Source organism: Pithys albifrons, chromosome 18, assembly GCF_047495875.1.
Source record: "Pithys albifrons albifrons isolate INPA30051 chromosome 18, PitAlb_v1, whole genome shotgun sequence".
Lineage (NCBI taxonomy): Eukaryota > Metazoa > Chordata > Aves > Passeriformes > Thamnophilidae > Pithys > Pithys albifrons.
This window is the reverse complement of record NC_092475.1, coordinates 14,379,537-14,501,432: the sequence shown is the minus strand read 5'-3', so window position 1 is coordinate 14,501,432 and position 121,896 is coordinate 14,379,537. Positions and strand designations below refer to the sequence as shown.

Below are 121,896 nucleotides of genomic sequence, written 5' to 3'. Positions count from 1 at the left end.
CTGAGCACACTGGGAAGGAATGACCACTTACAGTACATCCCTTTTAAGTAACAGGGCTGCAGAACAAGCCACTGTCGTAGCTGTTTGACAATGAACAGCAATAGCAGGGGAAGATGATCTCCTTTTTCGGAGAAAGGAATCAAGGCATTCCACTCCATCTTTTTCCATATTCCAGGAGCTTGGTGCCAGCCACTCCATCTGCAGCAGCTGGTACAGGCTAAGTCCAGCTGCCAAAGCAGTAGCAGAAATAAACGTTGCTCCAAACAAAGGTGGTGTGTGTCTAAGAGACCCTGAAAAACCTCTCCCTCCTGGTTATTGTTGGAGGCACAAATGGGTATCAACCATGCTATTTCTGGATTAGAAAATAAGAGCACAATAGTAACAAACAACTTAAAAACCTAATAAAATGAGAAAAAGACATGAGCTGAACCATGATGCTGAGAGACAGGGAGGGTTACCATGAGAAAACACTGAGCAAAGAACCAAAAATTCAACTCACTGTTAAGCAGTAAAAGTGAAAGCTTCTATGAAGAGTTGCTGGTTAAAGTAATAAACTCAGGGCTCACTTCAGATTTAAAACTACAGCACTAACAAGCTACTGATCACTTTCTATACCTTCCCACCTGCCCCCTTTCACCTTCAGTTTGCATTTAGAGCACAAGAAGAACATTTCTGGGTGACATCTACCACCACACAAATTGGTGCTGTTGGAGGCCTTACAGGTATTGCTGCCACAGGAAGTGCCCCAAATTCAGTCTGAGCCACAGAACTACACCGTGGATGTGCCCCAGGGCCATGGTGAAGTTACTGGCACCAATCCACCTGAAAACAGACAGAAGTGGTCTGGCTGCAGCTTTGGCAGTGGGCAGGAGGCAGCAGAATTCACAAATGAAGCCACATGAGCTATTGGAGCAATATGTGCCATTCCTCTTCCCAACAAAAAAAAAGGGAGTAGTGCAATACTGGGACAGGAAGGCAGCTTCCCACAGCCTCAGGCAGCACATTCCTCATTTCTGAATTTGCAGGGTTGATGAAAGAAGCAGACACAGAGCCAAGACAGAGATCCCACACTGGAAAACTATGGCTGAGACTGAAAACTCTGGTTTATCCAGTATCACTGAGGCTGTGGGGACAGTGAAAAAGATGGAAGTGCAGTTTAGGGGATTGGACACACTCACTCTGGGCTTTGCCCAGGGAATGCAGGGCGCAGTGCTGCTTTGGGGTTATCCAGTGGTCAGCTCATGCCACTGCTGGTTCCCAAGGGATCAGCCTCACCTGGGGCTAAGCAGGGCCTTTGCTCCAATGTAATTTGCAGTGAAGGCCCATGTCACAAGGCAGGAATGATGCAGCTGGACAACTCTCCACAGAAGCAGGAGGCCAATGTACCTCATGCTTCAGTGGCTCTGCACAACACAGGGAAAGCTGCTTGTCCTGACCCGAATTCAGTGCTGAATCAGAGCTGCAAACACATCACAAATTACACTTCATTAGTTTGTAGCAACACGTATTTATTACACACACACACAGTTCCTCTTTTGCTTTCAGATAACAGCAGCTGGAGGAAGGCACAGTGTTATCAGCACTAGAGCTGGCCTAAGGCTACAGAAGGGCAAGAAAATACCTCTTCTATTACATGTTGTCACTTGGCTTTTATGGCCTCCTTCCTGCTGGCTCCAACAGGAATAAATGCCCTGTTTTCCCTCCCAAATTTATAACTCTCCCCTGCAAACATCCAGCAAGTTGCTTCCTATGTGCCCACTTCCCTTCTCCCTCAAAGTGTGTGATGGAGTCACGTAATGGAGTTGGATTCTGAACACCCAAACCTGCATGTAGCTGAGCTTGCTGCTTCTGTATCCTGTCCAACAGAGGGACAGTGTCCTCATGGCCTGGCTCTTTCCCACCTGTTTTGTGGTCTAGTAAGAAATAATAATGAGAGATACTAAGAGATAGAAGGGGGCTTATAAAAAGGAGGGACAGGGACATTTTATATGGGCGGACAGCGATGGGACAAGGGGAAATGGTTTTAAACTGACAGAGGGCAAGGTTAGATGGGACATTGGGAAGACACTTCATTCCTGTGATGGTGGGGAGACCCTGGCACAGGTTGTCCAGAGATGTTGTGGCTACCCCATCCCTGGAAGTGTTCAAGGCCAGGTTGGATGGGGCTTGGAGCAACCTGGTCTAGTGGAAGGTGTGTCTGCCCATGGCAGTGTGTGGGATTGGATGGCCCGTAAGGTCCTTTCCAACCCAAACCATTCTGTGATTAACTGTCCTACTACAATCTTAAAAAACGAAAAAAACCACAATGGCAGTACAATTGTATTCTCTTTTCTCAGTTGCTAAAGGTGTAGTTCATCATGGGAACTTGACCATTACGAACTGTTAATTTTCTGTTAGTGGTTTTGAGACTTAACAAAGACATACTCAAATCAAGTGGGCCAGCAAAACAGTGGAGCATTGCCAGTACAGACAGTGCCTGGCCAGCCCTGTACAGCACCAGGGCTCTGCTCCTCTCTCCCTTCCATGCAGGAAGGGCCCCAGGTTCTCTGCTCCCCTTCCTACAGACATCAGGGATCTTCTGTTCCCAAGCACCAGAACCAGTCACTGGGGTGGTGCAAAGAGCCAACAAAACAAAAGAAGTTTGTCCATCACAGCTCGGAGCAATGATCTGTACAACCACAAACTGAGCTCTGCCTGTGGATCCAAACACAGAGCAAGGAGGCAGGGAGAGCACAGTCACACTGCCAGGCAACAGAACTCAGGAAAGCATGGAAAGGAAGACGTAAGAACAAAGCACCAAATTGGAAAACCTCCCCACAGGGCCTTTGGTCAATCCAGAATTAATTTCAGACAGACCTGGACGCCACAGGAATGGAGTGCAGAGCCCCTGCAGGAAGGAGGGAAAGGCAGCCCTAGCAGCAATGAGGGCTTCCAGTGGCCTATCCTTGTGGGAATTTCCTGATGATCTGGAAACCTCATCACACACCTTGTTCCCTGAACACACCGAGCTTTCTGCCACTTTGTGTATCCTTTTGAACCCTTGGATATCACAGATCATCTGCAGGGACACTGGACATCTCAGTGAGGAGAGGAGGGCAGTGTCATTGTACTATAAGCTTTGACTAAATAACTAAACCCCGTTCATATAGATGTTTTCTGTAGACAAGGCTCTTTTGAGATTTATTTTGAAGGACAAAAGACTAACAAAGAGCATCAGCCTGTTCGACATGCACACAGACAAAGTCCTGAGGGAGTCCAACAGCTCAGGAACGACTGAGTGGTACAACTGAGCCTCTGTGCAGGTTTGCAGAAACATCACAAGCTTCTTACAGCCCACCCTGAGAACTGGAGACAAAGAACAAACTGTCATTGGGGCAAGAACATAAGATTTCCCATTATAACAAAACAGAGTCTCCAGTTCATGTGGAAAACTGCCCTTTTAAATCATTCTGGCTCTGTTCTTCGAGACCTAGGTGACTACAGTCCAATAATTCCATTTCTTGTCACCAAACTGTTCACTTGCTTTTACATCAGGCAAAACAGAGTGTCCACAGTACATACAAAATGTTTTAACAGAATGGGAGGAATAAGATACCCCAGTACCAGTGGTATGAAATGGGAGGAATTCTGCTGAGGCTCTGAGTGCTTCTCCACAACAGATAAATCACAGTGAGCAGCATGAGCATCTGACACAGTAGTGAAACAATTGTGGTCACACCCATGTAACATGAGCACAAGAAGAGCTGAACTCCAGTCCACAGCCTTGGTTTGGGCTGCCAAAATCTGCAAAGACCAGTGGGCTTACACCCCTCACTTCAGGTGTAAACTACAGGTGCTCTCCAGACAGGGCATCACCTACAGCCCAGGAGGAGAGAGGGGACCAGGGATCTAGAAGTCAGCTGAGTGCAGGATGATCTCTGCAGTCTTAGATTTATGGCGGGACTTGATAATCTTAAAAGGTCTTTTCCAACTTAAATGTTTCTATGAATTTGTATTGAATTCATATTCTGTGAGGACCTGCTGCAGAAGAGCTGCAGAAAAAAATTAAGTGGCCAAAGCAGCCACGTGACATCTCTCAAACTCCTCCAACCTTGCAAAGTTCAGCATCCTCCTGGGTTCCACAGGAGAAGGAGGATCAGCTTCAGAAACTGACTTTAGGAAGCCAGCAAGGCCAGAGAAGAGAAGGAATGAGTCATTTTTAAAGATGTTTGCTTCCAAGGGAGCATTTGGCTCAGTCCACCTGCACATCCTCAGGCAGCTCCACCACCACAGGAGCACAATCATCAGGCTCTGCCTCAAAGTCCCACTTAAACTTCTTCGTTAGGTGAGCCTTGAACTTCTCAGCCTTTTTCCTTAGAGTCTCATCAACAGCAGCACTGCACACAGAGGAAAAGAGCACCTGAGTAAAAGAACAAAGGTCACAAAGAGCTCAGTTTTGGCACCAGCTGGGCATCTCTTTCCTACAAGGATGTCATCAACATTTCTGGGAGCACCAGGAAGATATCCAGGTTATGCCACTGGCAAGGGATCTAAGGACCTGGAACCACTCCTGCTAACTGAAGCCCACACCTCTGATTTCACAGCCCCAAGCCTTCACTACACTGAGTCCATATCAGAAATATCTGCACTTGGATAAGAACTCTGAAGCAGGAGTATGCATGTAACTGAATTTGTACTATGGAATTCTGAAATCTGCTTAAGTGTGAGTTAAGGAAACTGTCTGAGCAAAAGAAATTAAAAAAAAAAAGCATTATCAGTAGCCAATTATCCAGGATGTGTCCCAAAGGCCAAAAGGTAATTGTACCCATCATTTCTATGGTTAGAGAGCTCTCAAAGTAATTCTGTAATATGGTATCACCAACACCTTAGATACAGAGAAAACTCAAGAAAAAGAGCTTGAAGGTCTTGAAGGAATGGGAGCTCTCTGGGAAAAGTCCAGTTATCCCCAGCACAGCCATTCCCTTGAGCACAGGGCACTGAAATCTGAACTAACCTCTCCCTTCCATCATCCAAGCACAAATGCACTAACGTGTCACATTCACAGCTTCTGTTGGCACCTGAGGAAGGAAAGGATCTGTGTAGGATTAGCAGGGCATTTAGCCCCAGAGCCCAGTTCTCATCATCCTGCTTCTGCTCCTCTGCTGAACTGGTGACCCAGAATTAAATTTCTATAAGAAGAAATATTCTCTGGGGAAAATGCAGCCTTGTATTTGGGAGAGACCTACTGACAGCTGCAATAAAACACTGACAATAAGCAGCAAAGTTTGTTGCTTTGTGGATGATCATTTGTCTTTTCCTTGTTTATTCTACTGTGAAACTACCTCTTTCTAAGGGAATGTGTACACAGCAAGGCTGCTGTTAAAGAAAAAAGATTAGAAGATTATATTCCCCACGTTCTCCTCAATGAACTGCACATTAAATTAGCTATTTAATCAAGATGTTTTTTTTCTTTAAACATTGTTAGGGCTGCACAGTCAGTGGTGGTTGTGCACTCTCCTTGCCTTGGATCAATCTCCAAAAATAAAAAGTTGCTGTATGCAGAGCTGAGCAGGAGCTACACAGACAACACACTCCCCCACATACCTCTGTGCACCTGCCCACACCCCATTAACTGATGGGTGTGTGTCAAGTGACTGGGTAAGGCAAGTCCCAAGGGTTCCCTGGCACTTACATCAGGGAAATCCCACAAAAGCAGAGAAACAGAGAATTTTGAGTGAGGAGGGGCTCAGTTAACAAGGCAAAGTTTTACTTTGTCACTGGGAATGTGGTGACTCCTGCCAGGTCTTAAAGGTGATCCCTTATGCCAGCACAGCTTGTGCTGCTGAAGTAGAACATTGACTGATAGAACTCAGTGACAGACAAGACTGAGGCAGCCAAAAAGGAAAGATAACCAGCAATAACAGTGCTTCCCAAATTCCCCTCAGATGGAAAGAAGAGCTGGTTAACATATTCTTTGTATTACTGTAAGCTGACTATGCACAGCATTGCTCTGAGTGTACTGCAAACAGAGCAAAGAGAGCTGGGTTTTCCAGTCCTCTAATGGGATGGAAAAATCTACCAACAAAAATAAAACATAAATTTTAAAAGGCGAGACTTGCAAGAATCCAAATTCAAAAAACTGAAAGTCACTTGATTAAAGCAATGCTTCCCATACCATTTTACCCAGCAAATTAAAACCAAACACCTCAACCCTCCCCATAGCTACAGCAAGAACTTGGGAGTTAAAAGGAGAGGAATGCACCTGCTCCCTGGGAAAGAAGGTGGCCTTGAGCACCAAGCACCTCTGGCACTACTACCCCTAATTACTGCAGGGATTGTTTCCATTGCTGAGCTTCATCAGTGTGTCTGTGTTTGGCTTTTTTTAAAACTGTGTTTAGTCAATTTACTGCACTGGCACAGTGTGGTCACAGTCAGTGGGAGTGTCTGGTAAGGTACACACAGGTACCTCCAGAAGTGCCAAGGCAGTGGAAAGAATTCAAAAAGGTTTATTCTGGACAAGAACACTGTAACTTACAAAAAAGCCCCAGCACCAGACTGCAAAGGAGCACTGGGCCCAAGAGAGAGATGTCTCCTGTTTCCTCTTCACGTTTTACTGTCTCTCTGTCCTCTCTGCTGCACCTGCCTGCAACATCTGTGCTCTCTTTCCACATTCCAGGGAGCTGTCCACAGGGCCAGCTTTTCTCTGGAATGCAAGAGGGAAGGAAACATAACTTTGGAAAAGAGGTTTCTTCTTAGGCAGAAAATCTCCTTAAGAAAACATTTAATTAAGCTCTAATCTCCTCGATGTGAAATCTTCAGAAAAATAGGACACCTACACCTACTGGTTTCACTGGTGCTGAATCACAGATTTGCCCCTGCTTGTCTCAGCAGAAGCAGCATTTGCTTCATTTTGGAATAACCATAAATTCCCACGGATAAGAACTTGACTTCAGGAAATCTTTAGCTTTGCTTAGGCCAACAGGAATGGAAGAGCTTCTAAATGCTCTCAGTGCCCTATGCTCAAGTTTTGCTGCCTGCACACTAAGCAAATCATTCAAGCTGCCCAAAAATCAGCATCATCAGTCCTTTATGCCAACGTTTTGGTTGTGGGGTTTTTTTTGGTTTTTTGGGTTTTTTTTTCTAAAGAATGAATAGCATTTGAGAAAAAATACACGGACATAATTTTGCACTTGCTCAGCCTTTCTTGTAGCTGTTCAGCTCAATGTAGGTAAAGGTCTTAAAAACTTCTAGGAAAAGACTGCTAGTGCAGTCCAGTTGCATTACATGTGCCAGGCCAGAAGTCCAAACCCATGGCACGTTACTTCCAGCACTATTTGCAACATTTTCTTTCCCTACCTAACTCAATTTTATACTCCCTTAAGCTCTTCCAGGCATAGCTTGAGCAGACCAAATGCTGAGATGAGAAGCAAATAGCATTTCTCCATGAATAACATAGGGGAAAAGTAAAAGAAAATCCCCATGTGCTCAGACAGGCTCACTATATCCCACACAGCTCAACAGTAGCTTAATTCCTTTTGCAGCTTCTCCCCAGATTTGCTCTGATACCCTGCAGGCCCTGCCTCCCACTTGTATTTCTCAGGAGACAGCCACAAACACACCTGCAAGGTGCTGGTTAAAAAGTTGTCCTGGGAGACAATGTCCACAAAAAAGTCTGCTGGGATTTCATTGAGCTGGTGATACAGGACGGAAATGAGGTTGATGTAAAGGTCTTGGTACTTCCCTATGGCGACTTCAGATCGGCACAGGATGTTCAGGAGTCTTTTCCAGTGTTCAAAGGCATCGTACACGTTCCCGATCAGGAAGCAAATGAAAGCAAACTGCAGCTCACCTATGTGGATTCACAAAACAAAACACAGGTAAGACTAAAAGAAATACAAGGTACGTGTCCTCCCCACAGACCTGTAAATGATTCACAAATGCTTTTGCACATCCATCCTGCCAGCAGCAACTGACACTCTAAACACTGAAGATATGCTGATGCTCTGCTCTTCAACGGGAGACAAAGCAAAGCAGAATGGGGCAGATCACCTGTAACTGTGATTATCATTGTTGTAGAGGGACTTTACAGGACTTTACAAACCCAAAAAATGAGCCAGACCTTGCTGTTATTTTGTGAGCATTCAGTCCTCCAGAGCCTGGTGTCCAGAGCGACATGTGACTGCAAATGCCACTGCCCTGGAATGCTGAGAGAGCTGAGCAGTACCTTCACAGATGTGTCTGCCTTGTTGCATTAAGATCCATGGTCCCTATCACTGATGCTTGGCATCAGCTACTTTGCTAAAGGTAATTCACTGTTTGTATATCCTACAGTTGTCTTGGATTCAAATTTTGAAAAAGAATAAATTGTATAACATTAATATAGAAAACACAGAAGGGAAAAACAAAGCCTTGTAGCTCAGTAGCCTCAGCTGGGAAGGCTTCTCCCTCCATCCTGCCACAAAACAAAACCCCTCTCCAGGAGCTCCACAGATTCAGTATTTGTATCACAGGTTGTGTTAAAGGTTGTGGAGTAGTTGAGCAATGAGATGCAGCCCCCTGGCTGAGGGAGTCTGGTCTTCCCATTACAGGACTGGCGCAGCCCAGACACTGCCTTGGCAAGTCACAGGCAGCACACAGACCAAACACAGAGCACACAGATGCACAGAACACACACAGAGCATGCACATCTGAGTGGCCACTGTGCCAGCCAGGTAGGGACCGGTCACTGCACTGAGAACCACTGGCTGGGACACCCACATCTCCTCCCCATGCAACGGGAACAAGATCTCCGGGTGTTCAGCCCCACTCAGCACATCCAGGACTCCATAAGATCCGTCCTTAAGAAACTGACTTAACAGGCAAAGTGCCAGGCTGGTGTCTGAAGACAGACCTGGGCTTGCTGCTTTTGACTTCACCTGAGGCAATCCAGGCTCCAAAGGCAGCATCCAGTAGCCAGAGGCAGCCTGACATCCCCCAGCATCACATCCTTACACCACAGAGTCACAGAACAAAATCACAGGATGTCCCGAGCCGGAAGGGACTCACAAAGATCATTGAGTCAAACTGCTGGCCCTGCACAGGACACCCCAACAATCCCACCATTTGCCCAAGAGTATTGTCCAAGCGGCCCATGAGCTCTGGGGCTGTAAGCACTGCCCTAGGGAGCCGGTTCCAGTGCTTGACCACCCTCTGGGAGAAGAATCTTTTCCTCATATATAGCCTAAACCTCTTCTGACACAGCTCCAGCCATTCCCTCAGGTCCTGTTACTGGTCACAGAGAGCAGAGATCAACGCTGCCCCTCTGCCTCTTGTGAAGAAGCTGCAGTCTCCTCTTCTCCTGCCAACTTAACAGGCCATGTTGCTGCTAAAAACTACACTAACTTCTGTCCTGCACTGCAGATGGCTCAGGGCACCAGGGAACAGGCACAGGTTTCATCCCAGAGCTCTTATTTCACAATCACAGAATGGTTCGGGTTGGAAGACACTGTGTCCAGATGGGTCTGGAATACCTCTGGTGAGGGAGAAGCTACATCCTCTCTGGGAAATCTGTTCCAGAGTGCTGTCACAGGAAAGAAGTTCTTCCTCACATTCAGCTGGAACTTCCTGGGCTTCAGTTTCTGCCTGCAGCCTCCCATGTTATTGTAGGCACCAGCGAGAAGGGCTTGGCTCCGCCTTCTTAGCAACCCCGTTTAGACATTCATATACAATGAAGTCCTCTCTCAGTCGTCTGTTCTTGACGCAGAACAGGCCCAACTCCCTCAGCCTTCATGACTCTATACCCCCCAAATCACTGCCCAGGGCGGTGCTCACCGAGCAGCTCCAGCGGCCGGCCGGGGTAGCGCTGCTCCATCATCCGCTCCAGGGCGTAGCTCAGGTCCATGCTGTGCCGAGTGATCTCCTCGGGAGTGGCGCCGTCGGGGTACAGCTGCCTGGGCAGCTCGGTGAAGCGGATCTGGGTGCCGGCCCGGGGCCGCATGCGGGGCAGCCTCGCCAGCCCCTCGGCGTAGCTCTGGCACTCGGCCCCGAGCGGCGGCCGGCGCTGCCCGGCGCGGTCCCGCGTGTGCCGCCCCGACACCTCCGGCAGCACCTCCGCGAAGGCGCAGATCTGGCCGCTCTCGGGCTGCAGCCGCTCCGCCGCCGCCTCGCTGATGAAGGAGGTCAGCGAGACCCACCTCTTCAACGTCTCGTAGGGGTACGGCCCCAGAAAGCGGTCCAGCTCCCGCAGGCTGTCCCGGAGCGCCTCGCCGTGCCCGGGGGGCTCCGGCCGCATGGCCTCGCCCGCGGGGTCCCAGCGCAGCACCCGCACCTCGCGGCGCCGCAGGCTCAGGAAGCGGCCGGAGCGCGGCCCCGTGTCCCGCCCGCCGCCCGCGCTGCAGTGCACGAAGTGCAGCCCCGGCGGGACCATCTTCACGCCGCGGAACCGCGGCCCCACGGCCCACGCGCTGTAGTCGATGCCGAACTCGGTGCCCTCGGGCACGTCCAGCACGACCACGGCCGCGCCCTCGAAGAAAAGCTGCCGGGCCAGCTCGGGGTCCTGCCGCGCTGCCGCCATCGAGCCGCGACCGCCCGGCCGTGCGCGCAGATCCGGGGCGGCGCTTCCGGCGCGGCGGGACGGGAGGAGCGCCCGGCAATGTCCGCCCCGCACACCCTGCCCGGGTCTCCCCGCACACCCTGCCCGGGCCGCTCCGCACGCCCTGGCCGGGCCGCCCCGCACACCCTGCCCAGGTCTCCCCGCACACCCTGCCCGGGCCGGCGCCCGCCCCGCACACCCTGCCCGGGCCGCCCCGCACGCCCTGCCCGGGCCGCCCCGCACACCCTGCCCGCCCCGCACGCCCTGGCCGCCCCGCACACCCTGCCCGGGTCTCCCCGCACACCCTGCCCGGGTCTCTCCGCACACCCTGCCCGGGCCGCCCCGCACACCCTGCCCGCCCCGCACACCCTGCCGGGGCCGCGCTCCCCCCACCGCCGTGTCCAGCTGGCAGGGCACGCGTGCCGCCGTCAGTCCCTGCCCTCCAACCATTTCTGATCCCCCCCTCACTCCCCGGCTTGGTCCCTTGTCCCCGTCGTCCATCACCCGGCTCAGTTCCCGACCTGGTGGCATCTTCTGCTCTCCTGAGACCCCACCCGCAGAGCTGCCTCCAGCTCTGGAGGCCTCAGCACAAGAAGAACGTAGAGCTGCTGGAGCGAGTCCAGACGAGGCCACAGGGATGCTCGAAGGGCTGGAGCCCCTCTGCTCTGGGGACAGGCTGGGAGAGCTGGGGCTGTTCATCTGGAGAAGAGAAGGCTCAGAGACCTTAAAGCCCCTTCCAGACCCTGAAGGCGCTCCGAGAGAGTTGGAGAGGGACTTGGGACAAAGGGCCTGGATTAACAGGACAAGAGGGAATGGCTTCCCACTGCTAGAGAGCAGGGTCTGATGGGATATTGGGAAAAAATTCTTCCCTGTGAGGGTGGGGAGGCCTTGGCACAGGCTGCCCAGAGAAGCTGTGGCTGCCCCATCCCTGGGAGTGTCCAAGATCAGGTTGGATGGGGCTTGAAGCTCCCTGGTCTAGTGGAAGGTGTCCCTGCCTATGGCAGAGTTTGGAACAAGATGAGCTTTAAGATCCCTTCCAACCTAAACCATTTGAGGATTCTGTGATTTCCATGATCTGCTCTTTAGACAAGAGTCTTGTGCTTCCACATGTAGTGACCCCAGCTGCAAAGTTCCCCCTTCTCCATCTTCTGAGTAGGAAAGAGTTCACCAAGGCCCCAAGCTGATTTAGCATCAAACACATTTATTTCACTTTTATTGAATACAAGAACAGTGAGCACACACGCATACACCACCGAGCACTGAAAAGGAGTATGACCAAAGGGGGAGAGGGAGAACAAGGGAAGAGAAAAGGAGAGTTAGTGAAGGAACAACAGAGCGTTGCAGTTGGTTGGTAAGGTGCTTCTCAAATAAAAATAAATATTATTATTGTTACTGTTATTATTACTCATGCAATTGCAGGCCACGTTCAGAATGAATTTGTGGGATTGGGTAAAAACAGGCACTCATGTCTCCCACCTCTTTCAACAGAAAGGTCCTGGAAGAAAACAAGCAGTGACCAGCTATCCAAAGTGGAGCATGGCGATGTGTGGGCTGGAGCTGAGCAGCAGAAAGCCACACCTCACCCAGAGAATAAGCTTTTTTCTTTCCTTTTTTTTCTCCTTCTTTTTAGAATAGTTTTAGACACTGCCACCCATAAACATGCTGTGGGAGCCAGGGGCTGGGTTTGCTCCCTGCAAACAGAACTCACTTCAGTCCAAGCATACACGAAGTCTAACTTTGTAAGGCCTCTCATTTCCCCAGGAACCTTCACTTTCCTGACTGTGCACAATGCCAAAAGCAGGTCTCGAGAGTCACAGTGGCTTGGGGGGAGTTGTGGAGGTGTCCAAGGGAGGTGTCCAAGCCAGGTGGGCTCCTCTGTGTCTGAAACATGCTGTGTGGTGATGAACACCAGCACAGTGGGCAGACCAGTGGCCCTCCACCAACCCCTCATGCTCTGACAGTGCCACTGTTGGTCATGGCTGGCTTGGGTGCATTGGGAAAACAACAGACAAAAGTAGCCTCTGCAACTATTTTTAGGTCAGGGGTGTGCTCTCTAAAGGTAGCTGAAGGTGCTTTACTGAAAGCTGGGGAGACCCTCAGGAGCTGGCACACTGGCAGCAGCCAGCAGTCCTTGCCTGCTTGTGGTCATGCCTTCCATGCTTGCAGGAAAAACCTCTCTGCCAGAAGAGACTTCACAGGAACATACTGGTGAGCAACTGCCAGGGAGCAACTCCCACCTGGGACAGTGAAGGCGGTGAGCAGGGTATGCCCAAGGCATCCTCCAAGCTGTGGCAGGACCTGGCAAAACCACACCTATTTCTGGGCACAGTCTGTGTGAGGGGTGGGAGACTAAAGGCAAAATGGTGCAGAATCACGGGCCCTTCTGTTTCTGTAGGAGCTAGAGATGAGAAGGAAACCCATTTATTTCCTTTCCTTTCTGGTTTTGGTTCTGAGTCTACCCTAACTGCCTTGTTCACAGTGTATGGGGGCCTGGTCCTGGTCCATGATCCCCTTCCAAAGGCAGCCATAGAGGGAGCCTGTGGCTGAAGGCTGAGCTGGGAGCAGCAATAGTGACACCTCCTTGACACATGCCTGCTAATGCAGAGGGCCTGGGCTCTCCCATCCAGCCTGCGATGCTGCAGATACTCCACACTGATGGACACAGTATGGTCCCTCCACTGCCCATTCCTAGGCAGGTCAGGGAGGACTGCCACGGTCCTGCCATTGCTGTCCTCAGTCCAAGTGTCTCAGACAGCCCTTGCAATCACACCTCAGGTGGCAGAGCAGACAGGGCACAAACAGCCTTTGACGTCTATAAAGCTCAAGTAACTTCATTACTGAGATCCAGAAACAAAACAAAACTACCCCCACCAGTGGCATGGCTCAGCGGGCTGTGGGGGAGTGCTGAGCACAGTCCTACTGATCCCATGGCTCTGGGCCAGGAGACCATCCTGCCTACAGCTGCTGGAGCTGGAGCCTAACCCCCTTCCTTGCCCCTCCAAGTCACTGCTGCCCCCTCCAAATCTAACCACCATACACTGCAGATCAGCTGCTGGGACATTCCCATCCCTTGCCCTCTTGCCTTCTCCCCTAACCAGCAGCAGCTGAAACCTTTTCCATTCTCTTCTTGTAGGACCCAGAGTCCCACGTGTAATCTAAGAGTCTGAAAATACACCAACCACAGTCAATTAAAGAGTTAATAATTTAAAAATGTCAGCATCGTCTTTACCAGCACTGTTGGATTGTTTCAGCATTGTTCCCTCCCTCCCCCTTTGTTATATTTAATAATATACATAACTGAAATGCACATCCATATGAAACCCCACAGGCTGCTCTTTAAAGATGAGAAACCATATACATATCATTTTCTTTGTTTGAAATGAAATCCATTCCTAAATACCTTCAGAGAACAAGAGGTTGGACAAGTGCACAGAGAAGATAAGGAAGGGAAGGGGAAGAGTTAACAGAACCCCCCCAAAAAGGCAGAAAAACCAGCATGGAATGAGAAGGGCAAAACAACACTTGTGAATTGGAAAATAACTCTATGGTCATAAATTCAATGTTTTTCTCTCTTATTTCCAGAGGTGGGGAATGGTTTTGCTTCTGCTTGTGGTTTTTTTACTTCAGTTGGTTTACTTCTTGCTTTGTTGCAAAGCATTTTTCCTTTCCATTCAGTGTGCAACAAATGAACTCATGATTGTGTGTCCTTTAAGGTATCATGCAAGACGGTGGCTTATTTTATTGTTACTGATATTATTACTATGACTTTTTAAATCTTATTTGATCACCAATCCAGGAAATTCTTCAATTTATCTGCAGAGAGTTGGCTTTGTTTGTTGGTGGTGTTGTTTGCTATTAATTTCCAGTATGTAGCAGCAGTGCAAGGATGCATTTTGTTTCCTGTTTATATATATATACATATATATGTATGTATGTATATATATATATATAAAATATATTTGCTATTCCTTTTTTAAAAATTTTTGTCTCTTCACCATGAACATTGCAGCCAGGATGTCTATGTCTTGCTGACAAATCCAGCAGGAAGGTTCCTTCTCCCCTGTTCTCCAGGTTGGAATACAGATATTGACTTCCAGGAACATGTTGGTCAAGATTCCTGTATGAGGCAGATGGAAAGGACCAGTCACTGAGTGCCAATCCATGGAGTGCAAATCCATGAAGGCTCATCTTTGTATGGGGGCACTGGACAGTAACTGTAAACGCCTGGGGCCACAGTTTGCACTTAATTAGAAGGAGCTCTGGTAATTAGCAGGAATTCAGTCACTGGACTGGTGTTGGTGTATGGGGGAGATAAGGGCTGGTCACTGCTCCCTCCCTTTAAGCCATCCAACTAAGACTGGACAGCTCCTGTGGGATGCTGTGGGTCTGGACTTGCTTGTCTGCATTGTGGGACAGGACATATGATTAGGCTGCTGCATGAGCCTCTCCTGACATTGCCAGCTGCATCAGAGCTCTTCACTTTTCCAGGCTTAAAAGCTGCCAATCAAAATAGTCAAATGATAAAGAAACAGAAAATCCCATTTTCGAGCCTCTCCAAATGCACCTGGAACCTGACTGCTGCCAGGGCCCCTCAGACACTTTTTGGTAATGAGGCTCTCTCTCCTCTCCACTATGCTCCCCTAGCCCTGCTGCTCCCACACAGGGGTCCAGTGGCTCTGCCACCCCTGAGGAGCTGATGGAGGGTACTGGGGTCAGAGTGGAGGGTTTAGAGTTGGGCAGGACTCCCCAAGCCCAAGAAAAGTGTCTGGGGCTGTGACAGCTTTGGGGCAAACCTTGGGGGCTGCTGCCTACACCTGTGTGAGTGTAAAAACACAACCTGGGGATCTGAATGGGACTAAAACCTCTTTTTTGGAAATGCTTGTCTAATACTTTGGATTGCTTTGTAGAATCTGTAGCCAACTTTCTCAGCCCATCCAAAAAAGCAGCTGCCCCCTCTTTCCCTCCCCACCCCAAGGGGACAAGAAGGTCCTTTCCTCTTTACATGGAAATGATTGTGAGCCCTGTGCTGAGCAGGACAGCAAGGTGACTTTTGGTGGAATGGCACCAGCTTTCTAACCACAACCAGGTGGCCATGCCCGGAGCCACCACGCCAAGAGTTGCCACCAAGGGGCAGCAACACCTGTGGCTGGTGGGGACCAGAGACACAAGAGCAGTTACATCCCCTCCTTACCAAACAGATATAAATCATACCCGGAAGCTTCACTTACCTGAGGTTTCTTGTCCCTTTCCTCTGGAGAGGGCTCTGTTTCTCTGTATACCACAGCTTTGGTTACCAGCATGTCAGGGTGCTGGAGTTTTGCCTCTTTGATTGCTAAAGCCAGTGCCTAGAGACCAGAAGGGTGAAAGCATTTATCCTCACTCCCCTGCAATTGGGTACCCTGACTGCAACCAGAAAGCAGCTGGAGCTGAGTGTGATCCCAGGAAGCTGAGTGGGATTCCAGGAGGATAAGGATGCAGGGATTCAGACCTGTACCCGTAGAAGCCTGACAGAAGAGGCAGGAGCCCAGCACTCATTGGGATCACTCATGCACTGCCTTCCTCTTGCTGATTTTTGGGTAGAGATGTACTACATCCCAGGCTTCCTACTGAAGCCCGGGCAAAAGAACAGCAGCAAAACACTAGAAAAAACTACAAGAATTATCAAATTTATTATTGTAATTCTAAAAATTATTTTAGAGCCCTTTAGTTACTTTATAATTTTTCTTCTTAGACAACAAATCCCAAAGGGTTAGGCCACAGGAAAATGACCCCATGGCCCCAGAGATTTGTGTAAGTCTCATTTCATCATAAAAGTGTGTCACTTTTTGCTCCTCTGTCACAGAGGCAGAGACAAAGCACCATCACCTGAAGTGAGACTGTGCTTGAAGAAAGGACGGAGCTGGGTCACTTTGGAGTATTTCAACAAAGAAAGAGCACCTGGAAATGTGTTTTAAGACAACAAAAATGTGATGCCCTCACTGGGCTCTGCCCTGGGATCTGACCTTGACTGCAGCTTCACTGTGGGAGCTGGGCTGGGTGTCACTGCAATGTTGGGGACCTACCCTGCTGGACAAGTTTGAGGCCTCAGGGTCAGTTTTTGGAGAGAAGGAGTAAACAGGTACAAGCCAGAAGTAGAACTATGCAGTGCTGCATCTGGGGACAGCCAGAGCTGGGCAAAGCCAGGACATCCTGCTCCTACCTGGTCCTGGTCCACATCTTCATCTCCTGTGATAATGATGCGCTTCTCTATCCGGGTCTCAGAAAACCCCCCTTTCACAGTCTGCACAAGGAGAAAGAAAGCACTCACCCCAGCTGTCTCATCAGCAGGTGTAGCTCTGCCCATGTGAGGAGGGACAACACCAGCATCACCTTGGGAACTGACCCCATAATTCAACAGATCTCCCACTATCCTTGACTCAGTGCATGGCGCCAACTAGTGAGACAGAGCTGGCCACAAGTGAGGGGAAGGAAAAGCGTTGGGTGGCAGGTACCAAGCACCCCTCCTTCTGCTCAGGTCCCTCACTGAGATTCTGCTGTCATTTACAGAATCATAGAATCATTTAGGTTGGCAAAGACCTCGAAGATCATCAGGTCCAACCATCACCCCAGCACTGCCAAGGTCATCACTAACCCATGTTCCCAAGTGCCACAGCTACACATCTTTTAAATTCCTCTAGGGATGGTGACTTCATTACTGCCCTGGGCAGCCTATAAAGTGCCTGACCACCTTTCAGTGAAGAAGTTTGCCATAATATACAATCTAAACCACCACTGGCATAACTTGAGGCCATTTCCTCTTGTCCTGTCACTTGTTGAATATGAGCCAGCAATGCCCTGGCAGCTAGGAGGACATCAGGCAAAGCATTGCCAGCCAGCTAAGGGAGGGGATTGTCTCACTCTGCTCTGCATTGGGGTGGCCTCACCTGCAATACTGGGGCATTTAGGGCACAACAATATAAAAAAAACATTAAGCCATTAGAGAGCATCCAAAGGAGGGCCACGAGGATGGTGAAGGGCCTTGAGGGGAAGCATGTGAGGAGCAGCTGAGGGCACTTGGTTTGTTCAGCCTGGAGGAGACTGAGGTCAGACCTCACTGAGGTTTTCAACATCCTCACAAGGAGCAGTGGAGGGGCAGATACCGATCTCTTCTCTCTGTGACCAGTGACAGGACCTGTTGGGCTATGTCAGAGAGGTCTGGGTTGGATATTAGGAAAAAGTTTTTCACCCAGAGGCACTGAGCAGGCTCCTCAGGGCAGTGGTCACAGCTCCAAGCCTGAGTTCAAGAAGCATTGGGACAATTGTCTCAGGCACATGGCAGAATTGTTGGGGTGTCCTGTGCAGGGCCAGAAGTTGGACTTGAGTGATCCTTGTGGACCCTTCCCACCCAGCATATTCTATGATTCTATGATTATTACCTAGGAGAAGAGTGTGTACTTAATTTGGGGATGAAATGGCCATGGGCGAGATCCTCTGCTGCAGCCTTGTCTCCTTCATTTCCCACCATCACTCCCCCTGGTCTGCACTGTGCTGTTTGCATACCTGACACCTGGCTGTCCTTGCCTGCTGTCCCCTGTGGTCACACCTGGCTGGATGGGACAGGCAGCACACGGGGTGAGCTGGGCATGGGGCACTCTGAGCAGAGCACTGTGCAGGCTCGCCACTCCCATGGAACAGTACACACTTTTTGGCTTGTAAGGAGGAGAGGGGTACTGTCTGCTGTACCACTCACAATATAAGTTCACCCATCCTCTAATTCCAGTGACTTTCAGGCTCCTGTGGCTGCCCCCTCTGGAGCTGCTCTCACCTTGGTAACGTGGGTGGTGGTGGAAGTGGAGAGGGTTTCCGCAGTGGCACTGAATATGCTGGTGAGCACCTCCTTCCCAGCAGAGCCACTGGAGATCTGTGGAACACAGAGCAGTGGGATCAGGGGGCTGTCACAGGGGAGCCCCCAGTGCTGGCTTCTGAAGACCTGGAACCTTCCCATTGGGATGGCAAGAGTGGCAAGGGTAAAAGGCACTGCACTGTGCTTCCAACTGGAACAAGGGGTTGTGGGGGGATAGGGAGAGGTTTCCGCAGGTACGCCAGGCCCAGAGCTCCTGAAAAGGGCCTCTGCAGTGGAGAGAGGGTCCCATGGCCATTTTTTGTTCTTCCCCACTCACCCTCAGGGCCACCCCAGTGCAGAGTTATCAGGCTGCCTCTAGCTCTGTTCATCCTGCTGTATGTGGTGAGGGCTGGGAAGGTTGGGAAGGCTGGGAATGCTGTGCTGGTGACCTAGCCCAAGTGCTGGCTATGGTTCTCCCTGCAGCACAGAGGGATGAAACTGGGGCAAGCATATAGTGTTTGGCCAGCCTGGACTCCACTGAAACAAGGTGATAGAGCAGGAACTCCCTTTCCAAAGACCAGCTGCTGGGCAGGGTGTTGGTGGCCATCACTTCCACTGGGAGTCAGAAGACTGTGGCTGTCCTTGGGTAGCCGCCCAGGACATCCAGGGCTAAAAGTATCTCAGTCCACTGCAGCAGGGACTGGGGTATTTTTGGGGTATTATCCTTCTCAGACTCAAGGTGTGTATCTGGCATAGGAAAAAGGTCACAGGCCAAATTACCTGCCATCTTGCTCCCCATCCTTTTGAACATCCTTCTGCTTTTCCAAGTATCAACATATCAGCCAAGGCCGCCAGTGCTGGGAGCATGGGAGAGGTCCTGTAGGACCAATCCCACACACTCCTAGCCCCACAAGGTGGCCTTCCTTTCCCCACCTCTCCCCCAAGTCTTGGCCTGGCTAAAGGCACCACATTCCCCCCTCACCGGTGAAAGGGAGCGAAGGTCTGTGGTGGGAGTGGCCCCTTTCCCAGCCTTGGTGCTGTGATCCTGAAAAAAGAGCAGATGGGCATGTTGGCTCAGACACAACATGGGGCCAAACATGGCAGGTCACCCTGCGCAGACATCCCTGGTGAGGCAGGGTCCTCCCTAGCACAGCTGGCTCCAGTTGCCCCTGCTGGAGCACAGGGACCACCGGGGACAGCGGCTCCTCTGCCCCTCAAGGGGCCAGTTCCGCTTACTGAGGTCACCAGTGCCGTCTCTGTGGTGCCAGCCTGGGCAGTGGCAGTGGTGTCCCTGCTGCCTGGGGTGTCCCTGCTGCCCGGGGTGCCTCCATCCACCTGTTGGGGCAAAGGAAACCAGGTGAGGCTGGAGGTGCCATGGAGTGGGTGACACTCACAGGGACAGTGTGGCAGTCCCTTGTTGCCAGAGGATGCCAGGGAGGGCCATGAGGCCAAAGACGTGTGCAGTGCAGCTGGTGGCTGTCACCCTCTTGAGATGTTTGTGTGTGTCAGCACTGCCCAGCAGCATGGCAGAGAGGGCCAGAGACACAAATATCTCCGGGTGGGCTTTGGTTTGTTCTCTGGGGACTTCAGCAAGCTGAGGGTGAGCAGAGACCCCAACTGTCCTATTTAGCCTCCCATCCCTTCCAGCTGCCTGAGGTTTGGCATTAGGGAGCAAGGCTACAGTCACATAGAGCCACCATGTCACCTGGGCTGTGTCTGTGGTGCTAACCCGGTGGGGTGTAGAGCCATCTGCTTCAGGCTTCTTCACGTCCAGCCCTAGGCTGACCATCACAGCATCTGTTTTTGGGGTTGATGGCTGCAGGAGAAATAGAGGAAGTCAAGCCCTGGGGCACGATGCTAAAAGCTTTGAGTGCCCTGCCCATGGCAGGGGGTTGGAACAAGATGATCTCTAAGGTCCCTTCCAACCCAGGCCATTCTGATTCTATGCTCCTTGTGCACCAGCCCTCCCAGCAGAACAACCTTGTCACACACATCTGATGTCCTGCAAGTGTTACAGTGAGCCCTACCTGGGCAAAGAGCAGGGGCCAGGCTGCTACCCTGGGCAGATGGCCACCATCCATAGTGCCCTGACCCATACACTGCAAATGAGTCCTGATGCTCTGTCCCTGGGGTTTTCTGGGATCTTTTGGATAGATTTATAGAGACACCATTGGTTAGTTCAAACTGGTCTTCAAAAGGTAGGTGACACCTACCAAATCAGTTTCACCCATATCCCACAGCTGGTTTATGGTCTGCACCAGCTCTGGGAGGCTCTGGTTACACCTGGGGTGTCAGAGCATCAGGGGAATGGAGACAGGCTTCCAGAACTTCCCCACTACAGGAAACTGAAGCTACCAAGGGCTCCTGCACAGTGGATGCTAAGCCAGTGCTCAGCATTCCCAAGCCAGCAGCCCCCTGCCCACATGGGCCATGTGGAGCAGGTCACCCATGGCCATGGTGTCAGATGCTCCACACAAGGTTTCCAGGCTTCTCAGAGAAAACTCCCTCTAATTCTGCAGCTTTTTCCTGGCTCCATGTCTGGACTCACCCCAGCAGCTCTGGGCAGCACTGGGGACTTACCTGCCAGGGCTGGAGGCTGCCCCGGGCTTGCCACACAGGAGGTGGCCCTGGCCCAGCACAGAGCTAAAGCCACATTCCACTGAAGTGGGGCTCTACCACCCTCTCCCCATGTGCACACTCATCTCCCAAACACATACACATGCATTTTTGTTAGCCCTATCATGATCCCTCCCAGCACAGGAGTGACTCTCCACAAACTCTGGAGCAACTCCCACAAGGCACTTGGTAAATCCCTCCCAGCCCTGGCAGGACCAGAGAGGTTAGTGGGCAGCACATGGCTCTTCACTGCACAAACTGGTCATTGAATTCATGCAAGACACGAGGCCAGTGCCGATGGTTAGTGCCACATGCCTTTCTCATTGGTGCAACATGCTGTTGTGGGGTGAGGGATGGGGCAGCCAAAACACAGGGGACCAAGAGGTGACAGTGACTTCTGGTTAGCAGATGAACAAAGCACACAACAGAGCCATGCAACACAGACACAGCGTGCATCGGGGGACCGGACTGGAGCGGTCTGGAAGACAGCATGCTCCTCCAAACCAGCTGGGAGTGCACTCTAGGGAGGCAATGCCGGGCACTGGGACAAGGAATACAAAGGCACGATGATACTGGGACAGTCCTGGTGAATGGTGTCCTTGTGTACCTCTAGCTGGGAGACATCTGGGCTGGGCTGGGAGGCCTTTTCCCTGCCTTTGACATCCTCCTCCAGTCCAGGAACTATTTTATCAGTGTGCTGGAAGGAAACCAGGCCTTCATCTTCCATTTCACTCTTGTCCTTGTCCAGCTCAGGCAGGCTCCGTGAGATGTCCTCAAAGGCTGTGCCGTGGAAGTCACTGATCACAGTGAAGTCCACCTCTGCTTCCAGGCTGGAGGTTGAGCTGACCGTGATGCTGGAGCACTTGCGCTCAATGGCCAAGTGGTTGTCCTTTAGGAAGACTGAGTCCTTCTCCTGGTCAGGCTCGTCATCGCCAGTGTCGCTCTCGGGGGCCCTGTGCCGAGGCGGTTTAGGTCTCTCCTCAGCACCCTCCCTCACACCCGCTCTCTGAATGAAACATAATGTCAGAGAGAGATGGAGCCTGTGAGCACCACGTGGCAGTGCTGACAGGGACAGGGGAGGAGGAGGAGGAGGAGGAAGGCTGCAGCAAACATCACAGAGTAGAGTCAAACACAACTCAAGCATGGAGACCAAAACCTTTCTGACAACCGTAGCTTTGTGGGGGGGGTTGGGGAGAGAAGGCTACTCAACCTGATTGTGCTAAAAGTCTATTGGTAATTAATCATCTCAAAAAGGGTAGGTCACACCAAAAACCATCTTGGCCAGCTTGGAGGCACATCAGTGAACCAGTGAAAGCAGATGGATGCAACACAATGGCTCTGTTAGGAGACATTCAGATGCTGGGGCTATGGTGTGTCAGTGACTCAAAAAAACAAACAAGGGGAAGAAAGAGAGAAGAGTTTGAAAGAAAAGGACCCATCAGTCAGGCACAGTGAGGGAGAAGCAATTTAGCGTGCCAGTTCCACTGAGCATCCATGCAGCCCTGCAGAGCATCACCCCTGGGGGAGGACCAGCCCCATCAAAGCTGACCACCAGCTGCCCTGGGGTGAGTCTGCCCCACCGACACCACCTCCTGCTCCAAAGGCCCCAGGTGAGTCTCAGGGGTGACTTGATTGTCTGGTCAGTGTACCTGACAGTATGGTCAGAGCCAAGGGATGTCCTCCCTCCATCAGCTCTTCTCCAGACATGAACATACCTCTCAACTCCACCATCAGATGGTATGCATCCCCTTGCCATGTTTTGCCAAGAAGCTATGGGAAATCTAGACCCATCTAGACCCAGTTCTCCCTTAGGAATAGCTCTAAGCCCACGGATCCCAGAAGAAACCCACCTCCTGACCTTGGTTACAAGTGTTTGCAGCCAGAGCCATTTCCCCTATGGGCCAGGCTGTGCTGGCACACCCTTCCCTGAGCACTGCTGGGAGGTTGAGAGGTATGAGAAACAGAGTGTCCAAGAGCCCCATGAGGAAAATGCAGACACGTGTATGTGTGTGTCTGTACCAACACATACAGAACAATGGGAGCAGAGCTGGCAGCACAGCCCTCAGCTACACAAGGGGAATGCTCATACTGTGGGGAGAAGCACTTAGTAAAGCAGCAGTGAGACCTGGGAGACCACTGGCACGGCAGTCTTTAAATTTTCTTCTTTCAGGCTGGATTTTACTGATGGGTCAGATAAATCCTTTTCTTCCCCACTTGGTTCCTGAGATTTGCTCTGGATTAGAGAAAAGGGTTAGTTGTAAGGAAATTAACTCTGCAGGAGCTGATGTAGCGCCCACAAGAACAAGGAAAGCTATTTCATCACCCAGCCACCAGCTTGCTGAAGACAGGAAAGGGTGGGGAGGCCGGTGAGCTAAGCAAGAAGGGATATCAACGTAGGAAATGCAAGGGTGAAGCTTGAAGCGTGGGCACGCCGCTGCCGAGGGGTGCGAGTTCGTGACAGTTGCAGCTCCTTCAGCCACCCACCGTTGCCCTGTCCGGCTCCTGGACATGAAGCTTGGGTGCCTGCTCTTGGGTTTAGAGAGCGGCATTCTCCAGGGAGCCAAAATGTTGGGGGGGGTCGCAAAACAAAAGCTGATGAACCGACTGGGCAGCGGGTCTGCATGCAGCCAGTAAGCCTGACCACACACACAGACAGAAAGGACAGGGATGCAAAGCGCCTGCTGTCAGTCAATGGATGTGTGAGGAGCCACTGGACATGGTCAGAGAGCCACACAACATGCGCATGAACGTCCCATCTGGACAGTTCACTGGAGTTACCACGGCCTCAGCCAGGGTGAGCTCGCAGCCAGAATCAGAGGAGACCAGGTCAGCATTGTCTTCTTCATGCTCCAGATCAAGAGAGACATCTTCCTTGAGGGAGTGAGGCTGGGAGGTATCTCCTGAACCAGCCCCTTGCCCAAGGGCTAAGGGGCCCTCACTGGATACAGGTCCCACCACTGGCAGTGAGGTGAGGTGGGTGCTTGAAGGCATGTCCTGTGCCAGACCTGTCTTCCCTTTTGCTTTGGCTGATGTCCCAGCTTCAGGCACATGAGCTTGTCCCTCCTCAGCCTCCCTTCGCTCCACTTCACTTTGCTCAAACATCTTTATCTTGGAGGCCACGGAGGTTTTCCTGTAGCTCTTGCTGTCCTCCCAGCTTCCTGGGGCTGCAGTGACATCTTTGTGCTCCTGGGACACAGCTTCTGCCTGCCCAGCCACACACACCAACGACTCAGGCTCTGTTTGATGTGTCCCACCGCTCACTTCCAGCTCTCCCCTGCCCTCATCCACCAAGGCAGAGAGCTGGAATGTCTCACTTTCTTTGCACAATCCTGCTACAGGGGACTGGAAGTGTGGGACATCAGCAGCTTCTTTAAGAGAAGACTCATTCTGTGGTGGCTGCCCCGGAGCCAGGTCACTGTCCCTGGTAGTTTCTACTACTGTTGGACCCCTGCCCTGTAGAGCTTGTCCCACATTAAACTCTGAGTCCCACTGTGGCTCTTGTGCTTTGGGATCAGCAATGTGGAGCATCTCCCCAGCCATGGAAGCCTTTTGGAGCAGGTCTCTCATGATGCCCTCCATCTGCTCTTCTGGTTCTTCTGCTTTGGGGGGCAGCTCTTCCACACCAAGGCTTTTGTCATGGGACAGTTGTTCTATCCCACAGTCTTCATCTCCAGTTAGCCTTCCTGATGTGGGCCCCAAGTCCTGGAAGAACTCTTTTATCATGGGTTTCTCTTCCTGCAGTGGCTTTTTGGTGGCAGAGACTTTGCTTTGTGCTGTGGCAGGGTCCATGTCCTGGGCCACTTCCCTCATGGCTGTGTCTCTAACCTGGATCAACTGTGCTGCAGTATCTGTGTTCTGGGGTGGTTCTGCTGCAACAGGACTGGTCACTTGGTGTGGTTTCCATGAGGAAAATCCCATAGCTTGGGCTTCTTCTGCAGATTCAGGATCAGTTTCCCTGGGTAGTACCACCTCCACAGAGGGGCTCACACCCTTGGGCATGCCCACCCCTTTTGCAGGGCTGGTGTTCTGGGACAGCTCTGTGCCTTCAGGCTCGGTGCCTGGTGCAGGCTCCACAAGGACAGGGCTGGATTGCTGGGGAAAGAATGGAGGGGCAGGAGCACTCGGTTTATCTCCCTCCAATCCCACAGTGTGACTGTGGCCCTGCCAAGACACAGCTGATGGAGGTGACTTGGTCTCTATCTCTTCCATCTGAAGAACCACTCTAGCACTTTCCTCCTTGTCACCATCTGCTCCAACCCTTCCCAAGAGCTCCTCCACAGCTGTGCAGGTGTCAGGGCACTGTGCTGGGCTCCCTCGGTGCTCCTCAGCCCCAAGGCCATCCCCTGCCAGGGGCTTTAGGCCTCCCACTGAGCTCTGCAGCTCCATATCCTCTGGTCCCACCTCTTCAGAACATGACAGGGCTTCACTTCCCGTGGGTGCTGCAAAGGTGGGCACCCCAGCAGATGCTTTCTCTGGCTGCAGGGACAGCTCTTCTTCCCATCCTGAGAAGGTACTTCCCACCAGGCTAGTCCTGACACAGCCCACCTCAGGCTGCTCCAGTGATCCAGTAGACTTTCCAGACACTGCCCTATGTTGGTGACTTGCTGAAGAAAGGGGTTGGAACCCTTCTGCTGTAGGTGTTGCATGCCCAGATCCCTCCCTGGACATGTTCACTGTGGCTTCTGGTCCCTCCTCCAAGCCAAGCCACCCACCAGTGTCTAAGACAAGTTGTGTCTTACTGTCCTTCTCTTCTCCCTCTGGATCTCCTAAGTAGATGATCCTCTGGGTTGCTGAAGTCTCTGAGCTGTCACCTCCAGCCTTCACTTTGATTTTCAGGAGCTCTGTGGCTGTGCCTGGCACTCTGGCCTCCTGTTTCCTCGAGGCTGCAGAAGCATGCTCCCTGGAGAGCACCTTGCCTTCTACCTCGGGAGGCTCTGGCCCCAAAATCTTGGCCTTTTGCCTCTCTTCAGGCTGTTGACAGGCCTTGAGCAGCTCTGACTCACCACTGGCTGCTCCTTTGCCCTGGGGCTCCTTCTCCATGTTCTCAGCAGGGAAGTGTGCTGCCTGCAGGCTGGGCTCTCCTCTGCTTTCCTTCTCATAGATCTCATCCTCCCAGACAGACTCAAAATCCTCGGGACTGGCGATCATTTTGGCTCTCTTCTGTATATCCTGGGCTGCAGCTGAGGGCTCTTCCTGGCCTGCCATGTCCTTGGCTTTACCTACTGCCACCTCCACCTTCGACAGGCTCACACTCTTGTTCACCACTGAGGTACCTGCATGTGCTTCTTCCTTCTTGACTCCCAGAGCTTTCCTCAGAGCTACTGCTTCCAGCCTAGGGGCTTCTCTCTCTATAAATACCCAGTGCTCCGAGCCCTGCATTGCAATTGGAGCAAGAAGAGTTAAATGCATCAGACACACCATCCCCAACTGCTACTGACACAAGTAGCACAGCTGGTCTGCGTCACACAGCGCTGGCTACATCATTATTATTATAATTCTAATTATTATTATTATTAGAAGTAGTAGTATTCTCAATAACAGAGTTGAGGCAGGGTCTGTACAAAGATCCTCACAACTTGCTGATGGAAAGGGGGACTGAAAATAAGGAGCTGATGCTGATAGAGGGAATGAGCCACTGTCCTCTCCATGGACAATGCTGTGCTCTGGGCAGCAACCCACTGACACGTGTAATACCTGCAGTGTTGCTGGCAGTGCAGAGTGAGAGTAATGCTCCCAGCAGACACATTAACCGTCATCAGGGCATCTCTCCGGAGGCAGGGGAACACAGCTGGCTGCCCTCAGCTGGGACCTCTCTGTTTTCAGTTGGCTCTAGCAATTCCCAGGGATGAGATTTCATGGGAAGCAAGGGTCTGTGTTTCAGGTAGCTACACTCTGAGCTTCATCTACATGCCCTAAGAAACTGTCAGACTGCCAAGGGCATGAGAAACAAAGAAAGAAACTACCTGTAGCCATCAGAAAGGCCTTTTCCCCTTTCTACCAGATGCTGCAGCTCAGATTCCCCCCAAAGTCCATCCCTCCTTTCCAGCCCATTGGGGACATCTCAGAAGGTGTTACTGAGCAGAGGTTTTCAGGGTGGACATGGACCCAACAGGTATGTGACACACCACACCATGCATCTGTGCTGCTGGCAGGAGGATGCCAGGTCACTACTGCTGGAGATCAGTTAAAGGCTTCAGGAGTGCAAGAATGAAACACTGCTAAAATCCAGCCATTTCTGGAACAGCAGGTAGAAAATAAACCACAAGAAGATAGTGGCAGTGGAATGTGTGCACCATGAGGCAGACCAGTGGCCTCTGCAGCTGCCCCTGGAAGCACACATGGGGGCAATGCTGGGGACTCACCATGGGGCTGGCACTGTCCAAGGCACACCTGCCTTGTTAGAGCCTGCAGCAGGGGCAAGGATGGCCCCTGGGGGCACTAGGATGCACTCCAGTCCCAGGGATGGCTGCCCACTCCCTGCTCAAATCAGGAAAAAAAATCCATGGAAACATGAGCCACGCTCCATGCAGGGCAGGTCAGATAGAATGTTTAGGGCAGTTGCACCCAATATGGAAACTTTGTGAGGGGAAACATGGAGGCAGAGGGGAGCAGAGCCAGAGGGAAGGTAAGAGAAGGTAACATCAGAAAAGAAAGGAGGAAAACCAGTTACTAGGCTTCCACGAGGAAATAGGTGAAAGTCCCTGGCAGCAAAATGCCATTTGCAGCTCCTGCCTTCTTTACCAGGAGCCAAAGAAAGCAGAGCTCCCTCGACACAGTGCCCCAGGCCTTGCCCCACAGCATCCTGCAACAGCTCCCCCGCCTGCTCCACTGTCCTGGGCTCTACCAAGAGCCTGGCAGCCCCTGAAAATCCCTGAGTGCCTGCAGGGAAGCACACAGAGGGCTGTGCTGGGGTACAGCCCAAGGGCCCCCAAGAGAATACCCAGCCCTCTGAGGGCAGGGAGGTGCTTGGCTCCTCGCAGTGCCAGGATAGGCATGGGCTTGTCACTGTGCACTGCCAGCTATGCCCCTCACAGGGCAGGAAGGGCACCTTCCTCCACTGGTGGCAGATGGATCCTTGCCAGGGACTCTGCCATGGCCCCTGCACCCTGCCATGGCTGGGCAGCCCTGCTGAGCAGCCAGGTCTGCAGGAGACTTGTCCCCCACAGCTCCAACAGCACTGCTAGCATAAGCATCTCAGATATTGGTGTGCTCTCAAGCACCATTTGCTCTCCAGGACTCAACCTCCACACCAGTCTCCAACTCACTTTTTGTTTCTTCTTATTCCATGGAAATCACAACAGAGCCTGTTGGTGCCTACCAGGAGCACCAGGCTGCACCTTGGATGTTCACAGTCAGATTTCACCTGCAACAGCAGCACCATCCCTAACTGGGCAGCTTGCTGGGCTGCTGGGATGCCCAGGTTAGTCTCCCTCAGCATGTCTTTCCATTCAGCCGTGATGCTTATGGGTGTCTCAGGCATGAGACTGCTCACTTTCCTGAGGGTTGAAACAGGCATTTGACTTTAAAGAGTTAACTGAGATGCTGCAGAGTGTACATTCCATGTCGAGAACTGTGCCTTGCCCTACCAAGTACCCCCAGCACAATGTAAATACCAAATAGCTTGTTCTATCCTAAAGATCGATGTCAAGAATGGACTTTAAACATGCTTGTAGTCATAGATTGATAAGATGTTCACTTAGGAGAACACGAATCAGAAGAACTCCCCAATGTCAAGCATCATGAGCCAAGTGAACAAAGAAAGCTGAAAAGTTCAGAACAAGCAAGATGAGTAAGAAGACCACCAGGAGAGGCTGAAGACCGGAATGACCCCTAGATATGCCACCTAAAAGAAGATTCTAGCAAAACTCCACCTCCAACTCTGCCTAAACTCCACCTGTTATGAATATGCATGTAAAATGTTGTCACCCCCATACTAACACTGTATAAACTCCCCCGAACTCCTACCAAAAACTGGAAGTGAGCCTTCAGCAGTATTAACTGCTTCACTTCCCCTGCACAGCAAATAGATACCTTTCTGCTAACAGATGAAAATTTTCTCTTAGCAGTGTTCATTCTGCCTTTTCTCAGCATCAGGGTACAGCAGCTTCTCTCCTTCTGCTGCCTTGTGGTCCCACTGCTGAACCCTCTCTCAGCCAGGACAAGGATGGACAGGCTGCAGGCACACGTACTAATTTCTTCAGCAAAGCCCTCTCATCCCTATTCTCCAGCTGCAAACCAGAGTCCTTTGGAGGAGGACTGTCCCTGGGCAAAGAAGATGAATTTCTTTGGGCTCCTTCTCTGAGTTAAGGCCTGAGATAGATGTTGTAGATCAAAGCTCTGCTGAAAACTAGAACAGTGTGTTCATCCATGACACCACCTTTTCACCAGTAAGGAAAACCCCAAAGCTTCAGATTTCTTTCCAAACCAGCTTCCTTCTCCTCAGATTCTTGGGATAAGCACAGCCCAATCCAAGGGAACAGTCAGCTACTCTGTGGCATGAGGGAGTAGGTGACTGAACACTGCTCTGAAGGGTTCAAAGCCAGCTCCAGCCGCAGCACCACTTCCAGAGCTCGTGGCAGCCCTTGTGTTGCCAGAGCCTGAGGACTCCTGGAGATGTTGGGAGCAAATATCTGGATACTTGGGCATGTCCTCCAGGAAAGCAGAGAACTTGTGGAGCTTTGGAGGTCAGTGGGCTGGCAGAACAGGGTGTGTGCCAAGGCAGAGATGAGGGTCACAAGTGATGATGCTGGGAAGTGTCTGTCCATAGACGAATCCTGACTTCCAAGGGAATAATTTACTTTCACACTTCCCTGCCCTCTCTCCCTGCAACTCATCTGCTCTAGGAACAGGAGCATTTGGGAAAGCCATTCCCACTGTGGCTCACGCATCACAGAACAAGCTGATAGAGTGGAAAGAGGTGGTATCAGGGAGCAGAAACAGCCTTTGCTCCTGCCAACGAGGGAGAGCCCAGGGCATGCAGGAGGCTTCTCCCTTCAAATCCTTCAATGTCTCTGCTGTCCACCCAAGAGGAAAGCACAAGCCTTGTGGCAAGAATAGGGGAATCTGAGATGTTGAGACAAGACACTGGGCTGCTTTACCATCCAAAGCATTCCGGCCCCTTCCATCCCAGCATTCCAGTCCTCCAGCAGCAGTGGGGACAGAGGGATGAAGGGAAGAGTCAATACATGTATTGCTGGGGGTGACAGACCACCCAACCTCAGTAGGCCTGAATCCCATGGGCACTGAAGGACTTTCTGTCTGTCACGAATGCTCCAAACTCTGCAGATGTGCTGTCCCCGTGCCCCTCTTGGGGCTATGAATTCGTCATGGAGACTACAGGCCAGGAGAGGACAAGTTCCCACATAACTGCTGAGTCTCAGCCACTGACACCTGGAGAGAAATCACCAGTGAAGCCACCCTGGCACCTGCAGGTGCAGACCTGGCATCCTGAGTGTCTCCAAGGAGCAGAGGGCAAGGCTCTGAATCCAGGGATGTGTGTGCCCCTCACTTCTGCTGTTTCTGTCCTCCAGCTCTGAGATGCTGGCACACAGAGGATGGCAGTAATGACCAGGAGACACTGCTGCAGAGCCCAAGCTTCACTGAAGGTGCTGAAACCTTAATGAAGCCCAAGGCTGTGCCCAAGCCCTCCCTCACACTCATCTAGTCTGCTGGGGACTGCTCTAGTCAGCCCAGGTTCAAACTCCTGCCCATGCTGGCAACTTCTGCACAGACAATGGGAGATGACAGGGACCAAGAGTGGGCTCAGCCTTGTGCCTGCCCCACACTGCCTCTACCCTGCCCTGGGACGCTCAGGCAGGATGTGTTCCCCAGCACTGCTGGGCCAGCCCCTGGGGGCAGTGTACCAGAACCAAGGCTCAAGCACCACTTGCTTTTGCTCACTGAAGGTACCGCTCTTGGCTGTCCAAGAAAACATTCCCTCATCTGAGATAAACCTGCACACAAGCAGTGCCAAGAGCCCATGCTCCTCACCCACAGACACTACATGAGGACATCAATGGCAGCATGACCCTGCTGTGCACATGCATGAGTCCTATACAGCTGATGCCTCCAGAGATCCCCTTTTTCAGGGTGTCTGGGCCCAGGGAACTCTAACTACAGCCAAAGTGGAAGGAAAGCACAAGGGATTGTTAAGGACAGCTTGAGGCTGCCTGCCTGAACCTGGAGCAGCCACCAAGAGAGCACCCCTGCCATTGGGTCACCTATGCAATGGGACCCTCAGCACTGGGCTCCAGTATGGCCCCACACCCAGCAGGGCTGCAGTGGGAGGCTTCTCCAGGGCCCCATCTCACAGCCCAGCAGGAACAGTCAGGGGAGCAGGTTTCACCAACAGCCTTGTCCTGTGAGGGGTCCTGCCTGTCACCAGAGAGAGGTCACACCCTGGGGGGCAGCAAACAATTTCAACTCTGCTTAGAGGGCACAAACCCCCTCGGCATGCTGGGGACCCCTACAGTGATGGGGGCAGACTGTGAAAGCAAGGGGTGGGGGGAGAAGAGGATAGTGACAACCTCAGGAGAGGAGACAAGGCTTTTCTGTGTGAAAGACTCCATGCTTAGAGAAGCTCCATGCTCTGATGCAAAATCGTCTAGGGTGTCCTCTTCCATCGTCTGTGCCAGCACGGAAACCCCAGCACCCACAGGGGGAGAGAGAGAGAGAGAGACAGAGACAAAGAAAGAGAGAGAGAAAGAGAGAATTTGAGAAGGAATGAAGGAACAAAGGGTGGGTAGGTGTGTGGATGGATGGGCAGATGCATGGAACAAAGGAATGATGGACAGATAGATGGAGAGAAGTCACAGCTGTGCTAGCTTTAGATGCTCCATTCACATCTCTGCACTTGATATATTTGATGGTCAAAGCCATATGGGGTGAATTCCCTCTTTCTCTTCCCAGCCAAGCACTTTGATGAGGAGTCACAAGCCCACTGCAGCCCTGGGTCTCCAGTCAGTGCTGAGCACTAGCGGGCACATGGGCATGTCCCAAATCCCCTGCAGAGAGACCCCAGCCCAGGCCCTCAGAGCGTTCCATGCCCTCCCCACAGCCCAGCCCCATGGCAAGGCTGTTCCTGGGGCAGGCAGCCAGGGCAGAGCAGCCCCTATGTGTGGCACACACCCTGCCCAAAACCATACCACCGCTGTGGGCATAGAGCTGGCTCCGTTGCCCCACAGAGAGAAGAGCAAGTAGGAAGGGTCCCTGACAGGGAGAGGACATCCATGCTGGCAGTGGGGACACTTGTCACACGCTGCCTGCACCGAGTCCACCAGGACCCCAGGCCACAGAGCACCCAACTGTGCCACATCCACGCCCCTCATGCAGCAGTGGCACCCCAATTCCAGCACATTCGTTTCACCCCCATGATCCCCGTGCAAATCCAGCAGGCAGAACATCCAAAGGGGAAGATGTGCATGTGGAATGCCAGCACGGCACCACTCACCCTCCACCTCCTTGCATCACCCAGGTCCTGCTGCTGAGAGCACTACAGGATACCTCTGTGCAGGTGCCTGGTCCTGCTCTGCTGGGGCCACTCTTGGGAAAAAGCTGCACCAGCACTGCCCTGGAAGCTGCTGGTGTGAGGTGTGATGAAAACACCACCTCATGGGCCAACAGAGCTACAGCCCAGCTCTCTGGTACTCCCAAAACACCTCCAGAGGAAAGGCTGTTCAGACCCCTGCAGTACCCAGGCACACAGGGGGATTCCCACCAGCAGTGTAAAACACAAATCTGAGTCACCCCAGTCCCTGCACCCCATGCCCCCAGCACATCACTTCCACAATGCTCCCTCGGGGCAGCACAGGAGTAGAGCCCCAGATCTGAGGGACACCTCCCCACCAGATCCTGATCCCCTCTGTAAGAGAAGCAGGAGAACGAACCTCGCTGGCCTTTTCAGGGGTTCCCTTAGGTGTCTCGTCCTCATGCTTGGGTGAGGAAGAGGCTGGTGAGGATGGCAGCCTCCTGTCCCGGTCCCTGTGAATCAGTTTGCTATTGGGCTCCTTCAGGGTCCGCTTCAGCTCATTGATGCTGGCCTGATGCTTCAGCAAAACATCCTCTGGCTTGTCTAAAAACTTGGCAAGGAGAGAGGAAGGAGTAGTGATTAAAGCAGCAGCCAAGGCCAAAGGGATAAGCAGGGGCACTGGGAGGGTTTGCTTCACACTGGGCTGGAATTTAGGGTCTCAGTAGCCAAATGTAGAGCATGTTGGAGACCCTTGGTCTGCAAGTCTCACCAGGAGGAGAAGCAGCTCTTTCACTGCAGGAAACAGCAGAAAGGCAGCACAGAGCTGAAAACATAAGGCAGGGGACGGGCATGGCATGTCCTGGCAGCATCACCAGGACTCCAGGTCCTCCTGGCTGAGGACAAACTAAGCCTCTGGGAGGGGAGAGTGGGGTCTCCCTTGGGATCACCAAGGAACGGGGCCATGTTGGAAACAGCAGCAGCCTCCTCTGCTCCTCTCCAGTGCCAGGCACAAAGGGAGCCCCAGGCTCTGTTCCAGCAGGGCAGGGAACCACCATTTCCAACAGAGCTGCTCCAAAGTGGGCTCTGCCAAAGAGCTGGAGGTCAAGGCCTGGGCAGGAATGTCCAGCATGGATCCAAGCCTGGAACCCCATGGACCAGACTGGGGTAGGGTGGGTCTGATCTACTGTGGAGAGAAGACAGCTCAGAGTGCTCAAGTGCAAGGTGGGGTTCAGGTATTAGAGCAGGACTTAATGAGGGACCAAGTGCCGAGGTGGCCCCCTTGTCCTGCCACAGAGGTGGGCAAACCAGTTCCAAGCAGGAACACTGGCTTCTGCTTCCAACCCCAACTTAAACCTCTTCTGAGGTTTGAAAGGAGGCACCTAAATACCTCCCTAGTACCTCCTCAGCAACAGACCAGAGACTCACGATAGTCTCAGGAAAAACCCCACCAAATACTCTAGATCCTGAAGGCTCAGCACAACTCAGGAAAACTCCTGTCCTGGACCCACATGTGTGAGCCATGGAGAGCTCAGGTGTGCCCACCTCTAGGCTTAGGGTGTGCCGGGTCAGGGTGCAGCACATGCACATGCAAGGGGGAAGCAATGATGTGGGCAGGGGGAGCTGGGACCGGTGCCCACTGTGCTGGCAGGGTCTGCCCTGTGCTGCCAAGCAGGTTCGTGAGGCTGTGTGCTGCCAGCGTGGCCAACACCATCACATAGCCATACTTGCTCCCATTGACAGCTCCAGTGAGGATCCACATCCCACTGTAACTGGAGGAGAAACTCCCAGGGAACAGCGGTGGATTTTAGGCCAGGATGACTCATTCCTGATGGGGCCACCATGGGCATGGCTGTTTGTAAAGGGAGGGCTCACCCTCCCTGTTCTCTGCTCAGCCTGCTCTTAGGGTGGGCAGACACCAGGTGGGTCCCAGTGCTGGCCCCTCAGGCAGCTCAGAGCCCTTTTACCCCATGTGGGTGGGATTGCAGCTGCAGTGCTGCGGGGAGCCGCAGCCCAGCTCTCATGGGGAGTGGGGGGCTGCATGAGTGTGGAGCTGCTGACCTGGAGGGTGATGAGGCAGTTTGGGTCAGGCAAGAGCAGAGCGTGGGTCAGGGTGGCAGTGGGAGCAATGGGACCAGCTCCACAAGAGACACAAGGCAAGGATATGGCAGGGTCAGTAATACGAACAGAAGCCAGGTCATCCCAGTGGGCCAAGGGCTTTCTTGCCCTTGGGAGGGCTCTTGCTCACAGGTATGATCAGGACCACCTTACTTAATGGGATAGAAGATGCCACGTGTGCTGGGCTGATCCCCAGCTGTCTGTTCATAGGGCTCCTCCATGACCCAACCCCCTGCCCGGTGCATCTTGTATTCCAGTAAATAGGGTGACGCACAGAGTTGTTTTGGGGAGGATGGACAATATGATGCACCAATGAGGATTAAGATACTCCAGAGAGAGAATACCTCCTGCTTGTGCCTGGGGGTTGTTTCGTGCTCCGGCTGGCAGCAAAGAGAGGGTTAAAAGTAACCAGCAGGTTACGAAGGAATTTGTCACAAACATTGCAATTAAGTTGATTGGCTGATAGGGACACCCCCTCCCCTTGAAGTGGGGCTGAAATGGGCTGGGACAGCCCAAGGAACAGGGCAGGGAGTGGGTGGGCTGTGCAGGGGCAGTGGCAGACATGAGTAGGCATCGATGTTCTTGGCCTGTCCCCATGCCCATCCCTGTCTCAGAACTGGACTGGTCCCAGGTCCAGATCTGCATGGGGATGAGTCTTGAGATCACCTGGAAGGGTCTGGGAAATCAGTTTAACCAAAGCCCTGTGACCCCCTCATTTCCACTGGTGGGGCCAAGAGCCACATCCCAGGAGTTCTACCAGCCTGGAGCTCAGCTGACACAGACAGAGCTGCAGGTGACCATGCCCTGAGGTGACCCTTCCTGCCTGCAGCCCAGCCCTGCTGCCTGTGCCCAGTCCCCTGCCTGCCTAACCCTCCACTCCCACCCTCCTCTGCCCACCTCAGCTGTACCTTCAGCTCCTTGATTTTTGTCGGGGTGGTCACCTCCTCGTCCTCTGTCTCAGACCGTCTCCTGCTGTCAAACTCACCATCCTCATTCTGCTTCTCACCCTCCGCCCCAGCATCATGGTTCTCACTGACAGAGGCTGGACGCGAGAACTCTGCCCATGGGAGACAGCCCAGGTCACCACAGCCCCACCACACCCACTCCTACCCCATCCCCCATCCCCTGCCCCAACTCTGCCAGCTCATACCTGGCAATCAAGGAGCCCTGAACACCCTGCAACAGGGATGGATGGTCCCAGGCATCCCAAGGCACAGGGAGCCAGGGGGCACATGTCCCCAAGCCCTGCCACATCCCCCTGCTCAAACACAGTCTGAGCTACTGCATGGGGTGGGGACAGACCCTCTACCATGGGGAAGTGACTGAGGACAGCCCCCAGAAGGAAGCCTGATGCTGCTGTGACCCTGCTCAACACAACGAGGCAAAGCAGAACCAAGCCGAGCAGCACCCCATTGCTCCCGCCAGCAGACCAATCTCCCTCCCCCTCCCCAATTTGGGGCATACCTCCATCAAGGCTGCGAGACATGGTGTACCGTTTGCTGGAGGAGCGCTCGAAAAACGGAGCTGGGCGGTCGATGAGGGCACTGGCCTGTCGTGTCTGCGCCTGCGTCCGCCCGCTATACCGAAACTTGGAGCCCATCACCAGGAAGCCCTTGGGGGGTGGCTCCGGGGACACCAGCCTAGGGGTCAGAGTGGTGGAGGGGCATCAGCAAGCCCCAGCTGATCCCCAGAACTGTTCCCAACACATACCCAACTGCAGCAGAAGCAGAAGTGTGTCTGCCTCCCAGAAGGGAAGCCTGGAGAAAGTCTGAGAAGGTGTCCTCACCTGAAGAAGGTGTGATGCTCTATGCAGACCTTCCAGAGTCGCTTGGCTGAGCGGTGGTTGGGCAGCTTGAAGCCAATGGTGCTCTCAAACTGTTCATACTTGGGGAGACAGATATAGGCCGTTACAGGCAGATCCTGCCCTAGGAGACTTGATGGGATAGGACCTTGCCAAAGCCGTCAGGCTCTCCTGGCATGAGCCATGACCATGAAAAAAAACCTCAAAAGTCTTCTTCAAAGATGTGCTGGGCAGACCCGTGCTACTCAGCAGAGCAATGGGATCACACCGGTGGCCTAAGCACTTCCCTCAGCTGTAAATGGCTTTTCAGTGCAAGATAAACTTCTCCAAGAAACAAAAGGCTTTTATAACTGTTTTGGTGTGAGGGTATTGCTCTCCCTTTTAGATGTGCTGTCCTTCCAGCCTACGGGAACATGTGGGTAGAAATGCATTCTCCCACCAGTGCACATGAAACAGTAAAAATGAAAGTCTGAAAATGAATGTCTTTTTCTGGGAAGATACATAATAAATGGCCCTCAACCCCCCTTCCTGGGCAAACTCCTTACACCAGCAGGATCACAGTGTCTGTCAGGTAGGGATTGGATCCTGGGGTCCCTCAGCTGTTGAAGTCATGAAAGCATGGACAAGAAAATCCATGCTATAGGAGATGTGCTCTCTTGGCCAGTGTGGTCATTCATGTGAGACCCTTGGGACAGAGACTGGATCCAAGTGAGAACATCTCCACAATCAGCCCCAGTCCTGCAGGACAGGCACCCTGCTGCACCCCAGGGCTGCACAGGCACCTGGCACCCACCTCACCCGGGCGGATCTTGATGTAGAAGTTGCTCCTCTTGTAAGAAATTTTGAGGATCTTGGGCCAGGCAAAGCGGTTGATGCGCAGCCGGTCCCTGTAGATGAGGAGGCCATTGGCGCAGACGCCCAGCATGATGTCAATTCCCTCTGAGTCCTGGAGGAGTGAAGGGGACAGGAGGGGACACTTCAGTACCATGGCAGGAACCAGCCTGACCAGCAGTGCCACGCTCCCTCCTGCTGGGTACTATGAGGGCCCTGAACCCCAAGACAGTGGAGCTCCTCTGGCCCAACATGGGGACGCTCAGAGCCACCCAGGCCATGCCAGGAACATGTCATCGCTGAGCCTTCACTGTTGGAGGAAGGGCTGGGCAGGAGGGGTGTGCAGGAGCAGGGTGCGATGGCGCTGGCAGCCCCATGGCCCCGTACCTTGGCGTGGTGCAGGTCTACCCCATACATGGAGAGCTTCTTGGCATTCTCCAGAAAGTGGATCTCTGCTTCCCCGGGAGTCATTCCCCTGCAGGAAGGCAGAGAGTGGGACACGTGGCAGGGTGCTCCACCAGGTGAGGGCCAGCACTCCAGTGCTGTCCCCTCTTGGGGCTCACCGGTAAGTCTTGTGCAGCTCCATGATGCGCTCCTCCAGCTCCCGGGTCTGGTTGGGGGCAAAGCGGAGCTCGCTGACATAGTTGCCCACGTGCTCCTCAGTGTCATGGTCGCCCAGCTCAGCCTGGACTGCATAGGAGCCCAGCAGGGCATGGGTGACGAAGGAGCAGGGTAGGCGCCCTGTGATGATATCTGCACGGAGCTGCAGGCACAGGTAGTATCTGCAGGAGGGGGTAGAGAGTGAGAGTGGGGCGAGAGTGTGTGCCTCCTGAACAGGCTGGGGCTCCCTGGAAAGGAGTCTTGTGCCCCCCACATCAGGAAGGAGGTGTGTGCTCCCCTGAGCAGGTTAGGGCTCCAGGGAAGGAGGCATGGGCTTCCTGGAGCAGGCTGGAGCTCCTTGAGAGGAGGCATGTGCCCCCCAAAGCAGGCTGGGACTCCCCATGAAGGAGGAGTGTGGTCCCCACCTTGTGATGTCCTCTGTGAGCTGGGCAGGGTCTGGAGGGTAGAACTTCACAGTGAAGGCAAAGTTCCAGGGCCCACCTAGGGAGGGAAGAGAGCAGGCAGGACAGGACCCATGAGGTTGCACACAGGGTACAGGAGCATCTGTGTATGCCCTAAGCCCAGCAAAGGACAGGGACAGGGGACTCCAGAAGCTGCCAGGAGCACAGCCCTCAGGACACCGGAATGACTTGGTTAATCCTTCCCTAACAGCTGGGAAGAGAAAGCATCACAACTTCAGGAGCCCTTGGCTCCTGATCATCGTCACAGCATCAGTATCACAGTAAAAGCCTCCTGTGTCCCAGAACATCACACCTTGGACCATAGCCCTTCTGCCACCCCAGTAATGCAACATCATGGGCAAAGGTACCTCAGGATCTGTCCCAGCAAGGACCCCACTTTTTCCCTCTGTCTCTGTTCTCCCTGCTCAGGGCAAGTGGTGCCCAGAGAAGCACCAGGTCTCAGCCAACTCTCTGATGGCACAGATGGGGTTCTGTGCACCCCAGTGCCTCTCATGAATAAGAGGAGAGGTGGGTAACACTTAAACTGGATGAGCACAAGCATCCCTGTCCCAAAGCCAGCTGCCAAAGGTCCCCTCTAGGGCAGGTGAGGAGAGGACACACTGCAGGACAGCCACAGCAGAGCTACCCTGAAGCATCATGGGACACTCCAGGCATGGGAAGGATGGGCTCTCCCTGGGCACTTACTGCGGATCTGCTTCTTGATCTCCTTGGAGGGGTCCAACCAGTTCTGTAACAAGGAGACAGCAGGTCAGGAGGGTCCCCACCATGAAGGAGGCAGCTGCAGAGGGACCATACCGTGCTCACCTTCTGGCTGTCTGAGTCGCAGAAAGTCAGGCCAAAGTAGTCCTTCTCCAGGAGGTTGAGGTGCTCGCACACCATGTCAAAGAGGACCTGGCCTCGGGCATGTTTCTGTTGGAGACATGGAGAGGCTGACGGTTGAAGGGAGACCCTGCAGGTGATTCCCAAAAGGTGCTCTCACCTGGCAGTGAGATGCCCCATCCCTGCAGCCCTAAGATCACCTGGGCTTTGCACTGCTTTGGGGACACCCATGTGGTCCCAGGGCTGCAGGGACAGACTGCTAGTGGCAGTAGTGGCTGGATCCCCAAGCAGAGCATGACAAATGAGAGCCACCAAGAGCCCAGGCCATGTGCAGCAACAGAGGGCACCCTTGGTTATAAATGAATTCCAGAATGGTTTGGGTTGGAAGAGATCTTAAAGATTGTCTAGTTCTACTGCCTGCCACGGGCAGGGACACCTTTCACTAGACTAGGGTTGCTCCAAGCCCCATCCAACCTGACGTTGAACACTTCCAGGGATGGGAAGGGAATTCCCCTGAATTTCCCTTTGTTAATGGTGGTAGCGAGGTTACAGGCTCACTCATGGACATGGAAAGACAACCCTTCTCAAGTGTGCATCTTTCCTATTTTCAGTCTGGCAACTTACATCTCCCATCTCCCCTCTCCAAGGCAACCATTTACTGGAAGCACCTCTAACAAGTGCTCCCAGGATGGCAGCCCAGGGCATCAAGCAGCACAGCCCAGCCTCCTGCTGCCCTCCAAAGCTTTTTCAGAAGTTGCCATCATCACCCTTCCTGGGTCTCCTCTCTCCTTCTGACCTGGGTTTAAAGGCAGAGGTTCACCCATGGCACATACTGGGTTGTCACATTGAACAGTTTGACTCATTTGATTTTTACTAAATTAAGGTTTAATTGAAACATAGGAACAAGGCACAACTATTCCAATGGGGTCTGCCAGAAAAAAAGAAATGCAGCGTTGGACTTTCTACCCCAAACTCTCCCCCTTGTGTTCCAGATGCCGTTTTTAGAGAGCAGCAGCTGTCTCAAAGTTGACCCCATCCTTGGGAGATGTGGTGAGGGGCATCGCTCTGCTCTGCCAGCACCTGTGACCTGGGATTCTCCTGGCAACCCAGTTTGGTTGGCCACTGCTCAGCAAAGAGACAGGGAAGGATGACCCTGCTGGGGCTCATGAGCCTCCCCTGTGCCCTGTGAGCTCCCTGGGGTGCTCTGAACCTTTCCTTCTTTGGGAAGTCTTTCATCTTGCTGCAAAGTCATCCTTTGACAGCTTTGTGAACAATTTTACCACTAAAGCAACAGCCAGGGCTCCTGGAACACAGAGATCAAAGGCCCTGCTGCCCGTGCCACGGGCAGGGGGCCAGACCTTGCCACTGGCTTCCTCGGGGTGCTCTCTCCTGCCAGGCAGTCACACTCCCTACATTCATAAATCCCATGCAGCTGAGATCTGGAGCAGCCAGGACCTGCATACAGATCCTCCCCATGCCACCAGCTCCAAGGTGCTGCCAGCAAACACCCTTGTGCCTCCTTGCCAGAGCAAGGGCAAAGATCTCCCTGGCAAAGATTCTCGGATTTCTGCTCCTGAACAACTTCAGCTTTTCATTTTTAAGTCCCTAAAATTGTCGCTCCCTCATGGTGCAGGTTGGAACGGCACTGCCTTCCCAGCCTGCAGGCCGGAGACAGTGGGGAGTGCTGGAGATCGGAACAGGTGCTCCCAGGAAGTCCCTCTGCTCCCTGCTGCCTTGTCCTGGTGGCAGGGCCACAGAATCTTCCACTAACGCCAGCTTGAATTCCTGAGTTAATCCCAGGTGCCCCCCACCTGTTCTAGAAGCAAGAGGTCCCCGTGCTGATGGTGGCTGAAGTGGCCCTGAAGTACTTCCCAGTGCCCAAGTGGCCACCGCCAGGTGGCTGTTCCCTCTGTGCCTCACTGCAGCCACTGCCAGGTGCCTGTCCCTGGGCTGAGAGTGTCCTCTCCTTGATGTCAGCACAGCCCCTCAAAGTCAGGACTCACCTCCACCTCGCACTCATACTCAGAGGCATCGAGCAGGGTCACCCTGCACAGGGCACTCTTCATCTTCTTGGTAGTTTTCTGGGGTGACTTCTGGGTCTTGCTGGGGGTTGTTTTGTCAGAGAGTCCATCCGTCTCACTGTAGTCCTTGTCCTCCATGTCTGTGCCCTGGGAAAGGGAGACACAGAGGCTTATCTGGCACCACTGCCAGGATGGAGACAGAGAGGGGGGAAAGCCCTCTACAGCAGGCAAAGGAGGGCAGCTGGTGGTGGGGAGGCTGATGACTTCTTGGGAGTCCCCAGTCAAGCCTAGTTCTCCCAACCCACACGCCAGCACAAGCTAGGCCCCTGGAAAATGGACATCTGGGGTCAGTTCAGCCCCCAAAACCTCCCTGCCCAACAGCTCAGCTCCTCGGCAGCTCTGCAGCCAATAGCAGGTGCAGCTGCTGCTCCTAGACCTGCCCAGGGCAGCTCAGCAGGGCACATGGGACCACCCGTTCCCTCCTCATGCCCCGACCAGCACTGCCATTCCCAGCCTCATTGGCACTCCAAGCTGCCACACAGCTCCTTCTGTCTTCCTGCCTGCAAGGAGCTGTGTGGGCAGCTGTGCAGGCAGCTGACAGAGCCACCCACCACCCTGGCTGAGGGGGCTCCCCTCCGGGATGTTTTCCTTGGGCACAGGGGATGTGCCCACCTCACTGGGCTCTTGCAGTCCCCTCACTACAGCAAGGCCACAGTGATGGGCAGCAGTGAGTGGTGGCACATCCTCTCCTCTGCTGCACCTCCCCCTGTTGCCTCTCGCGGCACCCGCTGTCACCCACTCACTGGCTCTGTATTTCGGGCATCGGACTGTGCCCCGGGCTTCTCACTGGCGTCGCAGTCCCGGCCGGCGGGGTTGGGGGCCGTGGTGGGGCCGTGGGCAGCCGCCTCCAGCTGCTGCTGCGGAGCCTCTTCCTGCGCATTCCTCACCTCCGACCCGGGGCCCGTCTCCGTTGTCATGGCTGCTGGCCACCCTGCTCTGCCACCGCCACCCGAGGGAGAGACAGCAGGTATCACTGGGGGCGCACGGGCATGGAGGATGCTGGCTGGGCAGCCACCAGCTGGGATGCCCTGGCTGCATGGGGAGGTGTCGGACAGGCTCGGGCCATGCCCATCTCTGCCCCACTGCCTGCACACAAGGATCCGCTGCCAGATCCCAGTTCCCTGTCCACTCATAGATCCGCTGCCAGATCCCAGCTCCTGTCCACTCATAGATCCGCTGCCAGATCCCAGTTCCCTGTCCACTCATAGATCCGCTGCCAGATCCCAGTTCCCTGTCCACTCATAGATCCGCTGCCAGATCCCAGCTCCCTGTCCACTCATAGATCCGCTGCCAGATCCCAGCTCCCTGTCCACTCATAGATCCGCTGCCAGATCCCAGCTCCCTGTCCACTCATAGATCCGCTGCCAGATCCCAGCTCCCTGTCCACTCATAGATCCGCTGCCAGATCCCAGTTCCCTGTCCACTCATAGATCCGCTGCCAGATCCCAGCTCCCTGTCCACTCATAGATCTGCTGCCAGATCCCAGCTCCCTGTCCACTCATAGATCTGCTGCCAGATCCCAGCTCCTGTCCACTCAAGGATCTGCTGCCAGATCCCAGCTCCCTGTCCACTCAAGGATCCGCTGCCAGATCCCAGCTCCCTGTCCATGCACAGATCCACTGCCAGGTTCCAGCTCCTGTCCACTCATGGATCCACTGCCAGACCCCAGCTCCCTGTCCACTCAAGGATCTGCTGCCAGATCCCAGCTCCCTAGCCACGCGTGGATTTGCTGCCCGACCTCAGCTCTCTGTCCATGCACAGATCCACTGCCAGGTTCCAGCTCCTTGTCCACTCATGGATCTGCTGCCTGGTGGCAGGAACCCTCCACAGGCAGAACATGGGCTCATGCCTCATCCCTGCAGTCACAGCAGGCAGTGAGGCTGCCCTGGCCCTCTGCTCCCCCCAGCCCTGTGCCCATCGGTACCTTCACTCCTGTCTTTTAGAAGTAGGAGTCAGGCTGTGAGTCAGGGGAAAGGCTGCACTGACACAGGAAATGGCAAACACAGACAACTCCACAGATTGCATCCAGGCTGGCTGGTTTGTTCCCCTCTGGCCATCCCTAGCAGCAGCAGCATGCTGTGTTCCCACGGCCGGCGTGAGACCCTGCGGCGTGGCAGGATTCCTGCCTCCAGCCCCAGCTGCCTGTCCAGTGCATGATGCAAAAACAAACCCAGGGCCAGGAACAGGGAGGGGAAGGCACTTTCCATGCCGGAGTGCTCAGCAACATGTTTTCAGAACCTGTGCTGGTGCTGCCCCGACCCAGATACAGGATCTTGCACCTGGCCTGGTTGCACTGCATCAGGTTCACATGAGCTAACTCCTCCTGTCCTGCCTGCCCAGGTCCCTCTGGATGCCCCATCCCTTCCCTCTGGATGCCACATCCCTGGCGAATCCACTGGGGCTGACCACAGAGGAGCTTGGTTCACACCAAAAGGCCCTGCCTCAGGCCCACACTCTCCTGGCCATGACAGGCAGGACAGCCTACCACCATCCCCTGAGCTCAGCTCCTCCTGACATACCCCACTGCTTGGCCAAAGGCCAAGCTTTCAAAGGTCACCAGTGGTTTGTTTTTTCCAAAGAGGAAACAGGGCTGCTGTTTTTCCTCTGCACACTCAAGCAGTTGCAAGCTCCCAGCTCCAATCCCCGTGTGGATCATTCCCAAGTACTTCCGCTTCCATGCACTGTGTGAATTTTTTCATCAATGTGAAATCTCTAAAATGATAACCATCTCTTTGAGCCAAAAACACACTGAGTTTTTCATTCAAGGTTTCTGTAGAGATAAAGAAGGATTTTTGAGTTGGGAAAAAGATTTTGGAGCTGCAGGCAGATTCTGAGGCCTACGAGCAGGTACTGAATTAGTTCTGTGAGAAAGACCAACAAGCCAGCAAAAACAAAGTGAGATAAGAAGGTTTTGGGTCAAGCTGCCCATGGGAAAGGAATGTTGAAGAGACAAAATTCTCATGGCAAAGTGAACATCTGTCCAGAAAGTGTCATCCTATTAAAAGCTGTAATGAGGTTTATGGACACTGTGATTCAACCTATAAGACTGGGCTATGGGTGGGATTTAAGAATATATATTGTGTAATTTGAAGATCGAGTTAGTTTTTACCTTTACCTATTTTCCTTTCTCCATGGAGTGATTTAATAAACTATCTCTTCTGTGTGACACCTGTGAACTGTGCTCTCATTAATTTTTTGGCTGCCACCACCTACTGCGTACTCTCACAGGTTTCTAAACTTTCTTCCAAACTACTTTTTCCCTGCAGTGGGGAGCACAGATTCCTGAGGAAATGAAGGCTATTCTTAAGGGTAGGAGGCTAGAAATTCATCCCATCTTGCCCAGCCAGACCTACTTTTGCATATTAAGCTCCAGTTCCAACCAAGGAGCCTGAGCAAAGGACCATGACCACCAGCTGAAGTCAGTGAGAGCACAACACAGCAGTGCCAGGGTGGCAGAGCCCTGGTAGAGGAACCCGGCAAACCCCGAGGGATCATCTCCCTGCTCCCACTGTGTCCTGGCTTCTCCTGACACTCTGCTTTGGAACCCTGGCCACTACCACCTCTCTCTGGCCCTAGTAATCCACAGTGTATGCTCTCCCTCCTGCCCCTCCTTCAGGCGCCAAGGGGCTCCCGGCAGCCCTGTCTCTGTGCCTGGGCAGGGGCATGGGGCTCAGCACAGCCACAGAGGAAAGCCCAGCCCTGGTGGATCCCAGCCCAGAAAGAGCCCATTGAGCCCATCCTTGTGGCATTGCACCTGCCCCAGTGGTGTGGAACACAGGAGGGAGGATCAAGCCCCTCTGTACTTTGGACAGGCTTTGGAGGGGCAGGGACCCCCTCAGTCTCTCACCTTGCAGCCATGCTGGGGAGGCTCCAGTCCCTACACAGGGTCATTGCTGGGGTACGAGAGTCAGAAAGCTGCCCCAAGGGAGCTGGGGCTGGCAGTGGAGCAGCGGCCCTGGGCATGGCACCACTGCAGCTGAGCCCTGCAGCTGCACAGCCCCGATGGAGGGGGCCACACTGGCACCACTGCACTCCTGGGCACAGCCACAACAGCCCCATTCAGGAGCTGGTGGGCATGGGTGCCACAGTTGTGTGAGCAGTGCTGCTGCCCAGGGTTCCCTGCCTGTGGCGGGGCTGAACAGAGAGGCCAGGAGCACAGAGCCAGGGCTCCTCCAGCACTGTTACTCACCCCAATGCTGCTGGAAGCCTGGGGGGGTCAGGACTAGCTGGCACTGAAGGTCAGCCCTGGCCTGGCAGCACCAAGCCCTGGGTGGCACCAGCCCCCAGAGCTCTGGTCAGCAGTAGGATGCTGCCACCCTCCATGGAAGCCTGGTCACTTGCTCCCAGGGCTGTGGGAGAAGGATGCCAAGGCCAACATGACCACCAGCACCCCAGCTGTTCCCTGTACCAGGCTGGGGACGTTCAGCATCCTGAGGGCACTTGCAGGCTCTCAGAAGGGACCTGAGCTTCACAGTGAGACAACCAATGCCACCTGTTCCAACCTCTTCTCCCCCTTTTTTTACGTGATCTTTCCTATGGCATTCAAGAGCTCCAGAGGCAGATGTTTGTTATCACAGGGGCAGCTCTCTGCCTCAGGCAAGAGCTGCCCCTGATGTAGAGGTGGCAACCAAACCTCAGTCAGTGAGCAGCAGTCCTAGAGTGCTGTCCATCACACAGAATCTTCTGGATGCAGAACTCAGCGTCTGCTGCCGACTCCACACAGGAGACCCTGGTGTGGGGGACCACGTGTTGAGAAAGCACACAGGTCCCAGTGTGCTGCCAAAGGGACAATTTCACTGACACTTTCCACCACAAACCTTTAAAAGAGGTTTAGACCACAACTGCAGTGAACTGAGTAGAGACAGGTAGAGATGCTGTCCCAAATAATTTCTTCCTAAATATTTCCCACAGAAGGAGCAGGATCCAATCCCGCTGGGTGCCACCCTGGCCAGGCTGTCCCAGCCCTTCCCAGCACGTAGCCTTGCTTGTGCATGTCCCCTCAGGAGCGCAGCCAGGGCTGGAGCAGCTCCCATGCTGAGGCTGGCAGCTGCCAGGCAGCAGCTGGAGAAGGCAGCAGGCACCATCCCCCCATACCCTTCTCTGTGCAGGATAACGGCTGAAGGGTTCCTCTGCACCTGCAGACTCCAGTGCCATGCACCCAGTTTTCAGTATGGGCAAGTTTTCAGCACAAGCCCAGTTTCCAGTAAGGGTTGGCTCAATTCTGCTGCAGCCGGACCCCTGTGGGATGGGGGATGCTCTCCTAAGGGGAAATGGCTGGAGCCAGATGGAGCTCCAGGCAACTGGAACAGGCAGTGGGAATATGTCGACTGCAAAAAAAGCCTTAGCAGGATTAGAGGCAGACCTGCTTGTCATGCCTGGAATCTCCTCCCATCATCTCCCTGCCTGCGACTCCTTCCTTGGTGTTTTCCTCTTCCTCCCGCTTCAAGCCAGAGAATGGATTCACAGCTTTCCCAGATGCTCTGACTCAGCAGTGCCCCTGTATATTCTGAGCTCCAGCCTCCACAATGCTCCCCTCCCAGAACCCTCCCTTCCCTTCCCTTCCCTGCCACCTCCAGGGTTAGGGTTTCACTGCAGCCTGCTGTCCCCTTCCCCTGCTCAGTCACTTCCAGCTGCTGGGCTGAATTCCAAGGCTGAGAATCTCCCTTTGCTACTGAATTCTGTTTTCTCTCTGTCTCTCTGCCTCAGCTGCTGTCCATCTAAGAGGCTTCAACTCTGCAGCATCACATTCCTAGGCAGACACCAGTCCCATGCTGAGTGCCCAAACTGGGCCCAGCAGGCTACAGCACAATTAGGGTGCACAGAGCTGGGTAACACCCAAGCACCCTCCTACCTCACCACCACTGAGGACCCATGGGGCTGATTCTGGCAGCAAAGCTCTCCCTCCACCATTCTGTGGGACAGACAACTGCTGCAGAGACAGATGGAGGGGGGGGCACCCTGTGGGCATGGCAGTGGCTCCATGACACAGGGCAGGGGGTCCAGGTATTGCCAGCCACCAAGAACAGAGGTGCACACTAGAGCTGTGGCACCCAGCACTCCTGATGGGGCAGGGGCAAGGGCTGAGCTGGCAGCCATCAGGCAGGATGGGAGCACAAGCAGTGCCTTGCAACCATGCAGGAAACTTGTGAGGATCCTGGCAGGGAGTCCTAGGGATCCTCCAGGGACACAGAAACAGCAAATAGGGAAAGAAGCCCTGAAGCACTGGCAACATGTGGCACCCTGAGCCCCGCTGCCACCCCTGAGCCCCGCTACCACCCCTGAGCCCCGCTGCCACCCCTGAGCCCTGCTGCCACCCCTGAGCCCTGCTGCCACCCCTGAGCCCAGCTGCCACCCCAGCCCTCCCCCTTTGGCACAAGACTTGCAAATCCCCAAAATGGTCTGCAGTGCAGCCCAGAGAGCTCTCCTGTGCTGCTCTGCAGCAGGGCCAGAGAATCATATGAGGTGTTTATGGTGAAAAGGGGATCAGAAACACAGAGTATCCCCAGGTCCTGAAGGATGAACCTCACTTATCCTAAGGCATGACTGGCAGAGGCCCAACCATAAAAGTGCTCTGTCATAGAATCATTAAGTTTCAAAAAGACCTCTAAGAGCAAGCCCAACTGTCCCCCTCCCAAGCTCCAGGACCCACATCTCACCCACAGCTCTCCCCATGGCACCCACTGCTGGCTAAAGCCCAGAGCATCAGCAGCAGCACTGAGCATTGCACAGTGGCCTTGTCCATGGTGGGCCCCTACCTTGGAGCCAGCTCCCCATGTCCCCAGCATGGCTCATTCCGCTGGGCTGTCGCTGCATCCAAGGCAGCGCCTTCTGCAGAGCCGCCTCTTCCCACCCCCTGCGCAGTGATGGATGGATGTGCACTGCAGCCGTGGCCGGGCCGAGGGCTGGGCTGCCTTCCCAGCCCTCTGCCAGGCTCCTCACTCCCAGGTGCTCTGGGCCTGCACCGCTGCCCTTGGCATGGCAGGAGGGTCCTGCTGGTGCCAGCCCCAACACCCCCCTTGCCCACAAACACCAGGCCAGGCACTAGACTGTGCTCCTGCCAGGATCCTTACCTGTGCATGCCCTGGAAGGGGGGATAGGCTTCCGCACAGGAACTAGATCCACTGTACATCTTCACCCAAAGTTAGTCTGGCACTGTCCTGCACCCCACTCATCCCTTCCATGAGTCCTGGGGCAGTAAACACTGTGCCACTCCAAACCATGTACCCAAGTACCCTGGTAGTGCCCGTCAGCTCTTAGACATCCCAGCGGAGGGGGCTGAACAAAAGCTCTTTCATCAGCCCTGTCCAGGGTGAAGTGCCAAGCGTGACACCCAGCACATCCCTGTCTCCAGGGCATGTGGCTCCTCATCCTCACTTTGTCCCCTGGAAGGGACAACAACACAGAGCAAACACTGGGGCCATGCACTGCACATACCCACAACACAACAGTGTGGGGGGGCCATGAAGCCCAGCACTGACCTCACTGTGCAGAGGGAAGGATCCTGTCATCAGTGGGCAGTGGGGACACCCAAAGCACAGGCAGGGACATCTGCAGGGACACGGACCAGGCAGCAGGTGTGGGGCAGCACCTGGGATTCAGGTAGACCATGGGGGCTGGCAGGGGCTCGGTTATATTGACCAGATGTAGGCAACCTGCTGGAGCAGCAGTGCCCATGTAGGACCCAGTTTGGACACACACTGACGGAAACTCCTGGGCACACCACGCCATCAGGAACCACAGGGAAAGAAGCACAAGCCAGGCAAAGTCTGGGGACTGGCTGGGAGACTCCTGGCAGGCTCCAGCTACCACTGTGTGGGTGACTGCACTGGATGCAGAGGGAGAAATCCCCATTCAGCCCCAACTGTCCAGTTACTCACTGGTATGAGCTCTCCAAGTGGTACACATGGGTTGGGACTGTCCCCTCACTCAAGACTATCTGCCTCGGGGGAACCAGATGAGCAGGACTGGGTCCCAGCCCCTACATGAGCCCTCCTCAGAGCTGGGCACCTTGCACAGGTACTTCTGAGCTGCTAAACTGGGACAGCCCAGGGGGATCTCACTCTAAAACACCAAAGTCTGTAGCAAGGGAGAACCAGTAACCCCATACTTCCCAGCAACCTCCCTTCCTCCAAAATCCTTGCCTGGTCTGTTTGCACCGTTTGTTGTCCCAGCCTTGGTAATGCAATCCCTGTGAGTCAGCCAGGCCAGGGACCAGTGGGGCTTGCAGCTTCCCTGGCCCCTGCACCTCCCATGGGAGCAGCACTCAGGCATGCCTCTGTAAGGGACTCCCAGTCAGGGCAGTCTTAGCATCCTCAATGGCATTTCTAGCCCTTGTCCCCTCTCCATGAGGGTGCAGCCACAGGGCTTTGGGGCTGGGGGCTACCAGTTCTGCACTGGTTTAGGGTTGGCATCACCCATCTCTCAGCATCCACAATTGAACAGCATCCCTGAGCTGGCTCCATCAGGTAGCCTAAGGGAAACAAAGTCAGGAAGGATCTTCCCTTCATCCCTGGCAAGAAACAATGATGGACCCAGAAAGAGGGGCTCAGGCCCTGGGATGCCAGGGCAGGAGGAACCCACTGCGTCTGCTACCGACTAACTATGGAAGTGTCTATAGCAATGCCCAGTCTCTACTCCATCAGGGCCACCCAGAGGCAACTGCTCAAGATGTGTCCAAGCAGCTTTTGAGTCTCTCCATGGATGGAGACTCCACCACCTACCTGAGCACCTGCACCAGTGCTTGGCAACCCTCACAGTGAAAAAGTGTTTCCTGACACTTGGAGGGCCCCTCCTGTGTGTCAGTTTGTGCCTATGGCCTCTGGAGCTGTCCCTGGGCCCTGCTGAGCAGAGTCTGACTCCCTCCTCTTGGCAGAAGCCTCTAAGTAGCCAAGGATGGCACATTCTGCTAGGAGCAGGGGGAGGTCACCCCATGGACAAGCTTCCTCACTTATTTATCTAAGAAGCAGCAAATTAATCCCTCAGGGTGGCACAGGGCAACTCAGGAAGGACATTGGAGCAAGAAGAAGAGCCCAAGAGATGTTCACCTGCATTTCAGTGCAGGGTTCAGGCCAGCAGAAAGACATCAGCCACAGGACCACCCCACAGAGGAGCCCCTAAACTTCTGCCATGCCAGTGGGCTCAGCGAGGTCCCAGATAATGCTTGAGTCATCCCACTGAGATGTGGCTTGTGCCTGATTGTGCACCTCCTTACCCACCAAAAAGACACACCAAGATGCCTCCTGGGGCAGGGAGCAGCTTGAGGACCCCAGACATGCCCCCTCTGCCTGAGAGGTGACCCCCAAGCAAGCACTGAGCCGAGCTTCTCCAAAGAGGGTGCTGTTGGAGAATGCTTTCTTGCTCCTGCTGGCCCCATGACATGGCTTCCTCCCATTTTTGTGATCCCACTCGGTATAGGAGGGGACCATGTGCATCCCTCCCCTGCCACCTGGAGCACCATTTGGTGACTCAGACAGGGAAATGAAGCAAGCTCTGTTGGACCACAGTGGGACACAGCTCGAGTCCTGGAGGAGGTCACAGCTAAGCCGGGCTTAGGTTTTAGTTCAGCATTCCAGTAAGTCCTTAGATCCCAGTGGAGGATGCTGTGGGGGCAGAGGAGCATCGGTCTCATCCCTCCACCACCATCCTGGCAAAGCTGGCCGCCAGGCATTCTTTTGGAGAAGTTTGGGAACCTGGAGAAAGGCAGGGAAGTGGCTGCTGCACAGAGCAGTTCCAGCAACAAGCCAATTCAATGTTCCTTCCATCCCTAGAGCCTCTGATTTCAAGCATCAATATGTTTCTGATTAATTTGGTAGAAATTAAGCTGGGGTGAGGGAAGAGGGGCACTGTCAAAGCCAATTCCAGCACTGGAAAGCTGGAAAGTCAGTTGAAAAACCTCATCTGAACCAGCACTGGGCACATCCCAGCACTGAAAGTTTGTATTTGGGACCAGCCTCATCTTGCACCCAGCTGCCTGGCAGCCCCCTGAGATGGCAGAGAAGGATAGGCACAGAGGAAAACATGCCATTAATCCTCAAGGGTTAAATCCAGGTGAGGGCTTATCATTCCTTGTAACCACCAGCCATCAGAGGCATCAGCTGGCACCCCAGACACACAGGGACACCATGGTCGTGCATGCCTCTGATGTCCTCCTCAGTCCAAACAGGAAGAGAAGGGATCTGGGGGGGTCAGGGGCTATGGCATGGCATGGCATGGCACAGCTGATCTATGCCCAAAGAGTCTTTTCCCAAAACACCCCATTTGAATCACTCTTTCCTGTCAACATCTGCTCAGCTCTGTCCTTGGCACCTACCTCAGAACAAGCACTGGAGGGCCTGTTATTTGAATATTTGTGGGTTTTAGCCCAGTTTCCCACTTTTGGGATGCCTGGCTCATGCTTTCTGAACACCTTAAGACACTAGTGCAGACCTCCCTCTGGTTCCTCTCCATCTGCCCCTCTCTCAGCCACAAGAAACATTTGCTGGGGAGAGGGGACCAACAGTACCCCTGTGGGTACACACAGCCATGAGCCCATCCCCACTAGTGACAGACTGAAGCAGAATCAGGACCCCAATAAAACCCCAGTGTTCCCAGATGGGACTGAATAACAAAAGCTCGCACAACACAGCACATCCTGAGATTCCACACCCCACTAAGGAGCCGATTCAGGGGCACAGACCCACGGGACAAGGTTGGCTCCACTGGGACAGGAACACCAGGGAGCAGCCTGCCCATGGGAGACCTGCAGCCACAGGAAGATCTGTAGGACAGACATGGAAACATCCCACTGGTACCCATGGCACAGTGTATCCCAGGCTGCTGCAGAGGAGGAAATGGACCCTCTGTGGGTGCTCAGGCATGGGAGGTGAGAGATTTTTTTCACTTTTGCCAACAGAAGGACAGCTTGGAGGCCTCGGGGATGCTCAGGCCTTGCAGGCAATGATGAAAGATAAGAGAGAAATGTTTTAAAGGGCAGAAGGGATGGAAAAAGGGTCACAGAGAGAGGAGAAGAGTGAGCAAGTCAGCTCAGAGCTGCAGTGGGGTGGGGAGCAGCACACCAGCTTCCTTCATTTGCTCTGACCTTCCATGTAGAGGACACCCTGGGACACAGCAGGGACTTGGGCCATGCAGGCAGAGCTGGGGCTGCAACAGAGAAAATAAATGGTGCAAAAGAGAAGCTACCTCAGACCTACTCCAGGACTGACACTGCACTGCAGGGAACCCTCCCCAACCCAACCCAGACCTCTGCAGTGCTACCCACACCAGGGTCCTGCTGCCTCCCACCACCTCAGAAGCAGGACATGCTGCACCACGGCCCTGGGTCCCATGGGACAGTGTGTGCCCCTCTCCTCAAGGAAGCCTCCAGGGCCTACCACAACAGCCAAGCTCACTGCTCTCTATCCTCATGTTTTCCAGTGTGTCTTGGACAGTGCTTCAGTGCCTGGAGTCACTAAAGAGTCCTTGGACACCCTCTGAAGCAACTCTCCCCAGGAGGTGTGCTGGCCAGACCCAGGACTCTGGCAGGCATCCATTGTGGGTAGTATCCACTTCACTGGATCAGGGCTCCATTGCATAGAATAATCCTTGATGGCAAGAAGGAAAGGGGCCCCCAGCCCTCGCTATCCTGCATGGAGGACATAGGCCATGCCACCAAGCCCAGTAGAGCACGAATGGGCTGCCCCATGAACAAGTCCATGAGCCCCACAAGCTCCCAGCCCTACTCTTCTCTCCCACTGAGTTCCTTCCAGGTTGCATGCCCCAGGAACTGGGACCCCTTCTCCCCTAGCCCTGTCCTGGCTTCACTGTGGCACAACATAAGAAGTGCCCACACACCAGACAACCAGTTCTGGGGAACAGATTTACTCCAATTCCCTCCTGCTTAATACCCTTCAGATGTTCCTGCTTGTCTTTCAGCAGCAATAAGCCCTGCCCAGGTTGCTTTCCCTGCCTGATTTCTATTCAGGATGTATACATAATGTATGTTTTATATGCATCAATGCAGTGCTCCCAACGCTCCCTGCACCCTCACTTCAGCTGGTCTGAGTTCCAAAGCCACTATGACCCCAGTCCCCAGAGGTGCCCACAGTGCCCAGCACTACATTGCCCACTCCCACACCCGAGTCCTAAAATACACGTGTGGCCCAGCTGCTGCAGGGAAACTGGAACTTGGAAATTTCCATCCTCTGAAGCATCTCACAGATATGCAAAAGAACAAACAAGGTGTCAAAAGAGCTTGAACAAGTCACATGGCTGAGCAGGAGCCAGGAATAGCATCAGGAGCCTGGGCTACAGGTGCTGGAAGGACCATGGCAAGGGCAGCCATACCCCCACCTCAGGCTGCCCCAAAGCAGCCTTGATGGAGATAGACGGCAAGAGGTTCACAGTCTTAAACAACCTTTCCAACCTGGCTCTGGCTCTACACTGCTAGGAAAATAATTCACCAGTCTCATTTCTGTACAAATTTACAGCAATAGTATTTGTGTCCCCACAGAACTGGGATGCCTTTGGCATCCAAGTATCCAGACACTATGGACACCCAAACTGGGGACAAACTGAAAACTCCTCAATGACTTGCAAAATGCAACCAACAAATCCCCCCCTCGCCCCCATCAGGTTTCAGCTTGCTGCAGGACACATGGTCTGCAAAAGTCCTTCAGAAGGAAAGTAGGGCTGGAAAGCACCAACCTGGACACACACTGAGGATGTGGATCAGCCTCTGACTCTGCTGTGAGCTACAGCATTGAGGATGGGGCCAAGGCTCCCAGAGGATTATGACCGTGGGCAGCTCTCACAATTTGTGGCTCCAGGTGAGGGTTTCAAAGACCAGAAGGGACATGGAAAGATGTTCAAATAATGTTTCTGAAGCATAACAACAGTGCTTGTCCGCTGTCTTGAGTTTGTTCAGAACAGCTGAATGGATTTTAGCCTGGAGAAGAGGTTTTGGGGAGAGCCAAGAGCCCCTTCCAATGTCTAAAGGGGCTCCAGTAGAAATGGAGGGTGACAGGACAAGAGAGAATGGCTTCCCACTGACAAAGAGCAGGGTTAGATGGGATATTGGGATGACTCCTATGTGAGGATGACGACGACCTGGCATTGGTTGTCCAGAGGAGCTGTGGCTGCCCCATCCCTGGAAGTGTTCAAAGGCAAGTTGGAGGGGGCTTGGAGCAACCTGGGCTGGTGGGAGGTGTCCCTGCCCATGGCAGGGGGGTGGGACTGGATGGTCTTTAACATCCTTTCCAACCCAAACCATTTTGGGATTCTGTGATTCACAGTTGTGTCAGATGTGCAGGGGGTCACCCTTGGAAAAAGAGGCGAGGCGACCCTCACCTTTAACGTGAATTACAGAAACATCTCCTCAACCAGGAGCCCCAGCTCCTGAGATGCCTCGCCCTGGGAGGAGGGAGGTCACCTCATCCTCCTGACAGCTTGGGTCAGGTAAGGGCAACAGCTGCCTGTGCCTGAAGCAGCATGTCATGAGCTCCCAGGAGGTCCAGCCAAGCAGGGATGGTGCTCTCAGGTTAGGACAGTGATGGTCGGGTGCAGCCACCAAATCCTGTGCCCAGCTGCTGCCAGGGAGGGACCGACAGCTGGAGCTTCCTTTGCAGGCTGACAACATCTCTCCACCTCAGGGCTGACATATCTGGCAGTCAGACTTGGGTAATGCTGATGAGGGAAAACATCTTGTCTCCCTCCTTCCACACTGCCCTCCTTCCAGAACATTAATCCCAGTCCTGCACCAGCCCGTGGCTGTCTCGAAGCGCCGCTGTGAATCATCAGCCAAACACTGACTCACAGGTGAGGCTCCGGATGTGGCTGAGGCGGGAGCCCCGGGCCACGCAACCTCCTACAAAGGAGCTCTGCCAACCTCCTCCAGCCCCAACCCCGCCTCCCGCGATGCCGCCTCTGCGAGCCCCGGGGGGCTGCAGCAGCTCCCCACTGTGGAGGGAGATGATGCTTCGAGAGGTCATTTGAACCACTCAACACAGGGAACAGCTCCATCCATGCCACCCCGACAAGCCTTTAACGGTGTCTGTGATGGAAAGGAGAGCGGGATAAGTATCTAATCTCCCAGGGCCACAGAGATGCTTTGAGGGCTGGACCACCTCTGCTATGGAGACAGGTTGAGACAGCTGTGAGTGTTCAGCCCGGAGAAGAAAAGGCTCCTACGAGACCTGAGAGCCCCTTCCAGTGTCTAAAGGGGGTTTACAAAAAATAGGAGGAGAGACTTTTTACATGGAGAGATACTGACAGGACAAGGGGAACCATTTCAAACTAAAACCAGAGAGATTTAGATTGGATGTCGAAGGAATTCTTCCCTGTGAGGGTGGTGAGGCCTTGGCACTGGTTGCCCAGAGAAGCTGTGGCTGCCCCATCCCTGGAAGTGTCCAAGGCCAGGCTGGTTGGGGCCTGGAGCAACTTGGTCTAGTGGAAGGATTCCCTGCCCATGTCCAACCAAGACAAGCTCTAAGGTCCCTTCCAACCCAAACCATTTGTGATTCTGCAACTCTTCTTGCACACTGTCACCTGCTCCAGGTCTTTATCCTTGTCCCATTAGACAGGTGTTCATCATCTCACCAAACCTCCTTCCCCCTAGTTTTGGGCTGTGGTTGTTCCTGTCTTGAGCAGCCAGGGTAAAGCTCCTTCTGCTTTCCCACTATTTCAAGCTTTGCAGCTCCCCACTGTCCACAGGCCACCACGACCCCTCCACAGGACGAGTCCTGCAGAGATCCAGTATCAGTGGCAGCTCAGCTTTACTCTTACAAGGCAACACCCACAGTGGGTCACTCAGCCCAGGACAGCAGCATTCTGAGGCCAGCATCCAGCCAACAGGACCTGCCTGCACCCTGATGGGGAAGTGCCTGCTCAAGTCCATCAGGTTCCAGCCTAGGTCCTTCCCAGTGGCAATATGGAGGCCCTCAAGAGCATCAGCAAGCCTCCAGAGCCACTGCAGCACAGCAAAACTGCCCAGGGAGGTCCCTGCAGACCCAGCTCCAACAGCTCTTCTCTACTCAGCCTGAAAGCAAAGAACCCAGTGGGCAGAGGCAGCTGCTGAACACTGCTGGGGCCAAACCAGTTGCATTTGGTTCCTCCTCCTGCCTCCAGAGTCTTGACTGTTCCCTGAGGGTCTGGTCCATCTGCCCTTGCTGCCTGTAGCTGGATGGACCTTGGGGTTCACTTCTCCTTTCTGCCTCGCTCCTGCAGGTCCTTGTTATCTGGGACAGCACAGCTTTGTGATCACAGCATTGAGATTTACCATCTGGTGCAAAACTCTCTCAGACTCTTCATCCCCACACACTTGTCTCAAGCCCCCTCTCTATGTCCCACTACTTTCTCTTTGTTCCTCAGGTCAGTCACACAGATGGATGTTTCAACCTCCAGGTCTTTTTCCAGACAATCACAATTTCTTCTGATGTTTTTCATTTACAGCAGAGCAGTTTCCCTTTGCCTCATACCAAAGGGATCCTCCCATCCCCACACATCTGCTCCTCTGCCCACCAAACACACATGCACACAACTGGCAGGACTGAAGCACAAGTTCCATGAGCACCACATCCCATGAGCACCCTGCAGGCAGGACTCAATGCTTGCAGGAGCAGTAGGGCACTGGTGAGCTGGGAGAAGCTTTATTGCTCCCCTGTTACAATCAGCCACCTCATCCCGTCCTCCCTGCAGCCTCACGCCCTCCCTCCATGAGCCTCACGCCCCACGTTCACCTGTGTCCCCCCAGCAAACATGTGCAGTCTCACAGCCACACAACTCACCCTGTGCCCATCACCTCCAAGCCTGCAGCCTCCCACCCTTTTGCCAGGAGCGGTCGGAAAAGAGATGTCAGACTACCAGAGCACAATGTTCTCCTGCCCAGCAGGATGATACGAGCTCAAGAACATGACAATAGGAACATGAAGGATAGCGTGAGCATTCCCTCCTCACCTGACACCTTTCTCCCCAGCCTGCGAGTGGGCTTTGTGCCGGCCCAGGTGAGCTGTGCCACCTTCTCCTGCCAATAACCCCACAGCTGTTCCACCCCATGGCAGCACAGCACCAGGAGGAGCTGGCTCCACACTGAGTCCTGTCTTCAGTTCTGGGCCCCTCACTTCAGCCAGGCTGGAGCTGCCCAGTGAAGAATCAGGTCAACTCAGGAAAAAAAGGAAAGCAAAGGCACCAAGCATGGGATGATCCTGTGGGAACAGACTCACATGAGTGTAGTGATACCCTGTAACACCTCCACAAACTTTGGGATCCACCACACGGAAGGAGCCCACAATGTGGGGCTATCCCACCCACCTGCGTGGGGCTGGTGAAGCTGCTCTGCTGCAGTCAGCTCAGCCTTAATTGACACATGTTGAATCTGTGTTTGGGCAATTATGTATTTACATTATGTCAGCAGTTGCCAACAGCCCAAACATCTGCTTGTCCATCATGCCTGAGCCAGGCATTGCAGAGACATCTGACCCTGGAGCAGGATGCTGGGCTTCTGTACGTACAGCTGACAGGCAGCCTCTCTTCCACAAATGCTCCATACTTCCCTGGCATCGCCTGTGGGGGACAGACCTGCTGTCCACAGTGCCATCCCCTGCTCCAGAGTTAAAAAAGCAGCCTGAGCTTATTCCACAAAACTACACCCTGGAAGTCAAGATCAGCATCCCTGCTGCTACAGAAACATCGTGCCATGTGTCAAAAATGAATCAGGAGAAAGTTAGGGCGGGGAGGGGGGAAAGAAGCCACGAAGTTGACAAGGCATTGTCCCCTGAGTCAGCCTGGAGTCAGGCATTGATGGCAACTCACCACCACTCAGCTCAGCTGCCAGCACTGAGAGCAGCCAGGGCAGAGTCTGCCCTGAGAGGTACAACTCTCCTTCCAGCTTGCTGCTGCTGTGCTGTGGCCCCAGCCCTTTTGGCACCAGGAAAAACCAGGGAAGAGGACCATGACCTCTACTGCATTGCAAGGGGACAGGGCTGAGGCACCTCCTTCTTCTCTAAGCTTGCCAGGATGTGAAGGGGGAGTATCCTCCTCCCTGCTCCCTCTCGCACAGTGGGATACAGTCCTTTAGCAGGACCTGGGAAATTTGTGGCCATTTTAAACAAGGTTTCACTCCTACCCTTTTGAGTCACGCGTCCCAGCTGAGTAAATAAATCCAGGAATAAGTTGCTGTGATGCCTTGGAAGCCAAGAAACACCTTCCACAACCTCATTAATGTGGAAATGAAGATTTTGCAGCTGGTGGGCCAGAAGAGCCCTGATCCAGCCCCTGCACAGACCCTGTGCCTCTCCAGATGGAAGGGCAGCCCAGACACCATGCACAGTGAGATGAAGAGCCAGTGCACGCTGCAGCCTCCAGTCCCCCCATCCGCTGGTTTCTCTCCCTGCTCCCACCACCTCCCTGGAGCACTTGGGGTGGGACCAGCAGCACCACCACACCGTGTGCCACCACTGAGCCCAGGCACCGCAACATCATCCCCACGGTAGCACACCACTTGTCTCCTTAGTGCTCTGGGGACTCCCCCACTTGCCCTGGCACTCACAGGCTGCTCCAGTCTTACCTGCATTCCCCTCCAAAAGCCAAGCCCTATTGACGCCCTCAGTCCCACCAGCACCTTTCCTGCACCTGCCCAGCTTAGCCAAGGCAGCAACTCTACAGTTCCCCAGACTTTGGAGGTGCCATAGGGATGATGCTATTCCAGAGCTCTCCAGTTTCAGCCCAGTTGCCTCACACCTGAGCTCCTTCCCTGTGACAGCCCCTTGGTAGCACAAGTAAAAGTGTGCCCCTCTGCCACCAGTGGTGGAAAACCATTCCCTGCTACCAGGTAGAGACTTGGCTCCATGAAAGCCATCTCTGCTGCTCACCAGTCCGCTCCCTGACTGGGGACACTGCCACACAGCACCTTTGTGCCAGTATAGCCACACCACCCTGCAGACTCACAGGGACCCCAAAATTCAGACCAGACCACAGGATCTCACCAGCAGTGTGGCAGCTCTGCCACTCGGGAGCAACAGGTGCATCGAGGACAGATCCTCATGGCAGGATCAAACAGCAGTCCCTGTGCCCAAAATCATACAGCTCCAGAGGTGAATGCAGGCAGGTCTGGAAGTCCACTGAGGCTGCTTGCACAGCCAAAGGCTGCCCAGCTTATGCCCTCTGTCACTCCAGGCAGCCCTGTAAAGCCAGGACTGGGCCTCCTCCAGGCAAACACCGACCTTTCAAAAGGTATGGCTTGCACTGTCAGCAGAGTTGGGAGCACACCAGGAGTGAGAGATTTATGATCTAATGGTGCATCAGGGCTGCAGTCACCCTGACGGACAGCCCCAAGCAGGGACTCCTGAGCAGTGGAGCCACTGACACCTTCCCAAACCCTTCTGCACTACCCAGCCCTCCTGTATGAGCCTGAGCATCCCTGTACTGACACAGCCACCACCTAAGGGAGATTGAAAGCACCCGGGATCCATCAGCACAACTGCCCCAGAAGGGAAACAGGCTCCCACAGCATTCCACAGCCAGCACGCCCTCAGCTCCCCAGCCAGCCAAAGGGCTGCAGGGAGTCTCAGGGTGCAGGAGCCTTGCGACTCCCACTTTTAGCCCTGCTTTCCAGAACCAGGCAGAGAACCAGCACTGAGACAGAAGCTTCACATAAAGTGTCAACAGAGGTTCAAGACACCTTCTGTGGAAGGGTGTTGGTGAACTTGGGCAGAGAAACCCCAAATCAAGGTTTGGCAATGCCCAGAGATACCCTAGGTTGCCCTTCTGCCCCAGGAGAGTGTGGTGCAGGCAGCAGGAGCTCCCACCATGCTGCCTGGGAGGATGTGAGCAATGCTGGAGCAGGTAGGGAGCAGTTCAGGAAGGGATGCAGGCAGGGATGCGCTGGGAATGGTACCAGAAAACTCCACCTCTGCCGGTTGCTTAGCAACCAGCATCCCGGAGGAGCCACCTTGCCTGCACATCCCCGCCAGCAGCATCAGCTCTGCTGCAGAAGCTCTGGAAGCAGAAGTGAGCCCAGAAACCACCACCTGCTACCCACCAACTACCCCCTTTCCACTGAAGCCCTGGGATCTGACTCCAGCAGGGACATGCTCCACTCAGTCTGTCTGTGCTCCCCATGGGCCCCCACAGCTCAGCCCCCAGGCTCACCTCAGAACAAAGGCCTTCAGGAAAGGGAGCAACGTTTTTATATGAGAAAGACCTCCCACCCCAGGTACAGCCACTGCCTCCAGAAGCTGATAAATGCTAGACAGGGAAAGGAAACGGACACGTTGAAATGCCTTTATGCCATTTGAACCCACATCAACCAGCCAGCCCAGCTGACTGGCAACAAGCATAGAATCACAGAACAATTGGGGTTGAAAGGGACCTTAAAAATCATTAATTTCCATCCCTCTGCCACAGGCAGGGACACTCCCACTAGACCAGGGTGCTCCAAGCCCCATCCAATCTGGCCTTCAACACTTCCAGGGATGGGACAGCCATATCTTCTGTAGGCAACATGTGCCAGGGTGTCACCATTCTCACAGCCAAAAATTTCTTCCCAATATCGGATCTAATCCTGCCCTCTGGCAGTGGGAAGCCATTCCCCCTTGTCCTGTCACTCCAGGTCCTTGTCCAAAGTACCTCTCCAGCTCTCTTGGAGCCCCTTGAGGCACTGGAAGGGGCTCTCAGGTCTCCCTGGAGCCCTCTCTCCTCCAGGCTGGACATCCCTAGCTCTTACAGCCTGTTTCCTTTGCAGAAGTGCTCCAGTGCTTGGAACATCTTTGTAGCCTTCTCTGGACTCATTCCAACAGCTCCACATTCTACTGTTCCAGGTGGGATCTCACCCGAGTGGAACAGAGGGGCAGAGTGGCTGGGTCCTGTCCAGCCTTTCATCCATCAGCCCCCCAAGTCCATCTCCTCAGAGCTGTTCTCAAACAGCTCTCCTCTCAGCCTGTGTTTGTGCTTGGGATTGCCCCAACCCAGGAGCAGGACCTTGCCCTTGGCCTTGTTGAACCTGTTGCCCTGTCCGGTCCTTTCTGGATGCCCCGTCCCCTCCCAGCAGCCTGTGCCTGCACCCACAGCTCTGTGCCATCAGCAAACTCACCAAGTGTGCCTCAATCTCACTGTCCATGTCACCTTTACACAAGTCCAGGCAGAGGACATCAGTTGCTCTTCCCTCACCCATCAGTGCTGTAACCTCATGCTGGAAGGAAGTGCAGAAGGGCTCTCCCCCAGCACCACATAACCTGGTTTCCCAGGGACACTGATGTGTCTGAGCCCTCCCTGTGCTCTGGTCAGCATCATCCTTCACAGCTGGCTCCCTCCTGCAAGTCCCCGAGCTGCAAAGGGCAAATCACAAGCCTTCGCATCCCCAACTAAACAACAGAGACCAACAGGTATGGGAAAATCCCTCCAAACATCTCAAAATTTCTTTGCAGAGAAGAAAATGCTACAAGTTCACAGGAAGAAGAGCAACAGATAAATAAATGAAACAGGCAGGAGCTCAACAAAGAGAATTGCTCTTGCAAACAGCTTTTTGGGCACTGCCTGCAATTTATACTGCTGCTCATCTCCTTTCCAAGGGAAGACCTGGCTGGAAAGAGGAGCAGGAAATTGCTATATTAACCATGGAAAATCATAACTGGAAAACAGACCTTCTGGGACTTCCTTAAACTGGTGTCTCTAGCAGAGGTCTGACCTCTCATGGGTCAGAGCTAAAGAATTAAACCAAACTCTCCCTTTGATTTGGCACCCAAAAATCTAACTGACTGCCAGTGCTGCAAGAAATCAATGCACCCACCAGCACGTTGCCCCACGGTCTCATTAAAAAAGCAGAGCAGCTCCATGAGCTTTCCACTCTGCTAACAGCCCTCTTGCATCTTGGCACTCCTGGCAGTGGCCCTGAGCATGAAAGGAGCCTGAGATACCTGTAAATGTGTCTCCAAAGGCTGTTCCCCAAAGTCCCCAGCTTCCCTCGCATTCTCAGGGCCATGCCAACAGCAGGGGAGACACTACCTCCTGGTGTATGGATGCACTGGATGCTGGGGCATGCCATGTCAGCTCACTCACCAGCACCATTAAAACCAAAGGTTTTCCAGTGAAGTGGAGGAGAATATCTTAGGTGGGTTATTTCTTTTTGGTTTTTGTAAGGTACTTTATGCCACAAAATAACTACTGCTATAGGGATTTTAAAACAAATAAAAAAGCCCCAGAAAGCCATTCTTCTTTGAGTGCAGGTTCAATAAAGCTCAGGGGCCTGGTCACAGGCCCCAGCAGGGCCAGGGCAGCCACCAGGGAGCCTGGCAGACTGCTGTGCCAACGCCCACAACACACAGCCAGCACCGGCTTCTGTCAGAGACCAAGGTGCTGACACCTCTCCAAGCACTGCCTTGATCCAGTCCTGACACTACAAACAATGCCACAGCTCGGCGTTTATTCCATTTGCTTTGTATTACTCCCAAAGACAAAGCTGAAAATTCCTTTTTTTCCGCTCTTGAACTGCCAGTTCAAGTCTAATTCACCACTCAGGTGCAGGCAGCCCCCAGCAGCCCTGGCAGCAGCCCCCAGTGCCCACAGGCAGCCAGGTGGGTGCAAGTCAATTCCCTCTTCCCTACACATCTCCCCACACTTACCCCAGGGAGGACTCCAGCCCAAGTGTGACACTGGGTTTTATGCTTCATTTCAGTCCCTTTCACCCCTGGCCTTGCTCCTCAAAGCTGAGTCATTTACAGAATGCATAGGCACAATTCTGACAAACAGCTGGACAAACTCACTCCAGGGTCAACTGGGAGAGAGGAACGGAGACCCCCGGTTCCCATTGCAGAGCTGCTCCAGACTCATGTTCCCCAAGCAACACCCACCAGGCCCAGAGGGACCCAGCACACCAGCCTCCTCCCAGGCACTGGGCAGACTTTTTCTGGGAAGCAAGTATTGCTGGTTTTCCCTCACTCTCCCCCAACCCTTCCATTTTACCTCCTGGACAATCCTGAGCAGAGCAGTTGTTTTTCTCGGCTGTTTAATCTCTCCCCAGCTCCCAAAGGATATTTGCTCATCGCCTGCAGAAGCCCAGCTACCTTTGATGTATCTCAAATTCTCCCACCAGGCAGGCGACAAGTATTTGGGGAGGTTGGACAATTAGAGGACAACAGAAGGAAGGGCTGCTGCAGAAGCTTAAAACATAATAATAAATAAATAAAGGGGAAAAGAAGAGAAACCTGAGCAAAGCCTCCCTCTCCTTCCTACTGCACCCAAGGGCAGAGCTCCAAAGTAGACTCCTGCTCCGAGAGGAAAGTCCCAACCCAGGCACCCTGAACACAAAGCTCTGCTCCCAGATTACAGGGTACTGCACCCAGCCCAATTCTGGAGCAGGGATCCCACTGCCACAGCCAAGCTGGGAGCAGAGACCCCACCATGACAGCCCAGCCGGGAGCAGTGACCCCCATTGTCACAGCTGGGCTAGAAGTAGAGAACCCAAAGCTGGGCTGGAAGCAGGGACCCCACAGCTGAGCTGGCCCCTAACAGAGCAGTTTGTGTCCAGGAGGACCTTGACCATGGACCAGGTCAAGAAAACCTGGACAGAGAGTGGCATGGCTCCTGACCTCCCAGCTAAATTAGGAAAGCCTCAGCCAGGATGGGGGACACAAAGCCACTGGTGGCTTTGGGCTCAGGCAGGTCCAGCCCAGCCTAAGCCCTCTGTCCTGCCCAGCCCAGCCTGAAGCAGTGACACCACAGGTCCCACGAGCATGAGGTTCCAGTGCTTTCATCACAGCATGAGGGGAAGAAGATGCCTCTTACACCTTTGCAGCCATCCTGACAGGTTTACCACTTCCCACGTGGCCTCCAAACAGTGGGAAGACACTTACCCCACAGCTGGGAGGAAGAGTGTGGGCAGCTGATGGGGGATGCCTAGGGCTGGGTGTGCAAGCAAAGGGCACTGTGGTCTTGCCCAGAAGAGGTGCTGGATGGGTGATGGCCATGTGGGGACACAGGCAGGACTGTAGCCCTGGCAGAGCAGCAACGCGCCGCTCCCACTTCTGGACTGGCAAATCGCCATGTGCCTCTGCTCATCAGTTGCTGGTCACTCCTTGGGGACCTGAAGGTGGTCCATGATGGGGCCCTTCTAGAGGTGGAGAGAAGCCTGGACTTTTCAAGAGATAGTGCTGCCCATCTCAGTCACCAGGTCAATGAGCTGAGATGGGCATCCCAGACAGCATCATCCCACAGGGCCCAGTACAGCTCTGCAGCATGGGCCCCTAATCCATGCCAGAGGAACCCACATCCAGCCGACTCTACCAAGTATGCCCCAGGCCCAGGGCATCCAGCCAGAGCACTGCTGCAGCCACAGTCACCAGGAGCCACTGGTGAGAGTGCTCCATCCCCAAGCTCCCGTGGGACAGGACAGCACACAAATGGCTCAGCACTGTGTGCCCTGCAACAAGTCAGGGACTGCCACTGGGTCTGTTACTGGTGGCAGCAAAAGGGTGGGACACAAACCGCCTGGCAAGACCACAGCATCTGCCACATCTGATGCCACTGTCTCCCCAGCAACCCAGGTACTGACCTTCTCTCTTGCAACCAAGTTGGCTTGTGCACAAAAGCCATGTTGAATCTTTAGCAGGATTAGGGCAGCCCTCTCCTTCCCTCATCCTCCCAAATTCATCCATCCCAAAATCTCCATCCAAAATTCATCATTAAACACAACTTTGCAGTGAGGAACAAGAAGCATCATGCCAGTGTCCTGGGAAGTAGCAGTGCTCCTGCTCACCCTGCCTGCCACCACCACTGAGTGTACTGAGAAACACTGGCCTTTTGGCTGGAGGAAAGTGGAGAAGCACTGGCCTTTTGGCTATGGGAACAGCCTCAGAGGCTCCCAAAGCTCCTCACTGCAGCACAGAGCTGATTCTGATGCCCCATCAGACCCTGCCATCACCCTACCAAGTATCCTGCCTGCAGTGCAGGCGGGGAGGGACTCAAGCCAAACCCCAAATCCTGGGCAGCATATGGCTCGATGAAGAACCAGCCCAGAGGTCCCTGAGCAATGCCAGAGCAGAGGAAGCACTGGCCGTGCTGAGGACACTTTCAGCAGCCTGAGATGCTGCACACAGAGGCATGACAAACACACTACCTCTGGAGACCAAATATTCCCCTAGGGAGGCACCAGACAGGTAGGTAGCCCTGGCATCCCAGTCTTGCACCCTGGTCAGCTACAATGATGGGAGCAGAACCTGTTGCACTCCCACCAAGCAGCACTTGGCACCTGTTCTTGTAGCTGCTGAAGATGGGAAGTACCCCAAACACTGTTCAACCCCTTCAGCAACAAGGAGGAGAGCCAAGAACAGAAAATATCAGCCACAGAATAAAGGAGAGAACAGCGAGGGCTGTGGTGGAAATGGGCTGAAAGAAGCCCAGAGAGGGTCACCACCAGTACCCAGCTGTTGGAAGATGGCTCAAATCACATCAGGGCCAGGGGCTCTCCTGAGCATGGTCCAGCCTATGCATCACCCTTGGGAGCAAGTCATGCATCTCCCCAGCCCACACCATGCCTGCTCAGATGCTGCCTACAGCTTCACATCCATGGGTCCTGCTGTGCCAAAAAAGCTGTTGAAACATCAGTCCCAGGTGGCCAGTCCTTCTCTGCAGGGATTTGAGAACAGACAGCTCTTCCTTTCCACCCAGCCCCAGTGGGATCACCAGTCTAGCAAAGAAGGAAGCCCATTCCAGTCCTCCATACCCTTGGCCAGAAGCAGGGAGAGAGGTGGGACCTGACATGGGAACAGAGGTATCCATCACTCTGCGATCTGTTGAGGACTTGGGCAAGCTCATGGCCATCAGAGCAACAAAGCTGCCTCTCCCCAGTAAAGCCCCATTACCTGTTGCCCAAGCAGACAGCCCTGTATGTCAAAGGTGGGGCAGGATCCCACCAGCACAGCTCTGGAAAGAGGAGCCTCCAACAGCTGAGCAGACAGGTCAGATATGGGTGGGCACCTCAGCTCAGCTGACCATGATGCAGCATGGAGGAAATGCAGCTCCTAAGTGATGTGATGCAGAAGAAGTTAAAAGAATCAGTCCAGCAGTTAGCCTTTCCCAAGAGTGAGGGAACTCCCACCAGCCTTCAGAGCACACATTGCCACATATTGCAAACCTGTTTGTTCAGCCCAGGCAAAGCAGCTGTGATGGTACAGGGCAAGGCTCAGTGACTAAGGCATGTCTTGCAGCCAGGACAGGCTGCAAATCAAGAAGAAAGTGCACCAGCAACCCAGAGGCAGGGTGGGGCACAGGCAGCACTGCCAGCTGCCACCAGCTGCACCAGAGATGGCAGCATTGCCAGCCCTGCTGGGGTCCCACTGCTCTCTGGGGTGGAAGGCAGGGAGCACAGAACAGATTCATCTTCCCAACTACTCCATAAAACAGACTGACAGCATTTCTTAGGTCTAAGGAGGTTTGTGCAGTGTCATAGACCAATTCTTTTTGTAAGGACCTAATCCTGCCCAGGCTGCTGGGGAGATACCCTGGCAGCTGCTCTGTGCCCACCTGCACTTCACAGCCATTAGAAACTGGCCATGAACAGAGCTCTGGGGCTAAACCACCTCAAGTGACACATCCCAACACCGCCAGAGAACCCCACTGCCTGGGGGATGGGGTAGTTGTGCCCAAGAGCTGGCCCTGCCCTGCTGGCCCCCCATGCTTTCTGGGATGAGGAAGGGGCTGTCCAAGAGGTGCGACAGCCAAGTGGAGCAGTCAGCCCAGATAAGGAACAGGCTTTTCAGGGAAACACTGGGACCACCAACGCTGCAAACATCCCTCCCCTCGGACTCCAACTCTCACACAGGGACAGCACTGGAGCAGAGCCCTGGAACGTTCTGGTGCAGCAGAGAAGGGAGACTGGAACAAAGGCTTTGTGAACCCAGTTCACTCAGCTGCCACTGGCCACTGTGGGGCACCAGCAGGGCACGTTGGATACACACCAGGAGCAGGTGGGGGTGTTGCAGACCACACAGATCACCCACCACCAGGGAATGCTCTTCCTCTGCTGGTGAGAGTAGAGCTGCTCCCATCCTACTGCAGGTCCTCTGCTGCCCTGGCAGATACCACACTCAGAGCAAGGCAAATAACACGGGTTCAGCCACCCTGTGCTGGGATGTGGCAGCCAGGGGAGCTCAGGTGCTCTCTGTGCAAGAACAGCATGGGAAGCAGCGTGTTGGAAGAGTGGAGGTAGAGAGGGTGAAAATCACCTGAAACAAGGGGAGCCACCAGAGAAAGCCCAGCCCAGGCATAGGCTCAGCCTTCTCCCATCATCTCTTTCCTTCCAAAAGAAGGGCCAAGCGCTCTGCCACAGTGATCTTCTTCTGCTCTGCAGCTCCAGGAGGGCTCTGCTTGCATCTAAAATGATAGTGCAAAGTGCCATGTTCTCCAAGATAATAGTCACACCTTGCCACCAGTTTCGAGAAGGATGGAGTACTTCAGTTGGAAGGAACCTACAATGACCACCAGTCCAAATAATGGATGATCATCTCTTTTGAGTAAGCTCCAAGGAATCAGTCCTCTCCCTTCACTGCCACCCACCCAATCCCAGCAGCAAGCCCTTCCAGACACCCAGTAGGTAGGATACAGCATCAGCTGTGAGGGAGCTGAAGAAGCAGAGAGAAGGGAGAAGCTCATTGCCAGCACAATCACTGTGCTGTGATCAAAGTGTCACCAATCTTTCCCAAAGCTGAGGGAGACCTCCCTTGGCACACAGCAGCAGCTGGCCTAGCTAGCCTGAGCTCTGCTGGGAAGGATCTGCTTGCCCAGACTTGCCAGGGAGCTGAGACCCACAGGTGACCAGCACAGGCTGGGTGAGCCTGCCTGAAGGGCACAGATACAGAGCAGCTCTGCTGCACTACAGCTGCCCCAAGTCTTCAATGCCAGCTCATGAGATGGAAGGGGAAATCATGAAACCAAAGATACAGAGACCCGGGCAACTGCCCCCAGCTGCATCTGGGACACCATGGCCAATAGCAAAACAGAGGTGTTGGCTGAGCACCAGGGGTCACCGTGGAGATGGCACGTGTCCTCCTGTTCCCCATGCCAACCCAGGGTGGGAAACTACAGCAAGGGCAGAGCTTCCTGTAGGGCATTGCCAGGGAGCCGAACACTCCCACGCCAGCTGTGGCTGGTGCCCACCCTCCCACGGGTGCAAGAGCCAGTGCATTCCTCATGCTGAGCCCTAGTGCAGAGCCCACAGCACCCAGACTCCATCCTGCAGGGAAACTGAGGCACACAGAGATGCAGGAGCACGTGCAATCCACCACTGAAGCTGGGCCTGTACCTCCACCTCAACCAATTCCAAAACTGGTCAGCTAGCACCCAAAGTCTTCAGCATACAGAGACAGGACAGGAAACCCAGTCACTCTCCTTCCTCTCCAAACTGACATGCACCCTGGGGCATGGGTGGAGTTGGCATCTCACTGGATCCACAAAATGCCTGCAGAAGGAGAGCTGGTGAGACACTGGATGGTGAGGAACTGCTTACAAAACATGGGGACCTGCCCTGTTCAGAGCCAGAGACATCTCTAGCCCCAAGGAGCCCACCACAGCCCTCAGAAGAGAAACAGATCCCCTGCCTGCATCTGCCCTTACAGAGTCATAGAATCTCCTGAGTGGGAAGGGACCCAAAAGGATCAGAGTCCAGCTCCTGGCCCTGCACAGGGCAACCCCAACAATCCCACCATGTGCCTGAAAGCATTGACCAAATGCTCCCTCAGCTCTGTCAGACTCGGGGCCACAAACACTGCCCTGGGAGCCTGTTCCAGTGCTTGACCACCCTCTGGGGGAAGAACTTGCACCCACTGCCTCATGTGGGCAGGAGCCAAACCCCATGGGCAGCAGTTCCACTGCCACATGGCCCTGTTGCCTCGGAGAAAGCCAGGACAGCAGAGTGCAGCTATGGAGCTCCTCATCCCCAGTTTTCAGATGACAAAACCATCCTGCCATCTCAGCCTCGGGCCAGGGTCATACTGCAGTGTTGCTCTGGCCATGCTCACCTCTCAGGTCAGAGAGCAAAAGCAGAAGAAAGACCTTGTCCTCCCAGCCACCACCAGCCCCACACTGGCTGCAGGATGCACAGAAGCAGCTCCTCACAACTGGTTTCACATGGATGCCACTGTGCTGTGCAGTGGGGCCCTGGAGCAGAGCAGCCCTTTCAGCTGGAGGGACCTTGGGGCCTCTGAGAAGGCCTGGACCATAAGCCCTTAACTCTTTCAGGCATCACAGCTATTTAATCATGAAGCTCAGAACCCCCCTGTACTTCGTTCCCCGCTGCCCAGCAGTGCCAGACTCTCTGGGATGCACCTGAGGCCAGCTGTGTCCAGTCCCATGAGCCCAGGGACCTGAGCCCTGGGCTGGGATTCACAGCTGGCAAAACACCACAGCTGGTTTGTAAACACACTGCCTTCCTCAGATCCTCCACACAAAAGACAGCATGGAAACCCAGAGCTCGGAAACCCAATGCTAAGCGTGATATCCCAAAGCCACTCCACCAGTAGGAACCTTCCTGTTGACAAAGGGGCTGTTGCCCAAGTCGCAGCTAAACCAGGAAAAAATCTCAACACAAAGAAAGCCAGAAGAAGCCCAAGCCCAGCAGTTTGGTGCTTTTGTGGAAGCAAGCTAGATTTCCAGTCCTGCTGGGGGCTTCTGGCAGACGAGCCTCCCTGCAGTACCTCTCCAAGCTGAGCAACCCCTTCTACACTGCAAAACCCCTTTGGTCTCATGTGGGATCTGCAAAGGAGAACAAAAGTTTTCAGGATAAACTCACGCTGCTTCCAGGGGTTGCTCTCAGCACTTGCTTTGGGCACAATTCAGAACCTGCAAAGAAGAAATCAGATTTGGTTAAAAAGAAGATGATGGCAGGTGCTCAGAAGGACAGCTACAGCTCTCATAAGAGGATGCCTGCCTAGCTCAAGTGCTGAGGAACAGAAGCTCAGGAGTGTGTTAGATGTTGTTTGCCCTGATGTGAAGGCAGCCCTGCCGTGTGCACCACAGCCAGCTCTGTTGGTCCAGGGACAAATGCAAATATTTTCTACAGCAGTGCTGCAGAGCCAACACACCTCCAAGGAGTGACACAGATCCCCTCAGTGTAACCCAGGTGTTCTCCTTTCAGGCCATCTGTGACACCCCATTGCCACCCATCCCTCTGGTTCATGGTGCGGCCCCCACAGTGCGGGGGCAGTAGACAGTGAGGACAAACATCTGGTCAGCAGGGCTTTGGCTGTGGGCGATGATGCAGGTCAGTGATGTGGGACCTAAGGGAGGCAGCTCCACTTCCTCACCCATGGACTCATCAGCACGTCTGATACGCCAGGAGCTAAAATCTGTCCCCAACCTGCAAGAGCATTTTCAGGGCCACTTTTTACATGACAACTCATCTAACAGGGGAGAAGAATCTGCCCAGCAGGCACTACAGTGACATGGAGGAGGAAGCATGGTCTCATGGCACAGCAGCAGTACCTCCCACTTTTCCAAGGGTTAATATTCAAACATACTTGCACAGGCAAGTCCCAGCCTTCCTCCAGTGCAGAAGCAAAGCAGACAGGATTACCCACCTATGCAAACTCCCACCTCTCCCATGTATTCAGCAAAATCCTTTCACTGTCCACAAGCAAACATCAGCTGTGTTTGGCCAACAGCCTGCCCTAAGCAACACTGACCCATAGCTGCTTTCCCAAAGAGGTACAAAAGCTGCTCCACTTTCCACTTGGACCAAGCCCCCATGCAGCATGGCAACATCAGTGACTGACCTACAGCTGGCCAGCTCCTTCAAGGGCTCCAGTCAGCCCTTCCAGACAAGGACAGGACCCGCCGTATTCCCACACAGAAAACCTGAGTCAATAAGGCCAGGAGCTTCAGCACCTCCAAGGAAACAAAATCCCCTTTCAGCAGGGAGAATTGCACCCTTAAACAATTCTCATGAGAGATAATGTGAAGAGAAGGGGGTCACAGCCACCTCTGCATCCGTGGCCCTATGCCTGCTCTCTGCATCTGTCACACAAAGAGAAGCACAGGCAGCATGTCACCCATGGTTCTGGGACCCATACACTCCTGCCCACTAGGGAGATTCTTTCCCAGCTGCCATGTGGTTTTACTGCTCAGCTGTCCCAGTGCATGAGGACAAGGGCTGGGCAGCCACACTGTGCTTGGTTCCAGCACTGGTGGTACCCACAACCCCAGGTCCCCCCACCCACAGGCACTGCAGGGCCAGTGTCATGGGGCCTTAGCACTCCCACACCAGTGCACAGCCCAGGAGTTGAATGTGTGTCCCAGCATAATTCCACACTGCCCACAGACTCAGGATGCCACTGGCACGTGGAGAAAGCTACTGTCCCATGCCATTACCTACATGTCCACACGCCTCCATTCTGGAGTCCAGACAAGCCTCCCTCTCCTTCACTTGTATTCTCTGCTTATGCAGATGCCCCTGCACAGGGACTCAGGAGCCAAAAAAGAGCAAGATTCCCATCAGAAGAGCTCTGCCTCTCCCAGCAGGACACAGGAGTGCCCCAACAAGCCAAGCTGATCCTCAGAATGGACTCCAATACCAGCACCTTGCACTCCCACCTGCAGACACAGGTCACACATGGGAATCTGTGGGGCTCCCACCCTCCTTTGGCACAGCCTCTGCGGTCCTGCTCCTTCTTTGTCAAGCCCAGCAATTTCTGTGGGTACTCCATGCTGCTCCTGGGTTTGTATGCTCAGCTATCTCCCACCCCAGCTCAAAGGTGAGTCAATAGAAGCCAAGCAGAGATGGGCAGGCAGGTGCACAGCCTGGTACAAGAGCAGCCAGCTTTCCGCAGACCCGGAAGAAGAGATATGGCACCAGTGGCCCCAGCACCTGGGGCTCACAAGCCTGCACCCTGTTCCTCCTGTAAGGAAGGATGGAGGTGCAGCCATCAAAGGCAGGGCAGTGGCACTCGACACAACCCAACCTGCCTGTGTTGACGCTGTCAAACAATGCCCTTGCACGTTCTCCATCAGCCATTGACTGTGGCTTCCCTTTGTGAGCAGTGTTCACTGGGGCTGACTGGACCACAGCAGGCTCTGACCTACAGACATCAATTAGTACCATTAATGAAGCATTCTGAGAATAAAGGCAGTGGGAGCAAGACCTCCCCCAACTCTGCTCACTTCTGCCTGCAAACAGCAGCTCCCCATCACACTCCTGAAGGCAAAAAATCCATGCTGGGCTGCATCCTGACCTCTTGCCATGCAGCTTTGCCAGTACCAGGCTACTGGGTACACCATCTCAGCCACAGACACTCAAAAATATTCCACAGTGACCCACATTGTGACAGCATTGTCATCACAATCAACCAGCCTGGTCCTCATGGGTCAATGTGAGTGCTGGCTGGGGAACAGGTGCTGGGATACAGCAGCAGCCAGGTGAAGGCTCCAGTCTGTGCTCAGGGCAGAGCCCGGCCGGCACCACAGGCCGGCTCAGCTGCTGGCTGGGGCTTAGGAAGGAGCCCTGTACTGGTCCAGCTCACTTAAATCTAGGCCAGCACGTTGCAAACATGCTGATGGGTCCAGCAAAGGACAAGGATTTGCACTGTCCCCTTCACACGAGTACCATAGCAGGAGCACACAGAGAGCAGGAAGCGCAGGAACACATCTGGAGAGCAGTTCAGCTGTGCACAGCTTTGCCCATTTGGCATCACAACAGTTCAGTGAGCCAAAAGGGAACAGCCCAGTCAGTGCCCAGCAGGAGAGTCCCATGGACCACACCACCATGGGCTTCCAGGCTGCTCTGCCCACACCTGCCAGCAGCAGCATGCCAGGGTGAGACAGAGCTCCAAGCTCCTGCAGTGATATTGAGGTGGCCAGGTGGGCTGACAGCAATGGCAGACTCTGCCCCCAAAACACATATGGGCAGCTGCGCCTTCCCACGGTCACCTGAAGTCAGCTACATTTCTTGCAGATGGGTCACACACGAGACCAAGGTGACCAGTTGGGATTTACACATCCCATAGAATTATAGGATGGTTTGAGTTGAAAGGGACCTTAAAGATCATCACATTCCACAGCCCTACCATGGGCAGGAAGGACACCTTCCACTAGACCAAGTTGCTCAAAGCCTGGTACAGCCTGACCCCGGACTCTTCCAGAGATGTCATGCTACTATCTGATACCACTGGAAAGCATTCTATGGTTCCCTGAAGAATAGTCCCAGTCAATTTGCAGAGTTAACAGCCCCTGCCCCACTAGGGGTGCACATACCCAGAGCCAAACCAGGAGATTTCTCTTGTTCTGGCCAGTTCATTCGTCAGGACCTTCATCTATCAGGATGTGCAGTATAACTCCTAGAGGGAAACACTGCTGTGTTCAGGCTGGAATTTTCTCCCAACAAAGTTCACCATCACCTTTACGTTTGTATCCTTGCCAAAAATGGCACCTTCCCATAGCAAGCAGCAGATCCAGCTGTACGACCACTTCTCTCCAACCTTGAGACCATTGCTACATCCCTCTCAGCACAATTAAAGCAGATCCCCAAAATTCTATCAGGTGCAACACCACCCCGTGCTCCACAGGGCTCCTGCCAGCACAAACACTGCCAGATCCATAGTGCACCTAATTAGAACATCCAGTTGCTTCTCTCATGCATAGGATCATTAAGGAAAAAAACCTGCAGGAACCTCCTGCCAGCACTGCACCCTTCACATGTGGCCACCTGGGTGACGTTCCCCTCTGGATAGGCCTTAGGAGGATGTGAAGGGCTGGTCCATCCCCCACCTGCCCTGCCGCCACCTCCAGCCTGGCCTCACTGCTGGCACTCGCCCTGACAAGTCCGATTAGCTGATTACAAAGGGGAATGTGTCATTTCAAACACACAATCAGATTTCCTGGCCCTTCTGCCCATAACAAAATGTCTCGTGAAATGGCTCATTCTGTTCTCCCATAGAAACGCGTTTCCCTGCAAAAGTCTGATACGAGGATGGGAGGCAAAAAAAGGAAAAGGCAAAGCTAAAAATATCATCTGAAAGATACCATGACAGCAATAGATTTACAAGAAAATGAGGTGGGAAGGGGGCTGTGAATGTGTTAAGATCCTGTTTAATCTCTCCCCAGCCACCAAAAAAATGCTCCGAAGGCAGAAATGATACCTCAACATTTCCTTTGTGCGAGAGCTGACTCCACCCTGTGTTTTCCTCTCCATCTGATGCTCGGAGAAGGATACCAGCAGACATCTCTGCTGCTGCCAGGCAGCGAGGGGCCCCGGCAGTGGGTTAGTAGGAGCAGAGGGAGGAAGGAGCCGGTGGGAGGAACCTGGCAGCAGGGCTGGGCTGTGAATCCTCATTCAGCATCGCCTCAGGCGCAGGATGAGCTTTACACTAGCACAGCACCTGCTCCAGCTTTCCATCCCATCGCCAGCACCTTGCAAAGGAGCACTGAGACTGAGGAAGTGTCAGAGACATCTCAATGGAATGAAGTGGCCACAGGGTCGTTATAGCTGGTGGGCAGAAGCCTGGTCTCTGCAAGGGGGATGGACCAACCTGCTACCACATTTCATTGCTACCAAGAGGCCAAGTGCCTGAGCAAAACTGCTGATCTGCTGGCAGCTGCAGATCTGCAGCTTCAGCGTCATTTGTTTCATGTTTTGAGCACAAAAGGGTCAGCCCAGTCTCCTCTTGGCTCTGTGATCCTGCCAGACCTTGGATGCTGCAACACCCAGAGCCAGCTGCCCCAGACACAGCAGCTCTTGCGCAGGACAGACCCAGCCTGGGACTCTGCTAAGCCCCTAGAGGACCAGGACTGGCCTACGCAGGGCAAAACACGGACCGTCAGCATAAGACAAAAAGAAAATCCTCTTCCAGAGCATTATCATCGAGATTTTAAGGCTCTGCCTGCTGCTCTCACTCCTGGGGAGTCTGCGTGAGTGTGTTCATGAGCATGTGCACACTTGTCAGGATATTGACTAGCTCTCAGCTGTATTCAGAGCCCCTCAACTGTGTACTGGGACAAGAAGATATGAGAATTTGTACCAAATCACCCACTGAGGAGTCTGGGATGTCTGACCCTTTTCCACACAGTCCCACAGCTCCTGGCCTAGTGCAAGGAGAGCAAACCTTGACTCCTGTCCCAGTCATACAAAGCTTCAGCCCAACAGCTCTTCCCAGGATTAGATATTGGAAAGAAATTCTTGACTGTGAGGGTGGGGAGGCCCTGGCACAGGTTGCCCAGAGAGACTGTGGCTCCCCATCCCTGGAAGTGCCCAAGGCCAGGTTGGATGGGGCTTGAAGCAACTTGGTCTAGCGGAAGTTGCCCTTATCATTAGCAGTGAGGTTGGAATGAAATGGGCTTTAAGGTCCCTTCCAACTTAAACCCGTGATTCTGTACCACCATACACCCCCAAACAGGTCACCTCTTTGGAGCAAGGCAGGGTGGAGGGAGCAGCTGTCATTCAAGACAAGGGACATCCATGGAGGCTCGGCCCAGCACCCTGCTCTGCACCAGGGACACACTGTGTGGACAGGCAATCTGCTGCAGAAACCAGCCACTGTTCCCATGGTGAAAGACATGGTTGCCCAGATCTTCCCCTCTTCACTGTAAGGCACCCTTAGGTCCTGGACAACCCACAAGCAGCCACCCAAGGGCTAGAAAGAGGGGAAGGATGTATCTGCAGTCATAGGGAAATACTGCAACATGTCTCCATTAAAGACACTCTCATCATCCTTTCCACTACCTTTAATCTAGTCAGGGTGATGATGAAGAGCCAGACTGGTCAGCATGATGCCTCACTAGCAGCAGTGATGCTTCACTTTATAGACTCAAATAGCACAAGGTTGAGGCTGGGAAGAAGTTCCCAAGGGAGACTGTTCTACAGCTTCCACAATACTCAGCCCATTTCTTCACACACAAACTGCTTCCAGGGTCAAGTGGCAGCACAAGCCAAGACTGACTGTGGGTCCAGGCTCCAACCCAATGTCCCCCCACAAAAGGAGAGAGTTGGGGACAGCCCCTCCACTCAGCACCACAGATCCGCACAGGCCTCCTCAGCACAACCACCCCAGCTCTGGCAAATCTTAACCTGCTGACTCAGAGCCACTGACTGCTGGAATGAGAACAATAAGCCACGCAGCCATCACTGTCACAGCGTCAGCGCAAGCACATTTTTAGGTGCCGTATGAGAGTCAGGTATTTGTAGCTGCACAAGCCTCCCTGCGCAGGAGCTTCCAGCATCCAGGGACTTGGGAACTGCCACTGTTTTGTGTTTCTTCTTTGGCATCTCTGTTTAAAACAGAGCTCCAGGCTTGACTTAGACCTCCAAGTGACAGGCACCGCATGAAAGTCTACTATACACAGGCCTTACAGCCGCCTACGCTGCTCTGCACAAAGCTTAAGCCCAATACTCAGCCCATTTCTTCACACACACTTGCTTCCCCATCGGCATCCCAGCTGTCACTCGGCACCGTGGCACTGTGCTCAAGGCGGCAGGGAAGTATCCCAAGTCCACGGCCAAAGAGAATTAAGGCAAAGGACACTCAAGTGATGTCTGCGAGTCTGAGGAGGAAGCTTGGAGCAAGCCTGGGAACAGCCCAGTCCCTGCCCTTTAACCGACAGGCTTCCTAATTTAGAAATCCTAATTAGTTATGGGAAAGATTTCTTCTTTTAGGGACAAAATTAGTCAGGCACCTGACTGGTCTGTCTCTGAAAGCCTCCTCTTGGAAAGCAGAAGTCCCCAGCAGCGCTGGAGTGAGGCGGAAGGCAGGCAGCCCAGAGTGAGGCCAGAGTCACCCACGGGACAAGGGGTTGGTGCTGCCAGCAGAAAACCCAAAATGTTATTCTGTAAATGAATGGGAGATCCTGCTCCTCTCCAGGATCAAGGTCATCACCCACAGCTTATCAGGGAGCTCAACTGCCCGGGAGAAGAAAATTGATTTTTAATATTTTCCCCATTCTACGCTGCAGTGACTTCTTCAGCTGACCCAGCCACCTCTCACGGCCATACAGAAAACACATGACTGAAGACACTTACCCTGTTAGGCTGTTGTGGTGACAAGCATGACAGCAGCCCAGGAGAGGGGGCCCAGCACACTCCGTCTCTGCACTGGACAGGGGAGGTACCAAAACCTTCCCCTTCCACATGCCAGGAACACAGGCTCTCTGTAGCACTCATGCCTTTAGCCCAGAAATCCTACACTGGACTTCAAAACCCCTTCTAGATGCTTCTTCCAAACCAAAACATCTCCTCTAAATTGTAGAAAATGCTCATTTCTCAAAAATTGATAAAAATAAAAAAATCCTGTACCTTTCCAGGCATAGCATCAAAAAGCAACCAAAGCAGCAGGACAAGAACGCACCCCCTGTAGCCAAAGCTGGCTTACCCCAGCACAAACATAGGCTCTGTGCCCCACAGCCCTGCCCAGGACTCTCCTGGGAACACCAACTGCTGTGTTAATGGCAGCACCACCAGCTGAAGTCATGGCTATAGCAACTGACACGGCATAGGGATGGTGCAAAGAGGGGAGGAATGGGAATACTTCCCTCCCAGCAGGGCTGCAGGGGGGAGGCGGCTCACACTGCCCCACGGTCCTTGACTCCAAACATGGAGGTTTATCCCTCTGTAAGGAGGGAACTCTCTGGACTTGTCATATGCTACAACAGCCAGGGCCTGCCACAGCTTCCAGAACATGCCCTGTGTCCCTGCACACAACAGAGATAGGTCCTCATGGAGAGAATAGCTCCAAGCATGCTGGGGAGCACCCATGGACAGGCTCCGTGCCTACTAAACTAGACTCCAAACCAACAGAATCAAAGGGTAATTCCCTTCTTCAAGGACCATCACCCAAACCCAGCCAACCTTCCCTGAGTTCCAAATTCATATGATGGCAACAGAGACATGGAGCTGAAGGCCACCAGAGCAGCTCTCCAGCCTGTACAGTCATGGTCCAAGGGGCTTGACACCAGCAGAGACCTCCCACCAGACACAAAAGGATGCAGAGAGTCCCCCAAGGAGCAGGATTGTGGTAACAATGTGCTTCCCACATCTCAAGTTGTTCACAAGCAAAAATCCCTTTGGACAAGTCTAGCATGAAAAAGCTGGAGGGAAAGTGCCAGTTAAGTGCAGGAAGAGACTGATGCATGGGCTGGTCTCTCTGAGGATGCTGGAGAAGCCACACCTCATGCACAGCAATGGAGAACCGGCTGATCAGGAGTCACCTCACACCATCCACGGCTGAATCAAACACAGCTTTGCCATCACCTCCAGCATATTGTGACTACTCAGCCACACACCCCCAGAACATTGTTTGCCCACAAGAGGGTCCCCACTGTGGCAAGCTGAGGGCTGGGCACACCAGAGGGGAACAATACTCCGGGAAACAGACAGAGGAAAAAGAGATGGGAAATACAGAAATCACTGACGGGGCCACGCAGGTCCTCTAGTACGATCTCCGGGGTAACCAGTCTATGGAGAAAATGCTGAGCTCAAGGATACCTCTAGAGCCCACCTCCTGCCATATGACAGTACTCCAAAAATAACTACAGAAATATGCGAGGACCCATTCCAAGTTGTTCCTGGCTCTCTCCACATTCTCCCTCTAATGTAAATCGTCTCCCTCAAATCACAGGCCGGCAGTTCAATGTGTTACAGCGGCTCAGGGCTGCGGACCCCCGGGGCCGGATCATCCCGCCCCAAGGGCTCGGCTGGCTCTGCTGCTTCCCCGCACTCCGCTCTGCTCCTTGGCGGGTCCTGCCCACACCCTGTGCCATCGCCCCGCCGCGGGGAGCCGCGCCCCGCCGGCAGCATCTCACTCAGCAGGGCACGGGGCGGGATGCGCCGCCGCCGGGAACGGGAGACCCGGCATCGAGCAGCTTTGGCGGCGGTGCGGGTGCAGCCCCGCCTGCAGCCTGCCCGCCCCTCCGCCGCAGGCACAGCACCGCACCTGGTGCTGCGCGGCCCCGGGCCCCCCCCGCTCCCTCGGCTGCTCACCTCGGCTCTGCCCGCTCCGTTCCGCCGCCGTCTCCCGGGCGCGGCCCCAGCCGCAGCGGCCGCTCCCGCCTCGCCGGCTGCCTGCCCGCCCTGCCCGCCCTGCCCGCCGTGCGGCGGCCGCGGCGCAGCGCGGGGCGGGGGCCGCGGTGCGGCTGCGGAGGGGGCGGGAACGGCTCGGCCCGGCCCGCCCCGGCCCCGCCGCGCCGGAACCGCCCCCGGGCCGCGCCGGGGCTGCGGGCGGTGGGGCCTGCACGGGGGTCTGTCCCTGCCCGAAGCAGCGGGGGCTGCCGAGGCTGTTCTCACGCACGGCCTGCGTGCCCACGGGCAGGATCCCGCACAGACACCGTCAGTGTCCTCCCCAGAACCCCCATCCCTGCAGAGCCGCCTCCTGCCGCTCCCCGCCCCGGGCGCAGGACACGCGGCGGGTTCTGCAGCTCCCAGGGGTTCCTGGTCCTTCCAGGAGCATCCCGGGAAACCCACTTGCTGTGCACAGCCCGTTTGGAGGGCACATCCATAAGCCAGGCCCTGGAGATCTCCACATCAATTCATTGGACGTGTACATTTTGGGGGTGTCGGGGAATGCGGGGGCTGTTGCTCTGCCAGACACGAGTGCACCCACAGCACGAATGCACGTGTTGCATGGGCACAGTGGATGCACAGCAGGGATGCACTGGGTGTGGGGGTGCACCGGGGTGCACTGGGTGCACAGTGTAGATGCATTGGATTCAGGGATGCACCATGTGCACAGCAGGGATGCACTGGGTGTGGGGATGCACTGGATGCACAGCAAGGAAGGAGAGGGTGAGGGATGGACTGGACGTACAACAGGGATGTACTAGATGCAGGAGTGCTCTGGATACATGGGAATGCACCAGATGCACAACAGGGATGCAGTGGCCACTCTCTGCCTTAGGTCTAAGCTTTGGGTAGTCAGATCAGTGCTCACAGAGAGGGAGAATGAATCTGGTTTCCTCATTCCCAGAGCCTGTGAGAAGTCCTGCCCTCTGCACTTGTGCACCATGCAGGGCTCCCAGCAGTTCCCCTGGACTGCCCTGCCAAGGCTTGGCTTTGCTCCGTTACCTGGTGGCACATCTGCCCTTGGTGACTGTCCTGGTCCTCTGAGGCTGGAAGGTTGCAGCTCTGTGCGGGACTCCAGGAAAGGCAGGTCTCCATCAGCCAGAGAGGTCAGGGGACTCTTCTGGCCGGAAAGTTCCAACCTGGCTGTCTCCGTTTGTCCTCTGCAAGCCAGGTTGTTCTGGGGTGGCTTGTCACAGTGTGTCAGCACAGGGTCACCTGTCTGGCAGCAGTGTGTGTGTGTGTCCTGCCTCTGGGTGCTGTTGCTCAACTTCCTCACCCCCAGCCTTCAGGAAACCTGCCATTCCCACTCACAAAGGGAGCCTGACCCTTCACCGCCATGGCTTGGGACGAAGTCCTGGAATGAGGCAGGCTTTGTTTTACTGCTTTAGAAAGCGCCTCCTTTATTAGCCACACTGAGGCTTTTTTCCTGACAAACCACATACCAGCAGAGTACCAGGAACAAAATGAGGCTGCATGGTCCAGTAGTTTGAGCCAAGGCAGCGATGCCAGCAGGACTGTGGGCTCTAATCCCCTGCTGAGCTGTTGACTCACTGTACAAACTCAGGCAGGTCCTGCTGCTTTGTGCTGCAGAGAAGCCCAGCTGGAAAGTTGGGTAAATAGCAGGAACCTCTTGTAAAAAAAACCCACCCCACTACATGGGAGCCAACTTGAGGGAGGGCATTCATTTACAAGTAAATGATTTTTCAGCTGGCTGCTGAGATCCCTCATACAGACATGACTTTCCCCTCCAGCCATTCACTGCTGCACATCTGTAAGGGAAAATGCTCAAGAGGTGCTTACCTGCTGCCGAGGTGACTGTGATGCAAAGGACATAATCTGCTGCACAGGACATCACTGGTGTGCCACACTGTACTGAATTTGTAGGGAACTTTTACAGGAGAAAAGCTGCACTGTATCATTGAAAAAAATAATTACAACTGTAGGTGTGTGCAGGCTGCTGTGAGTGTCTGCATTCATCTTTCAGGCCTTCAAAGAGAAAATAGTGATGGCTGCTCAGGAGGTTCTGTCATTTTCCAAAGGAAAATCTAGGAAATGTAAATGTTAAATTCCCTTTTAAGTGAATTTGGGTAAAATAAGTTGGTGGGTGGCCACAGTGGCAGAGTTCTGAGCACAGGTATCCTTGGTATCGCTGCCCACCACAGGGAGCTTTCCCCTTGGGAAGACAAGGAGCTGGAAGAAGAACGTATAGAACAAATTTCCCCAGCGAATCCTTCACTCCTTTTCTTGCACTGGTGCAAACAGCCCAGCCTGAACTGTCTTCCCTCCCGTTAACACCAAGATAAAGTCTGAAACTCTCCAACCATCATGAAGACACAGAAAGTGCAATCATTGCCCATACTGGGCTGCATGGCCCTTGGCCCCCTGAGATGAGGGAAAGAGCTTCAGGGCAAAATAATCTTCTGTGAGCTATTGGTCACCCCAGCTGTGCTGGACCCTTTCTTGGCTATTCAATAACAGATAAATGGACTTTCCTACATCCTTTCCTGCATCAGATTCCTGCTGCCATCATGGCAGCAATGGAGATACCTGCTTTGGCCACCAGTGGCAGATGGGGTGCTGGGGAAGGGACAGTAAGACTTTGGTTTTTCCCCCAGAAAACCTTGAAGAAGTGTAAACATTACAAGGTTTTCAAGAGTACAACTGAAGTTTTAAAAAAAAAAATTAAAAAACTTTAAAGGAGTTGTCATTTGTTCAGTTTTTTTTTTTTTTCAGAGACATCAAATATGTTTCCAGAAAACAGAGTTGTTTTAAACCCCAAATGCAGCCATCACTCGGCTGGGTGGAACTGGCCCTCTGCCTGTCCATCAGACACTGGGGACTTTTGGTGCTCAGTGGTGCACAAGGGAACCTCTGAGCCTCATGCAACAGCAATGTGAACAGAGAAATCTGTAAGCCCTGCAAAGCTCTATGGAAAACCCTCCTTCTCTGGGGAATCAGGTCATTTTTGAAACCCAAGGGACGATATCCTGACCAGATTCCCATTGTCCGGCAAAATCAACTTGAAACAACACAAGAAAACACAAATAAATGAGGTTCAGCATAAATTGCAAGGGCTGGCAGTTGTTTCATGGTTCAGTGCTAAGACAGGCTTGAGCATCAGGCTTTTGCCAGATTTTTGCCAGCCCAAAAAGTCAATTGCATCTGAGCTGCATCAAAAGAGGAGTCGGCAGCAGGGAGAGGGAGGGGATTATGGCCCTCTGCTCTGCTCAGGAAAAACCTCACCTGCAGTGCTGCCTCCAACTCTGGGACTCCCAGCACAGAAAGGTCATGGAGCTGTTGGAGTGAATCCAGAGGAGCCCATGGAGATGCTCCGAGAGCTGGAGCCCCTCTGCCCTGGAGAGAGGCTGGCAGAGCTGGGGATATTCAGCCTGGAGAAGAGAAGGCTCCAGGGAGGCATCAGAGCCCCTTCCAGTGGTTTAGGCTTATAAAAATGAGGGAGAAAAGCTTTTTACACTGGTAGATGGTGACAGGATGAGAGAAAATGGTTTTAAACTGAAAGAAGAGAGTTTTAGGTTGGATGTTAGGAAGAAATTCTTCCCTGCAAGTGTGATGAGGCCCTGGCACAGGTTGTCCAGAGAAGCTGTGGCTGCCCCATCCCTGGAATGTTCAAAGCCAGGCTTGCAGCAGCTCGGTCTAGTGGAAGTTGTCCCTGCCTATGGCAGAGGTCTGGGACTGGATGGTCCTTAAGGTCCTTTCCAACCCAAACCATCCTGGGATTTTAGGATTCTACCTTCTTGAGAGGTTCCAAGATCTTTTATTCCAGCAAGTTTCCCCCCTGCAATTTAACTCTGCAGTGACTTTGCTTGGGATAGAAAGCTAAGAGAATCATCATATCGTCCAGTAGCACCTCTGGAATCTATTTCTACATGGAAACTGCTGTTCATTTAAGGAAAGAGATAAGAGGTGTGCAGCTCAGGATTGAGCTTCTGGGTGCAGCTGTGAAAAGGAAACCTCCTCTAAGGAAAAGCACCTTGAAACTCTCAGAGGTCCACCTTTCAAGCCCAAAGCAAACTGTTGATCAGTCCTTGCAATCCTGATGTTGGAAAAGCCCGTTTCCAGCTATCAAACATCACTGCTAAGGATTCTTCATCAGACTGAAAGATACAGGGATGCAGCAAAAGCTGATGTGGGCTGTGTTCTTCCTCACTGCCAACACCAGGTGAAAGTGTGCGTGTGTGTGCTGGGGCAGGAGGCCCTGCCCGGCACAGGGGTCCAGAGCTGCCTGTGAGCCAGAGCTGAGGCTCTGCAGAGGAGCAGGGGGCACCCAAAGCCTTTATTCCACAAAGCCCAGCAGCATGGAAAAAGGGGTGTGCATGTCTGTGCACTTTTGGGAGAAGGTTATTTTGGGAATCCCCGCCTGAGCTGCTGCTGGTGCTGATGCTCTGCGATAACAACCTTTCATGCCTCTCGCTTGTTTATGCAGGGCATGAAAAGGCCCTTTGTGCAGCTCGGGGAGCTGACTGCCAGCTGGGATCAGTGAGACTCTGCCTGTGTGCTCCTCAGCTCCATCCCCACCACAAAAATGGGCCCAGAGGGAGGCATGGGGGTGCCCATGGGCTCAGGAGAGCTGCAGAAATTGACACCCCGCAGGAGAGGAAGCACAGCTCCTCACCTCCAGCTTCTTGGCAACTTTGGCTCTTCATACACTTTGGGTGGTGAGAATGCAGTGGTGACCTCAGGCAAATGTTTCCATCCAAAGAAAACATTTCCAGCTCTTTGTGCCATCTTCCTCCAGGCTGTTTGATTGTAATCCCAAGCTCAAAGAAGTCCGTTGGACTGAGATGTCATCAGAGACTGTCACCAGATCTGATGATCGAGCCCTTATTATTCCTGCTTCTCTGGAACCCAGAAGTCTTCCCACTGTCTTCATCCTGTGTTTTCCAAGGGTTTCCAAGGATCTATTCCTGAAATGCTGTCAGGGCCTGCTGGCCTTCAGACAGTTGCAATACTGCAGATAGTTATACACATGGTAGAAAAATAGGAATAAAAGGGGCAGGAAATGCATTTTTTTAATTAATCAAAGAGATTAATGGCCTGTGTCACAGTTAGGACACATCCCACCTGCTGCCTTGCAGGGATAGAAGGATTGCAGTGGGAAGCATTGCAGCACTCCTGGGAGACTGGGAGGAGGGAACATTTGCCCCCTTTCTAGCCAGGGAACTGGAGATCCAGGGTGGGACATGGATGCCTGATGCCACCCAGCAAAGCTGTAACAAGGTGCAAAGAGCAATGGTGCTCCAGTGGCAAGAGCAGACCCAGGGAGCAGATGGGGTCTGCAGCCAGTCAGCAATGGGGGCAGTTGCCATTGGCAAAGAGAGTGACAATATTGGCAAGGGGTTCCTGCTGTGCTGGGGGGTGTGAGAGGCTGGAGGAAGGGCTGGGCAGGTCCTGCTCCAGCAGCAGCTCAAGCCCTCAATGCGTGTCCTGAGCCCACTGGATCTGCTTCTTCCTTAGCTGGGCTTCCTGCACCAACCAGCTCGATGTAATCCTGGGCTGCCTCACCCTAGAGACCATCAGTCCTACCCTGTTTGGGAACACAGCACAGCCAAGGCTCTGCCCCAGACTGTGTGACAGGCAGAGCAATGGGATATCCTGTGTCTTCCCATCCTGAGGCTGCCAGGAAAGTTCAGCTCTCCTGAGGGGAGCCCCTGCCACAGATCTGCCATGCTCTGATTAAAGGGAAAGCTCTGATGGCATAATTAACTGCCAGCTTGAAGGTGCAGGGTGTGAATGAGGATGAGTGACACCAGCCTGCCCCACTGAGAGCAGCCAAGCTCCTGCCAGCAGAGCACCAGGGCACCAAAGAGAAGATGGAGAACAAGGTGCGAAGAGGTGAGTGCATGTGGTGATTCTCAGTCCTTTAACCCACTCTGCCAATCTGACCATCAAGCCAACATCCCCTCTGGGGGCAGAAGGGATGAGTGTCATGTTGCAGCACTCCCAAAGAAAGCATCTCATCCCCTCCCATGGCTCCTGCATCCCTCAGCTGCCTTGGTGAGAAGGATGCTACTTATCACTGCCTGTCCCAAATCCCTCTGCTTTGGGGAGCCCCAGAGTGGCTGCAGTGCTAATTGCAGCAGGACTGCTGACCTGGGGGACAGCACCACCAAGATTGGGCATTTCTGCCCAGGAACCTGACTTTGTCCCACATAATCTTTCGCACTGCCCAAGCTATTTCTTCTCAGTGCAAACATCTTGAGACTGTATAGATTTTTCTATTAAGAATCACAAGCATGAAGGGAATGCCTGAAGAAAAAAAGAAAGAAGCCATCTGTTATGGATTTGAGATGACCAGTTACAGTCCCCAGTGTCCCATTGCATGGAACCAGGTGACCATGTTAAAATCTCAGCTTCCAACACTTTTGGGCACAGCACCAAAAGTGCCATCCCTGGAAGTGTTCAAAAGCTGTGTGAATGTGACACTCAGAGACATGGTTTGGTGGTGACCACAGCAATACTGGGTTAATGGTTTGACTTAATCTTGGAGGTATTTTCCAACCTCAATGACTCTATGACAGGAAAATGTGAAACCTAAAGACTGGAATGGCAGAAAAAAAGACCAAGAGAGGGTCAAGAATGATCTGAGGATCTGATTAGGTGGAAAAGGCACCGAGCCACGCAGAACTACTGCAACTTGCCTGGTGAACTGTCCCCCAGCCTCCCACGGGGCCCAGGGCTGGTGGCAGAGAAAGCACGTGTCTGTGGGGGGACATCCAGCTGAGGAGTGAGGGTCAGCTGGCCACAGGTCTAAGGAAGTTAATGACCTCCTCTGTATGGGAGCATCACATCCATCATTGAACTCTAATTACCAGCCTAATTACTACGTTTTGCTGCATGTGTCTGGTTACAGAGTGCTCATATATGCACAAGCAGATTCTTCCCACGCTGCTGCTTGTGGCTCCCACACACCTCTGTGGACGTTGTCCTGGATGAACCCACTCTGCTGCTGCCAGGCAGGTTCTGCCCCCAAGTGGGCTGGCAGACTTCTTGGACCTCTTTCAGCTTCATACATGATGACAGTAAATGTTTGTGGGCTTAAGACACATTTGAGACTATGTTTCATACTGGGAGGGTTCGGGATGGATGTAGGAAGAACGATGCTTTCTTTCCCAAGAGTCCCCAGCAGTCTGTGCTTCATACGTGGGTTCAATACTGGGGAAAAGATAGGCACAACACCCTTCCTTCTCTGCTCATGGAGAGAGGCAGGGAAGTTGAAGGGATGAGGGTCACAACAAATAGATGCTTCCTCCAGTATCTTTAAGGACACCCCGTGGTTACTGATGGTGCCTGCCTGCGATGTCTTCTGAATGAAGGGAATCCAGGAAAACTTTCCACCTGGATATTACGCCTGGGCTGAGTGACATCGTGGTGAGCGCTGTGCTGCAAGGATTTGCCAAGGACATTGAAAAAGGACTCTGGGCTGGGATCAGCACATGGGGAGGGCTGAATATCTTGCAAAACCTCTGCTAAAACCCCATTTGGTTCTAAGTACTCTATACTGAGGAGTGGATGTTGTGATGGTACTCATGGATTTGGATGCGGGATTCACATGGTTCCTTATCTCCCACCAAATATCCCAGAGAACATGCCAGAAATTGACCCAGAGACACCACCCTGGTTAGAAGCAGATCCCAATGCCCCAAGTGTAGCTGGAGTGTGCCCCAGCCTTTCCATGTTTTCCTACGAGCCACAATCACACTGTTAGTCATCAGTGAGGCAGGAAGGGCCTTGCAGGGCAGGCAGTGATGGGCACCGAACTCACTCCCCACTGTGTCCCAGGCAATCTCCAGCTGCTGAACTCCTACAGCTTTGTCCCAACTCTCTGGAGTATCAGCCTTTGGTCCAGGTCTGATGGAAACTGGAGTCCTGCAGCTCCTTAGACAGGACAGCCTTTCCCTGACAACCAACCAGTGGGAGGGGGCATCAGGGACACCAGAAAGCCTGCAAGGTGCTGGATTAAAACCTAGCTGGATCACCACTTTCACTAGCTCTGCTAAGTGGGAACCTGCTCATGCTGGAAGCAGGAGCTTGCATGCTCCATCCAGAGCAGGCAGGGAGAGTGCTGGTGGCTGGCTGGCCCCACACAGGTGGCTCCTCAAAGGTGAGGGATGGCTCCTGTACCCCACAGACGTGTCTGCCCCTGGCAGCACTCCCCATGCCTTCTCTCCTGCCAGTTCCAGTTGCCTCTCAATCCTGGGAGAACTGCCCCCATGCTGTTCTCTCCAACTGATTTGTGTCTCATACTCATCATACCCTGGGGCACAGGGCTTGCTCCCAAATGGTCTAACCCCTGATATGAAGTGAGCTCCAGCATCACCCCACTTAACCTGACACCTCCCCAGTGCTGTGCACTTCACCCCATTTTCCCACTTAAGATGTTCAGGAAGGTGGAGGAGAACAGTCCCTCACTGCTGGATGTGCTGGCCAGGAGCAACTTGCAGCCTGGGAGAAGTTAATAGAAAAAGCCAGCCAATTTTGCTAAATTACAGCCAGAGAGGATTAGTGGCCAAATCCCCAGTGCTAGGCTCTTGGTTGTACCCCACTGCTGGCTGTGCCCCACTGCTGGTTGTACCCCACTCCCCTCTGTGTCCCCACTCGTCTCTGTGTCCCTAGTGCTGGCTGTGCCCCACTGCTGGCTCTGCCCATGGGTGGGAGGGCAGTGCATAGACCAGACCAGAGTCCAGCCCTGGCTTGGGGCCACCCTGCTGCCAAACCTGGGGAGCAGCTCTGTGCTCCTTCCCATGGGGCAAGGAGACTGCCTGCACCTCATGCCCTCCACACAGCCTCAGTCCACCAGCATCCCACCAGGATCATCAGGTTGCTGGGATCTATGGGTAGGATGCAGCAGGGAGCTCTACATTGTCCTGGGGTCCCTGAGCCATAGGGTCCCTGACATGTGGGGTTGGTACATCACTGTGCCATCTCCTCACCGCTATTTTCCTCATCTTGGGCATCCCTGAGTCCAAAGTAGAGGTGGCCCCTCAGTGTGTCAACCCTGGAAAGGCTCCAGCTCACCCTCTTCCTGAGTCTGACCACACCAGCCCCTTGAAGGATGTGATTGGTGCTCCAGGGTTGTGCTGAGCTTTCCTCCTGTGCAGCCTTGGCTGTTGGTATCTCTCTCTGTGGGGCCCAGTCCCACAAGCTGCACAAGAAGGAGGTGGTCAGGTCCCCAGTGAGGCTCCAGAGAGGACACAGAACCTTTTGGCCTCCAGCCCACAAATGTCATGGGACAAGAGGAGCATCCTCCTGGGGATGCCACCCCACTGAGATGTGGGAACACAAGGTCGCAGCTGAGCTGATGAGAGAAGTCACAGCTGGGGAAACAAACCCTGTTTTGTCCCAGATTCCTACTTCCTTGGACTCTAAGCAACATCCACTGCAGCCTCTGGCATGAGCTGCCCCGATCACACAGCCAAGGGCACAGAGAGCAGCATCTATGCCAGGGCTCAACCCCCCATATGTTGTGAAAGCACTTCCAACAGTGGCCTCCATAGCCAATTTCCCTGGCCCAGGCACCCTGGCAGCAGCACACAGTGAGATCCCAGCCTTATTATTGCTCATCAAATACAAGGTCATGAATAATATTTGGAAAATAAAGATCTGTGCAGAACCATCGCCTGCCAGGGATGTCCAGCACCCAGCTGGAACCTCTCTCAGCAGCACAGGACCAGGCTTGACTGTGGGGGCCTCTTTTCAGGGTATTGTGTTGCTGAGATCTCCAGCTCTCTGCCAGCTTCAGCTGATGCTGGTTGATTTGACCAGAAGTGAGGAGGAGGGAAGGGGCCTATGGAGCGGCTCATCCTTGTGTCAGCTCTGCTCCCTGGCTGGAGCTCTCTTGTCACTGTGGTCTTGTTTCATTCATTGCAGCCAGTGCAGGGCTTGCCCAAAGCTGAGCACAGACTCATGTAGGATAGCAGGATCTGCTGGGAAGGACTGGAGTCATGGAGGGTTCAACACTGCTGGCTGGTCCACTCCAAGCACTGCTGGCAACAGCCAAGGACTCACATGCCCACAGCACAGGGTGCACTGGGCAAGACGAAGAGATGCAGGAGGAACCTCTTCTGATCCCTAGTCCTGCCCAAGATGTCTGGGGCAAAGGACTTGTGGTGGCCACAGAGATCCTGAGCTCAGTGACACTCCAGTTAGTCAGTCTGGGGGAAGGACACTCTGGGTCAGGCCCTTGCTGGTGGCTGTTCTGAGGTGCTGCAACTGGGAGAGGAGCCCAGGGAGCTGCTGCTGCAACTGCAGGGGGCACAGAGACCACCAGCCAATGATGATGGCAGCTGAGTGCTTCTGGGGACACCCTCTTGTCTTTCACAATGAGACAGCTGGACATCCCCAGTGCCAATGGCCAGCTGGATCTGAGGGGACCTACTTCCCTGCAAAGCCAACATTTGAGGGGTGCCAGTCCCTACCTCCTGCCTTGGGATGTACCCTGCAAGTAATTCAGTCTAGAAGGGTCCCAGCTTAGGGCTTTTTCATCCTAAACATGTGCACTTGCCCTGTCCTGAAGAGGACTGGTTCTTCCTTATTTCAGGACTGGGATCAGGGAGATGATGTTCAGTGGCCATCAAGAGTGGGCAGCACTGCAAGCTTGGCACTGGAGATGCTCACATGAACATGTACAGGTGAGTCCTGGACTGGACATAAGCACCAGCACAGAACTGCTGGTGATTTCCTCTTTGCACAGACAACTTGAACTGGCATGTGGGAGAACTGGGGAATTCATCCTGTTTCCTTGGCTCTGGTGTTTTGCACACAAAACACATTTTTGGCCCCTGCTTTTTTGCCACAGAAGTGCCAGTTCCAGCCCTGCCCATGTGCCAGGACCAGGTGCCCATGGTGGGCAGCTGTGCCAGCCTGATGGTGTGCAGTGACCCTCTGGGCTGACAGATCACCCAGAGGAGAACAGATCAGGCAGGCTAATGCCCTCCTCCAGTGCCACCTGGCTCCTCACTTGCCTGGCCCATGGCTGGTACCATGCAGCTCCAAAGGCCCAGCCCCAGTGGAGTTAGGCAGCAGAGAAAGGTCAATGGCTGATGCTGTGGAAAGCAGCCAGTGAGCTTTGCTGAGGCGAGGACTGTGCCTTGCCATGCTACAAGGGATGGAGCAGGCTGGAAAACTCTCCTTGTTGCTAGCAAATGTATCTACAAGCAGTGGGACATGTATGGTGACACCTCAGCAGGTCACCCTGCACAGAGCTGCACTGCACAAGCAAACATTGATCAAGCCTAGGCTGGAATGAATGTGTGCAAGTAGACCCGACACCCCAGAAGGGACATTTTCTGGCAAAAGCCCCTTGCAGGCATCCTTAAAAACACCACTCAGAATGTCAGACCTTGACCACAAACCCACACTGGCATTGGAGCAGAGCCAGGTCCTGCCACCTGCTTCTGCAAGGCCAAAAGACAGCTGGGAGTGACAAAGACACCTGCCCATCAGACAGATGTGGGACAGCCTGTCCTGCGAGACTTCAGAGCCTCTTCCAGTGCTGAAAGAGAGCTGAAGAGGAACTTTGGAGAAGGGCCTGGAGAGACAGGACAAGGGGCAATGGCTTCCCACTGCCAGAGGGCAGGGTTATATGGGATATTGGGAAGCAATCTTCTCTGTGAGGGTGGAGGAGCCCTGGCACAGGTTGCCCAGAGCAGCTGTGGCTGCCCCATCCCTGGAAGTGTTCAAGGCCAGGCTGGATGGGGCTTGGAGCAACCTGGTCTAGTGGAAGGTGTCCTTGTCCATGGTGGAGGGGGGATAGAATGAGATTGTCTGTAAGGCTCCTTTCAACCCAAACCAATCTATGATTCCGAGATTCTGTGGGAGAAAAGGGCCCAATTTCTAACAGTGAGATGCTGATTTACTGTCCAAAGGGAGAATTTCCTTCACAAAGCCCTGTTAGTGTCAGTTCCCATGAGCCACAAAAACCTCTCCTCTCTCTCAGTTGCAAAAGGTGCATGTTCTTTATGTGAGCTCTTTATAGCTGTAATTGCTCAGATAAAGATGCGCTGATCATTTCTATGAAGGACAGACTTTAGGACCAAAATTAGCACTACCATCTCTTATCAGATGGTGATAACACTCTTTCCCAGGTCAGCTTTTTCCCATGACAAGGCTCTGAGCAGCAAAGGAACAGCTCCCCACTGTCATATTTGCAACCAAGGCCCTGCAGCCCAGGAGCAGCACAAAGGAACTGAATTCAGTTGGAAAACAACTCTCAACCAGCCTTGCTATGTTGTCATGAAAATTTAACAACCCGAGCACAAAACCTCTTTGCCTGTTTATTTTTGCCATTGTGACAGAGAGAATGGGAATCAAGTGCTATTTTAACAGTCTGGTCAAGCCCAAAGGGATATGGTGTTCTGCCATGGTGCTGCACCGTGGTGCTGCCACCAAAGGGCAATGCAAGCCCCTCTGCTCATGTGGTCTGAGAGTTACCACATGTTGGCTTGGCAAGAATCATAGAATAGTAGAATGGTTTGGATAGGAAGGGTCCTTAAAAACCACCTTAAAAGCCCTCTGCCATGGGCTGGGACACCTACCACCAATGGCCACCAGTGAAACACAAGACCTCAAAATGTTCTCTCACTTGGCACTGTTGCCAGCAGAATCTGACCCTCTTTCAAATACCTGAATTTCTGTGCAACAACTCTGCAGCAAGTAGAAAACTGTGCCCCCATTTTCCCTCTGCAATGAGGGAGGTGATGGCTGTCTGCATGCTTAGAGTGTCTTGTGAATTCATGGAGAAGGAGACAGGCAGAATCCCGACTTCCAGCCCAACAGAATCCTTAGCCCTTTTGCTGATGGCAAACACTGAGGTCACTGCAGGACACTCAGCTGCATCTGACCTCCATCAGACCAAACTTCTACATGTTGATTGCTAAAGCTTGAGAGGCTAAATGTTGAAGTCTGGGGTTTTGGAAATGTACTCACATAGCTCCTAAAAGAAAGACTTTATAAAGTAATTAGTGCATGGATATACTGTTTGATTGGACAATACTGTGAAATTAGTCTTGGGTTTGAGATACAGTGCTAGGGATGGGCAACCTGGGCTAGTGGAAGGTGTCCCTGACCATAGCAGGGAGGTGGACATAGATGATATTCAAGGTCTTTTCCAACCCAAGCCATTCTGTGATTCTATGATTCTATCATCTAAGTGAACCTGACCCCTCTGGCCCCTTGTCCTGCACTGTGCCAGTGGCTACGGCAGGAGCCAGGTGGTGCTGCCCTTCTGCTGCACATCTGCAAAGTGGGCACCAGTTCCACCTGGCACAGAGAGAAGTTCCCCAGACATCAACCATCTCTCTTGGTTTTTCTTTAACCAAGAGGTTAAAGAAAATGATGAAGGACTCCCTGTTTGCTAGGAGGAAAGCTCACAGAGGTTAACCATTAACTGGCACCTAATAGAGGGGGAAGGAACACTATGGAAGGCTGGAGGCTCTTGGCTTGCTTGTCCCCTGAGTGCTGGGGAGATAATAAATCTTATTTGGCCTGGTCAGACTAAAACACTGGAAGAGGGAGTGGTAAATCTCTGCAAGGCTAAACACTAAATGAGCCTCCAGAGAGGAGAGAAGGAGGTGGGAACGCTGGGCAGGTGTGTATTCACCTGTCCCAACCCCAACTCTGACTTCCAGTCCACGGGACTTCAGGGAACATACACCATGCAACAGTCCTAGTCTTGGGGACTTTAACAACAGGGCCTCCCATATCCATGGAGAGATTGCCCACAGGATGGGATTTCCTGGCCCTCTGTCCTCCAGGTGATGGAGCTGGGGAAGCTCAGCTGCAGACACAGTAGGGCCAGGGAAGGAGAAGAACTGTCACGTTGGGTCCCAGGCCCAGCTCAATGGCCCTGCCCATGGTCCCTGATGGATATTGACATGTCCTGGTGTGGAAGAAGTGAATTCATGGATATGTGAGAGGGCATTTGGGGTACAAACACACACACACACAGAGCAGCAGCTGAGAGCTGGGGGAACACCTTGCAGCCCAGTGATGCCGAAAGGGTTTTTGTTCTGATTTTTACATTTTGTAGATTTTAGGAACACAGTAGTTGTAGATTTTTAGAGGGTTAATATTTCTAACAGTTTAATGCCTTTCTATCACTACCCCTGTCCCAGAACAGGGAGCTCAAATTCCTTTAGTTAATTAATCTTGTTTAGACTCCTTTCCAAGGTAAAGAGCTGAAGGATATCAGAAGGCCTACAGAATGAAACATAAACATAGGTCAGAGTGACCCAAAAGCCAGAATTGGATAAGCTCCAAGAGACCTTTGTGTGCCTGAGGAAGAAGAGCTGATGAAGACAGAGGGTCTTGATGACCCCAGACCCAATTCCAGGGGTTGGACCAGGGGTGGGACTGGGGCTGGACTGAGAAATGTGTAAAGCAATGATTGGAGGGATCTTATTATAAAAGCCATGGAAACAAGAACTAAGACACATGCATGTCATCCTGTATTCCTGTGGGCTGTAGGCCCTGTGTTATTAAAGGACCTTTACTTTTTATCTTACCCTACACTAATGTGGCTCAGAGTCCTGTTTTTGGGGGGAAGGGTCATTCACGGCATCACCAGGAACCTGGCTCTGGGATGGCTGGGGGATGGGAACAAGGCAAGACTGGCTTCTGTTTTGGGGAATCCTGGTGAGACAGGGAACACCATTGAGGAAGAGGAACCCCAAGCCACGTGGCTATCCTACATTATGAAAATGGGTAAAAATGGCAGAATCTGGCCAAAAGATTAACCACTGCAAAGTTCAAATGTTCAGATTGAAATACTTTGGGTCAAACTTTTGGAAAGATCATGCCCAAGGGCTCAGTTTTCAGCAGGGATGGCTCCACCAAAGCCTTGATGCCCAACTCTGTCTCTGGTAGAAAACCAGTCACTGCAATGGGTGTTTGAAGGGCAGAGTGTGACCTTGGAGAATACACACCCCATCTGCTTCAGCCTGGACAAGGCAGCATCTGTGAAAAACAGGAGAAATTCTGACACTTTGCACAGCTCACAGCATCATGCTCACAGGGCCTTGAGAAAATAAAGAAAAGAACCAATTTGCCCCAAAATGGCATCCTCAGCACTCAGGTGAGCAGGAACATGTGAAGGTGGTCTTGGGAAAGAACAGATTTCCCAGACCCCCGTGGCTAATCTGAGGGTCTGTGTAGAGCTGGGGAGGCCCCTGCACTCTGAGTACTTCTGAGGGGATGGCTGAGCCCAGCCCCCCCAGCCAGCTGTCAGCAAACCCCTGAACTTGCACTGCCCTGGTGAGAGCGGACCTTTCCTCCCAGCAAACCCAGCGCCTGCCAGAAACCCCCTCAGATGGTCCCGCACCCAGCAGCCTTTACAGACACCCGCCTTCACCAGACCTTCCTCCTCACCACACTCACCCTGTGCCTTTGCCACTGAGGTCCTTACTTTGGCAGGGGGATTCCTGGGCTAGTCCATGGGGTTGGATGGGCAGCAGTGGCACAGATCTCTGTGCCTTGCACCCTGCAGACCCAGCAGATCCCCTGGGAATGGGTGGTTAGTCATCTGGGGATGTCCATGGGGAGCACTCAGCCACTCTCCAGGCAATACTCCCTATCACTGTCTCTCTGGGAGGGAGCCGTGCCCCATGTTGCTGTCCCAGCAGTGTAGAGGGCATAGGGGCATCCACACGGAATGGGAGTGGGCTGGTGACAGCTGGCACTGTCCACATGGTGCCACTGAATGTGAGGCTTGAGCAGGATGAAGCCCCTGGCTCTGCTCCTGTCCTGGATGGAGCTGGGAAAGCAATTCAAATGGAAATGTCATGCTGCTGAATTAAAAAGCTGGTGTGAGATTGAATGGGAATGAAGAGAGAGAGGATGGAAAGGAGGAGCACAGCTGGAGGAAAGGGGAAGACGCAGAGCAGGAGAGGTGCAGCAGGAAAGAGATGACAGAGGAGATGCAAAATAGAAGCACAGAGAGATAGGAGAGGGAAGGCTGAAGTGGCCAGGGGATGGATCAGAAAGGGGAGATCCGGAGCTACAGTCATGAAGCTGCTTTTCCTATTCGGTGGCACAGCTCACCAAGACAGCTTCCACTCTCTGCCACAAGACCAAGACCTCCTTCTGCCACAGCAGGGAGACGGGCAGCTCCTTGGGAGCAGGACAGGAGCTCCTTCTGCCTCCCCTCTCCTCTGCTCACTCAGCCCATGCACTGAGTGCATGGAGGTGGCTCTGCTCAGCCATTCCCTGCCTGGCACTGATTTACCAGGGATGTCTCTCCAAGGAGTCTGGCACAGTGGGGTTCCTTCAGAGTGCCTGGCAGTCCCAAAGGACAGGTGGAACTGCAGGGAGCTTCCCTGCTGCCGACTGCTTTGGAGCATCTAGATCCCAGCCAGCCTTTGATACATCATCATGTGGCACAAAGAAAATCTTGCAATCCTAAAACCTAACCTAAATTTCCCTAGAAGCAAGTGAAGCCAATTACTGCATACAGTATCCTGGTTAGACTTGAGACTGGATGATAACTAATGTCTTTCTAGTGACTTTTAGCATTTCAGAGAGCCATTCTCATATCCCTGCCCAGGCTTCAGCCTGCCAGACATAGACAGATCCAATTAGCTCCTCTTCTTGAAGCTCATGTTTATCAAACTTCCAACCAGTCTTGTCAGCATCTTCTCTGTTTGCTCCCTCCTCCTTGTGATGACCCGTATGACTCTGGCTGAAATTCCTCACATGCCCAGCAGAGGAGCATTGTGACTGTCCTGTGTTGTGGACTCCCTACTCCTGGAAGTGTCCAAGGCCAGGCTGGATGGGGCTTGAAGCAACCTGGTCTAGTGGAAGGTGTTCCTGCCCGTGGCAGGGGGTTGGAATGAGGTGAGCTTCAAGGTCCTTTCCAACCCACACCGTTCTATGATTCTATGATTCTATCCCTGCCTTACAAGGGCCACCTCACTGGCTGTGCTCAGCCTGTTCTGACTTTACCCCTGGCAGGAGAAACTGCCCAGCCAGAGCAGTCATTACCCACCCAGACTGCCCAGCAGTGGTACTGGTCTTCAGTCAGAGCTTCTGCAAGGTGGAGCATTGCAGACTGCCTGCTTTGCATTTGCCTTTACTGGACTGAATGTCATAAATTTTGAATAATTTGGAAAAAACAGTTGCAGCCCTTTGTGATCTATTTTTAATTCATCATTTTATAAGCATAATCATGATTTCATCAACCTTGTGGCTAATGAAATTATTGACCAGGATCTGACCCAGGACAGACCTTGCAGGACCTCACTGAACACAACTTTCCAGGCTGACACCATTTGAGCAGCCCTCACTCTCAGTGCTTTTAACCAGCTGGGCACCCCCCTCAGTGGCTGTGCTCAACCACCTGTGTTGCCTGAGAAGCATGTCCATGGGGAGAGCCAAAACCCCATGGAAAGCAAAATATATCTACTGCTCCCTGTTTCTAGATGGGCTGCACCCCCCTCAGTGATGGACATTAGATGGTAATTAGATTGGTTCAACATGTTGTATGATTGACAAATCCTTGCTGCCTGTTCCATATCATGTATTATCCTTGAGAGGCTTAACATATGCTGTGTAACAATTTCATCCTGTATCTTTCCAGACATCAAAATCAGTCTGACCAGTGTATTTCCCTTCTTCCTTTTAAATGCCACATACTGTGCTTCATCCTGCTCCAGTGCCCAAGCACCTCACCTGTGCCCATTTGTTTTCTGAGGTCAGAGATGACTGTCACTAGTTCTTTATGTGTGCCAAGGTACATTTTATCACACCTTGACAACTTGAATATTCCCATGCTATATTCTTCCACCCTGTTATTCTGTCTGTGTTCTGACCCTCTGGCTGCTGACAGTAATCTGGCGAGAGTGAACCTTTCTGTAAATACACAAAGCACAAAGATTTTTAACAGGTCAGCCATCTCACTTATCATCTGTTGTTCCCTCAATCTGTCCCATTTCCTTAATCTAGACTGTCCTGGACAGACAGACTTTTTTGGTTTTCCTAGGCTTATACATTTCAGCAGAACTCCTTTTCTGGCTTAGTCTGCTTGATTTTTCTCTCCATATCTGTGCTTCCATCTTTACATAGCCATCCTTGATGTAGAGCAATGCTGCATTATTCCCTTTTCCCAGGCTCTCCCTTCTATACTGACATACCTGGCCTGTGCTGTCACATCAAACCTCTGTGATGTTCAGCTCCCAGGAGACACTGCCAGCTCTTCCAAGTCACTCCCATTGCTGCTGGCATTTGTTTCTGCCCTGCTCAGGTTTCAGGGGACCACACCATGACCCTTACTGCAGCTCCACTGCACCTTCCCACTCTTTCTGGAAGTTATTATCTACCTTTCTTGTTTCTTCCCCTTGTTTTTTTGTTGTTAGTCCTTTAAAACAGGAAGTAAATCTCTCCTTACTGGACAGGTGCATCGGGGTCCTTGGATGCTCCTTCTTCAACAAATAAGGTCCCACTCTGGCCAACCATACTGTGAAGGGAACCAAGCCTGAGCTTTCCCTCCTGCACCTCTTGCACACACAGATGTATTTATAGAATCCCAGAATGATTTGGATTGGAGAGACCTTAAAACTCATCTTTTTCCACCTCCTACCAAGGGCAGGGACACCTTTCACTAGACCAGGTTGCTCCAAGCCCTGTTCAAACTGCCCTTGAATATGTCCAGGGATGGGGCAACCACAGCTTCTCTGGGCAACCAGTGTCAGGGCTCCAACACCCTCACAAAGCAGAATTTCTTCTAAACCTGCCCTCTGTCAGATGTGAAGCCATTCCCTCTTGTCCTATCACTCCAACCCTTGTCCAAATTCCCTCTCCAGCTCTCTTGGAGCCTCTTCAAGGACTGAAAGTGGCTCTAAGATCTCCTCAAAGCCTTCTCTTCTCCAGGCTCAACAACTTGATCTCTCTTGGCCTTTCGTTTACGCTGGTGGGGATGTGCCTGGGGCTCAGAGAACGGACAGACATGCATGCACAAAACCTTTTGGAGCACAGAATCCACACTATTGCCTCCAGGAGAGGGTGGGGAGCTGGAGGTGTCCAGGAGCCAGCAAAATCTTGAACTGAGCAGTGGGCACATTCTCCTTCCTGCACAAAACTTCCTGTATGCAATTCATCCAGATGAGGAGGAAGAGGGAAACACCAGATCTTTCCATTAAGTGGAACATTTCAAGGAGCAAAATAGAAGTGCCACTTCTGGAAAAGGAAAGCAGGTGGAGGTTTTTGATGTGCAGTCAGCAAGTGTTGCCAAGGTGGGAAGAGCTGCTGCATTTTGATGAACAGATTCAAAACATTTAATACTGGTCAGTTCAGCCTGACACTTCTGTGTCTCTTGTGCTGTGCTACCTCACTGGTGCTGGGATTCCAAAGCCAGGAATCCTCAGCTCACTCCTGAGGTCACCTTCTAAGTCAACCTGTAGTGCAGAGGGGAAGTGTCAGGGATGCCAGGAAGAGCTGAGCTGTGGCCATGAGAAATGTGCCAAATCCACTGTGGGTGAGCAGAGAGGAGCACCCAGGCTCTGCAGAAGCTCACCGGCCCTTGGCAGGTAACAGCAAGGTCAGGGACGCTGGGAAGCACCGGTGAAAATCCTCTCTGGGCAGATAAGCTGTTTGGCAGGAATTGCTACTGCAGGCCATGACAGTTTTCATCAGGACTTTGCTCATCCCCAGGAATGAGGAACAAACCCTTTGGATTTGTTCATGAGCACACACTGCTTCTGTGGCTCTCAGGCCAGGAATGAAGTGATGTACAAGTTTGAAATCTACACGGCACAGGGGAAGTGAAGTGTTCCAATGTACCCCCTGGATACTGCAGGACACCGTGGCTGTTGACATTGTTTGGAGAGGGTATGGGTGGCTGGGCAGTGCATCAGACTGGTGGGCAGTGCTTTGCAGCCAGATGAGGAAGATGCACTGATTATTGCTCCAGGATCTGATCCCGGAGCCTCCCTATGCTAACATGCTGCCTGCAGCCTGCTTGGGTCATCAGGCAGGACTAGGGAAAGAGGCAGTGTCAAAGAGCAAGTTTGCCTTCCTCTGGACCACCCAGAGCTCAGCCAAGACCTTCCCTTGGCATGGGGGTGGGACTTCTTGGTGTTGTCCTTCATTTTCCAGAGACACCAGGAGGAGTTTGCATGGATCAACAGGCAGGAAAGGCAGGGAGCAGGAAGCACCAAGCAGTGACTGATGTTCTTCAGAGACAGTTGGCACATACAGAACACTGACCCTGGGCTGCAGCACTCCTCTCCCACTGGTTTGAAGCTACAAAGAGGGCTCAGGAGACAGGACTCGAGTCTGGGTGAGTGCCCAATCCCATCATGGCTCAGTTGATGGAGCAGGAGACACATCTTCTCCCTGGCCGTGGGTTCACGCTGGGGCCAAGGGAGCTGACAGGAGCTCTGGGCTGGGGTGGTCCTGGGGGGCTGGAGCAGTGCTGGGAGGTGGTGAGCAGAGGGACCCTCTCTGTCAGCTGTGGGGGGTTCAGCTGGCCCCAGACATCGAGGCTGGGTCACATGGTGAGCACAGGGAGATGTGGCAGGAGCTCTGTGCCTGTCTCTCGGAGGGCTGGCAGAGTGGGTCGGAGCTCCGAGGCTGTCAGAGCTGGCACCTGCTCTTTTGCAGGTGGCCATGCCTTTTTGTGTTTCTGACATAATTTCAGTGGCATAACAACACTGGCAAGGCTTTTTTTGACAGTGCTTCCTGCTTGTGTTGAAGGCTCTCCACCCCCTCACTGCAGATGGCTTTAGACTGCATGGATCTGAGCATCACATTTGGGAGGAATCTCTGAGAGAGTTGCACTCTGACTGCCGGTCCAACCCTGCCCTTGCTGGGCCATGTGGGCTCCCTGCTCCCAGCACAAGGGCACAGCAGAGGTTTTGAAAATCCTTGTGTCCTTGACACCCAGAGGAATGACAATATTGTTGCTCCAACACTTTCAGGGTCCTGGTCCTTCTTTCTCCTTGCTGCCCCTGCCAGTGCTGCACAGTCCTGGTCCTGGTGCTGGCTGGCACTCTCATCTCCACATGTTGAGCTGGCCCTGAGTCCTGGTCCATGGGCCTGGCTGTGCTAAAATAACCCAGCACAGAGATTTCCCCAGTGGTGCTAAAATTCCTCTCAGGATACCTGTTTCTTGTTCCATCAAGGCACCCTAATGCACCCAGCAAATGACAAAACACTGAAATTTTAAACCTAAAAGAAACAGAAAGCTAATCTCAAATTGAAATGAAATCTGTAAATGGGGTGCAGACTCAGAATTCAGGTTATGTGAATGCCAGCACCTCCACATTTCTCTGGTGATGTAGGACTCTGCTTATGAACCCGCTTTTCTTGTGAGTCTTGCACCCATGTGGTGCTCTCCTTCCAGCTTTCCTCCCAGCTTTACCAGGTTCTTCTTGATTCCTGGTGTTTCCTCTTCCACTGGTACCTCCAATCCTCACCGGAACTCTTGGGGTTAATATAGAAATAACAAATGCACCATTTGCTTGTGATTTCCGTAGGTTTGATGTTTAAGCATTTATATTATGTAGTGTCTCTTAGTTTGGGTTGCACTTAGCAGCCTTGGTGATAAGAAAAAATTCTTTATGTGGGAATTTTCTAAGTTTAGAGAAACCCAAACACTATGAGACGTGAAAGACAGGCTGAGAGAAGCACAGAGAGGCTTGGCTGGAGGTCTCTGTGTTTGGTTCCTATTCCGCTTTCCTTCTTTACCATCCTTCACTATCTCTCTCCTCACTGCCTGTTCTCAGGTTCCCATTCATCCCTTTCCTCCCTGGTGTTCTGGTTTCCCAATTGCCAGTTTTGGTCTGAGCTGACAGCTTAGGGAAGAAAATAAAAAGGTAAATACAAGGCTTGTTCTTGAGTCAAAGCATTGTTTTCTAAAGTTCTGAAGGCAAACAGAGGCAATTTCCTTAGAAATCTGGATCCTTCCTCCTCACTGCAATACCCCCTGGAAGTGCTGGCTCCAAGTGTCCTTCCAGACCCACAGCCACCAAGTTCCTCTGTTGCCTAAACACGTGGAAAAAAACCTTTTTGAGGCAATATTATCTGGCTGAGGTAGAGAATAGCTCTTTACTGAAAAGCTTTTCAGGTTTACAAAGTTTATAGACGTATGCATCACTATAGGGATGCTTACTAATTTGTAACACTACTTAATCATCATAACTAAAGGCTACATCCAACCCAGGAACCATCCACCATCGAACCACCTTGGTGCCACCCCCAGAACTTCCTCCTTGGCACACCTCCTTGGAATTCAGCTGGAGGTCTCACGACCCCTTCTTCATCCATCATCACCATCTTCACGCCACTTTCCCTTACTGGAGCTTCTCCAAGGTTGCTGAATCTTCCACCTTGTTTTGACTGAAATAATATCTTATTACTCTAGTCCTAGTACGTGGGTCCCAAACATGAAGTTCTGGCAGCTGTCTTGCCCTTAACACAGAAATTCAGGAATGTAGCACAGAGGTATAAACTGCTAGTTGCAATATGTAAGAAACTTGTACAGCTATATAAAAATCTACAAATATACACAAATACATAAAAATATATACATATATACAAATATATGAAATCCTAAGGCATCACACCCTTCCCACCACTGCCTCCTGCTCTCACTGCTTTCCCCAGCAAATCCCTGGCCTTGGGAGCCTCACCTGCAGGAGCCAAGCACCTGCTGCACTGCGACACCCACGACCTGCAGCCACCAGCTCTTTCTGGACCACAGTGATTGGGAACTGCAGGTGTCCAGAAACCCCAACATCCTGAGGGCCCTCCCCTTCTCACTCTGTGTCTCCCGTTGCCTCCTCCAGGTCCCTTCCCAGACCCAAGCACTGGATCTCCTCTCCACGGGTCCTCCTGCGGAAGAAGGAACCACTTCCTCCTCCTCCTTACCATCACCTTATCTTCTTACCTTGGTTCCTGAAGCATCTACTTGGAAGCCCAGTGGCAGATCAGTAGCAGAGTCTGCTTTTAGAGAAGCAAGTCACACAGGCCATGGCACATTAGGGCAGAAACATGTAGGAATCTTTTGAGAAGACTGTCAAAAGCTGGGATAAATACCTCCTGGATCTGAGGAGCAAGGCAGGTTCTGAAGGGTGTTTGCTCTGACATGCTCAAGAACTTGTTTGAGATACCCTGACTTTCAAGAAAGAGCACGAACGGTTGCTCTGCTTTGCCTTGGATGGACTTTCATCCCTCAGCAGCAGTCTGAGACTGGAGAAAGACAGCAGCTTGGGCAGCGGGATATCTCCATGGAGCTAAGGAAAATCACAGCCTGGGGAGAAATTCCAGAGCTCTATGAGCCATCAGTGCTGAAGGCAAGAGAGGGAAACACTGAAGAGTGGACATCAAAGGCAGCTTCAGGCTGTGTCCCACTGCCTCTGCACCATGCAAAGGGAGCTGCAGCCTGGGCCAGTTTCAGTAGGGATTTGGTGGTGCCCAGTCTGGGTCACCAGCCCCATGCACAGAGCAGGTGTCACTCAGACAGGATGAGGCACCTCATTAACACTCATTAAGGCATATCCTACTCCTGTGTGTGTGGCTCAGCTTCGTGAATGAAGATTTGGGAAGGGCTGTCCTCATGTGGGTGAGCCCTTCCAGCCTCTGCAGTGGATTTTAGGTGAGGCTCAGCGTGCGCAGAACTGGCCCCACCGTTTAAGTCCTGAGGTTCATCTGCCATGGCCGAGCAAGCGTGGACAGTGCCAGTGAAGTTCCTCAGGACTAGAACCTACAGCACCCGGCATTTCCCAGGAGGTCTCCCATCCAAGTACTAATCCGGGACTGACCCTGCTGAGCTTCCAAGATCTGACGAGATCGGATGTCAGGGAGGCATTAACTGCCTATCCAACTCCTGTGAGGTATTGCTAATGGACAGGGAGAGAAGTAGGAGTGTACCAGTGAACACTATGCAAGAGTCCAGCCCTGAACGCCTCCAGCTCTCCCAATCTGTCTCCATGGCAGAAGTGTTTCAGCCCTTGGGGCATCTCTGTGGTCCTTCCTCCTCTTTTTGCAATCCCAGGAGCCTGCCTGGAGCCTACCCAGTCCTCCCTCATCTGCCAGCATGTGCCACTATTAGAGCAAGGGAGAAGAGAGAGCAGTGCAGATGGCAAGAAGAAAACAGCAACACACACAATCTGGCTGGGGAAAGCTGATGGGAAGCAGAACCCTTGGGAGAGCTGAGCAGAGTGGGAGGTGCAGGTCTCTGCACCAGCCATGTCAGGGAATGAGAGAAAATGGTCTCCAGCCTGGAGATGCCCCAGGACATATTTATGACATTTGTCCTTTGATCCCCATCCCCTCCAAAGTCTGGCTGTGAAGGTTGTTGTGTTACAGCCAAGACACTTCCTGCTGTAGCATCTACAGACTGTAAAAATGAGGCAGTAACAGGGGACTAAGAGCCCCCAACTTGGTGGGTGGCACGGCCATGTCACTTCCCCAGTCTGTGTGTTGGTGTGTCCACCAGTAAAACCACAGGAGACACAACTCTGTCTTCCTTTCGAAGGGATGGAAAATGTCATCTCTGAGCTGTGCAAACATTGCATGTTCACGGGCCATATCCCAAAGGGAGAAACACAGGAGCCTTTCTCTTCCCAAGACTGTTTCCCAAAACAGGTGCTAAGTGTGTCTGGGGAGGCAGCCTGGGCAGTGGTCAAATTCCCAGCTGGAATACTGGGAACAGAGCAGTGCAACATCCTCATCATAAAGCTGCAGCCTACTCAGAGAAAGCAAAATCTGGCAGGAAATTACAGGCATTACAGGAGCAGACATGCCATTTGGAGTACAGCCATGTTTGAGCAGCAACCAAAGCTGTCAGAAAACAGGGAATAGTTAAATGTAAGACATGAATGAAAGTCCAGAAAGAGAGAAAAAACAGAGGGAAATGGGAGAGACTCTGAGTGCCAGACGTCGGCTGTCAGAGTGAGTTCCTGTGCAGTGAGGAATACAATGACATGTCCAAATGGAGACTGTAGGCAGGGTAGGAAGGTCCAGTTTGGAGCCATGAGATGCCCAGCTGAGGGTTGGCTGTGCCCATTTGTTCCTTTGGTGCTTGGCCACATTTTTAGTGATACTTGTTAATTTTTTTCCATGAAACCTTGCCTCATTCATGGATGGGGAGGACTCCCCTCGTGAAAAACAGGAGAGGGAGCTGCCCTTTGTGTGAGGCAGCAGCAGGAATGCACTGAGCTCTGCCCTGGGATGAATAACGAGCCAGCCAAGAGTATCCTGGTTAGAAGGCAAATTTATGTACTCCTGGATGTCTGCTGTAGACTTCTGGATCAGGAAGCAGAAGATGAAGTTTTCTTCAGACACTTGGAAAAAGTTTGCTGGTCATGGTCCTCATGGAGGACCTTAACCCCTGTGATATCATCTGGAGGGACAGCACAGCAGGGCACAGGCAATCTCAGAGGTTTCTGGAACACTCTGGCCATAACTTCTTAATATGAGTGTCAAAGAGCCAAGGAGGGAAGACACTCATGGATCTGTCAGCAGGGTGAGGAATGTGAAGGATGGGGGCAGCCTTGGCTGAAGAGGGCATGGCATGGTGGAGTTTTGAGTCTCGAGGGAAGGGAGCAGAGCAAAAGGCAAGATCCCAAACCTGGACTCAGGATAGCAGACCTTGGTCTCTTGAGGGATCTGCTTGGAAGAGTCCACAGGATGCAGTCCTAGAGAGAAAAGGTGTCCAGGAAACATGATTCAGGATCAACTACTCCTCCCCCCCGACAAGCAAAGAATCAAGTAAAGGTAGCAGGGGCTTGAACAAGGCAATCCCAACAAAACCCAGGCATAATGAGGAGGTGTAGTAGAGGTGGAAGCAGAGGGGGAGGACAATGCATGGGGAATCCCAAGACACTCTCCAGGTGTGGGAGATGGGGTCAGGAAAGCCAAAGTCCACCTAGAGCTGAGTCTGGCAGGGAACAAGAAAGGTAACAAGAAAGCCTTCTATGGTTACACCAGCAGCTACAAAGGAGATGGAGGGACTGAAGCATCTCTCCTGTGAGGAAAGGCTGAGAGAGCTAGGACTATTCAGCCTGGAGCAGACCAGGCTTGTGAGGGACCCTACGAAGGGATATAAATAACTGAAGCTCGGTAGAAAGGAGACAGATCCAGGCTCTTTCCAATGGTGCACAACACTGGGACAAAATGCAACCAACACATTCTGAAATACAGAAAATCTGAAATACAGAAAATCCTTCCTAAACATTAGAAAGAGCTGTTTTACTGTGAGGTGTTTGAACACAGGAGTGGGTTGTTCAAAGAGGTTGCAGAATCTTCATCACTGGAGCCCGGGTAAAGATGGCCCTGATCCCCTTGGCCCTGCTTTGGGAGGTGTTTGAATGAAGGAATCACAGAATCATTTACATTGGAAAAGCCCTTCAAGATCATCAATTCCAACAATTAATCCAGCACCATGTTCACCGCTAAACCTAAAAATGCCACACCTTTTGAACACTTCCAGGGATGGTGCTTCCCTGGGCAGCCTGTTCCAATGCCTGATGAAGACAGCTCCAGCATTGCCTTCCAACCTCAGCAACTCTGAGGATCTTTGTTGGCTCAAGTAATTTATCTGACATCATCAGATACATAAAGAAAGGGCTATGGATCCTCTGTGATACAGGAAGAGGCCCCACTCCTCTGGTGGTCTTCCCATCCCTTCAGCTCTGCTGATACATGGCTGGGGTGTGCAGAATCCCAACTCCAGCCTCCCCTGGAGAGATGGACATCTATCCTGTTACCAGCACAGACCCCAGTCCAGGAAGCAGGTCATGTCATCCCAGCTGGGACACTCCTGCCGCAGCGGAGTCTCTTTGGGACACAACTCCGAGTCCCCCCCCCACACGTGTGCAGTGGCAGCAGCATTTCCGAAGGCTCATTGCAAGGTTTTAGGCTGCCTTCAGCTGAGCAACTTGGGAATTGTTTTCTTTTTCTCTTCCTGCTCCAAGGCCCATTTTTCAGGATTGGAAATACCCCCCAAACACCCCAGTAAGGTCCAAGGGGTGTGGAGGGTGTGGAGGGAGCCCAGCTCAGATATACCATGTCAGTGACTTGTCTTAAATTAAAACAGAAAGAGTTGACCTGAATCACAGCACAGCTGAGGCTGTGAAAGGGAAGGAGGGTTCTCAGAAAGGCAGGTCAGCTGAGAAGTAAACAAGTAAGTGTTAGCAATGAGGGAAAGGGGCTCTGATGCCACTAAAGTGTAGGGACTGCCTGACTGGAGCAGAGGTCAGTCCTGGGGCTTCAGGAAGTGGGTTGAGAGTGACCCTGCCCCTTGTCAGGAAGATGGGCTGACTCTGTACTGACACAGCAAAGACACCGTGGATGGAAGTAAACAAACCCACAGAGTCAAGCCTGGCTGGACATGCCAGAGCTCCAGGCTGAGAGCAGAGGAAATGTAGAGGTAATTAAGACCTATAAAACAACATTGCAAAATCCAGATCCATCTTAAGTGAAGGCAAAGGTGATTAACTGGAGTCATTAAGGAGAATATTGATGAGAAAACCAGAGAACTTTGACCTATTTTGATCTCATTTTTGCTCATACCAGAGTTTAAATCACCATGTGTGAATGAGATCTGCTTCCCCATCATCCCTGAGCATAACAGCCTTAAGTGTCCACCAAGGTCAGCAGTACAGAGAGCTGGGTTACACCTGGGGAAACCGAGGCATGGCAAGGGGCTGGTACAAACATGGGTCATTCTACACCTCCTGAGAACAAGCCTGTCCACGAGGTCAAGGTGCTCAGGGGTTGGTAGAAGCAGCTCCCTTACACTTGTGTTTCTCCTCTCTCAAAATAAAGAGGATGACAGGGGGACTAGGGCAGCCTGGTGGTGTCAGCCATACCCAGCTTCTTCAGGGAAGGAGAGTGGGAGGTGCTCATCTCCCACATCTTTGGGATAATTTAGGATGATCCCGCCCTGCAGAGCCCTGCACCCTGCCAAGGTCCCTCCTGCACAATCAAGGGCCACCGTGGTGTAGCTTCTCCCAGCCTAGGGCTGAGGAAATCCCACACTCCTGTTGTCCTGGGCATAATGGTTGAGAGACAAATTAAAACAGTATTCAGTTGTGACACCAGAGAGCAAACAACCAGGAAATTCAACCATGATATTCACAACCTTACAGAGTTTACTGGGCTGCTGCTTTTCCAGTTGGCTTGTTCCAAAGGCATAGCCTTGGGGTTGCACAGCCCCAGGCATATGTGCAACAGAGCCATAACCCCAGCTTCATGCCAGGAGGATCATGCCTTCCTTTCACCCAGGTTCTCTCATTTGGGCTGGCTTTCAGGGCTCCCCAGTAGTGACATGATGGGGAAAGCAGACACAGAAGCACCCAGGGTGAGCAGCCTCCCATGTGTTACCCCAGACACAGGATTAAAACAAGGCTCCAGTTCCCTGTCCCTAGGCTGCTCCTGAGAGCTTTTCTGTGGCTGTGCCTGGGTGTCTGGCAGGCAATTTACACCACAGACTCATAAACAGGAAGAGAGCTGCTAGCACCACAGCCTTGCTGGATCTGTGCAGGGAAAACTGCCCCTGGAAAAACCAGGGCACCCTCCAGCCTCCTGTCCAGGAGGGGTGTGCAAGGACACAGTTTGCTCTGTACTCCAGACTAATGTCCCAGCATGGCTCATCCCCAGGCTGTGGGCAAGTGGCAGGTTCAGTGCTCTCCAGCCCCTGGAAGGCATCTGGTGAGAGCCCACACAGAGGGGAAACCAAGGCAGGAGTGAAGTGACTTGGCCAACAGGTGCCTTGAGCCTCATATCCGTGTTCAAAAATACGTGTGGATGTGGCACTTGGGGACATGGATTAGTGGTGGGCTTGGCAATGCTGTGTTAATTGTTGGACTCAATCTTAGAGGGCTTTTCCAGCTTTAATGATTCCATGATTTCATGCATTTTTTCTTCCTTTCTGGCCCAGCTCCACCAAAACACAGTGCCTGACACTCAGCATTAGCCACACTCACTGCAGCAGAGCTGGCAGCATGGGAAGCACCACTCTGCCCACCTCAGCACAGCCTCAGCACTGTCCTTCCTTACAGGTGAGGGGAAAGGAATTCCTGGGAAACCTGGAAGAAAGAAGGGAGAAAACACAGAAGGGAGAAAATATGATAAGCAAATCTTGGTCATTAAAATGTGAGTTTTGCTTTAATTTCCTTCTCTCACAATCTGGAGGGATTAGCACCAGATGAGAGACTTGTCAAGGCACTTCCAGCAACCCTGCTTAGCCTGGCCTCGAGCTGATTTCCAGCTAGGATGATTTCTGAAAGACCAGCATCTGCCTGCAGCACCTTCTGAAAATAAAACAAAAAGGCGAGTCTGGGAGGAAGCTGCTCTGGAAGCTTTTCTTACACAGAGAATGGCTCTCCATCAGCGACACTGCTGGGCCCCAACAGCCGTGTCCCCATCTCACCCGGGAGCACTGCCAGCACAGCGACATTTCCACAGATCCTCACAGCCTGCCAGGCTCCTGGCACACACAGAGCACGGCCCAGTGTGGTCCCTGCCCCAGCACCCCTCCAGGACACGTGCCACAGGGAAGGATGGCTCGGGGCAGTCATGCTCTCTGTGAGGTGCAAATGTGGAGATGGAGCAAAAGTCAATCTTAAGCTTTCAGAATGTGATGTTTGGGCTCTCAGAACATCACGGTTTTTTCTCAGCTAGCACAGGGGCTCTTTTCCCAGGGGGGATCCCAGGGCTCTCAGCAGCTTTTCCAGCCTGCCTCTGCCATGGCAATGGGGGAATTATTTTGGGTGAAAGCCAAGCTCTTCATTAAGCTCCAGAATCACAGAATCAGAGAATTCCAGAATGGTTTGCGTTGGAAAGGACCTTGAAGCTCATCTTGTTCCTCGCCCTGCTATGAGCAGGGACACCTTCCACCATACCAGGTTGCTCCAAGCCCCATCCAGCCTTTCCTTGAGCACTTCCAGGGATTGGGCAGGCACAGTGCCAGGGCAATCCCCCCCTCCCAGGGACTAATTTCTTCCCAATATTCAATCTAACCCTGCCCTCAGTCATTAGCAAGCCATGCCACCTTGTCCTATTAAGGAGCTCCAGCAGGGATGAGGAGCACTACAGGGCTGCAAGGAGCATTGTAGGATGGCACTGCTGTCACCCTGCTGGATCACAGACACTCACCACAGCTGGACTACCTCTGAGCAGGGCTGGGGCTGGGAGTCCCACAGGGTGATCAGCCACAGAGGAAAGAAAGGACAGCTGCAGATGTACACGAGCAAACAGGAGTTGTAGGTGATGTCCCTCCTGAGCCCAGCTCTGCTGCTGGTCCCCTGGAACCCTGGCTGGTGCTGTCCCAGCACAACAGCACCATACTGGGAGGCCACACACCTGTAGGTGCCATGTCACCCAGCATAGGGCACAGAGGGCTGCTGGGGCTTTTCTATTTAGGTTAAATTTGTCAGGATAGGGGGCCAAAGGCTCCTTTTCTGTTTCTCTACCTTGCAGCTGCTGTGACAGTGGATGGTGCACGAGGCTCAGCTGTGCCAGGGCAGGTGGGAGGGAGGGGAACACTGGGAACCATGAGTGGGGACAGAGGCGTGCAGGTCTAAGGATGGGGGGCAGAGGTCAGTGCCAGCTCTGCCCATGGCTGTGTCCCTCCAGCCCTCTCTCTCTCCAGCTGCACCATGAGGATAACACCCAGGCTGAGGGTTCTTGCCAATACAAAAGCAAGGCCAGGAATCCTTGCTCTCAGCAGTGGAACCATCCAAACACCCACTGGGAAATAAATGTTAGTGCAACTGTACAGAGGCTCTGAGCCCTTTTTGGGCTGTCTCTGCCCACCCTCAGTGCCGAGGGCTGCCAGGAGCAAAGGCAGCCTTGTGCATGCTGTGGCATAAGTTCAGTCTCTTCTTTCTTCTCTCCTTTCCTTCAGCATCCATCCTTCCTAGTGTCCTGCAGCCCCAAACAGCTGTGTCAGACTTGCAGAACTAGCCCCCTTGGAGCAGCCTGTGCATGGCACTCAGGGCAGGCTCTGGGCTTCTCCAGAAACTTCCAGAGATTTCTGAGCTTTCACTGAGCTCCCCCTTGGTTGCAAATGAAGTCAAATACAAGACTCATGGTCACTGTTTTACAGGGAAGGCACAATAGGGTTATGTTTTAAGGCCTGAGACCAAGGGTGCCTCTTGATCTGGGTCCTCAAACTGAAACTGGCTGAAGTCTCCCCCTCTGCCACTTCTTCAGTGTCAGACAAACCTGGCACACACCAGCTGGAATTGTACCTGGCTGAAGCAAAGCAATGGCTGTGGCCACTCAGGTCTGTCATCCAGAGCTCATCCCCACAGTGACCTGGCCCTCTGAGGGCCATGCTAAATGCTGAGAGCTAAAGAGAAAGTTCAGGCTGGAAGGAGACCAAAAATTTGTCATTTTAAAAAAAAGTCTCTGTAGGAGAAGCTGCCTGGGCAGACAGGGGAAGGTGGCTGGCCCTGCACAAAAAGAAAGACATTGAGCATGTCTAGAGAAGGGAAGAGAGTTGGGAAAGGGTCTGAAACAAAAGTTTGATGGAGAGCAGCTGAGGGAGCTGGGAGTCTCAGCCCGGAGAAAAGGAGACTCAGGATGCTGGGTGGGGGTCAGGCTCTTCTTCCAGGTAACAAGATGTGAGGAAACGGCATCAGGTTGAACCAGTGAAGGTTTAGGCTGGAGTTCAGGGAAAATTTCCTTATGGAAAGGGTGGTCAAGCACTGGTACAGGCTGCCCAGGGCAGTGGTGGAGCTACCGTTTCTGTAAGTGTTCAAAAGATATATGGATGTGGCACTTGGGGACCAGGTTTAGTGGTGGCCTAGGCAGTGCTGGGTTAATGATTGGACTTGATGATCTTGGAGGGCTTTTCCAACCTCAGTGATTCTATGATTTACTCAGGACTTGGTGCTTTAGGTGAGGTACTCCCAGAGTTTCTAAAGACTCTTTGTGCTGGTATGTGGATGTTGACCTGTCTCCAAGGAACAGCACAGATTGTCTTCCCTTCCCTTTTTTGTTCTGGGCTCTTGTAAGGTGAGCTGGGATTGTGATACTGAAACACACTTCTTATGTCCACGTTCATCTGTCCCTATCAAAGGAGAACGGAAACAGCAAATGAAAGATTTAATTGCCAAGTCTAGCGAGGGAGGGAGAGCAGGAGTTACCTCTTTCCAAAGCCCCCAGGCAGCATCAGGATCGTGGAGGGAGCTTGGGCTCCCTTTGATATGATAGTTTCACCACTTAGGAGAGATGCAAACACAGTCAAAGGGGCTGAGGAAAATCAGACACGCACAAGAAAGGCTGGAAAATGAGTGTCATACCTCCTGGTTTCTTCTTCAGCGTAAGGGAGGCATAAGTGACAAATAGGCAAATTGCTGGGGTGCATGGGTGCTCTCCTGAGCACCAGTGACCTGCCCCAACACCCAGCACTGCCGCTGTACCCACCCTTGGAAATGATGGACATCATAGAATACAGCGATGGACATCTGCCCCAAGGCCTGTGAGCTTTGGAGAATCTGCCAAGCACCTTCTGGAAATGCCCAAAGGAAGCAGATTGTCACCCAGACAGGGACCTTACATCATCACCACAGGATAAACATGACATCCAACCTGTGCACAGGGACCCGGTGATGAAACTCTGAAGAGTGGCAGCAACCTGTAACACCTGGAAACCACAAAAGGAGAAGTCCAGAGATTTCCAGAGGAGAGAAGGAATCAGCATCAGCATTTTCCATAAAATTCTGGAAATAAAATTTGAAATTTCTCCAAAGGCATACCAGTAAAAGGGTAAAAAGAATGCACATTTGTATTTTCACACCCCAAAAAATAATTTTAGAACTGTATATTCTGAAAAACTTAGTAAGCTTTCTTCTGATATTTTAAAATGTTACATTATTATATGATTCACAATAGAAAATATGCTCTTGTAATAAAAAGGTGCTTAAAAGGAAGGATTTTTTTTAAGAAATTTTCTCAAAACCACAAGTCACTAACATTAACAATTCATAGAGAAAGTCTGATTTCAGTGAAACAGCTTCCAGAGAAATGTCACAGAGGGAAATATTCGCCCTGTGTGGGTTGGGTTATCTCAGGCCTTGAGGTGGCTTGGGAAGTTCTCCTGTGCCCTGAATGAGGGATGGCTGCCCTGTGCTCCCTGCAGCTGTGCTGTGCAGATGTGGGCAAGCAGAGGAGGTGACAGTCTCAGAGAAGTGGCTCTGAGTGCTGCTGGCCTACAGGTGCTGGCTGGCACCTGCCAGTGTATCCTGCCCTTGGGGCAGAGGCACATTTAATCAGCACTGGTGGATGACATCACATTGCTTCTCTGGCCATTCCTTCATTTTTCCTATAATCACTGTTCTCCCTGCGCAGCACACAAGGATTCTTTTGGTCTCATTGCAGTATGAAAAGCACCAGTGAAAAGGTTCTCCAATTTACAGTGGAAACGGTGAGAGGAGGTGGAAGGGCAGCTTGGGGGAGAGGGTCAAGAGATCTGGAGGTCCCTTGGCAACATCAACAGCAGCAGCAGTGCCAGAGCAGCAGCAGCAGCAGTGGTAGCGGTGGCGGCAGCACTGGCAGCAGTGCCAGTCATAGGAGCAGTGACAATCACTGCACAGCAGTAGGGGCTGAATGCCTGGGCACATGTTTGGAGTCTGTCACAGACACACAAAACAAAAGCTAATGAGTTGGATGTGTAAGTCTGTAACCCGTGTGTGTGCTGTCCAAACTCCGTGTTTCCAGCTTGTTTGCCTTCAGACAGCTGCTCAATAGCACTGCTCCCCTCTGGCTGAGGAATCACAGGCATCCCACCCACACCACACAAAGCCTGGCATTTCCAATCCCATCATCTTCCTTCTCATTTTTAACAGGAAAAAAGCAAAACCAACCTCCAAACCATTTCAACATGACATCATTAGCAAGTCTAGCCAGACACAGTTCATCCATAGCTCCTGCAGCTGATCAAATGTTATGGCCTATAAACACCCCACCTGCACTGCTATTGCTGCACATGTGGGTCAAAGCTGTCCTAATGCAGCTGCCACAGCTGATGGTCAGCAAACCACCTCCAGAAATGAGAGTGCCACTATAATTTCTTCCATGTCTTTGCACAAATAAAGAAGCAAGTTTGATCTTTTGTGCGCTCCAACTGAGTCCTACTGCATCTGTCAGGGGCTGCTCTGCTGGGAGTGGGGAGGGGAGAGTTTTAGGGGGCTCTTGTATGAGAGGGAGCAGCACAGGGTAATGGATGGATGGGCAGATGTTTCCATGACAAGATGCTGAGCGTGAGGAACCAGCTGCCCTGGCACACTGAGGTCAGGGAGGCAGACGTGGTCCTGGCTCAGGAGGCAGCACTAGGGGAAGGAGCACCTCTGCCATGTCCCCATCCCCACCACAGACAGCACCTTGGCCTGTTGGTACCAGCAAAGACTCCAGAAGGGGAGATTCCCATCCTGCTCTTACCACTGCCAGCATCTAGGAACAGGCAGGGTTGTTGCTCTTTATTTTCCATTCAGCCCTGGTTATAAAGCTAAGGGCTTGAGGCTCTGACAGGGAGTATGTCAGGAAATACAGGGAATGAGGGGTTCCCTCACACAGCCCTGGACGGAGAGTGCAGCAGTGACACCCAGGGCTCTGCTGGGCAGAGTGTGACCATGAGCACCAGAGGAGCTGAGCCTGTTAAAATATAAAGGAAGAGGAAATTCCTATAGCTCCTTGCCAACCCACGCCCCAAACCTTGGCTTCAGAGTGCATTGTATGGCCAGGCTTCGTCAAAGAAGATTTGGGCAGGGCTCTCCCCACATGTGTATGCCCCTCCAGCCTGTGCAGTGGATGTTTTAGGTGAGGCTCAGCGTGCACAGAACTGGTCCCACTGTTTAAGTCCTAAGGTCCATCTGCCACGGCCGAGCGAGCTTGGACAGTGACAGGGAAGTCCTCGGGATGGTCACAGCACCCGGTACTGACCGGGCTGACCGTGCTGAGCATCTGAGATCTGACGGGGTGGGATGGCAGGGAGGGATTGAACTGCCAGGGGACGGTCCCACTGAGACTCAGACTCAGGTCCTTGGGATTCAGAGTCCAAAGTGCTCTCCTTTACACCACAGGACCACCCTTCAGAGTGTATTAGAGGCTTAGAGACAGCAGAAAGGAGAAAATCAGCCTGACACCGTGACCTTTTTCTAAATTTTATCATATCCCTGGATATTGTAAAATATTTTTCCATCTCTGGAAGTGTTCATCATCTCTAGAAGTGTTCAAAAGGTATATGGGTGTGACACTTGGGGATGTGGTTTAGTGGTGAACACAGCAGTGCTGGTTTCATTGTTGGATGTGATGGTCTTAGAGGTTTTTTCAACCTGAATGATTCTGTTATTCTATATCTGAGCCAATACATTTTTACTCTTTTTCCTGATGTCTGGCTCAGAATTTGAGAAAATGTAATGCTGGCCTTACTGGAGAAGAAATACAATGTGAAGATAATTTTAGTTTCCTAAGAGCCTGCTCCAAATGGATGTAATTTTGCTTTCAGCCAGTGCAAAAAGCCGGCCTGACACTTTTCGTTAAATAATGCATCTGGGATAACACCTTGGCTGCAGGGAGAGGTCTGGCACACAGTCCTTCCCCCCTTACACCCTGCTCAAGTGCTATTGAGTGGCTTCCAGGGGATTACAAGCAGCTAGTGGGCTTTGTCCTGGCTCCTGCACAGCTGAAGATGTCATTATTTTCCAGGAGAGCTGCTCTGCAGATGGAGCTTTGTGTTATTCCATGCAAATAATCTCCATCGAAAAGTACCTACTGCTCAAAGCACTGAATCAAACATTTGACTAAGGGTCACAGCCATTATCTGAGACCTGAAAAAGAAGAAAAAAGAAAAAATAACAAAGCCAAAGGGCAGTATTGTTTGGCATGGAAGCATCCCTTGCTGTCACCTCTCTGTCTCTGCTGGAAGCACTTTGGCCAACACCCTGGAGCCCAGTGATGACAGCAACTGTCCCACTTTGTCAGGTGGTACCAGGTGAGCTGTGGCTGTGCCCTGACTGCCATAACACCCGTCAGGCTTTCCCAACAGGATTTAAACACACCATTATCTTGGATCTTCCTACAGAATCAGTCCCCAATCTGCCTGACTTAACATTTAGCATGCAGAAAAATCAATGTAGACATGACACCTCAAGTTTTCTTTCCTCTCCAACAGCACTGACAGTGCTTCCCAAGGGGAATACTCAGCTACTACCAGCAGCCTCCTGGGGAAGGCAGGTTTAGCAGCAGGATCATAGTGATGTTGGTGGATGAAGCAGCTCCCACCATCCAGCTGCCTCAGGAAAAGCCAGAACTGGCTCTCACCATTGGCCATGCTGCTGATGAAAGGAGAGCAGTTGTGGGCAGAACTGGGCATCTCTGTGTGCCAGGGCTCAGATGGAAAGACACCATCACCCACTGCTGTTCCTGGGGAGGTGCTGGGCATGCTCTGTATTTTTTGTCACTAAACACTTTGAGATACAACTACAAAACACTCTATCAATGCCAACACCTACACTGCAAATTCCCACCACCATTGCTGGGTGCCATGAGGCAGCCCTGGCTCTGCCCAGGTGCAGGGAGGATGGTGGAGGCACACTGGGTACTTGTGCCCTGGGGACTGGCCATCAGCCAGAACAGTCTGTGGTCAATAACCCACTCCTATTCATCTCCACACATGGACAGCCCCGTCACAGCACAGCCCACTGCCTTCCACTGGAGAAAAACGGGTTCTCTCCCCACAAAGCAGGGAGAGCAGCCCAGGGCCCCACTCCAGGATGAGGAATGAGCTGACACCCCTGCTCTCCACCACAGCAACTCCCTGCCACAGCCACCCCCAGACCCACCTCTTCCCTTGTCACTGCACAGGTCTGCCAGGGCTGCCCTGATGCCAGCCCAATGCCAGCCCACCCACACAGTGTTGCACTCTCCATCAGCTCCTGTCCATCATCTCCTCTCAGCTACCTGTGGGACTTCAGGAGCTTGAGGCAGGGATACAGGGCAGTGGTGCAGAGCTGCTCTCCTGTGCACCCTGAACAGGGGCAACAAAACCACAAAGAGCTGGCAGAAATGGGCTGGAGGGCCAGGGTAGGACCCTGTGGCAGTCCTTGGGGCATGTGGATCCACAACCATAAGGTGTCCTCTGGGTCTGTCTGAGCACTGGGATCATGGAGGTGCCTGGTCATGCAGTGATGGATGGGGCACAAGACCATTCTTCAGAGCCAGTAGGAAGATGGAAGGTGAAGGGTGAAATAAAGAAAGAGCCTAAAGCAGTGGGTTAATCTCACTAATTGGTTGGGATCATGTATTAAAAAATTCATCTATTGCTGATGGGGAATCTGCTCACAGGAAGATTTGTTGTGATTTACATGGAATCCCAAAAGCCATGGCGAGATAAGATGTAGTGTCTTTGTCCCACACTAATCCAGCAGCCCCTGAGCACAGACAGGAAGAGGGACTGTCTGCTCTGCAGGAACAGAAAAGGAGGCTCAAGGGGGATCTTCTCACTCTCTACAATAGCCTGAAAGGAGATTGTAGCGATGTGGGGGTCAGGCTCCTCTCACAGATAATAAGCAACAGGAATAGAGGAGTCAGCTTCAAGTTGTTGCAGGATAAGTTTAGATTGGATAGTAGGGAAAATTTCTTCACAGAAAGTGCAGTCAGGCTGACCAGGGCAGTGGTGGAGTCATTATCCCTGGAGGTGTTCAAAAGGTGTGTGGATGTGGCATATCCACATGCCACGGGAAGATGGTTTAGTGGTAGGCTTGAGAGTGCTGTGGTTGGCCTCAACAATCTTAGAGGGCTTTTCCAGTATAAACAATTCTATGATCCTATGAGAGAAAAAGAATTGTGTTACAGGGCCCCATGAGCCCCTCCATGAGGCATCACAACGACCAGTGACCACCTGCAGCAATGACTGGACAAAACTCATGCAACATGGTAGGACTGTTGGGTTTGTTGTGTGCAGGGCCAAGAGCTGGAGTTGATGATCCTTGTGGGTCCCTTCCAGCTCAGGACATTCTGTGATTCTCTGAGCTTTCAGTCACATACAAGCATCCTAAAGAAGGAAAAGCAGGCAAACCCTTACCTATGGAAAACTTTTGCACGTTACCTCAACCCTGAGGACATGTGGAAGGCAGAGGATGGGAATGTGGCAGGGACATCTCTGGGCCACCTCCCCACGTCCTGCTCCCTCGTCAGGCAAGCAGGGTGCAGACAGGGAGCAGGTAAGGCACAGACAGGGAGAAGGCAGGGAGTCCCTCTTGCCCTGGGCAGCAGCTGCAACCCATAAACCCTTAAGTGTATTTTCTGCTGAGGACAAAAGCCATCAACAAAGTCCTAATTAAAAAACAACCAACAAGTAAAAAGCACAGCTAATTGCTTTTTGACTGCAGAACAAAAGCTGCTCATCTGCCTAATTACACTGTGAAAATGAGAAGAATTTAAACAGGAATTATATGCAATCACAGAAGCTGAGAGAAGAGTGAATGCCTATGGAAACCTGGAAGCAGGGCTGAGCATAAAATCTCAGGCAGCAGCTAGAAGAGGGGGATGACAAGGAAAGTATTTAAGGCTCCTTATATTGAGTTAATTTGCATCTCCTCAAGTACTTTCCCACTCTGGCACTCCAAGCACCCCAGTCCCCTGGAGAAGTTCTATGGGTCAAAATCACAGTCTGTCTCTGGCAGGTGGGGAAAACTCATGAGCCACTTGCCCACCAAGAACACCAATCCTCAAATGCTGTCCCTTCTCAGGAAAAAACACACTTATCCCACCTCCCCTGTCTGAATCACAGCTGGATGCTCTGCAGAGTGGAAGACCACACAAGGTCTCCTGAGAGCAGAGCTGCCCTATGGGTGGATGATAAAGGTTCTCTGTGGGGTCTGCAAAGGTCAGGTTCATAGAATCCTTAGTGGGAAGGGACCCACAAGGATTATTAAGTCCAGTTTCTGGCCCTGCACAGGATACACCACTGAGAATTTCACCATGTGCCTGAGAACATTATCCAAATACTCCTTGAGCTCTGGCAGGTTCCTGTCTGGTGAGGAGATGGAGGATGAAGAAAGATAAGACAGCTCTGGACTCTGTATCTGAAGGATGGAAAGCCCAGAGGAGAACTCAGGCTCTGCAGCTCACCTCCTCCCAAGCCAGGGCTGTGCAGTGGCCCACTGAGCTGAGAGGAGTGGCCTGTCTCTGAGACAGGAGAGTGAGAAAAAGAAAAAATAATTTTGTCATGAGAAAAATCAGTGGGGGAGAAAGGAGGTGGGGAAACAGGAGGAGGAAAGTAGACTGCATTGAAAATCTTATGATCCTCATTAGAAGAGCAAGTCCTGTGCTCCCAAGAGTTGCATGGAGACAAGGGCCATGAAAGCTGAAAACAGTAAAATTAATGTTTCCTTATCGAGAGGATCATAGAATGGATTGGGTTGGAAAAGACCTCCGAGATCATCAAGTCCAACCCTTGGTCCGACTCCAGTCCCTTTACCAGATCATGGCACTCAGTGCCACGGCCAAGCTCAGTTGAAAAACCTCCAGGGATGGGGACTCCACCCCCTCTCTGGGCAGACCATTCCAATGCCTGAACACTCTCTCTGCAAAGGATTTCTTCCTGATATCCAACCTAAACCTCCCCTGGCAGAGCTTGAGCCTGTGCCCCCTTGTCCTATTGCTGAGTGCCTGGGAGAAGAGACAAACCCCCACCTGGCCAGAACTTCCCTTCAGGGAGTTCCAGACAGTGCTGAGGTCACCTCTGAGCCTCCTCTTCTCCAGGCTGAACACCCCCAGCTCCCTCAGCCTCTCCCCACAGCACTTGTGCTCCAGTCCCTTCTCCAGCCTCGTTGCTCTTCTCTGGCCCCGCTCCAGCCCCTCAATCTCTTTCCTCAACTGAGGGGCCCAGAACTGAACACAACACTCAAGGTGTGGCCTCCCCAATGCAGAGTCCAGGGGAAGGGTCACTGCCCTGGGCCTGCTGGCCATGCTAGTTTTGATCCAGGCCATATTTTTGTACATGCACTTGAGGTGGGCTGCTGATTTCACTCAACTCAGGCTTTCCATCCTTAGGCTGATCTTTGGAGAGCCTGGTTTCAATCCCTTCCTCCTTCAAACCCAGTTTAAAGCCCTCCTGATTAGCCCTGCCAAATTATGGGCTACAGTCCTCTTGCTCTTCCTAGAAGGATGAAGCCCATCTGATTTGAGGAGACTGGGTACCATGGAGTTTGCCCCATGGTCAAAACCCATAAAAGTTTGATGGTGGCACCAGTCTTTTAGCCACCTCTTGATGAGATGACCTTTTCTACTCCTCTCATTATTTAACTCCTCATCTGTCTCAGCTAGCACAGGAACTGAGGCAAATATCACCTGTGCTCCCATCCCATGAACTGATCGACCCAGTGCTTTAAAGTCTTTAAAGTCTAATCATCCTGGCACTTCTTTCATTAATGTCCTCGCTGCCAGCTTGGACTGCTAACAGGGGATAATAGTCTGAGGGCTGAATTAGCTCAGGAAGTCTCCTACTAATATCCCTCATCCTGGCCCTGGGAAGGCAGCAAACCTCCCTGTGGGATGGATCTGGGCAACATACAGGGCCCTCTGTTCCCCTCAGAAGGGAGTCACCAACTACAACCACCCTTCTTTTTTTCCTTATAGCTGCAGTTGCAATCTGTCTTGAAGATGGTTTCGAGCCAGGAGGCTCTCCAGGCAAATATTCTTGGCTGTTCTCGGCCTGACTTTTTGGGTTCAGGGCCTCACATCTATTCTTTAAGGGCACGCAGGGTGGTGATGGGGTTCGAGAGAGGGTTCTTCTACCTGTCCACTCAGGGACCTGTTTTCATTCCCCCCCATCAATTTGGTCTGCTCCATCTGCCTTATGACAGGAGGGCAGGGCTTCACTACCTCTTGTTGGACTCTCTTAGGGGTCAGAAGGGTTTGACTCCACCAGGCAATTTCCTTTTCACTCTCCCTAATGCACCTTAGTCTCTCTACCTCTTCCTTAAGCTCTGCCACCAGGCACAGCAAGTCATTGACCTGTTCACATGGTACACAAGTGCCTCCAATACCATTCTCTGGTACCAGTGCCAGGCTCAGACACCCTGCACAGCCACAGGCCTGGGTGGCTGCATCCTTCTTGCAGGATAGTGTCTGTGTAGACACACTCCTTGTATTAACAGCAGCAATGTTTTTTATTTTTCTGGAAACCATTACTAGCTTTAGATAAGTTGGGGAGAGAGAAAAAAAACAACAAACAACAACAAAAAAACAAAACCCCACCCAAAAAACCACCAAACCCCCTCAAACCAGACAAACAAAAACACCACCCAAACCAAAACCCCCCAACAACAAACTCACCTACAAGAGCTAGTTGTACCCTGTCTGCTAGCCCTGCCACACCCCTGTTTGCCCACTCCTGTTGGGTGCCTGAATGACAGCAGTCCCTTGTGCTCCTTTGGAGGCTGTTATACAGCCCCCCTGGCACCTACTAACGAGCCTGACCCACCCCTCACTCACCTGAATCAGTTCCCAAGGAGTAGCCACGCCCAGGCAGGATAGTTAACCTGCAGATCTCCCTGTGCCAGGAGGTCTTTATATCAAGTACCAGGTGTCAGGTGTGGGAAAGCGACACAGGACAGTACAGGGTGCACGGTCCAAGGTCCCACCAAGGAGAAGACTCATTGTCATGCCAAAGTGCTGGACTCCCCTTAGACAGCCAGGATCCAGGAGAGCAGGGACACAAAGGACACACCTGGGTAAGAGGTTGTTCTTCCCAGTGATCAAAGCACAGGACCATGACAGCCTGTGGCATAGGCAGGTGGGAGCCTTTGCAGGAGCTGCTGTCCTTGGTCACCTCTTCTATTGCACCTGTGGGTGCAGCACCCACAGCCCTGAAGGGGAAGACAGAGCCCAGAGATAGGAAGTCCATGGGGTAGGAAGGGCTCGCGGTGCTCTGTAGCCATAAGCTACAGGGAACCTGCCCTTTGGGTTGAACCCCCATTCAGGTCCAAACCAGCCCCAGATCCAGCATCAGCCACATTTAATCCTGATTATTTCCACATGCAGTGAAGGCCAGGAGGCTGCTCTCTCTCGAAAATGCAAAGCACTATGTGTGAATCAATAGTTCATCTCTTACCAGAAGGACTGGAGAGAGAGAGACCATCAATGTGAGGAAATCAAAGAAAATGGAAGTGACACAGCAACAAGTCTGAGTGAGCCCTGTGCTGCCAAGGTGCCTTTTGTTCCAGGCAGACCTTTTTCAAGCAGTAATGATCCCACCTTTCATAGACAGACCCCCACAGGTTTCTAGGAAAAAGGAGTTGCTTGAATATGTCTCAGACCCCAGAAATAGCAAGAGGGAATTTCCTTGCCTGTGTTTAAAGATTTTTTAGCAGTAAAAGCACCATCACAGGATCTGGGATGATGGCATTTATCCAACCCTGAAGTCTGTGGTTTGCAATGTGGTGGAAGACACAGCCAGCTGCACCAGGGGATGCTCTTCCAAGGTTGCTGTCAGGTGACCAGGAAGGCCCCCATGGCCACTGACACACCCTGACTCCATACAGGTGGGTCACTCCCCATGGACAGCACAGCCATCGAGCCTGTCCCATCAGCAGGCATGTTATACTCCTGTAGGAAGGTCAATCAAGTGTTTAACCAGTCCTGACTACTAATTGCCCAGTTGTCCAAGCCAATAAACTTGAAACTCGTTTGTGTGTAGAATCACAGAATCATTAGAGTTGGAAAAGCCCTTTAAGACCATGGACTCCAACAATT

The 121,896-nt window shown here is 52.9% G+C and overlaps 3 protein-coding genes across 21 annotated transcripts; 1 reads left to right on the top strand and 2 right to left on the bottom strand.

Annotated features, from left to right (window-relative positions):
- Positions 1-1,493: 1,493 nt before the first annotated feature.
- AAR2 (AAR2 splicing factor) lies at positions 1,494-10,545 on the bottom strand. The gene is made up of 3 exons (XM_071573104.1): positions 9,790-10,545; positions 7,599-7,828; positions 1,494-4,399 (listed from the first exon to the last, which is right to left on the bottom strand). Exons 1-3 carry the CDS (start codon positions 10,529-10,531, stop codon positions 4,232-4,234), a joined length of 1,140 nt encoding a protein of 379 aa, XP_071429205.1. The 5' UTR covers positions 10,532-10,545; the 3' UTR covers positions 1,494-4,231.
- Positions 10,546-11,730: 1,185 nt separating this feature from the next.
- Positions 11,731-79,523, bottom strand: EPB41L1 (erythrocyte membrane protein band 4.1 like 1). 19 transcript variants are annotated; one of them, XM_071573175.1, is made up of 27 exons: positions 79,099-79,523; positions 70,913-71,024; positions 69,931-69,980; positions 41,927-42,119; positions 41,106-41,270; positions 39,088-39,192; positions 38,968-39,010; positions 38,227-38,302; positions 37,765-37,983; positions 37,589-37,676; positions 37,164-37,316; positions 36,356-36,453; positions 36,034-36,209; positions 35,478-35,626; positions 34,914-34,949; positions 32,873-33,064; positions 31,514-31,612; positions 23,766-26,360; positions 23,113-23,220; positions 21,595-21,993; positions 20,077-20,187; positions 19,608-19,706; positions 19,354-19,416; positions 18,354-18,449; positions 16,749-16,829; positions 15,778-15,894; positions 11,731-14,666 (listed from the first exon to the last, which is right to left on the bottom strand). In XM_071573175.1, the coding sequence occupies exons 4-27, from the start codon at positions 42,098-42,100 to the stop codon at positions 14,658-14,660; spliced, it is 5,451 nt and encodes a 1,816-aa protein (XP_071429276.1). In that variant the 5' UTR covers positions 42,101-42,119; positions 69,931-69,980; positions 70,913-71,024; positions 79,099-79,523; the 3' UTR covers positions 11,731-14,657. The 19 variants fall into 19 exon arrangements, with proteins under 19 accessions (XP_071429276.1, XP_071429275.1, XP_071429277.1 ...); XM_071573174.1 differs by lacking the exon at positions 70,913-71,024; XM_071573176.1 differs by lacking the exon at positions 70,913-71,024 and having other exon boundaries at positions 41,927-42,114.
- On the top strand, positions 53,926-83,677 carry LOC139680248 (vitelline membrane-like protein). The gene is made up of 6 exons (XM_071572692.1): positions 53,926-53,986; positions 54,975-55,142; positions 56,853-57,157; positions 72,382-72,505; positions 78,737-79,338; positions 83,621-83,677. Exons 1-6 carry the CDS (start codon positions 53,926-53,928, stop codon positions 83,675-83,677), a joined length of 1,317 nt encoding a protein of 438 aa, XP_071428793.1.
- Positions 83,678-121,896: the final 38,219 nt, after the last annotated feature.

Bases quoted from the DNA above. Each gene is read 5' to 3' on its own strand.
- AAR2 (XM_071573104.1), bottom strand. From the start codon at position 10,531: ATGGCGGCAGCGCGGCAGGACCCCGAGCTGGCCCGGCAGCTTTTCTTC. The intron at 7,829-9,789 runs GTGAGCACCGCC...GAATCCACATAG, and splicing joins CCGGCCGCTGGAGCTGCTCG to GTGAGCTGCAGTTTGCTTTC. The intron at 4,400-7,598 runs GTGTGTTTGTGG...TCTTTTACTCAG, and splicing joins TTTTAACCAGCACCTTGCAG to GTGCTCTTTTCCTCTGTGTG.
- EPB41L1 (XM_071573170.1), bottom strand. The intron at 21,994-23,112 runs GTCTCACTGCTG...TGTTTCATTCAG, and splicing joins CCGTGCCAGTGGTCTCCCAG to AGAGCGGGTGTGAGGGAGGG. The intron at 19,707-20,076 runs GTGACATGGTGG...TTGCCCCAACAG, and splicing joins GCACCACAGACACAGCCCAG to GTGGATGGAGGCACCCCGGG.
- LOC139680248 (XM_071572692.1), top strand. From the start codon at position 53,926: ATGGGGCCAAGGCTCCCAGAGGATTATGACCGTGGGCAGCTCTCACAA. The intron at 53,987-54,974 runs GTGAGGGTTTCA...ACTGACTCACAG, and splicing joins CTCACAATTTGTGGCTCCAG to GTGAGGCTCCGGATGTGGCT. The intron at 57,158-72,381 runs GTGAGCTGTGCC...CTTGCCATGCAG, and splicing joins TGGGCTTTGTGCCGGCCCAG to CTTTGCCAGTACCAGGCTAC.